The sequence below is a fragment of the Phaenicophaeus curvirostris genome, chromosome 4 (genome assembly GCF_032191515.1).
Source record: "Phaenicophaeus curvirostris isolate KB17595 chromosome 4, BPBGC_Pcur_1.0, whole genome shotgun sequence".
Taxonomy (NCBI): Eukaryota; Metazoa; Chordata; class Aves; order Cuculiformes; family Cuculidae; genus Phaenicophaeus; species Phaenicophaeus curvirostris.
This window is the reverse complement of record NC_091395.1, coordinates 75,016,181-75,160,359: the sequence shown is the minus strand read 5'-3', so window position 1 is coordinate 75,160,359 and position 144,179 is coordinate 75,016,181.

Sequence of the window (144,179 nt, the reverse complement as noted above, 5' to 3'; positions counted from 1 at the left end):
AACCCCATGGATGTTCAGCTGTCTTGCTAGTGGCAGTGACACCTGGCTGCTGCAGAGAAGAGAAGGTAATCATCTTATCTCCTCTTCCTCTGTGCTGCTCTAAGGTGCTTTAGTTTCACTGTTGGGTGAAATTTTTACCAGTGTGTTTCTGATTTTGAAACTTTTCAAGAAACCACCTGGTAACCATAGCATAGAATCTATTTTCCAATGTCCCAGGGAGGAGGGTGGGAGATCCAAGGCCCAAACATGGGATCAGATCTCTGTTCTCAGTGGTGAAAATTTAAACTTATTTACTGAGTGCATCTCTCAAATTGCACATCCCAGTTGGAAGGAAGGGGTTAGAGATAAATTTCAGAAATATTTTACATATTATCCCACAGTTAAAGACAAAGAAACAAAGGTATTAAAGTGCATCCTTTAGGGAAAGGAGCCAAATGTTCTCTCTCCATTCCTGTTTTTCCTGGATCAACATGGTCCCTGGTGAGCTGGGCTCAGTTATGCCACGAGGCTGCAGGTTGCAAAAGCTGGGAGAGCTGAACTTCAGTCTGAGGATATCCTGGCACTGCTCAAAGTGCAGACAGCCACTGTTTCTCAGAAATTTTACTTGGGACTATCCTGTGTGCCTCCCCACATTTCCTTTTTTTTTGAATATTGCCTTGGAGACCTTATTGTAGCCTTTCAATACCTAAAGGAGGCTTATGAGAAACTTTTTAGTAGGATCTGTAGCAATAAGACACAGGGTAACAGTTTTAAACTAAAAAAGGAGAGATTTAGACTAGATATTAGGAAAAAATTTTTGACGCTGAGGGTGGTGAAACACTGGCCCAGGTTGCCCAGAGAGGTGGGAGATGCCCCATCCCTGGAAACATTCGAAGTCAGGTTGGATGGTGCTCTGAGCAACCTGAGGTTGAAGATGTCGCTGCTCACTGCAGGGGGTTGAACTGGATGACCATCATAGTCCCTTCTAACTCGAACCATTCTATGATTCTGTAACCCAGAGAGTCCTTTCTGTGGGGTCACCGGCAGAGGGTGGCTGTCACAAAATGTGCCAGCAACATGCTAGGTGTCAAAATAAATATCTCAGGGCACTTGATAGGGTCATGCTTTCTTCTGATGTTAAATCCACAGGGCCTGTAGAACCTCTCAAGAGAAATCTGGGTCTGATATGCAAGTCAGGGGCAAACTCCCTGAAGGTACTATCCAAACCAATCTTTCTGATCTTGGCTATTAGGGATCTTGAAATCTAATGAGTCAATCAGACAGAAAACATGACTCCCAAAGACTCATGGAAATTACTTCAGAGAAGACAATGAATAATCACCTTGCATCAGCTAGCTTAAAAAGCTAAATCAGGTCAAGGAAGATCAGTCATTATTAAAACTATGATCATTATTTTTAGTAGGGACTAGAATATAAATATGTAAAGAGGAAATGAAGAAAAATACACTTCTAGAAAAGCGTATGTTATGAGCAACTTGACAGTGGGAGAAAATGGTATGAGTAGAGGCAGCAATCTGGAAAGGGAGGCAGAAAGAAAGGCTACATTAATAAACAATAGGAACTCAATGCAGGCTTTTTCCAGCTCAGTTCCAGGAAGGAAGCAGAATTTACTGTTTGCTCTGCAGCATTTGAATAAAGAAACATCCATAAAAATCCCAATAGATGTATTTTGTGTAAAAGCTTCATTACAACACTGTTAGATATGGGAAGCCTAGAACAATTTTGAAGTCTGCAGCTGCTTCCAGCTTCTGGTTTGGAGCAGAGGCAGATTGTAGGCCACAATGTAGGAGCAAAAAGGAAAGTGCAGTAATCTAATACAGATGTTTCAGTAGTGAGAGAATCCTTGGGTTTGACAGTGGTTCTCTGGTATTCAGGAAATTACAGTGGTTAGAGATTAATGCTTTCTACTGCTCTGCTTTCCTACCAGGATGAGGGAATATAAAACATGATAAACGAATGCAGAATTTACTGAAAGCTGAGAGGTGGTCATAGAGTTTGTTTTCCCCCCACCATGTTTAAAGCCATATTTGCTGTGGAAAGTGCAAGAAATAAATGTGTGCCTTAGGTTGTATTTGTTTATGACTATAACAGTCATTTGATAGAGATTTGGGTCCTTAGCATCCAAGGATGCCTCCTAAATGCAAATAAATCCCTACAGTGGGACAAGTATCTGTTAGATCAAGTCCAGAGGTAGAAATAAAGATAATCCAAGGGCTGGAGCACCTCCCATATGAGGACTGGTTGAGACACTTGGGCTTGTTTATCTTGGAGAAGAGAAAGCTCCAGGGAGACCTTATAGCAGTCTTCTCATACTGAAAGGGGCTACAGGAAATCTGGGGAGGGGCTCTTTGTCAGGGAGTGCAGGGACAGGATGAGGGGGAACAGTTTTAAGATGGAAGAGGAGAGATTGATATGAGATCTTAGGAAGAAGGGTTTTCCTGTGACGGTGGTGAGGCCCTGGTCTAGGTTGCCCAGAGAAGTAATGGATGCTCCATCCCTGGAGGTGTTGAAAGCCAGGTTGGATGGGGCTTTGAGCAACCTGATCCTGTGGAAGCTGTCCTTGCCCTTGGCAGGAGAGTTGGAACTGGATGATCTTTAAAGTCCCTTCCAATGCAAACCATTCTATTATCTTCAGCACAAATATGTATGAAAATCCCTTTGTATAACAACACCACACCTCTGATCAGTTCTTAATTTATGAAATATCTGGGTGCAGTACTGTACTAGTGAGAAATTCTGAATTTTCCTTGCACAATGGCTACACCTTGACAGCAATGACTGTGGTAAAACTGCCAGATTGTGATTATCTGGGGATGGATACCTTTTTGGCTGCAGATTAGCTGTTAAATCAAAATGTCAAGAAATCAACTAAAGAAGGGGAAAAAGACTGTTAAGTCTGTCAAACACAGAGATATCACCTCTCTCTGTCTCTGGCTGGAGGATGCGTAATACATCTATATGGTCTAGACAGTACATAGGTGTATTATTCCCTACCTGCCCTGCTGTTATGCTTTTTCCTAGGCTGCTTCCTACTTTTGGAGAGAAAACTCTAAACCTTTTTCTTGTCCCAGCAAGACCACTCTCCCTGTCTATACTGGTGAAAGAGGAGTAAGGAAATTGTATAAGAAGATGTGCTAACCTCTTCCCTCAAGGATTTCCCATGAAAACAGAACCAAGAAATAATTGGAGAGAAGCCAGAGATACATCAGCTTGCCACAGGCCAGGCAGCAGGACGCTGGTAATACTTCGAACAGACTTCTGGTCTCCTGAGTTTCCCACAGATTTCATCTTCTTTTTATTGTACTGATGCAAACAAACTCAAAACATATGAAACTGAGAAAGAAGGGAGCTGATGGCATGATTTAGTGTAAAAAAATGCCTTTGTGTTCATAGTCCATGTAATTGCATTTTGATTATTTCTGTGAGCATTGTCTAATTCTTTAAAAGTAACTAGCTGGATTCAGATTAAGAAAACCTGTTTGGCTTCATGGAGGCAAAACTAATTTTTGGGTTTTTTTCAGCACGTTGGTGGAGCTGAAGCTGGAGAATAGTATGATTCATTCAGCTGAAGAAATGCATTCAGGTGCCAGACGCAGGAATTCTCTCCTTTCACACTAGATACCTAAAAATGCAGTGAGCTCTTGGGATTATGATGGACACTTCCACAAATACCTAGGATTTCTATAAAACAACATAAAGCCGAACAGAATAAAACAAAAGATGTCTCAAAAGGTAGCAGTGGAAAAGAAAACACAATATTATGACACTGCATAAATCCTTAATACCTGGATTTTCCCACATTCTGAATACAATGTGTAAGTTTGGCACCCTTATCTCAAAGGAGATATAGGAGGACCACAGAGGAGGGCAACAAATCCATGCAGCTGTTAGCACCAGTTTTTCTGTGGGGTGAAATTAAATGAGTTAGGATTCCTCAATCTGGGAAAGAGATACTTAACGTTGAGGTTAAAAAATCTGGAGGAATGGAAGTGGAAGAACAAACTATTTCTGGTCTCTCCCAAAGTAAGAACTAGGGGCCCTTATATGAAACTAGTACATTTCAGATTAAAAAAGACAAGAGGAGGTGGCCATTTATGAAACAGGCTTCCTTGCCAAGGGATGTTGTTGCATAGGAAGTTTATATGAATCGTGGGAGAGTTTGCACAAGTATTTGAGAAAAATAGATTAGTAAATGAGAAAATTGCATCAGATTCAGGAAATCTTCTGAGCCAAGAGTAATGGTGGACAGTGGGAACGCACAAGGAAACTGTCGTGTTTTCGTGCTGTATTCTGACTCTCCCTGACTCTGTACAAGACTGACAGTTTTAAAGCCAGTTCCAGGAACATAAGAAACAGAGAGTCCTCAACCAAAGACAAACCTTTGGTGCCTCTCTGTCACATTGGAGAACCACATTTTTACCTGCAGCAGTGCCCTGATGTGCTTCACTAACCTGTGCTGCCCCATCCATCCCCTGGTCTACCCCAAAGAGGAGTGTAGGGCAAGAGGGATGGGCTCACTGCTCCAAGGCTGTGGGTGGCAGCACAGGCAGGCAGGGAGATGGATCACGCTGGTACTGCTCATGATAGCTCAGTGGGTGCTCGGCTCCACATGACCAAGCTGATGGAGGTGGGGAGGATCATAGAATCATAGAATAGTTAGGGTTGGAAGGGACCTTAAAAATCATCTAGTTCCAACTCCCCTGCTATGGGCAGGGACATCCCACTAGATCAGGTTACTCAAGGCTCCGTCCAGCATGGCCTTAAAACCCTCCAGGGATGGAGCATAAACAACCTCCCTTGGTAACCTGTTCCAGTGTCTCACCATTCTTCTCTGGTGAAGAAATTCTTCCTAATGTCTAGTCTAAATCTGCCTCTCTCCAGTTTATACCCGTTCCCCCCCTTGTCCTTTCACCACAAGCCTTTGTGAATAGTTCCTCTCCAGCTTTCTTGTAGGCCCCTTTCAGGTACTGAAAGGTCACTATAAGATCATCTCGCAGCCTTCTCTTCTCCAGGCTGAACAAGCCCAACTCTCTCAGCCTGTCCTCATACGGGAGGTGCTCCAGCCCTTGGATCATCCTTGTAGCCCTCATCTGGACCCGTTCCAACAGCTCCATCTCCTTCTTATGTTGAGGATTCCAGAACTGGACACAGGACTTCAGATGGGGTTGCACAAGAGAGGAACAGAGGGGCAGAATCACTTCCCTCAGCTTGCTGTCCACACTTCTTTTGATGCAGCCCAGGACACGGTTTGCCTTCTGGGCTGTGAGCACACGCTGCCGGCTCATGTCGAGCTTCTCATGGACCAGCACCCCCAAGTATTTCTCTGCAGGGCTGCTTTCAATCATGCCACCCTCCATGATATACTGTAAATGGGGATTGCCTTGACCCAGGACCTTGCACTTGGCCCTGTTGAACATCATGAGGTTCTGGGATGCTCTGCTGGGAAGTGGTCTTCAAGATCTGTCACAAGGTTAAGACAAAGGGTCTTAAGCTTTTATCTGAAATCTGCCTCAGTCAACTTCCTTTTCCTGACTGTGAGTGTTGTATTTTCCCATAACGATTGGTTCAGGATCACCAGACTGGTTAATGAACTGGAACGATTTCATAAGAGATGAACCCAAACTGGAATCCAGCCAAGAAACATAAATGGTTCAACTACCTGATTAGGAGATGAGCTTAAGCCAATTTTCAAGCAAAAACAAGGTCTGTGGGATTTAAAGTCAATTCTTATTGTGGTCATCATCTCAGGACACGAAACGTAAGAGAGATGAATCTCCATGTGGTTGGCAAAGACTAGAAAATGTGTTGTTTCCTTCTCATATGATATACTTAATTCCTAAGTATCTGCTGGACAGCTTGAGTGGATTCTTTGCAGTATTGACTTTCCCAAAGCAATGCTATGTCCTTCAAAACAATGTACTCAAAGCAACATGTTCTTATTAAGAAAAACTGCACAGCTGAGATATTTTCTTAATTGGAGCTTCTCTCCAGAAACTAGGTCAGCTCCACAGCAGCAAATCACAGTGATGGTCATTTAGTTGAGACGCGTAGCCAAATCAGGGCATGCCGGGCAAGGCTCGTGCGGGGTGTGATACATATTTAGGTTTCTGGGACATTTATTGAAATGATGTTGAACAAGCTGACCAGCCCAATACTCACTGTTTTATTTTGTGCGTTTGCATTGCATGCTTGCCTCTAACTCTTGGCAATCACAGGCACAAATCATCATAGATACCCCACTCAAATGACTTTTTTTAGGTGAATGCATTCCAATCAAGGAGAAGAGATGAATGTAGCTGACCTAGATAGCTCCCAAAGTTGCAAGATTTTAACAAAATTCACTGGCAGTAACAGTTTGCCTAACAGAATGTAAACTGGAAGCTTCAAAATGTGGTTTACGTTTATGGTTAGCTACATCATACAAAAGGTACCTAGCAATTGGGTTCTGAGATGAAGAAAGGTTTGGGCAGAAATATGTAGAAGAACAACAAAATACATCAAAGGAAAATTCCAGCTTATGCTTTAACTCTTCTGATGCAATTAACTTCCCTGTAATTAGATAAAGCTCCTGTTGTTCGTAGCAAAAAGCTGTCAGTTGAGCTAAGCACCATCATCTTTCTTTTCCTTGATCCTGACTTTTTAAACATCACTACATAGCAACATGTCTAATACAAGTAGTGTATTTAGCAAATAAGTAAAACCCCCCAAAAACCAGGAAAAGACTCCATGCACACAGTGCACACAAAATAGCAGGACCCAACCAATTTTCCTTTTATCGTTCCTCTGTCAGTTGAACACAGAGCCCTAAATTAAAATAAGCCGTGTGTGAGAAAGCTTCTAATTGAAGCATTAGGAATTTCCTAGAGGATATTAAAATACCCTAGAATCAGCTTCTAGAGGAAATACAATGCAAAGAAATTCAAGCACTAATTAAAAAGAAAAATAAACCACGAGGAATATAAACAATCCAGCCAATAAACTTGGAAAAAGCTCTGCTCCTTGGACCTTGGCCACAGTCTATATAAAACTGTTCACCCAAGAACCACAACCAGGGTTCATGTCTGGAGTTGGAACTGTCTTTGGGTTTCCTATAAAGCTAGGATAAGGATGACTCCAGCAGACACTCCAGCAATGACTTAGTGCTGTGGAAATCAGTCTTTCCCGCTGTGTGTACCAGCTGGCTTTATTTGATGTTTGATTTGATTTTAGTGTTTATGAGAGATACCAGAACTAATGCACTTGTAGAAAGGTCTCTTGTGTAGCAACAATTCACTCCTTTGTGAAACACTGATTATATCTTTGTCACGTGCCACAACCATCTTCCAGCTCTCAGTGTGAAAGATGCACTTTACAACTTTGGATCCATTTATGGAAAATTAACAGAATTAGTCACAGCAATGCCCGTTGGTAGCAGCTGGAGGATGTGAGAAAGGAGATCTTCGACCCAGACATGTCTAAAATGAGGAGTATAGCAGGGTATATAAAGATCCCAGAAAACTCTGGATGTTAATAAGCGTAAATTTTTTATGAACAACAGCAACAGCAAAAAAAAAAAAAAACAAACCAAAGAAAAAAGGAGAAGTTGTGACTTTTAATAGAATAAATAGAAATGGACTGAGAACACGAAGAGATCAGCTTGGATGAGACTGAAACAGCATGGGTGCATCTTGTGAAAAGATGGAATGATATTGATAATTATCCTCAGAAAAAATGCATTTCCTCAAATGGAAGTAGTTATGACCCAGGAGGGAACTATTTTAAAGGGAAAAGTTGTGGAGAACTGGCAATGCCTTAAGTAATTTCTGCTGAAGGAAGGTATACAGGCTATCTCAGCAAGAAAGTTGTAAGAAACTTAATTGGCCAAACACACCTTTAGAGCTCTCAGAGGCAGGCAGAAAACATACAGGACCCAGACACTTCATCAAAACACTATGGACAAGTTTATTAGACAAGCACAAATATATAGTGACAAAAATCAGATAGATAAAGATCAACCAAAATGTGTCTGATGGTTATAAAAAGAATGAGATGAATATCCATGACATAATTGTTCCTCATCTGAAGGGAGAGGAAGGTGTCAGCCAAAGACATAAAAAATAACACTGTCTCAAAAGTGATTAGGTATTTGGCAGAACTAACATTACTGAAAAGTAAGGAGAAGTCAGGCTCTAATGGGAGAAAAAAGATATAGCAGGTAGGTGTTTCAAGTAATTTGGACTTGATAACATTCACATATGTGTATTCTAAAACATAGCTTGAAAAAAACATAGAGACATGGTGATGACCTTTGAGAACATGGGATGGGGGCTGATGTGGGGAAATACTAACACAGTGCCAGTCTCTGGAAAGAAGGATGGGACGATAACTGAGCATCATTTCAGAATAATGTTGAAATAAATACTCAGTCTGCAAGCATAAAGAAGACAACAGAGGGATGAATAACACCCAAAACATTTTTTTTTCAAATAACAACCTCTGTTGAAAAGATTTAATTTCTTTTTTTTTTTTCTTGTGTTTTTGACAAAGCAATAAGCTTTGAGAATGAGAAAGAAATCACAGTTATCAAATATTTTGACTTTAAGTCTGGACATTATTTCACCAGATAGTCTCCTAAGCAATTTTGGGAAACAATGACTACATAATGCTACCATTTATTGTACTGAAATTGTACTGGTAAATGGCAAAGCATTGATAACTATTCTCGGAGAAGTATCAAACCAGAATGATGTGTTAATAAACAAAAGCATAAGTCTGCTGGTAAGGGCAGATACTAGTCAACATTTTTTATTAATGACTTTGAAATTCTGCAGACTGATGGCATTTTCAATCCATAGGAACAAGCAGAAGAACAAGACCGAAATGCCTAATTATCTTGACAGATTGGAAAAATGGTTTGGGAGAAGTAAAGTCTGATTCAATAAGGCCAAACGTAAAATTCTAGCCCTAAGAAGGAGCAGTCAGCTGTGTGATACAGGAGTGGATGAATGGCAGAAGCCAGCAGAGGAGAACTGAGGTCACAGAAGGCACACAGGGAACATTTGTTAGGCATTTATACTGCTGTGGGAAAGGAAACTGCTCTGCAGAGATGGGAATGCACCAGGTTGTAAGTACGTAAAAAAAATCAATCAAGTTCAGAGCAACTTCTTTTCTCACTTAAGCTATTCCAGTATGTCATAAAGCTTTTAAAGTGCATAGCATAAATATTGGTGTAAATCTAGTGGAAAATAATATGTTTTTCCCTCTTCTAAGATTTTTTTCAGGATTTGAGGTCTTCTTATTAGTTCTCTTAATTTGGTTACTAACTAAAAGAAGGCCCAAGAGAGACAATGGGAAGTCTATCTAATGATGACTAAGATGGATTTTAGCACAGAAATCCTGGTAGCTTTGGTCTACAGATACTTTTTGGCTTATGATGAGCTCCACTATTAATTTAGAATCATAGAATCATAGAATAACTGGGTTGGAAGAGACCCACCGGATCATCGAGTCCAACCATTCCTATCAAACACTAAACCATGCCCCTTAGCACCTCATCCACCCGTGCCTTAAACACCTCCAGGGAAGGTGAATCAACCACCTCCCTGGGCAGCCTGTTCCAGTGCCCAAGGACCCTTTCTGTGAAGAATTTTTTCCTAATGTCCAGCCTGAACCTCCCCTGGCGGAGCTTGAGGCCATTCCCTCTCGTCCTGTTCCCTGTCACTTGGGAGAAGAGCCCAGCTCCCTCCTCTCTACAACCTCCTTTCAGGTAGTTGGAGAGAGCAATGAGGTCTCCCCTCAGCCTCCTCCCGGCTAAACAACCCAGAGAAGAGGAGGCTGAGGGGAGACCTCATTTAGGAAGGAGATGGCATACAACTGTTGATGATTATGGGCTATCTTTAGCTCAGTGGTGTTGGCTGGTGTGCTGGTCTCCCAGATTCTGGATAGTGCCACAATTCTATGGAGGGAGCCACAAATTGCTCAAGGCGAACAAGGATTTAAAAGTTAGCCACTGTGCCACACTCATAGAACTACATTCCTTGGATCCTAGTCACTCTGCTGGGAATGAAGAAGTCTGGCCAGTATACTGATAAGGGTCATCATGGGAAATGTAGGTCAGCTGCAATTTCATAGAACTGTATCATCAAATTTTAGGTGGGAAGGGGCCTCCAGAGGTTATCTTGTCCAACACCCTGCTCAAAAAATATTTCACTAGGTCCAGTTGCTCAAGGCTATGCCCAGTTCACTCCAAGGACAGAGTATTGCTTTTATCATCTGTAACTCTGGTATTCCTACATTTCTTAGAGGGACCGAAAGTGTGAAAATAAATCATGGAATCCTAGAATCTTTAAGGTTGGAAAAGACCTCTAAGATCATCCAGTCCAACCATCAGCCCAACACCACTGTGACCACTAAACCGTGTCATAATGTGCCACATCTACAACCTGTTTGAACCCCTTCAGGGACGGTGACTCCATCACTTCCCTGGACAGCCTGCTCCAACATTTCTCCACTCTTTCAGTAAAGAAATTTTTCCTCATATCCAACCTAAACCTCCCTGGCACAACTTGAGTCTATTTCCTGTTGCTTGTCACTTGAGAGAAGAGACCAAAACTCACCTCTCTACAACCTCCTTTCAGGTAGTTTTAGAGAGTGATGAGGTCTCCTCTCAGCCTCCTCTTCTCCACACTAAACAATCCTAGTTTAAATCCTGTAGTAATTTAGAAAGTCAAAATTCAAATGATACAGGCTATGCTGAAAACAATTAATTTAAAATAATTTAAGCACAGATAGAAAAAGGATGGGAGGAATGGGAGAAAGAGTTAATTCCTCTTTATGTGGATTGTGGTGAGTACAGACAGATAACAGGGTGCTAATGTCCCAAGTTCTTTAATATTTTGATTGGCATAAGAAATGTAAATAAGTCAGCTCTGGTTAGAGCTTGTTCCTACATGTACAGACAGCTCTGTGAAAATGTAGAAATAAGCAGGGATGAATCCTGCCAGCTCTTGCCCAGACACATTAAACTGCTGAGTTCAACACTGCTCCTTCGGTGAAGGAAAGTTTTCTAGACAGTGAGCCAGGCATGTCCCTCAAACAGATTAGTCTGTGATCCTTGGTCAGCACTCTTTCAAGAGCATATCCAGTTCCCAGGCGCTTTGGAAACCTTACTTAGTCTTAATTCCATTTGTATTTAGAGATGCTGTAGATTTCAGGTGTCACGTGGACTGATATCTGCAAAAAAGTCTGTTATTTTTTAGACTCTGTGGTTAGAAATAACAAGTCTGCTTATGGGCCAGAAAGCATGATTTCCCATTTGGAAGAATTTAAAGTATTAATTATTTGGCAGAACAAATGTACTTGTAAAATTAAGCATCAGGACATATTTTGCCCTTTGATTCCCTCTAAAATTCTCAGATAAACCAACTTGCTCCAGATACACAAATCACATACATCAGCCATCTAGCAGGGAAAAAGGAATGCTGTGCATAAATAGATAAGAACTCTCTGGATTTTTAAAGAGAGGAAATAACCTGAGTTGACTGAAATATTTTTCAATCCAAAATCAATTTTAATATGTTTGAAATACATTTTCTTTCTTTGTATCTTTTACATGTTTTTCTATGGTTATGGAAATCATTGTGTCTATAATACATAAGAGCTGTTTAGACTGAGTTTGTCAAGAATGGCATGCGCAGATCCACTTCTAATTTAGGATTCCAGAAAATATCACAATAATTTGGCAGAACTTGGATTTGGTAAGAATCATTCTTGCTCTCCACCACCATGCTGAAGATCCCAACAAAGCATATATGGAGAAATTATGTACAGACCTATAAATATATTTATGCATGCATACATTACAAAAATTTGCTTTGGAATGATTTACAATAAATTGCATCACGTAAGATTATTATTTTTTTTTTTTTTGGTGAAATTGGGAAAAAGGGGCAGAAAAGCAACTGGATTTCACTGTGATCAGGAACTCCAGGTAGTGGAGGGTCCCTACCTAGAACCATTCAAGGTCAGATTGGATGGGACTCTGGGCAGTCTGATCTGGTTCACGTCCCTGCTCTCACAAGGTCGTTGGACTGAATGACCTGCAAAAGTTACTTCCAACTCAAACCATTTTATGATTCGAGTCTGTGCTTCTAACTCTGGCATCCACATTGCATTTTGGAAATACTGAAGGTTCCTAAGACAGAGAGCTGTTCAATTCTGGAACATGTTACCCAGCTTAAAGTTGCTGCAGACAAACCTAACAGCGGAGGAAAGCTTCCAAACAATGGCAGTGATAAACCCAGGCATATTAGACCATTTGTTTTGTGAGATATCTCTAACCTGGCTACTGCTGCAGGAGATCATATGCTGCTTTTTTCTTTTACTTGCAAAGTAATTATTTGAACTGGGTGCTTTTAATGTTGAACTGCCAAAATTATGACTTCATTTAGATGTAGATCAATGCATTGGTACCCAGAGGGTTTTCTCAGAGCTCATACTAATCAGAATGGTTAATAAGGTGGTGATCGATGAATCAGGTGCTAATAGTGTTTGCACCGTGATTACAATTTGGTAATTATGGGTTATATTTTCATAATCATCCAATGCAAGTCACACTGCCCTGACATTGACAGAACTTGCAATAGTGCCAGGAATAAACAGCTGATTGAGTTACTGCAGCGAAACACTCCTGTTTGCTAAGATGCCTTCCAGACATGGGTCACGTTGAAATGCTTTACAGCATTAAAGTCAGAGTAAAGAAGAAAGTGAAGCACGACTTCCCTCATGGGTTTTATGCATTGCCCCACAGCTGGCAATGAGGGGCATTTTTATAGCTGGTTGCAGAAGGCATCATCTTTGCAGCTTGATGAAAACAAAATGGGGTTATCGTGAAGAAAGTGAAGTCAAGGAAAAAAATAAAAGGTGACAGACCAGGTTCCTATACTGGCAACAAGCCTTTTAAGCACGAGGAGTTAAAAAAAGCACTCTGAAAGCATCAAGAAACCTTAGCACCTCTTAGGCCATAGTCTGCATCAAGAAAGGCAGAGGTTACGAAAAACACGAGAGAATTTAGTTCTGTGGTTGCATTGGTGAAGCTAAAGGCATAGGAGGAGGGAGGAGATATGACCAACTTCTTGCTTTGCTGATGAAGAGAAATGTAAGGGCAGTCGCAGAGTCTCTCTCTTATCCCTGGCCTCCTATTTTTGCACAATTTAGGATGTTTTCTGTAAAAAAAAAAAAGTCAGAAATGTAAAAGGAGCTATAGCAGAGGTTTTCTTTATAAAGAAGCTACAAGATACACACAGAAAAATACAATTTGGGGCACTTCACAGTCTGGAAAATTGAAAAGAGCTGCAAACCCATCTTTGATTCTGCACCAAACAAAAGAATGGAGAATAAAAAGTGATAACAAACTTCTTCCTTTAATGTATCCTGCCTTAAATAGTTGGGTTGCTTGTGAGTTACAAAATAAGTTATCATCTTTGTAGATACCATTCTTTGTAACTGAAAACTGAGCGAGATTCTAAGGAAGATGCAAGATTTGAGTTATACATACAGCTGCAGGAATGGGACCTGCGATGGTTGGGATGCAGGTGATCTTCGACACCAGAGCTGTAGTTTATGAACATGACAAGTTTATGAACAACAAGATTATACACAGCAGAAGTTTCTGTGAACAACCAACTCATTGATTAGGTTCACAAATTCTTCTCCGTTCATGACTTGGGATTGGTAACATCACAGTCAAAACTGAGGCATAGGTTGAGCAAAGACTTTGCTCAGAGTCAAATCTCTGGCTTGTTTTTATATGACCACTGCATTTTTTTGCCTCTATCCCAACAAATGATAGGATAGGATAGGATAGGATAGGATAGGATAGGATAGGATAGGATAGGATAGGATAGGATAGGATAGGATAGGATAGGATAGGATAGGATAGGATAGGATAGGATAGGATAGGATAGGATAGGATACTCTGCACTGGTGAGGCTGCAACTTGATTCCTGTATTTGTTTCTGGGCTCCTCACTAAGACGTTGAGGTCCTGGAGCACGTTCAGAGAAGAGCTACAAAACTGATGGAGGGTCTGGAAAATAAGTCTTATGAGGTGCGACTGAGGGAACTGGGGTTGTTCCCCGAGCCTGGAGAAGAGCAGGCTGAGAGGAGACTTTATCGCTTTCTACAGCTACCTAAAAGGAGGTTACAGAGAGGTGGGTGTTGGCCTCTTCTCCCAAGTGATAGGTGATAGGACGCCTTGATGGCATCAGGCTGTGTCAGAGGAAGCTTAGATTGGACATTACGAAAAGATTCTTCACAGAAAGGGTTATCAAGCACTGGCAGAGGCTGCCCAGGAAGGTGGTTGAGTCCCGATGCCTGGAGTTGTTTAAAAGTTGGGTAGATGAGGTGCTTGGGGACGTGATTTAGTAGCAGAGAGATACAGTTGGAGCTGATGATGTCTAAGGTCTTTTCCAACTTAATGATTTTATGAATCGATGATTCTATAATAGGATAGGATTATTATTGATAAATAATTAAATGCTAAAAATTAAATGCTAAATTTTATTTAGCTTGCTGTTTGTTTTGGATTTTTTTTTTTTTTCAGAAAAATTTCACTGCAGAGGGCATCTGGACCTACCAGAGGTGGAGAGGTTTCACTCAGTGTCTGGACTCCCAAGAGCACTGCGGGCAGCTTGCTGCTTGCCAGAGTGGGATTAATTCCTGTGCCGACATGGTGGCTTATGGAACAGATCAACATGCGGGATGTCAGCACCACTTGTCTGTTAAACCTCACCAAAATTATAGGGCATGGAGGGAGAACAGCCTTCCACAGCAGACAAGCAGTAGCAGGTGGATAGAAGTATATAACTGAGATTTTCTATGGCCACCTCGCTCGCAACAAAGTTGTTCTGTAGTTCTGTTTTTACTCCATGGGCACGTGGTTTAATTTATCAAACTGTAGTAATGCCAATATTAATTACACATAATGAGTCAATCATGCAAAGTAAAATCTGACCACCAGGGAAACGTTAGAGGTGAGGTACTTACTTTTTATGTGCATATTAATCTGCTGACTTCAAATCTGGAGAACACTGTTAGACTGAAAAAGCGCTCATTATTAAAATTAGGCTGAAAGTTATAAGGCAGAAAAGACACTGATGATCTCATATGGCAACACTGATTTACAAATATTCATTATTAAAACCAGAGAGGTTTTGTTTGAAGCCTTTAATTATTCTGTAAACAGGATCTAATTAAGTTGTATTAATTTTCTGTTTGCTTGTTTTCTTGACCTATGTGAATGAACAGGAATGTGTTAACATTTGCAATTGTATCCACTTAGGAGAGATGTCAGGATGATAGAGTAATTGAGGTTACAGGGCTGGGAGGGGAAGATATTATATCAGTGTCTACTTAACAGAGTCTACTTAGGTTAAGCAAGTGCTCATGAACTCCAGCCACGCAATATTTTTCAATTATGTTAAACTTGTCCAAAATCACAGCATTTCTCAGACTTCAATGTGACATCAAGCCTGTGATGCAACCAGTACTGAAAATAGGTTTATTGTGTTAATAAGTAATTAAGCTAAGGAAATCATATGTTTGCTGACTTTGAGATATGTAAAGTTCCCCTAAAGACAAATAAGATAAGGGTATAATCTGAAGTATTTTAGGAATCCTGTGGTAGCATGTTTAGATTAGTCTGAAGGGGTAACCATATTTCTTTTTGGAGCATCCTTTCCTGAGGAGATTTGAGACAACTCTCGTGACTCTGCTCTCCAAGGAGAACACTATGTCTAATCCATTGCAAAGCTCTCTGTGCCTTTACTAATAGTCTAATAGACTGAGCTCTGCTCTGAAATGTGGAGTGTTGTTAATATTGAACCACGCATTTATGGCTAATAACATAAAATGAAATAGTGCCATTTCACAGTGGCTGATGGGTTGGAGAGTAGAGAGTGTCACAGTTTAGCAGAGAACAACATAGGACTTATAAGAGCATTTCAGTGTACAACCAATAACTACTAAATAGCCAAATACATGGGAGAAATTTGCAGAAATAAGACACTGGATATAATAATGAGAGTCTCAGCACATAGGAGGTGAAGCTGAAGGTTATTGTGAAAAGTGTTAGGTTGCAGACTGCTTAGAGGGCCCAATGTCAAGGCTGCGATGCCTTTGAAAAAACATCATCTATTAATCAGATTGAGATAGAAAATCTGTAAGAAAAAGGGCACATGAGCAACACAGAGCCACTGCCAGGTAGTGTAATAATAATAGGGATTTTGCTTGAAGACTTCACAAGACTATGAGGTTTAAAAATACTTAAAGGGCTTGTGGTGAAAGCCAAATGCCAAGTTGTTGACTTGTAGCTCCATCTCAACCAACTCTTCAAGCAGCTTTTTAAAGGCCACACAACAGAATGACTTCAGTGAAAGGTGCAGCAACACGTTTGGAGAAATCTTCTCTAAAGCATGTGATGAAAACACAGGTAGGAGTTGCAGTAAGTCTCATGAGCTCTAACGGTGAAGAGAGAGCTAATTGGAAAATTAGAGTCTTCTTAAGTCATTGCAGAGTGGATAGGGAGAGGCAGGGCTCTTGCTGGCCTTCCAGCTGGGAAGACGCAGAAGAAGCAGAAGTCTCGTATTCTCCATACAACGGAACCTGTGCCAGAGAATATCGTGACCAAGACTTGCTCTCCTCTGTTCACAAGTGTTTTTCTTGTTGCTAATAAGCCTGGCAACCATCTTAATTAGCAGTCATGAAATTAGCTTTGAGTAATTCAGTTCCTGGTCTCTGAGGAGCTCAAGAGTCAATATTGAAGCCTCCTGAATTTGGACAAGAAGGTAATTTTTTGGATGGATCAATGAATGTATTGGTGAAAAGGTCAGTTCACAAATTTAGTTCAATTTATTCATATACACATCTTTCTCAATACACTATTTTTTGTCCCTCAAGGCCTGTGTTTCTGCAGTTGACGTAGGCCAATAAACATGTAATTGGTGGTGTCATGCAGGGAGTGTCAGCTACCTAATTACCTGGCTGCAAGTAACCTGAGTGTTTCTGGGAGCAGTATGGAACATGAAAAAGCCCTGAGATTTCACATGTGCTTTAAAAGTTCCTGGCACTTCAGGCCCGTGAGTAAAACTCAACTTAGTCTAGCAGAGGCAGAGAAACACCTTCATGTTCTACACGTTTGGAGGCTACACAAAATGTCTCTGGCTCCAGCTCTGTCAACAAAAATGCTTTTGTCCTAACAAAAATATTCTAGGACACAGCACGTCTTACAAGGAGCGGCTGAGAGAGCTGGGGGTGTTTAGCCTGGAGAAGAGGAGGCTGAGGGGAGACCTCATTGCTCTCTACAACTACCTGAAAGGAGGTTGTAGAGAGGAGGGTGCTGGCCTCTTCTCCCAAGTGACAGGGGACAGGATGAGAGGGAATGGCCTCAAGTTCCACCAGGGGAGATTTAGGCTGGACATTAGGAAAAAATTCTTCACAGAAAGGGTCATTGGGCACTGGAACAGGCTGCCCAGGGAGGTGGTTGAGTCACTTTCCCTGGAGGTGTTTAAGGGACGGGTGGACGAGGTGCTGAGGGACATGGTTTAGTGTTTGATAGGAACGGTTGGACTCGATGATCCGGTGGGTCTCTTCCAACCTGGTTATTCTATGATTCTATGATTCTATGATTCAATATCACAGAGCAGCTGAGCACCAGGATATGGCATTCACTCTGGAATCTGTTTTGGAGAGGTTCACCCATCTAGCACTTCCAGAGCAGTGATGTTTGGTACAATTGCCTGGGCTGCAAAACAACTCTGAACAGAACCCTGAAGGGTCAATGACTGGTTACATTAAACAGCTAGAAAAATGGCTATGTGCCACAAAGCACCAAGCTCTAGTTAGTAGCTGTTATCCACTGGGAAATGAGACTAATTATTCAGATATGTTGATAATGATTACCCCCAAAATAGTTTTGATCAGCCAGTCCTCTGAAAGCTTTGACATGTATCCAAAGCTCTTTGTCCCAACCTAGCAATCACAACGGTCCCTTTGGCAGATTAACCTTTCATAACAAAATGGGGAAATAGCCAGGCAACCAAAATTCCCCTGAGACAGTACCTGAAATTAAGCACAGGCTCAGAAAGTTGTTACATTAAATTTTTTTTTAAGCACATTCGGAACAGCCTTTTATCATCCATTTGGGTAAGATTCTGAAATGACAAAACCCAAAGGGGCAAAACATGCAGGAAAACAATTTGAAAGCTGGACTGCATCATTCCAGAGAGGAGGTACTGAGCTCAGGTAAGCCCATACTGGAATGTGTACCCTTGATGGATTCTATAGTTTCAGGTTTCAGTGTTCACATACAGTTTCATGTTCAGCATTTCCTATGCCCCTAGACCCAAGGTAGTTGAGCATGATGTGGAGCTTGCTGGCTTGACTATGGGGTCTACAGGACTTGAGACCCGTGGCAAGACTCCATGACCTCAGAGGTCCCTTCCTGTCCAGAACTCCTGTGAGAACATCCTAATCTCCCTCTCCCTCTTCTCCATCATTTCCTTCCCCATCGATCACAATGTGAATGGGTAAAAGTGCCTAAAATTCAGCCCAGCCTGAGACTACTGTCACCTGAACTTGCAGCAATGGGTTCCACCAAAAGTCTTGGCAGGTTGTTCTTCACCTTCTGCCTTTAGCACATCTCTCATTTAGTAGAAGAGTGAAGAGAGATTGCTCTTCACATATTTTTTGTTTGATCCTGCCCAAAATTCCTGTGTTTTCTTTTCCAAAAGGCAGAACAATTATTGCCCCCAGCTACAAATAAGTATTTCTGCTTCTTGGCAAAGTCACACCCTGGGTGTTTCAGCAAGAAAAGCTGAAGTTTAGGGAAGGTATGAGTAAGGAAAGAAAGGGAAAAGCTAGAGATGCCATTTATGTATTGCTGAAAGATGTTACTGCCTTTGTTGCTCTTTCTTGCTGCCTCTGAGGAATATTCATCCACAGAATGCTTTCAAGCAACTTGCCTTAGTAATGGGTTTTTTTTTCATGTTGATCTAATTTTATTTTAATCAGTGGATTTCAAAACATTTTTTAAAGTAAGTAAAGCAAAATTTCTGACCTTATTTAACCATAGGTGAAGTGAATTGCCCCTGGTTATGTATTTTATGCCACTGTCAGAGAGGAAATAGAACTGAAGCTCTTGTGCAGTGGACAGCCCAATCTGCTTTACTCTCAGAGTAAGCAAAAAATATCCTTTAATCTCCCAGAATACTTAATAAATATATGCTCCTTAATACATTGCCATAAAAATGGTCATTTGCCAGACTGGAAGGGCTCTTCTGGCACTTTTTTTAGCAGTAGTCCCATAGTCACATCCAAAAATCCTTTATGTCATGAGTGCCCAGTGGTGCAACAATCTCCATGTCCTGCCAGTTTCTATCGATGAGCTGGTACTCATCATGGGGAACTGCAGCCCTGGAAATGGAAGCAGAATGTGGGCAAGGTAGCTTGAAAATTAGTTCACTTCTGCACGTACACACAGATGGTGGAGGAGACAAACTCTCACCTGAAATAGAATCATAGACTCATAGAATAGTTTGGGTTGGAAGGGACCTTAAAGATCAACCAGTTCCAACCTCCCTGCAATGGGCAGGGACACCTCCCACTGGATCAGGCTGCCCAAAACCCCATCCAACCTGGTCTTGAACACCTCCAGGGATGGGGCAGCCACAACTTCCCTGGGCAACCTGGGCCAGGGACTCACCACTCTCAGAGTGAAGAAATTCTTCCTTGTGTCTAGTCTAAATCTACCCCTCTCCAGTTTATACCCATTGCCCCTCATCCCATCACTACAAGACTCTGTAAACCATCCCTCCCTAGCTTTCCTGTAGCCTCTTCAGGTATTAGAAGGTTGCTCTCCTTGGAGTCTTCTCTTCTCCAGGCTGAACAACCCAAACTCTCGGAGCCTGTCCTTGTATGGGAGGTCCTCCAGCCCTCTGATCATCTTTGTAGCCTCCTCTGGACCTGTTCCAACAGCTCTATGTCCTTCTTATATTGAGGATTCTGGAACTGGACATAATACTCCAAATGAGGTCTCACAAGAGAGGAATAGAGGGGCAGAATCACCTCCCTTGACCTGTTGTCACAACAAAAGTTTCATGGACAACAAACACTGTGAGGGGACATTGCACATTTCTCCTACAATTGCTCTTGCAACTCAGGGCAAAGTACAATTTCGACAATTGGATGCTACTTGTTGGCTGTATGGCACAATAGTACATTTAGAATCATAGAATCATAGAATAACCAGGTTGGAAGAGACCCACCGGATCATCGAGTCCAACCATTCCTATCAAACACTAGACCATGTCCCTCAGCGCCTCGTCCACCCGTCCCTTAAACCCCTCCAGGGAAGGTGACTCAACCTCCTCCCTGGGCAGCCTGTTCCAGTGCCCAAGGACCCTTTCTGTGAAAATTTTTTTCCTAATGTTTAGCTTGAACCTCCCCTGGCGGAGCTTGAGGCCATTCCCTCTTGTCCTGTCCCCTGTCACTTGGGAGAAGAGCCCAGCTCCCTCCTCTCCACAACCTCCTTTCAGGTAGTTGTAGAGAACAATGAGGTCTCCCCTCAGCTTCCTCTTCTCCAGCCTAAACAACCCAACTTTTTTTGCCTACTTGATTTTATATTTAGGCCACTGTTGACAGATATCTGGGGGGGGCTTTTCTACTAATTTCACACTGTGGAATCCGTGCGCAACTTAGCTGGCCATGGAGGTTGCAGTAGAGAAAATCAACTGAAATTTGGCGAAAAAGATCCCTTTGCTTCGCTTTGGAGAAGCATTCAGGTTAAAGCAGAGCATGGTGAACAACCCATCCCCATATTAAACCCACCTTTGTTTGCTTTAAAACTCTGGTTATCACTTCTGTGTTTCCCATTTAATCTGCCTCCAACTCTCTAGCATTGTAAATGCTTATAAATAGAGAGGGACAGCTCGAATGAAACAACACTGTCAATGCTTCCAGTTATCTGTCAACAGCCTCTTAAAAATGCAATAGGATTTTCTCCTAGATGAGACATTGTGTTTATTGCTGATTTGCATTATTCTTCCTCTTGTACATGACAAAAAAATAAAGACAATGAGTAGTTTTCACTTGCTTTTTTCCTTCTTACTCCAGTAGTCTCTAGAGGTAGGAACAGGGAGCCTACAGGAAAGATGAGGAGGGGGCTTTTTATCAGGGAGTGCAGGGACAGGATGAGGGGAAATGGTGTTCAGAAGTAAGAGAGGAGTTTTAGATTAGAGATAAGGAAGAAATTCTTTACTGTGAAGGTGGTGAGGAACTGGCACAGGTTGCTCAGAGAAGTCATGGAAGTCCCATCCCTGGAGGTGTTCAAGGACAGGCTGGGAGCAGCTTTGGGCAACCTGATCCAATGGGAGGTGTCCCTGCCCATGGCAGGAGAGTTGGAACTGGATGAGCTTTAAGGTCCCTTCCAATCCAAACCATCCTGTGATTCTATCATTCTATTAAATGGGGTGTATAACATTCCCAGGACAAGTACTGCTCTCTTCTAGGGTATCATCAATCTTAAATGACAAATCTGGGCTGACCATCTTTTTATGGCAGAGCACTCTGGGCCAAAGCTGGCTGGAGTTCATTAAAAACTCCTAGTTGAAGAGTTCACCACCAGTACAGGCTGAAGGCTGCCCTGCATTGCTGCAGACAACCAGGACTTGTTCCGGCCCCTAGGACACGGCTTGTCCATGTCCACGTATCCCTGCACTGTGCAAGAATTAGTTTAGGAGTGCTATTATGAACCAGTGGATTAGATGCATCAGAGACCCTGAGCAGTCCCAGCATGTAGGCTCCAGCCCTGCCTCACCGTCCTGCACACCTTTGTCTGTTTTTTCTCTATGCTGCTGCTTTCCTAGACAGCACAATTTCAAGGGATGCCATCTGCCAAGGACCATTCCCAAAAGGCAGGACAGACAAGATAATCCTATTTGGCCAGAAAAAGTGTGAAAACAATGTGTGCCTTGCAGCTAGAAAACACTCTGGATCTTTTACTTTCCTTTATATGTTTTGAAAATATAGAAATAATTTGTGAAATTTGAGTTTCTTTCTATACCACTGATGCAGCAACAGGCACCTGTGGGCAACAGAGTGCTCAGCACTGACTGATCAGATTCGGGCTAGGGGTTTATTCAACAGCATAGTTCATTGGCAGATGTCTCCTGGTTCAGCCCCATGCAATGTCCAAGCAGAGGTGTGCAGGATAGAACAAGGGAAGGAAGCCTTACATCTCAGCTCTCTACCCTGAGAAGGGGTAGACCATCCATTAGGGCAGTTCCAGCTACACTTCCTATTTTAAGAGTACTGGTTTATTCCATAGTAAATTCCAGGCTGTTTCTACACCTCAGTTTACCCAGAATCCAAACAGAGACAATCCCAGGTGTGAGGACTGTGCATGCTGACTTGGCCATTAGCAGGATTATTCTGCTTTGGAGATTCTCCAGAATGGTATTACTGATTTTCTGCATCATGTGGCAAATGTTTAGTGCAGCTCTTGAGCATTTGAACTCCTTTTGTGCTTGGAAGAAAGAACTGTAGGAGTCCCATCCACAACAGAACAGGAAGGACTTGAAAACCATGTATGATAAAATGGGAACTTTGGAAATTAAACCTTTTTTTTATCTCCTTATGTTTTTAATTTGCCAGATAAGTGGGAGAGAAGTGCTGAGAAGGACAGAGGCATGAATAACAAAGCAAAGATAAAAGCCACACTCTCTTCCTGCTTATGCTTTAATTTTTCTTAGCCTTTAGGTCACTTTATGGTGTCTGTAACATTTTGCCATTCTGGGCTAAAATGGATCAGCAGAAAATAAAAGCTTCTTTTCCTTAAAGAGCAATTCTTGTCATGTGGTTAGTGAGCATACTGCTCAGATGGAGAGGAGATACAAAGAGGGAGTCCAGATACTGTCCAGCTCTTATCAGTGGAAAATATCTGATATGAAACAAGGTACAGGCTTCCTCAGTTGCATCACAGAGACACTAGGGATCATTTCCATCTAGTGTTTTTATGAAAATTTTATCTTCAATCTGGTATAACATCTTTCAGACTTTTCACTGCTTGTCAAAATTGATTAACAGTGTAAAAAGGGCTGCAAATGTTTTAGGGTTGATGCAAAAAGACAGTGAAGTCTTATTTTGTAGGAAAGTGGATTAAAAAGCAAGAGACCTGGCTTATAGTATTTTATCCCTCGGTTTCCCTACTCAGTGATGCTATAAGATTTCTGTTCTTTTCTAGGGCTGTTAACAGAAACTCCCTAGCTAGTGCAAATCAATACCATTAAATTGGACTTAATTTTATTTCTTCCTTTAGCAAATGAGTGAAATAGTCACTGGAGCTATTCTGATTCATGTGTCTGTGAGGTGTTGTTATAGTTACTGAACATCTGGTGTTCCACAGGCCTGGGGACTTCACAGAAGCCTGGAAAAGTCTTGCCACAGTGTCTGAGGCTCCAAGAAATCACTTGAAGTATGACATTCTTTAAAAACCAGTGTTCATTATCAACACTGATACAGTCTGGTCCTTACCACTTCTGGAGTCCTCATAGCAAATGGATGGAGCACTGGTCTGATGAGCTCAGTTTTCTCAGTAGCTGTGATCTGCTTCTGTCTTTCTTTCCCTTTCCTCTACAGAAAGTCTCTTACCCTTTGCATGCTGTCAGTCATGTAGAAAGCTTCAATCCCCTCCAAATATGAACAATTAATCACTATCTAGGCTGTTAATGGTGCTCTATAAATGATGTGAACCAAATACAATCTGAGGAAAGAACTGGGGTTGTTTAGCCTGGAGAAGGGGAGGTTGACAGGAGACCTCATTGCCCTCTACAACTTGCTGAAAGGCCATTGTAGCAAAGTGGGTGCTGGTCTCTACTCTCAAGTGAAAGGATGAGAGGAAATGGCCTCAAGTTATGCCAGGGGAGGTTTAGATTGGATATTAGAAAAACTGTCTTTACCCAAAGAGTGGTGAATCTCTGGAACTGGCTGCCCAGGGCAGTGGTGGAGGCACATCTCTGGCGGAGTTAAAAAAGCCTGTAGATATGGTATTTCGTGACATGGTTTATTTGACATGATGGTGTTGGGTGGATGGTTGGACTTGATGATCTCAGAGGTCTCTTCCAACCTTAATGATTCTATGATTCTATGCTAATGACCTCACGATGGCATTGATGCTACCAGCACACATGGAACGTGTTTTGGTGCTGGGTCTGAGGAGTGAAAATTTGGAAGTGAACTGAATGAATTTTGTTTCAAGGACGTGAAATGCTACTCACACCCTCAATGAGGTTTCCAAAACCAGACCCCCATATAAGGATAAATAACAGTTTATCACAAAACAGGTAGCCTGGTAAGTGTAACATGTAGAAGAGAAAACTACCTTTGTGCTGCTTTTTGACTTGGTTAGGGAGAAAAATCCTCTGTCATGTTCAGAACTGGATGACGGACTAGAAAGCAGGGATGGGGAAATTGAAGAGTCTAGTATTTAGAGCAAGGAGAAACTGAAGATAGGTTTTTACACTAGTGATCCAGCTGTAGGGAAGGCACTGAACTCAGCCCCTGAGATGATGCCAATCTGCATATCTCTGTCTGCAGACAGAGAAAATATTCTCAAGCAATGGATGATGAATACTACCCACAAGGCCAGATGGCTCTCTTTTGCATGACTAGGTCACAGCTAGGACTCTTGCTGTCCTGTCCGTCTGCTTCAGCCAAGGAAAATAAAGAAAAGCAGAAGAGGGCTAACCTCATCCCAGGGCAAAGGAGGCAAGGGCAACAGGTACCATCCTGGAGTCTGCGTGCCTGACACACAAGCAGCATTATTCAGCAACCAAGTCTGCAAGATTTTTAAACCTGTGCTGATGAAACTGTGGTGTTCAACACAAAACCCCTCTGACATTGACTTTGAGCCTCCTCCCCAAACAAATTAAGTGAGGGAAAAGAAAACCAGCCCACAAGTTTTACTTTTCCCAAATACCTCTTTTCCTTCTGAAGTGGTGCAAATTGTTCTGATTCTATAGTCTTCCTTAAAAAATGCAAGTGAAAATGGCACATGCTTAAGCATTTTATACCGAAAGCACTGAACAAAAAAAGATAAAAAAGGAAATTTGGGGCTTTTTTCTCTCATTTTCATCCCCCATTCCTGTTTTGAGAAAACAAACAAGTCCATCTGATCAAAAAAGATACGCTCAGAACAAAAATGTAGGGATCTGATTTGTTTCTCACTAAAGTTCATCTGGAGAGTGTGGGAGCCAAAAGTGTATGTCTCTGCTGGTAAATAAAAGGGGATGAAGGAGGAATCCTAAACCTTGAGACCAAGTAATGCAGCATGTCTCACATCTGCACTTCTCTGTGTTAGCCCCATCTTGAACAGACCATGTCTATACTATAAAGCTCCCAGGACGAGACTTTTTTATCGATAATGTCAAGGGAGGGTCTATATTTCATATCCTGACGTATTGCTATAGGAGGGTCCCGAGGGGTACTTAAGGATGCAAAGCCAGGCATTAATGTTGGAAAACTGTACAGAGGGAGAAAGATGAACCCCAAATCTAGTCTCACTCATGTTGTCTGCTATAAGAGGTCCTCACAGTTAACTGCTCACCACACCCAGCTTCGCCTTGCAGAGAACTAAAGTGATCCAGAACAGAACCAGGGATCAAAGCAATGATTTTGTGACGTGAGAAGCTGGGTAATAGGCTGCAAGTCCACTCCTTGGCAGAATTAGCAACGTTGATAAAAGTTATCACACTAGAGCTGCCTAATATATGGAGGATCATGTGCTAGAGGAACCTCCCACCTTGCATAGTGTATGATACAGAAAAAGAAACCTTACTGTTAGGCTAATATGTGGATTGTGACTATATTTATTTCTTTTCCAGTGATTCCTTACTTACCAGGCAAGTGAATATCTACAGCTGTCGATGTTGGAAGACAGCTAGTGTAGGCACACTGGGTAAGCACAACCCAGTTGGGAAGAGCTGCCTCATTACACAAAATGAAGCAAGAGTTACTCTGTGGAGTTTTAATTGCAGTGGAAAAATCTCTCAGAGATAGATGAGGTGCTTTGGACTGCTCAGAGTACTTGAGAGGAAAAAGAGGAATCTTTTGGGAAAGACTGACAGGAAAGCTAAGGTGGCATTGTAAAAATTATCATCCTTTGAATGAAATTGGGGTTGCAAGAATGGACGGGACCAGGTAGGTTGAGAAATGGGAGCAAACAGCGGGTCCATCCATCTGGAGAGGCTGCATCGCTCCTGCAACTCACCAGGACCTGGGGATTCCCACCCTTCCCAGTGATTTGCAGGGAGATTTATAGTTAGGAAGATTGCCTTACTCTCTAACCAAAACCTTGTTTCCTGCAAAGGAAAAGAATTACTGTGTGTCCTACCCTAAAAAGTATTTCCCAGACACAGAACAATGATCCATCTTTTTATATGTGCAGTGTTCTTTCAGATGGGAAGATCATGATAGTCACCCTTTAGTCTTCTTATTTCTAGACTAAAAGAATCTAATTTCTATCAGTGTTCATTCAGGTCACTTTTTAACACATCTGCCACATTTGCCAAACCCTGGACTTCCTCCAATTAATTTTTGACTTTCCTAAAGAGAAGTCATTTCGACTGGATATGGGATTGCAGGTAAAACTTCACCATTTATAAGCACAGAGAATTGATTTCTTCTTGTATCTAACACAAAGAATTTTTTAAAACTCCCAGAAGGGATTATTGGCATCATTTTTTTTTCCTGCAGCAGCGTGAAAGAAACTGAAAGGAGACAAACAAAAGGAGAATCCTTTTCATGAATCATCCTGTCACCTGCAGCAGCCCTCACAGCAAGATACTGCAGACGCTCAACAATTACACAGCTTCAGAAAGCAAGTGGACAAAATTATGGAAGAAAAAAAGTCATTGAACACACATCCACCCAGGGTTATCAGAGTATGACAGCAGTCCTGGCTGAGGAAGGAGTATCCCACTCTCAGTCAGGCCCCTTCCTCAATTGATCAAGAATTTGTATGTCTGTGTTTTAGAGGTATATTTAATGGTCACCCTTTTCGAGGGACTTAATTTTGATGTAGAAGGTCTACTTGTCCCTGTGCCTTGATTGAAGGGGTCTGACTACTTTCAGATTAACTCTGCTGACCAGAGAAGTGGGGCAGACTGAAAAGCAGAGTATGTGAGATGTACACCAGTATGCCTGCTCCTTCCTGACCTGTGTCTGCATCCCACTTTTTTACTGCTTCAGGAATCTTCCTGCACACAGGGGTGAGCAGCGATGGTTAGTTCTTCAAAATTCACACATCAGAGGAATTTCATAGAATCATAGAATGGTTTGGGTTGGAAGGGACCTTAAAGATCATTCAGTTCCACCTCACCTGCCATGGGCAGAGACACTTTGCACAAATTTGCCTCCAGGGATGGGACGTCCATGACTTCTCTGGGCAAGTTGTGCCAGTGCCTCAGCACCCTCACAGTCAAAAAATTTTTCCTAATATCTAATGTAATTCTACCCTCTTTCAGCCTAAAACCATTGGCCTTCATCCTATCCCTGCACTCCCTGATAATGAGCCGCTCCACAATTTTCCTGTAGGTGTCCTTTAAATACTGGAAGGCTGCTCCTCAGAGCCTTGTCTTCTCTAGGCTGAACAAGCCCATTTCTCTCAGCCTGTCCTCATCTAGGAGGTGCTCCAGCCCTTGGATCACCTTCATGGCCTCCTCTGGACTCACTCCAACAGATCCGTGTCCTTCATGTGCTGAGGACTCCAGAACTGAATGCAGGACTCCGGGTGAGGTCTCTCAAGTCCTGGGTAGAGCAGAATTTAGATTTTGATGAATGATCTCTTATGTTAGTTGCTCAAGGAGGAGCTATGTAAGACAGCATCTTCCCCTGCTTGCTGAAAAAGAGAAAGAACATGTAAGGAAGGTTGTAACCCAGACTTTGCTTGTTGCCATCTCAGGGCAGAAGCAACTTTGTCTCCTTCATTTCCCCTGTGCTTCAAGAGGGTTTGAGAGTGCTGCATTTCAGCCAGCTCTGTCCAATAGTTAGGATCTCTCCCTGCCTCTCTGCCTCTGCAAAGACTGGTCCCATGAAGGTGCAGCCAGCTCCATCTGCCACTCCAGCACACTTAATTTTGTTCTTACAAGTTTCTCACTCTACTGTCCCCAAATAGTTGCTTGTATGTGGGCTTTTATTCTCTTGGGGTGCTGTGATGCAGGCAAGGGGCAGTCAGGCAGGCAGTGCATCCCCCATGCTTAGTTCACAATGTGCATTTGCTTAGACAGGAACATTCTGACTGTGCTGGGTAGTGATCCCTTCTCTGTAGCTCAAAAGAAGAGAATGAATGGGGATTTTTTTCCTTTCTTACAGACAGCCCAAGACCACATAAGTGAAAGCAGCTTGTGGGAGGTGGCAGTGGAAGGAAATTCACTGCTCCAGCCGCAAAATGCACAAGGGAGCAAGAAAACCACCTCTGCATGAGAGGGGTGATGTTTCAGTTAGGAGGTGAAGATGAAACGGTAACAAGGAGAGCAAGAAGCAAACACACATCCAATAGCAGGTAGCCCATGAAAATTGGCACAGGCTGTAAGTGACATTGAAAAGCACAGCAACAGACATCTGAATCCCAGATCTATCTTTTCTGCTGTAAAGTTTTCACACCACCAAGGGAAAAACAAAGGGCACAGCAGGTAAAAGCCAGAGCTTGCCTGCTGACAGCAAGAGTTGCAGGAGTGCATCTATCCTGCAGGGCTTGTGGTGCTTTAAGAGGACGAGCATCATGTTTAGTGTTTGATAGGAATGGTTGGACTCGATGATCCAGTGGGTGTTTTCCAACCTAGTGATTCTGTGATTCTGTGCCCTGAATTATTCTAGATAAGTGAAGATATTAGAATTAACAGTTCAATGGTGAGTAATGCTGATTTTTGTAGTTTCTGCACTTTCCCTAGTGCAGAAGTTCTCAACAATTTTGTTTTGTTTTGTTTTGCAGGTATTTCAGTGTTTTCTGCTGAGTTGTAGATCCCTAAATAGCAAACTTAAGCTTGCTGACAATACTTTTGATTTCTTAATTATTTTTCATGGCCTCAGAGGCAGTCCAGAGACCACATTTCCCCCCCGGGATTTGTAGACAACAGCCTGAAGAGAACTGATAAGTTTATTAAAGTATCTGCTGTTACTTTGAAGCCCTGGAGTTCCTATTAATAGCCTAATGATACTGCATATGTGCTTAAGGGAAGGAAATTGCCCCCTCCCATCATCTACTCTTGAATAAAGCTAGTGGAACTCTGATTCTCCTCATTTGTCTCTGTAAGGATGGGACACTGAAGCATGAGCATCATTTCGTGCTAGCATGGCTGGATGTCTGTGAGAAAGTAGGCAACCAATGTCTCGTTAGCCTGGACTAGTGACAGAGCAAGCCTGTGACTATTTGCCCCAAACATACAGGGAATTTTGCACTATTTAATCAGAAAAGGAAACATCATGTCTAGCTTACCCTGTAGTTCACAGCAGGGAAAAGACTTTCTCTGTTGACTTTTGAACTCCGTCCAGTCATTTGTTTTCTTACTTTCAGCACTGCATTTGGGCATGTTAGTAAGACTTCAGGAATGAAGAGGCTATTTGCCATAACCCTTCAAAACTTGTCTTTAACTCCTGCTATTATATATATAAAAAAGAAACTAAACCTTATTTCTCATTCAAAAGCTCCTTTGAACTCCAGAACCTAATTATGCTTCTTCAGAGAGTTAAAGGATGGGGTCAATGTCTTCTTTCCACTAAGAGGTGCAAAGGAACACATTGAACGTTCTCATTTTGATATTCATTAGACTAAGAAATACTTGCAGATCCAGGGAGTGAATCACTCAGACCCTGCAACAAAGCAAATAATTTGCTCATAGCAAAGGATCTCCATCCTCTCAGGAGCACTTGTTGCTTATTTTTTCTCCTCTGCTTTTATTTTTGTGCCTTGTGGCATAGATCAGCACTGACCTCAGTGAGTCAAAATAACAAGCAGCGAATGTGGAGGAAGAGAGGGTCCCTGGCTCTGTTCTCTGGGTCTGAACCCAGCACGGTTGGTCTGGCTCCTAGGACTTCAGAGATTGCTACATCTATTAGGAAGATCTTCAGTCAATTTCTCTTATTACAAAACAGTATATATACTTAGGGATTCCTGCCTCAATTAAGTTAGATAACAGAATTTAGTAAATTAAGGGTACAGGGGACTGTAGTTGAAAGGAGATCTGACTAGCAATGCCTAAACAAAGAACCTTATATCATTAGGCTATGGCTCACGTAAGAGATGGCAACCTTCCCCAACCTCAGCTGTTATTGGAAGGTTTAATGAGAAAGAAGCATCCTATGGTGGACCACTGAGCAGTGCCTAGCACTACGAATCTCACAGCTTTGACTTTGAAAATGGGTCCAAGAAAGAAAACAACTGACCATCCTTGTAGTATTTCAGACTGTGTTCATTAAGAAACCTTTTGCCCAAGAAGCAGGATGCTGTTTCTTCTCTTGTCTTTCTCTCACTGCGCAGACTAAAAGCATGAACCTTTGTCTAACATGGAAATGGATTCTGGAAAATGTGTTGCTGAGAGTAATTTTGCAGTAGTGGAGGGAATATCAGTAAGAGACCAGCTCTTGCCTGTCTGTATATTTCATTATTCAGCATCAGAGGCTTGATTTTTCTAAAGCTCTCAGCCAAATGCTCACCTGCTCATCACCTACCATCAAAGAAAGATTTTCAGAGAAGATCATCTGCCACTTAGACTCTGAAGCAAATTCCCAGAAAAAACTCCTCTTTACCTCCCCACTTCTAACGCAACCCCTTTGGAGCTCAGCATTAGTGCTGAATGGCAGGCAAGGTTACAAGAACAGTATCGGGGAAGCCAAGGCAGGCAAACTTTCCAGTGTAGATCAGAAAATGTGCGGGGATGGATTTTCAATGTGGTGTCTCAACACATCTCTGCAACTAGAGTGGCAGCCTTTATATTTCATCGCTCCTCTTCATTTTCCTCCTGTGGCTACCACATCCATACATGTTTGGAGATATCAGCTGTGGGAAGAGATGGGTTTCATTCTGGGTGAGCAAATCTCAGGTTTCTCAATAGTGCAGGAGTTTTGAGGACTCTGTCTATGAATGAAAACTGCCCTCTGTCACCTCAGAATAAATTTCTACCTGTAAGATTTCCACATGGAAAGGGAAGGTGTCCCTGCCCATGGAGGGAGGGGTGGTGGTGAAACTGGATGATCTTTAAGGTCCTTTCCCACTCAACGCATTCTCTCATTCTATTACCCATGAAGCAGGAGCACAAGTCCTTGATTTTAAAGGGAGGTGACGCGGTAGAAAGTATTGCTGGAGCATCAAATAAGCTCACATCTGTGTACAGTTAACAAGTCCCAAAACACACAGTAACATAATCAACAGTAAAAAAAAAAAAACAAAACACAACTGAACCTAAGCAACTAACCCCTAAAACCCTACTGCAATTACAGGCAGGAGTAGTGAACCAGCTTCAAAACTGCTTTGTTCACATACCGTATCCTCCCCCAGGCTGCGGGGGAAACACATGATTTCTTGTATATTTTTCAAGAAATATGTAACAATTCCCAGAACAAGGCCAGGGTTATGTTTTCTGGGGTCATTTTTTAGCTGTACCTGGGATGAAATATCACCAGAGGTAACCTCCCCACCACTGCCTTGCATCTGCTCTTCTTATGTCCATACTGCAGAGGGAGATCATGGCAAGAATGTCAACAGACTGGTGTTTCCAATTCCCGAAGAAATCCTTAATCATCCTTGGTGATCTGAATTTGGCTTGGACCCTTTTGAACTCAACATTAAACTTCAAGGCAGCTTTTATTTTTCAAAGGGAAGTGCTTGTGTATGGGCTAAAATTGTTCTCATTTTCCTTATTGTTTGTTGCTCTCCTATCTCTGTGTTTTCTGCTTATACAAAATAGAAATAGGAGCTGAGTATCATCACAAGGTTGCTTGGTTTTGGGAAAATGCAGTCTTTGAGCTATTCTGAATCAAAACAGTTTGGTTTACATCATATTTTTGGTTCGAGATCTTACATACACTTCTGTGTCCACCCAAACTTCTCTGGTTCCACCTAGGAGCCATTACTCAGATACTTCTTGTTGCAATCCCTTGATATTCTCTGGTCCTCAAAATCAGAATACATCTCCCATGATGTCCTACAGTCTCGAGGACAGAAAGTTTTCTCTGTTGTTGGGGGGTTGGGGGGAGGAAGAGAAACAGAGGGATACTTTGGAAAGTAAAGAACCACCAGGGTTCCTTGCCTATAGAGAATAATATACATAAGATATCTTCGAATTCAAGTCTTTAGTGCATTTGCCAAGTATTCCAAAATAAAGTAAGGAGTTATTTGCCTAGTTATTTGCCTGACTTGTCAGATTTTTCTACATGGTATATTCTTTCTGTGATGACTTAAGGATTGGTCCAATCTAGAGCTGAAATCAAGCTGAAATCAAGATTATATAATCCTGATATTTCCCTAATAGTGCTTCTGATCACCAGAACATCACTTCTGTCTGTTGGAAGGTATTTTTCATCAGCTGCTTCCCTTTCCCCAAGACAGAAGCGTTCCTGTTGCAATTCTTTCCTAAAAGAGATGTAATGGACCCTGTTCATCTCCGTGTGATCCTGGCGATGACAGCTGTCATTCTTTGTGCAAAGAAGGCTTTGTCACTGCTTGTTTTGTTTCTCCTTTGAAGTGTTTTCCTGGCCACCACTTCTATTTGTGCTGCTGATTATATCCCACAACTGTATAAATCTAATGTTTTATATATTCCTCGTATCGTTGATGAAGATTTGATTTTCAGATGGAGGAAAAAATTCACAAACAAGCAACTTAGTAATTAAATCCTAAAGCCATCTGGATTTTAAGGCAAAGGGCAAAGCAGACTTAATACCTGCATTGGCTGTCCCCTGGGGATAAGGAATAGCTGTGATTTCCCCTCCACCCTTCCGAATCCAGTCAGAAAATTCACCCTAAATCATGAGGACATTGAAAATGAGAAAGGATGTGAAGAATAGCCTTCCCATGAAGCCAATCCTCTACACAGCAATACTCATTCTCCCATCTGGCCCAGGCACATACAGATCCTGCAAGCTACAATCCAGCCAACAACTGGAACATATGGGTGGGAGCTAGTTCCTAGAGATATTTCTCTGAATGGGATTCTCGAGCTGCACAAACAGAGTGGTACCCAGCAAGCAAAAGGCAGGAATGGGTCCGAAGCCTTGTAAATCAATGTTGAGGGTGCATTACCACCTCCTGGAGAGAACACATAAGACTATAAGGATGATATGAAGCTTTAATCTATGCTGTAGAAGTTGGTTGGCAACAGGTTTTTGCTTTTATGATGTTTCCAGAGAGAGAAAAGGGGATTATTGCATGACTGACACAGGCAGAGGGGGTGAGCGTGTATAGAGTGGTATCTCCATTACTTTCCTGGAGATCTCCAGAGCCTGTGGATTTAGAACAAAGCTGCAAGGAAATGTGAATTCTGTGGAAGGCGTGCTAGTGCATCAATATTCTCTGTCATCTCCTCTGTTCAAACTATATGAGACATGAGGGTGGGTGAGAATACAAGCTGCCACAATCCATCTGTGCCCAACAGTAGTGCACATCCTGTGACAGATGAGAAACTTGCATGCAGAACTTTCCACCTGCTTGTCTGTTTGTATTGACAATCCACAACACAGTTTGCTTCTGACACAAATAGCTACAAAAATACCCCCCAAAGCAGGAGTTTCTGCCTTGGTATATGAATTACCTACCAGTATCCTTAGAAAAAATTTCTTTTGATTTCAAGTATCTACCTTATCCTCACTTGTATTTTAGTGCCTGTGCACATTTAATGACATAAGAGTATATGTATTGGACCTACCATAGATTTATTTCATTGTTATTGCATTTATTTTATGCATAGTGAAGTATGTTGTTAGGTCAACTTCTTATTTTTTAGAGTGGAAACCTAAACTCTGATGGACGTTCCTTGAACTCTCCTTGTTCACAAACAGTGCCTGGGATACAACAAATACAACCATCAAAGTCCATTGAACCGTGAAGATCATCACAGTATTACCAGTCCCACATCCCCCACACTGTGTTATTACTTGTTTGTTTTCAGAGGTTTTTTTTATAAGCTCAATTTTTCAGGAACTGTAAGTTTAGAATACAACCATGCAGCATGGTGCTAAACAAGTTCTAACAGTTTGAAAATATTCATAAACGGTAAATTGCACAGGAAAAAATGGGATATTTTTGTGGATGTATCAGTAGATCAATAAGGTACTGCAATTTCTGATGTCAGCAGCTACAAACCTACTGTCTGTAGAGGAATTCCTGATACATTGCATGTTTGCCTACATAGCTACCAGTCTGCAAAGTTGTGTATAAGAAATGAGGTGATGTCACTCAGGAATGAGAATGTAGACATGTGGAGATATTCAGGAACCACTTTCAACCACACAGTACTTCATTTTGTGCTAATTTTCAAATCTATACAAGCCCTGAGTTACGGGGAAACCAGATAGACATTTTCTGTATTGGTTTCCTATTCCTCTACTTTACCCATACTGAATCTGAGATTATTCCAGAGACGATCCTAGAGATGATTGTCCTAGAGATGTGGAAGGACTGTCACACTGAAATGCAATTGAAAATGTACCATAAACCTAAGGCTGACTTCTGTTGCACAGGGTAGAGTTGGCAGGACGTGGTGCTGCTAGTATCTCCCTGCTGTTCTCTGCAATATTTTCTCTTCTTCCCGTGCAGCAAGACCTTCCGTATGCAACTGTTTTGAATGTAATACCCCATCAGCTGCCACTACAATTATACTGTTATGTTCCAGTAATGCATGATCAGATCAGGACAACTGTTTAACAGTACAGACCTGGGAAAAATGAACACTCCTAACCCCTAGGTGAGAGATGACCAAGAAAAGGTGCAAGAAGAGAGAAGATAAGACCATTACCATTGGAGAGAATTACCCCGTGGTCCAAGAGAAATCCTCACATGATATCCAATTCATCGTAGTGTTACAAACCTGAGACATCCAGAGGCAAAGGAATGAAGATTGCCTTCACTTTGTTGATGTGAACTGGGAAAGCAGAGGAGTAAGCAAATTATCCATCCTCAGTTGATGGCTGAGCTTCTAAATGAAACTACTCTCTGCAAGTCAGATTGATAGCAAAAAGAGTTGGTTTTATTACTGTGCATAGAGAAAATCTGAAACTCTCACTAATCTTATTTCTGCATTTCCACTAATAAACTAAACTGAGTCAGGACACAGCCTATGACTGACCGAACTATCTAAGTTTTAATATATTTCCTTGCACATCTTCAGCCTATGCCAACTAAGATCCCTCCATATAAAACTGGGAAAAGTATAAACCTGACCTCTTTTGGGTCAGTAGGTTCTCAGACTGGTCTTGCCTTATTTTCTTTATTATAAAAGGTGAAATATCAAGGGCTTTGCAAAGGTCTTGTAGCTACTTAGGTATTCTGGTGTGATGTTGCTTAAAGCTGGTTTGTGAAATCTAAGCCACACACAGTTTGGCATTTCAGAAAAGACTGATGATCCCAGGAAGATAATGACCTGCAGCAGTAGGAGCTCGTATTGTCTTGGAGGCTTAGAAATCTCTCTTTGTTTTCTTTCTTCCTTTCTTTACACTTTGAAGACTATATCTGAAAACCTCTAAGGAAGTCCTTGTAATAGGTACAGAAAAGAAGAACCTAAAGCTCCATCCTTCCCTATCAAGGTTGTGAGACCTTGTCCTCTTAAGCAAGCAAAGGCAGAAGGATGACATGGTTAAGAGTTGTCCTTAGGACATACCTCACCACCTGACCTGCCATGAAGATTTATGGTTATAAATAGTCCACGCACAAAATCAAAATATAAAGTTGTCAGTTTAATGGTGTCTGACCACTTCACATTCCTTCTTAAGAGGAGGAAATTCCTTCAAGTGGAATGTTCAACAAGAGCACCCAAAATAGGACCTTTTTTTTCCCCTAACCAGCCTTGGCTACAAGCTTTGACTCCTCCCAAGCATATTTCATGTAAGTCTCCAGGCAGTCTCACCCCAGTAACCAGGCACTTAATAGCTTGGCTACATTGTCTATCCCAGGATTATTTGGAAAGACAACAGGTAGACAGACAAGCCAAGGACTGCAGTCCAGAGTCCCTTTCAAATTCCAAGGGAGCTGTTTCCGTAGCCAGTGTGTGGTCTAGTGACGTTAACAAACTGTGTTATATGCAGGGAACTGAAAACTAGTTTTGTTTAGGCAATCATATCAAGAGATTACCTCATAGGGTGTTTGAAAGTGCTGAACATGAGTCATCAAGGTCTCACACCATCATTTCTGTAATGACTACATAGCTAGAATGGCAGGTTCTCATGTGCTGAAATAAATCATAGAATTATAGAATCTCCAGATTGGAAAAGACCTCTTGGATTGAGTCTAACCATTCCTGGTTTAGTGTTTGTTAGGAATGGTTGGACTCGATGATCCGGTGGGTCTCTTCCAACCTGGTTATTCTATGATTCTATGATTCTATGATTCTATAACACCCTGGTAAATCTGTACCTTCCTACCTGTCCATCTGTCTGCAGGACCTCTGTAAGTCATCCTGCTTTTGTGGTGGAAGGGAAGAGCTGTGATATTCCAAGGATCCTACTGGTCTTTAGAAGAAGCCCATTGCCACTTATTCCAACCTTGGTTTCCTGGATTTCAGGGCATGCTGCAAACCCAGTCTGGATGTAAACCCTGGAGACCTGAAAGGTGTTTCTGTCTACTGGGTTGCCGAGATAATTCTTTGGATCGGAAATTACAAGGAAGAAATGGTTCAATATAAATCCTTTGAAGTGTGTGCTCAAACTTCTTTGAGCAAAGAAAAGCTGGGGTATGGTCTTGAAAAAGTGTGCAAGTAAAAGTGTGTATATGAAAAAGGGACACAACTGACTGTAGCCTTCTTGGATATCAGAGGAGGGTTGTTCCCTCTGCCTGATAGCAGTAAGATGCAGGGATGCCACAAGGCCCTTTTCTCTTCTGGCTGGCAATATCTTATCTACCTATTCTTGAATTAGGAGCAAAGTGTCTTTGCTTTTATAGATATCAAGGCCTCAATCTCTGGTAGGAGTTCAGAGCACTCCTACAACTCATGATAAATGAGGATTATTCCTTTGTTGTTCCCTATAAGCAAACCTCATCTCTCCTCATGGAGTAAGGCATCATTTGGAAATTTCCACCTCTTATTGTCTCTGCTGGTTGTTTCTATATATTTTGTCTCCAGTGAGCAGTCAGAGCATCCTGATGGTGGTTGAGATGTGAGCTATGAAAAAAATGTGTCTAGGGATTTTAATTGTCCTTGGGACATTTGCTTGCAAACATCTGCCTGCTTGTGCAATCTGGCTTCTTACAGCAGAAAATTTGTTCTTCAGAAACATTTTGATGAACCCTAGGACTCTGGTATGGGTGGTTTGACTGTCCCAAGAGCAGGGGGAGGGATGTGAAAGGGGGATGACTTTGGCAGATGCAGGGAAACTAGCTCTGACCTTCCTGTCATTTATGGGTGGGATTATGAGCAAAGGGTTTCCCTTGGGCTTCATCCACACCAACCCTGCCTCTTTGCATTGACAACAGCGTAAACAAGAGTGTCTCTAAAGTCAGAAAACTTGCAGATACATCCTCTAAGTGGACAGGATAGTGAAGTCACTTTACAGGTTGTTGTGGGTAGAAGGCATCTGAAGTAGGGCGTGTTTGTTCAAGAGCAGGGTTGCCTCCTCATCTCATTGCAAACCTTCAGCAGGTCCTGCCAGCTGCATTATTTGCTCCAATTCCCACACAAAATGCACCAAATGCACTACTCTAAAGCTGAGGAGCAGAAATTCCTGACATCAATTGGAGTGGGTGAGCAGACTGGTGAAGGGGCACATGGATTGTTGTGGTCCTCCACCATCAGTTCAAGTTCAGAGGCATGATGTCCCAAAAGGGGCAAAGTGAATACTATGTGATCTCCTATATCAGGGTCATAATTAAAGGAAGACCTGAAGACCCCCTCAAGACAGTTTCCAGAGAGAGTGACAGCAGAGTTAGGGACTGGCTGGAGAAGAAGTGCTCTGCAGGTATTCCACTTCCTCCTGTCATCCATCTGTCCCTCCAGACTGGCTCTGAACAATGCATCACAGCATGGCTGATGAGCAGTCCTGCTCTTACTGAATATCTTTGTAAATCTACTGATGAGATGAAATCTCATGAGCAAAGAATTATATGGCTTTATTAAAGCTGGGATCACATACATCATTATTGAGTATTTCACATTCTTCCATGAGGCTTTCTTCAACCCTTCACTGCTGAAGCTTTCCTAGGTTTTACAAAATCATTATTCTCATTTTACAGTTGTGGCACTAAGGAGAGGTTACATGGGGGTATTCATTTCCCTGAGCTGTTAGAAACCTAAAATGAGATGTCTCACTCTAAGCCAGTCATTGTGACCTTCCATTAGAGAGAAATAGAAGAAAAAGGTGCCTCCAGGGGAAAATTTATCCTACAGACTGACGATAACCCAGTTTAGGAGGAGAAGCACTACACTTTGCTATGTCTTTTCATGGATTCTAAAGTGATCTGAAGGTGTCTAACTTGCATGCAAACTAGTGATTCTCACCCACATTCACCTTCTGAGTCTGGAACAGACCTAAGAGCCCCCAGATCCTCATCCTTATTTTCCAGGACTAGTCAGCTTCATCTCAGCACTCAGCAGCACGCCGTTAGGATTTGAGACAGGCATTTGGGCTCTACTCCCAGCTGACTCAAATCAATGTCTCTCTTTTATCTTGTTAATAAAAACTAAACCGAATACAATACTGGAAATACACAGAAAAGGGATTTGTGTGGTCTCAAGTGGTATGTTAAACTGTAACAAACAGAACTTATTTCAAGAGAAAGCACCTGCTATTACAGTGCTAAGCAGTTATGCTCTCTGTCAGTGCAACATTCTGCTTTGGTGCTGATTTCTTTAGTGGTACTACACTGGGGTTGGTTTTATTTTACTTTGAGACCTGACATTGCCTCTTGTGTTAGATTCTCTGGTCAACTAAATCAAAACCTAGGAGTTGTTACCTTCGACAAAAGGCTTGGCTTCCTGAAGGGGAGCATGGATTTACTCCCTGAGGAGGGAAGGATGGGTATGATGCTTTCCTTGTTATGTTTTCTGTCTTCTGCTTGGTGGGAGGATGTGTTGGTCTAACAGGTACAGACACAGAGAATCTCCCTCCTCCCCTGCTGTATAGGGCATAGTTGTACCTGCACCAGGTTCCTCTGTATGGCTACATCGCCCTTGCAATCTCAGGTGCACCTTCTTACGAGAGCATGAAAAAGCCCCCGAAAAAGACACAGAGAGATAGATGTAGTGAAATGAGAGACAGATTCCTTCTTATTTGGTCATAAATTCACAACCAGTTCCTAAAGAGCCTCACTGTTTACAACCTGCCTCCATGTCCTGGTTTGCCTTCAAGACATCACTGTTGATTCTCACCAAATCCTTCTCTACCACTATCCTGGACTTCACATCAGCAGTCTGATGACCTCTGCGTCCATTCACAGGAGAGACGTCTGTACTGCTGTGCTGGCTTGCTCCCTGCCTTGGCACTGGATAGTTTGACACCAAAGAGACTATTTAATCCTTGATAGGGACAGCTTGCACCTTCTTTCCAGTTAGAACAGCACAAGAGAGTAGGCAGAGTGAATGAAATCACAGAGACTGTGCAGCTGAATGGGCAGTGGTTCCATGGTCCAAAGATGACAAATCATGTGAAAATTCAAACAACTAACATCTGCTTCTCCTCAGTAGTTCACGCTTGCTCCATCTTCATCTAAGCAAAGTCTGCTGGGAGTCACTGCAAAGAGTAACTTCAGGACAATTTAAAGGCATAAAGCAATGCCCTTAAAGGTTGGGTCAGGTCTGGGACACCAGCAAGCCCAGCAGAAACAATTTAATTGCTGGGAAGGGTTCAGTGACAAAGAGTTGAAGTAAAAGAAGTGCTGAAATTCAGGCATGAGAGTCAGGTGGCTAAGTAGCGTGCCTGGAAAAGCACACTTATATGCAAGTTTTCCCACTATCTTCCTGGCTGGAGGGGTGTTTTATAGCCCTGCCTTACTTTTGCATTTTTCAAATGGCTATGCTGAAAATATCAAAATATAGATAACCTGGAGAGCCCTGGAACAAAAATTTGATTGTTATGGAGTTCCCCTTTGGAGTTAAATTTCACTTTGAGCCAAGTTTCCTCTTTTAAGTTGATTACTTTCAGAACTAAAAATTCAACTGCATTTTTTTTTATTTTGTTGTATATTTGGGGAAAAAAAGGAATGTTTGTAATTTACAAACTTGAGTCGAAGTGAACCACGTTCAAGTGGACTCATTAATCTTTTCAACAGATGTGGACAAAACATTTCCTTTCATTAGATGGAGAGGTAGTTTGTTATTTTTTTCCTTTGTGCACTGCAGAAAACCTCTGGGCCACGTCAATACATTCACTTTTTTTGACAACATCTTGTTTTCTGCTCTCTCTGGATACACTTTCAGATGAACTAGCACCAAGTAATGTCTTGGATGCAGTTTTTATGGTTTGGTTGCTTTCTCTTACTCAAATATGTATAGAGAAAAGAGTACATCTTCACCTAGAATCATAGAATCATAGAATAACCAGGTTGGAAGAGACCCACCAGATTATCTAGTCCAACCATTCCTATCAAACACTAAACCATGTCCCTTAGCACCTCATCCACCCGTCACTTAAACACCTCCAGGGAAGGTGACTCAACCACCTCCCTGGGCAGCCTGTTCCAGTGCCCAATGACCCTTTCTGTGAAGAATTTTTTCCTAATGTCCAGCCCAAACTTCCCCTGGCGGAGCTTGCGGCCATTCCCTCTTGTTACCTACAGGTAACAGAAATGCAGAGATGAGCCAGAGGCACCATCCTCATGAAATAATATTTCCCATTGACAAACAAGCAGGAAGGTGGGAAGTTGCTCCAGCTAGTGAGCTGAGAGTTGTCTGTGAGGTGGGTTAGAGTCTTTGGTGCCTGGACCCCATCTCCTTCATGAGATAGCCTTGAGTTGGTGAGGAGGGGAGGCTTCTCAGAAGAGCTGTCTTTAGGGACCTTTTCATTAAATAACAGAATCACTGGATCATAGAGTCATTTAGGTTGGAAAAGACTTAAGATTTTCCAGTCCAACTGTTAAGCTAATACTGCCAATTCCACTAGAAAACAATGTCCCTAAGTGCCACATCTACACATCTTCTAGATACCTCCAAGGATGCTGATTCCACCACTTCCCTGGGCAGCTTGTTCCAGTCCTTGACATGTTTAGGTTCAATTAGGTCCCAAAGCTCCAGTTATTCTATATCATCTCTACATCTTCCTGGTCGCTGTAGGCAGTTTCTGTGTGTTCCAGGGTCCCTGGTGTATCAGCTTGGAAGACTGGATTGTACTCACAATCCCCTCTCTAAACACGACTGTGTGCTGCCTGATTCGATATCTCCCTCCTCACAAGCCGTTTCCTTCCCAGGATGACCGTTCCTGAGCTTTTCGTACAGCAAAGCTTCTAGTGGGGCTTTTGTCCAAGAAGTCTGCATTATTGTTTGCAATGCAAGGAGACAAAGACATGGGGCCCTGGAGATCATCTTTTGTTTTGTGCCACCCCAGTACCCTGGGGCTGCTTCGTGCTAGAATCATAGAATCATAGAATCAGGTTTGTTATTAGGAGATTAACTTCCTTTGGCTAGTGGAGAGGGGTTAAAGACCTGCAGTTGGTGAATCAGAGCAGGTGAATGAGACTATGATCCTCCCTAATTTCCCATTCTGAGGAACAATTTTCTTCGACAAACAGCAAAGATCCTGCTTATCTGCATTTATTAAATGCCTAAAGTAGGCTCTGTAGAAAACCTCTAAGAATGGGTTTCTTTACCAGAAAGAAAGTTTCTAAGAAAAATTAGAATTCTACCAAAAATTAATTCACTAAATAAACCATTTTTCTGTTGTAGAAGCCCTAGTGGCAGCAGCAATGCTGTAATGTGTCAGAGGAAGTTTGGTCTGGCTGGTTCAGAACAGGGATGCTCATTTGCTCAGTCTGTGCTTCAGCGTAGCTTGGGGGAGAAGTCCTCAAACATCTTCCAACTTCTCTCTCTCACTCACACACCTTTTGTCCCCCCCAAAAGGCGGAGCATTTGGCTTTGTGCCACATTTTTTGTTTCAGCCCTTTGGATATACGAATATTAAATGTACACAAAGCTATGGACTTCACTAGTACAGTAAGAATAAGGTCTATCAACTTGATTGCCTTATTTATTGACATTGACCCTAGATGCACTGCAGCTCTGCAGCAGAGTCTTGTCTGCCTGGCAGATGCAGCTTCTTGATTAAACGTGTTGTGTTGAATAGCCTTGAGTACAAGGAACCACATGAAGGAAAATGATATCTTTCCCGACACAGCCAAGGGGAGACGGCCAAGTCTGCTGACGTTGAAATGGAGTACTATCAGCTTGCACCAGCTGAGCATCTGGACCTTGAAATTTCCAAGCTCCTCCAGCCTGTGCAGCTGCGAAAGTACATTAGTGGAGTGAGAGGCATCTGTGTTATGAATTTTAGCTGACTGACAATAGGTAAGGATCTTTCCCACACCCACTGGGGAGGTCCAGGGGCTGCAGTTGGAAGCCACTAATGAGTCAAGACTAGTGGTTCTCTACTTCCACTGACACTAATACTAATCCAAACAAATGGAAGACTTCCAAGCTCACCCAGAGTAAACAAAGGGAGACACCAAGCCCCATTATTTTCTATGGTTCTTTGTTCACAGGGTATTTTTAGTCCAGTTAATGACCTTTTTATATATCCTGAATGTTTAATTAAAAACATTCGTCAAAGTGAAGAACCCAAAGAAATTTTTGTTGTTGTTACTCCATTTAGCATGTCACCTCCTTACAAAGCCAGTTTTTTACATGTTACTCTGGGAATCCAGGCATGGGTTTGTTATCTTGTTTTATTATCAGAGTTCAATAGTTAACAAAAAAATTACATCTCTTTCTTTCATTTCTGGAATGAAAGTTCTTCACATCCATGGTCACTATAGCTCTTCACATCCATGATCACCAGGGAAGCATGAAGGAGAAGTAGAGACAGGAGACAAAATAGCTGCTTAACATATAAATCATGTATTTTCAGGATTAATTTATGAAGAAAAAGTGCTTGTTATTACATTTGGTGCTCTTCAGACTGGTTTCAACCCCAGTTCCTCTTCATCTATATCTCACACTCATAGCAATTTGCTGAAGTGAAGGTCTGTATGACACACAGGCAATCAAATAGCATGGGGAATAAGCATGATGTGTTATAGATGGACACATGCCTGCAGGACTATGATCTCATTGACATCACTGAGACATGGTGTGATGGCTCCTATGACTGGAGTGGTGGGATGGAAGGATATCAGCTTTTTAGGAAGGACAGGCAAGGGAGGCAAGGAGGAGGCATTGTCCTCTGTGGCAATGGTCAGCTGAAGTTCACAGAGCTCCACCTAGAGTTGCCTGTGAGTTTTTGGGTTAGATTAAAGGGAGGGCAGGTATGGGTGAATTTATAGGGGGTGTCTTCTACAGGCCACTCCAGATGGAGCAGATGAGGCTCTCTGTAGACAGATAGGAGTGGACTCATATTCACAAGCCCTGGTCCTCATGGGGGAGTTCAACCACACCAATATCTGTTGGAGGGACAACGTAGTAGGGCACGAGCAACCTAGAGAGTTTCTGGAATACGTCAATGAGGAGAGGTGCTATGATGGATCTTGTTCTCACCTACGAGAAAGGACTGGTGGGGAATGTGAATCTCAAGAGCCTGGGCTGCAGTGACCACAAAATGGTGGAGTTCAATATTAGGGCATCAAGGAGGGCACACAGCAAGTTCACTGCTCTGCACTTCAGAAGTACAGACTTTGGCCTCTTCAGAGATCTGCTTGTAGGGCATCATGTGATAAAGCCCTAGAGGGAGGAGAGACCCAAGAAAGCTGGTTAATATTCAAGGATCACCTCCTCCAAGCTCAGGAGCAATGCATCCCAACAAATGCTTATGAAGAGGTGAAGAGGAGGCAACATGTCATGTGGCTGCTCTGTGGTAGAGCTTCTAAAGTCCCCTGTCTCAAATTGGTGCTTCCACATCCACGCCGTTAATTTTACATTTGTTTACTTGCACATTTACTGGATCAGAAGTGGTAAGCGCAGAGAGGGAGTTTAGCCCATGGTCTGACTTCATCAAATCCCATAATGAAAGGCAAGAAACAGCCCTTGTTAGGAAATGGAGCTGCCCATACATTATTGTCACTCCTGTTGCCAGGTTTGAGCTTGGAGAGAGACACTGGATAAAATGAGAGGACTATGTTCAAAAGGCTTAAATTCCACCTAGACCATCTCACTGCTGTTCATGGGCTCTTCACCAAACTGTCCCAGGGCTTTTAACATCCCAAAATAGCCCATGACACTGTTAGAATTTTTTCCCGTTGGAATCACTTGAAAATTCATGTAAAGCTCTAAATCATGAAGACCCATCTCATTGCTTGCGCTGCTTCTGAAGCAGCAGCATAGGAAGTATGGCAGGGAAGGAAGCGAAAGACATGATGTTTCTTACTCCACCACAACAGTGGATCAATCCAGACTAAATTTTGCACAGCCTACCCCCCCCCCCCCCCATTGTTTTTTCCTAAGGAAGCCAGAAAGCCAGGCAACAACACTAATGTTCATTTGTTTGAGTGTAAACACAAGATTTACTTTCTCTTGAGCTTAACCTCCAGGCTGTTTGCAGTTCTGAAATTGCAGCTTGGCAAAGGGCCAGCTCTAAATAATAGCTCATCTCTTCAGCCTGTTTCCAAAGAGAAAAAAAAAAAACAAAACAAGAAAGGTCCACCCATCCTCTCTGCAGTTCTAGGCATTGAAATATTCAGGGCTGGCTTCTTGTCCAGGCTTTCATACAGATGTTAGAACACAACAGATACATACAGAATTGACACTGATACTCTTTCCTCTTCCATGTTTCCTAGTAACTTGACGTTGAAGATGCAATGGGATCTCTCTTCTTTTTCCCTTAGTTTAGTAGGTGGATAATAAAAACACTGAATAAACCTCAGCTCTAGGAAAATAGACACTTTCATCTCATAAAACTGGTATCTCCCAGAAGGAAGGGAATGAGACCACTTGCCTATCTACATATTGGAGCACCTCAACAGAGGGTTGAAAATCCTCTGAGCTCCTCATCTCCCTGGCTTTTGCAGAGCTCCAAACCATCAGCTGGATCAGGTGCTTATACATCTCTGCCACCCAAGCCCACTACATACCAGAGATTTCACCTACCAGGGTGACAGGGTCATGGTTCAGTGACAGTGCATTAGGTGGCCTCATTTCATGGTTGAGAGGACCTATCTCTGTGCTTCCCCAGTGCTGCATGCTTAATTCAGCAAATCTGCCATTGGATTAGCACTGCCTATTTATGAGCAAGATCTTATACTGCATTAGTGAGCATGACATGAAGGGTCTCAAGAGACAGAGCAGGCAGGAAGGACTAGGGAAGTGGATAGGACATCAGGGTTCTTACCCTGAAGGTTGCTGAATTATTTTACAAGCTATAAACAGTGCAGAAATGCAGCCACCCTAGAGGATGGAACCTCAGAGAAGGAAACCGCAAAAAAAACAATCCAGGTAAATCCTAAGATCCAGGGTGGAAGAAGAAAATATCACATAGAAGAGTGGTTTTTGATTTAATTTCAGATTAAGGTTGCTAGCACAGATGGGTGCTGAATGGGTCTGCTGGGATGTAACTAGTCCAACTATGCATATAGTTAAAAGCTGCAATTTGACTTTGCAAATCACAGGCCAGCAGCAAAAGAGGAGGAAAGAAGGCTCTGTTTATCCTTGCTTCAATATTTAAAAGTAGATACTCATGGGAAGCAGCATCTGTTTTGTTTGGTCCATATGAGAAAACACCAGTTTTTCTTGTGGAAGAGGAATGCATGGTATCACAAAATTTTCCTCCCATTTTCTCACAAATTTTCTGTTTAAAACCCAGGCAATTCACTGAAATCAGGTGCTTCCTCTAAATAGTCTTTCTTGAACAAAATTGGTATCCTCTTGGAAAGAAATCCCAAATAGCCTTATTTTTATCCTATGGGATTGTTCTCTTTGGCAAAGTTTGATCCACTGAAACATGGAATAAAGCATCAAAAAACCCCACTTGGTTTTGTGTAGAACAAAATCCTGCTTCAGCAACAAATCACAGAATCGCAGAATAACAAGGTTGGAAGAGACCCACCGGATCATCGAGTCCAGCCATTCCTATCAAACACTAAACCATATCCCTCAGCACCTCGTCCACCCGTGCCTTAAACACCTCCAGGGAAGGTGAATCAACCCCCTCCCTGGGCAGCCTGTGCCAGTGCCCAATGACCCTTTCTGTAAAGAATTTTTTCCTAATGTCCAGCCTAAATCTCCCCTGGTGGAGCTTGAGGCCATTCCCTCTCATCCTGTCCCCTGTCACTTGGGAGAAGAGGCCAGCACCCTCCTCTCCACAACCTCCTTTCAGGTAGTGGGAGAGAGCAATGAGGTCTCCCCTCAGCCTCCTCTTCTCCAGGCTAAACACCCCCAGCTCTCTCAGCCGCTCCTCATAAGGCCTGTTCTCCAGCCCCCTCACCAGCTTTGTTGCTCTTCTCTGGACTCGCTCCAGAGCCTCAACATCCTTCTTGTGGTGAGGGGCCCAGAACTGACCCCAGGATTCGAGTAGCGGTCTCACCAGTGCTGAGTACAGAGGGAGAAGAACCTCCCTGGACCTGCTGGCCACGCCGTTTCTGATCCAAGCCAAGATGCCATTGGCCTTCTTGGCCACCTGGGCACACTGCTGGCTCATATTCAGTCGGTTGTCAACCAACACACCCAGGTCCCTCTGATCAATCTAGATAATTTTGTGCGATGTTTTAGTTCAGCTTTAGCCTAAAATTGATAGGTAGCCGAGGTCATCACGAAGGTGTCATATACTTTGTAGGAACACAGTTCTTCCCATGGAGGTGCAATGAACCAAAGGGCCACCTGGAACAAGGAGGCTGCTCAGATTTACAGCAGCTGTAATTTTTCAGTTTTGTCTTTATGGATTTACAAGAGCATCTATCTATGTTTTGGGTTTGGTTTTTTTTGTTTCTTTACATGGCTTTGTGGTGTAATTGTCTTTGCAGAGGCCTCTTAGTAGGTTGTGTTCTGAAGTAAATAGTTAAGGGACAGGTGGATGAGGTGCTGAGGGACATGGTTTAGTATTTGATAGGAATAGTTGGACTCGATGATCCGGTGGGTCTCTTCCAACCTGGTGATTCCATGATTTTATGATTCTGTGAAACTGGGCTATTGTCTGACAGCTAGGGAGTATTTTGTAGGATGGAGATTGGCATAGGTTGTGGAAGAGAAATCGTCCATGCAAGGACATAGGTGGGATAAGATGGACCACAACAAGCTTGAGGAAGATGTTTAGGTGTACCAGGCTCCATGGGATGAGATCTGATGGTCAGAGGACAAGGCAGGAGAAGGAACATAAGAGCAGGGAGGGATTTGTCGGGGAGCACAGCAAAGGTGAGTCAAGAGGGTATGGCAGAATTAGGATAACACTCTTGTGACAATGAGATCACTGCTCACTGGAGCCAAAGGTTTGCATTAATCAACTCAATAAGTACTCTCAGAAAAATGGAAAGGGAATATCAGAGGGATTTAGAAACACTGTGTAGATGTGCTTGCATCTCTATACCTGGTTAGGGCAGGAACAGAAGGTCAAAAAGTGCAAGATACATAGAAGTCAGTGTGTGCCAAATGGGAAGAAAAACATTCTTTTGTTCAGGAAAATAATTGCTGGTTGCTAAAGCTACTGCCTGCTTCCAGATCCACTCTAGCCTTCAGGGATGATGGCTTTCCCCCTTCTGCTTGCTTTGCTGCAAGTCATGATATCTCCTCTTGATTTCCTAAGATCCCATCAAAAGGCACAGATGTTTCTTCTAGCAGTGGCAGAAATACTAAGGTTAGTAATTAGAAGCCTCAGCTTTGTCCTCTGAGTGGTTCACTGGGTCTAGGGGAGGTTTAGGCTGAACATTAGGAAAAAATTTTTCACAGAAAGGGTCATTGGGCAGTGGCAGAGGCTGCCCAGGGAGGGGGTTGAGTCACCTTCCCTGGAGGTGTTTAAGGCACGGGTGGACGAGGTGCTGAGGGGCATGGTTTAGTGTTTTATAGGAATGGTTGGACTCGATGATCCGGTGGGTCTCTTCCAACCTGGTGATTCTATGATTCCATGATTCTATGATTCTATGATTCAGTTGTGTCCACAAGCACAAAAATGCATCAGCAGCTTTTGGTTTTCCTTTTGCAATAGGAGGGATGAAAACAAATCAAATGTTTGGTCACCTAGCTGGGGCTTCTGCACCTGTAGAGGATCACCCACATGCAACCCAGGCACTAGTACGTGCTGGGGGCCACCCAGCTAGAAGGCGACTTGGCAGAAAAGGACCCAGGGGCCTTGGTGACACCAGGTTGACCATGAAATAGCAGTGTGCCCTTGTGGCAAAGAAAGCCAATGGTGTTCTGCACCAGAAGGTCAAGGGAGGCAATCCTTCCTGAAGTACTGTGTCCAGTTCTGGGATCCCCAGTACAAGAAAGCCATGACCATACTAGATAGAGCCCAGTGAAGGGCCACAAAGTGGATGAATGAACTGGAGAGTCTCTGCTGTGAGGAAGGGCTGAGAGAGCTGGGACTGCCCATGCTGGAGAAGAGAAAGCTCAGTGGGGGTCTCATTGATTTCTGTAAATATCTGGAGGGAGAGTTCAAAGAGGACAGAGCCAGGCTCTTTCCAGTGGTGCCCAGTGAGAGGACAAGGGGCAATGGGCACTCACTGAAACACAGGAAGATCCCTCAGAATATCAGGAGACATTGTTTTACAGTGAAGGTGACCAACCACTGGCACAGGTTACCCAGGGAGACTGTGGAGTCTCATTCCTTGGAAATCTTAAAAAGTCATCTAGACGTCATCCTGGGAAACTAGCTCTGAATGGCCCTGCTTGGGCAGAGGGGTTGGACTAGATGACCTCCAGAAGTCCCTTCCAGACTCAACTATTCTGTGATTCCTGACTTAGTTGCACACAGCATGTCCAACCCTGTTTCTTCAGACAGTGCGTTCACACTTGCAGAGTAAACAAGTGAAATAGCAAGGTATTAACACGGAACATATTAGGTTTATTCTGATCTCACTTCCTGGTGCAAATCTGGAATTATAATATTGAAACCTGTAGAGCAAATACCTGAGGTAAGAACTGATTGTTCTGATGTCCACCAATTCAACTAATGTCCCCCTGGCACTAAATGATGCAGTGTTATTTTTTCTTTCCAAATCCGAATGCTGTTTCCCTTTCTTTTCTTCTCCTTGTCCTTCCTCCCCTGAAGTTCTGGAGTAGAGCTAAGACAGTTCAGAGGGACAGCTGTGTGCTGTGGGTGGTAGTGTGGGTTTAATGTATGCATACCACGCAGGCAAGTAGGTATATAAAAAATAGCATAAATAAAACACTGACAGACTCCTTTTGTACCCTGCTTCATCATCACATTTTACAACTTGGTGATATTATTTCACAGAATGTTTGACATCAATTTGATACACATTGTTGCCATAGTGACAGGTCTTTCTCACACTTTTTGTTTTGGTTGTTTCTTGAAATGTCTTATTCTCTTCAAGAACTAACATTGTCTCAGGAATGCATAATACCTTCCCCTACCTTTTCAAAGGAATTAAGCTAATTAGTGTAAAATGTCTTATCCTAAATGATATTGCATCCTCTCAGTATTTTCCAATATTTTACTGTTTTTAACAATCTGAAGTAAAAATCCAGCCAAAAAAATTAAAGAAAAGAAAACAAGAAAAAAGAAAGCTGCTAATGTTCGTGCATTGAGGGGAAGAGCTCACTGAACTCCATGTGCAGAGGCAACGTAGTATGTTGTGTTATGGACTGGGACTTTTTCTAGCCTTTGTCCACCACTGATTCAAAGCTGATGGAAAACAGAGGAAAAGTCTTGTTTCTACCAGGGTTCTGGATGTGAGCCTCTTGGTCAGGGCAGCTATATTGCTGCTCTGCTTTATTACGTTCTGACCATGCAAAGCTTTCTCCTTAAATGATATCCTATGATACTGCCCTTTCACACTTCATCTCCTAGTCTTTATTAAAAATACATCCTGCATCTTCACAGCAATACAGGGTGCACGGAGTTGCAGGGCACGTATGAGGAAGTTTATTTCATGACCTCTAACACCTTTTGATAACTTATAGGCTCACTCTGCCCCCTTTCTCTGTCTGATAGTGTTGAACCAGAGGGAAAAATACAGCAACAGGACTCCTATTTCTGTGAGGAGACAAATACACAGCTCAGAAATGCAGAACTTGGTGGCAGGGCATGCGAGTGCATCTGTCAACAGGAACCTTCATCACAGCACCAGCACTAAGCAAGAGGTTGTTTGTTTAATGACCTAAATCTGAATTTGAGACCCATCCTTTCAAAACTGTTAATGGCATAAGCATGTCACCAAACGACCAGGAATGAGGATGCCCAGGGATCCATCCAAAGGGTGCGAAGGGGGCAGATACCAGCTGGAAAGGAAATGCTGAGGGTGTCCCCTTGGGAACAAACACACAGTGATCAGGAAATGTTTCATAGCAGTGAAAGCTATTTGGCTGCAGAGATGGCTCCCAGAGGACGTCCTCTTGGAAGGCCTCCAAATTATTGCATGGGGCTGCAAAAGTTGCATGGGAACACACTTTGGATGATATAACATTTGCTGTGATGGCACTAAACAAACCAAGCCAGCATCCAGTGCAGGAAAAAACCCTATATGAATGCAAGAGCTACAAGGAACCATAGTGAGGGGGAACAGAAAGGGGCTGTGGTGTAACACAACCCTCCTTCTCTCACACTTTGCCAGAGTTGTGAATGTATCTCCCCTAGGACATCTGTGCCAAACAGATCAAGATGCAAACAGATCAAATCACAAGCCCCACTTCCCCCAAATAGTGAAGTTTGGAGAGCCTTCTCCTGCCACTCATAGAATGCCCTTCAGATGCACTCTTGGGAACCTGCCAGCAGTATCCAGGTTTGCAGGGTGGGATGACTGAATGCCTCTCGGAGGTGGTGCTTTTCAGCTAACAAGTTGCCTGTAGGAACTGGGTGAAATATTTAAGAAGAGAAAAAAGAGACAGAATAGAACAAAAATGTTTTAAAGGTGGGAGCAATTGCCTCGTTGCACTAGCTGCCCTTTCAGGCAGCTGGAAACATCTTTTGTGAATGTCCTACAACACCCTCTTTGCATGCTATTCAACTTTACTTGATGGTGACTGATTATAGCCTCTTCCCCATAGTCCTCAGTATGTGGGCAGACTTACTCTTAGTCCCTCAAATCTAGCTAGAAGTTCCCTTATTCTAGCTAAGGAATTGCACTAGGAGTAATAATTAGAGGCTGTAGAGAAAGGACTATTAGCAGAAGAAGCTGAAAAATGTATAACTCCTGCGCATAGTAAATTCTGTGCTTTTGCAAGCTCATTATTCTCCTCATATTCTCCTCCCTACTATTTAAGGGAGGTGATGAAATCAGATGCTCCATTCAACCCCAGAATGAGGATTACTATTCAATCTTTGAAAGGTCAAAGGACAATCATAAGACAAGAAAGCAGGAAAGAGATCTCATATTTATCTCAAGCAAAACCGTCTTCTCAGTTGCAATAGGTTCATAATGAACTTTGCTCTGAATGAAGTTTGACCGCTGGGCATCCAGAGAAATGCTTCACACACACTCCACACCCAAACATTCTGTGTTCATTTAATGGTTCTTCCAGGCCCTGTCTCATCATGAAGCTTCTACTTCAAGAGGGCGAAATGCCCATTTTTGTGGAACAACTTCGTGTAGGAAGTAAGGCACAAGCAGGCAGGCAAGGGTGTGATGGGACAGAAGCTCTATATTCAGCACTTTGCCTTTTTCTTTTCCTTCTTCTTCACCCTCAGGCATTTTCTTTAGGTATTGCAAACAAAAGCTCAGAGCTTGGTATATTGTCCGCCACTTTTTTTTTTTTTCTTTTTTCCCCAGAAAAATACGAAAGATGAACCCGAAGGACTGGAACTATCTGGATTTGAACCTTTCAGGGTGGTTGTTTAAATGCCTTGAGTAGAATAATTTTCATGGTTTGCTTAACACAAGTTCAATTGGTGTCCTTATGCCATCCCAAAAAGGAGAGTTTGTCAAAAGAGAAACTAAACAGAAGACACACCCTGTGCAAGATGTTCTTTCATGTCTCCAGGGCTTGCTTCAAAAATCACTCATCTATTCATGGTACTTATGGGATCTACTTAATGATGACTAGCACTCAGATGTCGCTTATCCATGCAACACTCCTCTAAGGCTGAGCAGAGCAACAACTGTAACAGAGATATCACTGAAAATTATAGAAAGGACAAAGCCCCTGCTTTCCAAAGTTCCTGCTTAAATTTTGCCTTTGCATTTTTAGGCAATTAAGGGGCCATAGGGAGTTTGTTATTTTTTTCTCAGAAAACCTTAAACAATTTGAATTCTGCTTCTCAGACTAGCTGGAGATGCGCTTGAGGAACTACACAAAGCTGTCTCAAGCCTATCTACTCCTGGGATATCCAGAGGAGATTTCCTACCCAGGCTGGCCCATGAGTGTGATCATATCACATTTACAGTTATCAGCCTTGTTTTCAGCAGCTTCGTCCCATGGTCCAGCACAGTTATAACTAGTAAGGGAAGGGACCCTGTGCAAATGTTTTCTATGCAATTAAATGAAACAGGTATTGTCCCAAGTGGACTAATTCAAGTCAACTGTGCAAGGTGGATGCCACCAGCAAGCCCATCTTAGAATGGTGTGTCCTGGCACACACTTTTCCCTAATTTCTGTTCACAGGTGCATCTTAAAGCTTATCAAAAGCATCCTGTGCCATAGTGAAATAGTTGAACATTTGCTCTTCTCAGGTACCTTATGGCTGATAAGCATTTTGGAGGGGCTGGGACAAAAGAATTAGAGGTGATGCGATTGCAAGATAAAAGAAGAAAAATAAAAAAGTAGATTTAGCAACTGCCCCGTAAGAAAGCATTAGTCTTTTATCAGGACTTAGAATATTAGCAGTTTACTCAGACATAAGCAACCTGGGCTTTTGCTAATCCATCACATTGGTGAGAAAATAAATTTATCCCGTGATACAGGACATTGCAAGTAGCTGTGACTCATAGGTTTTATCTTCCTTTGAAGTAGATTGCACTGATCAGAGAACGAAAGCTAATAACAGCGGTAGGAGTCTGCTGACGAGAAAAGAGGGGAATTTTTCAGAGCTTCCACAGATTAATTGTGGTGAGAACAGATCTTCTTTGTGATCTTGCATGCAGTGAAGATGCTGTGTGACTTTAAATCCCCTCATACTAGTGTGTCTTTGCCTGGAAAGTCCTCGTGTGCAGCAAACTGGGTAGGTACATATTAAGATGGCTCAGGTTTAAAGATTACAGAAGGCAACGTCTGCACCGTTTATGTCTTGACTTCTACCAAAGTGAACTTATGTGTCTAAATCAGGTGCTGCAAACAAATTCGAAGAGATTCGATCTGTATGGACAACATAACTGAGAAGTGAGATAAAAGTTTTTAACTGTACCAGGCTCCTGAGTTTAGCATAGTGATACAGAAGCATTTGAATAGTAAACTAGGCTATCAAGAAGGGAAAGTGGAAATGGTGCATTCTGCATTCATCTATGAGTTCTCCATGAATTAAAACAGTCTAGGAGGTTAGACCCAAAATAAAGGGGGTGGGGGGCACAAAATGACTGCAATAACAAAGGTAAAAGGAAACGGTCTGCTGGGTGACTGCTTATGTATGCAGTGTAGTGCCATGTCACCAAGGGCACAGTGAAGAAATAGCACTGTAATATCTCTGTTGATATAAATGAAAGATTTTTAGATTTTATGCAGCTGGAATAAGAGGTGAACTATCCACAGGCTGATAGATGTGATGTTCCCATATTGATAGGTTTTATTTGGCCAGGCTGGATCAGCTTTCCAAGCAGTTTCAGGGCTGCCACATTCCCATAACCAGACAAGGAAAGACAAGAAGAGTAAGATAATCAATGAACTTGGTGCTATTGAATCCTTAAATATAACAAGAGTTCAGAGGCAGTAGGATCAAGCTTGCACTTTCTTCCAGTCTACCTTTCACCCATTCCCAAGGAGAACTGATACTTTCTGCATTTGTGACTTTATTCCACCCCTGTGGTTAACTATTTTCTGATCAGCTAGGGGCATAAACACCAGTATTTTCCTTTGTCTACCTGTATACAAACCATTTTCCTCTGGGAATCTAAAAGTGCAGCATTGAAAGTGTCAATAACATCTACTGAGTGTTACAACAAAGCGATGATGGAGAAACAGTGAAGTAGCATGAAACTTCAATATATGCCTAATGCCATATATTTGACATACTAAAGGAGGATTATCAGACAGGTCAGATTGTCTTGAGTGCTGACTTAATTGGACAATTACAAATGTATTTACTCAAGCCTGATATTTATATTTCAATGAGAATACTGAAAAAAAATTTGAAGGGTTTTTTAATAAGCAGCAACAAATAGTCTTTAAACTATAACTTCAATCGAGATTTAAAAGCTTTCTCTCTTCAGCTTCACCTTAGCAGTTAAGAGTTGACTTGGTCTCGTTTCTTCAAGTATCTCTACAGAAATAATCTTTCTGAGACAATTTAGGTCTTTAATCTAGGAGAAAAGGACACCGTAATAGGTGGAGGTCAGGCTACAGTGAACTGCTGGGGAAATTCAGAATAGAAATAAAGAATAGATGTTTTAATAGTGAAAGAAATGAACTTCCCTGGAGGCTTCATGATTCTTCATCATCTGCTTTCTTTAAATCATAAAAGAAATCTTTTTTTTCTAAAACTTAGGCATTCACTCAAACGGAAACTGCAGGCATTTTGTCACCTGCCTACGTTATCTGGTATGGGTCACGTAGTGTTACCTTGGATGAAAATACAGGTTTTTAAAACAGAGGCAATTGCATAAGTCAGAGATTGCACTAAGTATTCCATGAGTGGTAATACATGAAGTAGCAAAGATGCTAGCATGGGTCTTGTCCGATGTTAGGAGTGCTTTGCTCGTTTTTGCCTAAACTTGAGTGCATGTAGGTCCTGGGCTTGGTTTTTCTTGCATAGATAAGAATATAAAACCAACTTTGCATTGCCTTTCAAATATATAAAGAAAGGTTTTACCATTGAGGAGACGAAAAACTTATTTCCAGAATAAACTGGAGATGCAGTTTTAAGATAAGAAAGAGCAAAAGAGCCACTAAGAAAATGAAGGCTTATTTCCTGACAGTTTTTTATCTGTAAATCAGAACCAGCAATTAAAAAAGTGTATTAGAATTTCATAACACATACACACACAAAAAGTCTTATTTTTCTGCTTCAGGTTTTAGCCTGGGGAGCCAGGAGTAGTAAAATCACTTTCTGATGCGACCACACTTGCCAAATTGCATGGTATTGTGCAGATAAGGTGGCAGGCAGGATGACTCATTCATCAGCTAGCGCGTAGGATCCTGCATGCACAAACAAGTAATAGTCCCAGAAGACATCCCTGAGATGGAGACTTAAAAGTCAGTTTATTTCCATCTAAAGTATTCTCAATCAGATTGTAAAAATCGTTCCATACCTGGTCTCACTGGAACTCTTCAGAAACCTAAGTGGGCTAGCGAACGTCATCTAGGGGTGATTTATTCAGAAAGTTTTTTACCCTGGTGGCAAAATTGCTTTAAGCATGTAAAGTAATTAGGACATGTGGGGTTGATCCCCCAGCACAGCAAGCACGGCTCCATTTGACTGTTGAAACGATAGTTACTTTTAAAAAGAGTCAGTGTGCAGATCCCTGATTGTCATAACGTTGTAGGAGATCAGGAAGTGGTTAGCGTGGGGAACAAGCTGATTCTGGGTATTCAAGAAGCCTTTTCACATCAAGGAAGATTAAGACTACTTTTAAATAATTCTGGAATCTCGGTTGTGGGAATGAATGTGAACAAACCTGACTGTGGTTATTATTTTGTTCAGCAAGATGATAGCTTACCGGTGAAATAATTTAGGTTTCCAAAAATCAGCTGGAATAGTGTCTCCAAGGAACGTTTAAAAGTGTTACAATTGATTTCACACAGGAAAAGACGTGGGATTTTGGAAACAATAAAAGAACTTCACGTGTTTGACAGAAATGGCTAAGTGTAGTCTCGGGGTCCTGCAAGCCTGTTTTCCAAAAGAATTGTGGCATTTTGCAGTATCATATGAAGTAGGAAAGATATTTGATAATTATAGAATAGTTTGGGTTGGAAAGGACGTTAAAGATCATCCAGTTCCAACCCTTCCACTGGGCCAGGTTGCTCAAAGCTTCATCCAACCCGGCCTTGAACACCTCCAGAGATGGGGCAGCCACAGCTTCCCTGGACAACATGTGCCAGTACCTCACCACTCTCATAGTGAAGAAATTCTATTTGAGGCATTTGAGCTGTCTTCACAAGCCTATACCTCTGTTTCAACTCAAGTGTCATCTGTGCTAGTGCCACTGCCTGAGCTTGGACTCTGTTTCCAACCAGTGCCAAGCTCTGACTACGTCAGAGGAAGGCAGAAAGCCTCAATCAAGTCAAGGATAATCTTACCTCTGCCAGTTTTGAAGGAATTACATGGTTTTAATCCAGCTGGACATCTGAAAAAAGCTCTTGGTATCAGTGCCTGTTTTTTAAGGGAACTGAGGGGTTTGTTTGTTAATACACAGCACCCTTTATTTAAAGGTTGGAGAAGAAACAGAAAGGATAAGATGATGGATGAAATTCTGAAGATTTAGAAATCGTTTGAAAATTCTTAATTCCATGGAGGCAGGATTTTAATATACTAGGCAAAACCCAGATTTTATCACAAAAACCCATAGCAAACACTTTACAAAACCAACAATATACATCCCCTTTTATGTCTTACTTTGAGGCAATATTTTAATCAAAAAAAGATGTGCCTTCCACCTGAAATATCAAGTGCAGAGGTCTTAGTGATTGTTTCTCCTTCCCCCATAAACTTGATGATTCACCAAGCAGGACCTTTTAGAGGTGGCAAGGTTGAAATGTGAGACTTGCCACTTCGAGCAAATACTTCTCTCCCTCTTTAGAGGGAAAAACATTTTCTTTTTCTTCTGTTTGGTTGTATGAAATTAAAATGTATTTTGTATTCATGTCTCATCAACAGGAACTATTCAAGTCTGGAAGGGTATTTTTAGGAAGGCCAAATGGTTAATTTTAGAATTTTCTGCCTAAAAGTGCCCCCATGTAAATACTGCAAAATCTTGGCAGGCTTCATAAATAGATAATTTAACCGTTGAGATCCCCTTCCCAACAGAAACCTCTGAGAAAAAAAGCTGTGAGATATTCATGACTGGAAACAGGATAAGTACAGTAATTAGGTATCCCAGACCAGTCAATGAGCTTGAAGTAAACTGGGCAGTGCCCATGTTTGCCCTTGTTTGTTCTGTGAGGTCCTTCTTATTGTCATGAAGATGTATTGCATAAAATCTAAATTTCACATGAATGCTGAATGTCTGTGGTCAATGGCTGAAGTTCCATTGAGTCCCATGTCCAATTCTGGGCTCCCCAGTTCAAGAAAGACAAGGAACTACTGCAGAGAGTCCATTGGACAACCACGAAGATGATGAAGAGGCTGAAGCATCTCTCTTAGAAGGAAAGGCTGAATGACTGAGTGTGTTTAGCCTGGAAAAGAGAAGACAGAGAAGCTCTTGGAGGTTCTCTGAAGGAGGAGGGTGGGGCCAGATTCGAGTTCTCAACAGTGCTTAGCTACAGGACTAGTGGCAATTGCCAAAAACTGTGGCACAGGAAGTTCCACCTGAACATAAGGAAAATCTTTTTGACTGTGAGGGTGATGGAGGACTGGAACAGACTGCCCAGAGAGGCTGTAGAATCTCCTTCTCTGGAGATAGTCACATCTTGCTGCATTACTGTGCATCCTGGTGCAGGTGAACCTGCTTTAGCAGGGGGATTGGACTGGATGAGCTCCAGAGGTCCCTTCCAGCCCTGACTCTTTCTTGATTCTGTGATTCCTTGGTGGTCTGGAGGAGAACAGACTTCAGAATAGTATACTTAAAGCTACTTCTGCATGTTATCTTACACATTTCTTGAGCTGAAAGTGCTTTTAGCAAGCACTTTCAAGTACACATTCAAGTCTTGATGTCTGAGGCTAGGCCCTAAACTCTGGTCTTCTGTGGGTGTGGATATAAGCACTTCACAAAATCCCAGAGTTTTCTCTCTTGCTCTGTACTGTCTTGAGGTTCTTGCTGAGCTTGATGAGCAGAAGCTGAGATTATCATATGGAATTACACCAGGAGCTGCAGCTGAAACTTCTCCATTGCAACAAGATGTTAGTTCATTTGCTGCCCCCAAAGATGAATAGAATCATAGAATCATAGAATCACTAGGTTGGTGTCCCGATCCAATATCAGGGAGGGTTCTTAAACGATCCCAAGAGACCAAGATTAAGGCACAAACGAGGTCAGATGCCATACAATCTTGTGAGCTTTATTTTAACAACTGACAACAGCGACAGGACAGAGAGGAAAAGAAAGGAAAAGTTAGAATCCCTAAGATGGTAGAGATGCAGCTAATTACCACCACCACGAATCCAGCGATGTCCCGTTGGATCGGTCTCGGTGCAGGTGATGATGAAGACACAGCCACGGGGTGATGATGATGTTCCAAGCTCCAGGAAGTCCGGGGAAGGCACACACAGCAACACACACAAGGTTGAGTCCACGAGCAACGAAGAAGCAAGCAATGACGAAGTCGAGCACCCCGAGTCCACCGAGCAGTGAAGAAGCCAGAGGCTCCCCCATTTATTGCTCCAGTCCATGATTTCCCCGAATAGTCCAACCATTTTCAGGAATGCATTGTCATGCCCAGGTGCCACTTGATAAGCATGCTTCGGGTAGATGTCGTGGTCCAGGAAGGCATTGTCGTGCACTGGTGTTCAACTTGATAAGTGCACTTCGGGTGGATGTCATGGTTTTTCCATTGGGGACAGTTTGGCAGCGCTCACGAGATTAGCTTTTCATTGCAATAAAGATCCCTTACGAGATCGTGGGGGGGTTGGCAGCGATGTTGAGCCAAAGCAGTTCAATGGTAGCAGTCCCTTACAGTTGGAAAAGACCCATTGGATCATCGAGTCCAATGAAGCCTTGCAGTGAATGCCCATCATGCTATTTTAAGGTCTTCAGGGTTTCTGCAACCTTCTGAAATGATTTATGTGTATATAAAGACATATATTAAATGTGTCTTCCTATTCCCATAGGCTGGAAGTGCCTTCCTGACTTTCCTTGTGCAGTGTCCTGACTTCCAGATGCTTGCTCTTCGTCCCCTGCCTGTGAATGGGTTTTGTTGGATTTGGAGATTAATGGACTTTATCTGGCAGCTGCTTCTCCTTCTGCCAGAGTCTTCTTTCCTGAACGTCTCACAGTCTTATGTACAGAAGGGCTGTTCTGCTGGAGAAACCATTTTTATGCCCCTACAACATTTTTGTATTCATCTTATTTTGCAGAGCCATGAACAGTGGACTCATTTGCAGCCCTAGATACAGTCCAGGCAGTTGCTTGATAAAACTCCCACCTCTTTGATGTTTCATGGTTCCCTCAGGATTTCATGTTCCCACTTAACAACGGCGATTGAGTTTTTGTGCCATCACAGGATACTTTTGCATCCAGACAGCTTTGCTTTGGCTAAGCACAGTGTTTGTAGCAAATCAGGGGGATACTGAGACAGAGGTAATCGGCTTTCCTTACGTGTTTTTCTTCCCCATCTGAGAGGATGAGGCTCCTTATCTCATCTGTTTTACTTTCAAAAGACTATCAGATTAATTTTCCAACTAGTCCCTGCACAGTGACAGCATAAAGATTTGCTGGTGCTTAAATACAATGAAGTTCAGATTGCTTTTTAGTGCTCGGTCTCAGTGTTGCAGATCAGATATCTGAAGGCATGTACAGATAGGGAAGGAAGGATTTATCCTGGTCTACTGTTCCTACATCTTGGAAGCCTGATGATTTTATCAGCTTTCCGGAAGTTGTGAGAAAAATGCATAAGAAGGGAATTTGTTCACATTTGTGAGGCCATTTTAATACATCTATAAACAACCTGCCAGAAGACAACTGAAAATGAGAGAGCTTGTGCGTATGATACTCCATCCAGAGCAGGGATTATCATATCTCTTTGACAGAAAGTTTTAGACAGTCATTCCGAATATCCATGGATGAGGGATTCCCAGTCATTTTTCAGAACTGCAGTAATTGATCACCAATCATGTAATTAATTTAATTGGAGAAAATTACATGCTTGGCACCCCTTAGCATTACACTTGCCACAAACTCTTAAGATTCCTGTGGTCTGAGTCCAAGTCAGCTTCATCTAAATCATGAGTATTCAAAACCATCACTGCATCATGTCTTATTTTATCAGTTATGGTTTTAAATCTATCTTTGTGGTGCTCTGTTCCTGAGAGAGGCTCAATGTCATATTTTACCCTGTAGTCTCATAATGAAATTTTTGTTTTTAGAAGAAAATAATTTAAAATTATAGCAGAGCTTCTACATGAAGTAGAACACAACTCCAGGACTGCATCTAAAGAAGCACGGCCAGCAGGGTGAGGGAGATGATTCAGCCCCTCCACTCCTTTCATGTGAGACCTCATCTGGAGTGTTGTGTACAGTTATGGAATTCTCAACATAAGAAGGATATAGCCTCTTCTTCCAAGTGACAGGGGACAGGACAAGAGGGAATGGCCTCAAGCTCCACCAGGGGAGGTTCAGGCTGGACATTAGGAAAAATATTTTCACGGAAAGGGTCATTGGGCACTGGCAGAGGCTGCCCAGGGAGGTGGTTGAGTCACCTTCCCTGGAGATGTTTAAGGCACGGGTGGTTGAGGTGCTGAGGGACATGGTTTAGTGTTTGATAGGAACGGTTGGACTCGATGATCCGGTGGGTCTCTTCCAACCTGGTTATTCTGTGATTCTGTGATTCTGTGAAGTTGGAACGGGTCCATAGGAGGGCTACAAAGATGATCAGAGGGCTGGAGGACCTCCCATACAAGGACTGGCTGAGAGAGTTGGGGATGTTTAGCCTGGAGTAGAGAAGGATCTGAGGAGATCTTATAGCGACCTTCCAGTACCTGAATGGGCTACAGGAAAGCTGGGGAGGGACTGTTTACAAAGTCTTGTAGTGATAGAACTAGGGACAATGGGTATAAACTGGAAAGGGGACGATTTAGACTAAACATAAGGAGGAATTTCTTCACTCTGAGAGTGGTGAGGCCCTGGCCCAGGTTGCCCAGGGAACCTGGCTGCCCCACCCCTGGAGGTGTTCAAGGCCAGGTTGGAGAGCGCCTTGGGCAGCCTGATCCAGTGGGAGGTGTCCATGCCCATGGCGGGGGGGGGGTGGAACTAAATGATCTTTAAGGTTGCTTCCAATCCAAATGATTCTATGATTCTATGAATCTATGACATGAAATAGCTCCTCTCAGCAATAGCCATGGTTGAGCACCAGGAACCTCTGTCTCTAAGGAAATGCTACAGTGAGATGCAGAGGTCAGTTCACAAAGAAAGGAATAGTGGTGTTTGTTTTGCTGATGTGTGGCTTTTTGTGAGCACTTGAGTGCATTCTTCTTTTGAAGAGGACATTAAACAGAATCTCCCCCTTCTATGTAGTCACATAATTATAAGCATAAAAAGTTGCACAATTTCTGAGACTGCTCTCCATCAAAAACAGTTTATTGAAGTTGGCTGATAGGTTAAAGAGTTATAGGGTAAGGGGATTGGTTGTCAGTATTAGTTATGTCCAGACATCAGGCTTCTGCGAGTCTTTTTCCACTGCCTAATGCAGGCTTGAATAGTTGACAGCTCTGAGTCATTTATTTCATAATTATAGAATCATAGAATCATAGAATCACCAGGTTGGGAAAGACCCATCAGATCATCAAGTCCAACCATTGATATACATGATTCGTTGAAACACTTCTTTTCCCTAAGGCAGCTACAGATTTTTCTTAGTTTGATGTGGCTTTAAGCGATGTATATATAAAAAAAGAAGCAGTTTATATCTTAATTTCCATAAGTTTCACAACCCTGTTGCATTTTTGAGTTAAATGAACAACTCAGGATTGGCCAAATTTTGACCCCAGGCAGCCTGAGTTAAAGGTTTTAAAAATATTCCCAGGACCATTGCATAGTATTTAGTGCATGGTTTTCATGCTTTGGGTAGTTTTTTCTACACCTCAGCAGGATCAGAGTTAAATCTGAGTGTACCAACATCCCCACTGATGATCAGGCATTATTGTGACTGTCTGGAGAGCATTGTGAAAAACCCATTCTGATGCAAAATCATCAGGGTGCAGTGGCATCTGTAGAAATGGACAGCGTAAAAACATCATTATTCCGGTGTAAATGCCAAAACTGTAAAAATGTGCAATCAATCTGTGGAAGAAATAGAAAAGATTAAAACAAAACCAATAAAAAAGTGTTTGCTATGAAGCACAGCAGGAGAAAGGCAGTCTGAAAGACTTACTATGTAATTATAGACTCAAAGAGAATTTTAAGCAAGGAAGGGGGTGTGCATACAGATCTATTCATGTGTGAACAGAGAAACATTTGTAGAGAAGCACTTTTGACCATAAATGAAGAGGCACAAGTGGAGCTGCAGATGCAAATTTTCCTCACTTCTTTGAGTACAATTGAACTAAGGGATGATAAAGATGCAACAGGCACAGGTTTATATGTGGATAATGGAGTGCTGAAGGGAGTAGGGGGGGAAGTGAAGATTCAAGAAAGAAGCTGGGGGAAGCTAGGATGTCTTCTCTTGAACCTTCACCTTTACTTTGCCCTCTGCCTTTCCAGCTTTCCTCTATCTTGCCATCATAGTCTGCTCATTTTTTGTACCTCAGTAAGAGCTGGGAGGGGCTGTGAAGTCATCATGGTAAACGCAGCAAAGTGCCTCTGGATTTTGAGATGAAAAATCCTTCTGTTAAACTTGTTTGAATGTTGTAAGCACCCAAGACACTCGCTATCCACAACCACAGGGAAAGCTCCCGACTGGCAAAAAGAGAATTGTTCCTGTGATAATCTTGGCTGTATTGCCTTCATCTACTGTTGTTGCCAGGTATTTTTGCCTATGGACATAAAGTATCCTGGCTGTGTTGCACCCACACTGCCTGCAAGGATGGATAGTAAGTGTGAGACAGTTCCCTCTAGAAGCAACATTTCCCTTGGACAGTTGTCTCTTTCTAGTTTTGAGGGAAAGCAAGGTTTAACTTACTAGTAGGGTTGGCCATGGAGGATAAAATACGTATTAATGTGGAAATCAGACTAATTATCTCAGTTCTTTTGTTTAATTTTCTGAACAATGAGACTCTAGATGCTTCAGTAGAGATATCATTCTTTCTTCATGAGGACACTGTGATGGACAAAGTCATTCGGATGTGCAATACTACTACACTGAAACATTAAGTCCTATATATAGTCTTCAGAAGAAAAGGACAAGATTTTTTATTTCTGCCTAAATATCATGTCTTGCTAGATACTTTTTAAAAGAAAATAATCATTGCATTCAATAAATTGCTCTATAAATAAGGCAAAAAGATCACTTATCTGGGAAGAGAATGATGTGCAGAGAAGCAGTCATCCAAGTGGACGATTACTGGATGTGTTCTCAGCAAACACATGTGTGTGGTTTAAATGTCATGTTTCTGTCCCTCTTCAATCTCTTCAAAATTCAAAGACTTTTATGTGTAAGGTTGGGAGTCACTTGGAATGACTGATCTCTTGCAGAACAAAGGCAGGAGAGGGAATTCCATTGAGTTTTATGAGAACAAAACGGATGAGCTACGTCATGTTGTTTTAGGAAACTAACCTGTCTTGATTTAAAGGCTTAAGAAAAAGAGATTTTATTATGTCCTGTGGTAAAATGAAATGACATAATGTTTAGTTACTTTGGAAGGCAAAAATAAGAGTCTTGATTTTCCATCTGAATTTGCTCATCTTTCCTGTCAGATAATCAATCTTGTTGTGAATCTTTCTGATAAATGAAAGTCAGCGTACAGTCATATCAGAAATATTTACTTGGCCTGTCCAAAGACTTGGTATCAGGAAGGCTTCTAACTTTTCCTTCGGTAAATTAAATTGAATTCTATATTCTTTCACATCCATGAACTTTAACCTTTTGAACATTTAGAGAAATGCAGAAAAATGCACAAGAATAGTTGCTGCGTTAAAACCATTAACAAGTCATCTAGACCATCTCTTTCCTTGTAACGGTTTTCACCAAACTGTTACTCTTTCCATTTCTTTTTTCACCAGCAGCATAATCATCTTAAAGTGGAGAGACTTTGGCCTGTGTAGCGTAGAGAAGAAAAGGCTCTGGGGAGACTTAAAGGGGGACTACACGAAAGCTGGGGAGAGGCTCTTTATCAGAGGGAGCAGAGACAGAATGAGGGGGGATGCGTTTACGTTGAAAGAGGGAAGATTTAGATTAGATATTAGGAAGAGATGTGTTCTTGTGAGGGTGGTGAAGCCACTGGCCCAGGCTGCCCACAGAAGTGTTGGATGCCCCATGCCTGGAGGTGTTCGGGACCAGGTTGGATGGGGCTTTGAGCAGCCTGATCCAGTGGGAGGTGTGCCTGCCCATGGTAAGGGGGTTGGAACTGGCTGGTCCCTTCCAAGCCAAACCATTCTATGATTCTATGATTCTATGATTCTATGAAAGTTATCTGTCACTGTATCTTCACTGTTATCAGCAATTTTAAACAGAGCTTAGGCAGAAAACAATCATATCTCCAATTGGACCTTAAAACACCTTGAAATGAGGCACAAACTCAGTTTCTGTGAGACTGTGTAGAGTCTCAGCAATTCTGCTGTGTGGCACTACTATGATTGCACATAAGAACAGGAAACTCAAAATTAAAATTTGAACTTAGTTTCTCAGTCCTTGCACTGAGATGCGACCTCCTCCCATCTCTCTTCATTTTTAAAAAATTAAACTTAGTCCATCAGGTCCCCATAGATCAGCAACACTCAAGATGTCCTCTGTCTTATCCTCCACCACTGATACTTTGCAATATTTCACAGTTTCATATCCCTTGATACAGTGGTCTCATCTGCTTTGCAGAGAAGTTACTTTTCACCAATAAGTTCAGCACCAACTGACCAAAAGCTGCTAAGGAGAGCGCTGCCATGCAGAGCTGGAGACTTGGCCATGGTTCTGCTTAGAGCAAAGAGCAATCTGGTAAACGATCATAGAATCATAGAATAACCAGGTTGGAAGAGACCCACCGGATCATCTAGTCCAACCATTCCTATCAAACACTAAACCATGTCCCTCAGCACCTCGTCCACCCGTGCCTTAAACCCCTCCAGGGAAGGTGACTCAACCAACTCCTTGGGCAGCCTGTTCCAGTGCCCAATGACCCTTTCTGTGAAGAATTTTTTCCTAATGTCTAATTTTTTCCTAATTTTTTTCTAATTTTTTCCTAATTTTTTCCTAATGTCCAGCCTAAAATGATAGCGAAATGGAGTCCTAAAATCAGATTTACTGATATTACTGCTATGTAAATAGTTGCTCAATGTCAAAATCTACTTCCACTTCTCATATTTTTTACAGTAGTAGCACAGCAGGAGGAGGAATTGCTGTTGTTGTACTTCTTTTTTTGGAGAAAAAAAGAAGTTTTCTCCAGAACATTCTGGAGAAAGTTTACTTTGAATTCACCTGACTGCTTTCAAGGCAAGATCTTCCCAGTGTATTTTCCAAATTTATTTTTTGCCATCTTTCCACATTCCTTACTGTTAAATTCAAAAGAAACCTCATAATGGTGTGTGAAGGTTAAATAAATGTCAAAACGTAAAAATTCTGGATTTCTATTTGTCTCTGTTCTACCAAGGAAGAGAGGTAAAATAAAGATTTTTACTTTTTAATGAAACTATTTTCATGACATTATCTGAAAGACTATAAATTAATCACAGATCTGATTTCTGACTTCAAAACTTCAAAACTTTTAAGGATGCTCAAGAGGATTTCAGTGTTTGCAGCCATGGTCCACGTTCGGGTACAAAGGAACTGAGCACCAACTCCTGCATTAAAATCTGTAAAGAAAAGTAGATAAAATTTTGTAGGATAAAGAAAAAAAAAGGAATGATGAAGCATTAGATCAGGCTGCCCAGGGAAGTGGTGGAGTCACCATCCCTTTTGGTGTCCAAAAAAATGTGTGGCTGTGGCACATCATGATATATTTAAGTGGTCACAGTGGTGTTAGGATGACAGCTGGACTTGATGATCTGAGAGATCTTAGTCTGTCTTAATGATTGTATGATTCTATGATATATCTTGGAAAAAGAGTCATTGCTAGTCCCTTTTCTACAGTAATTTTCACCAATAAACATTTCTCTAAGTTGTGTAAATTAATTTAAATCCATTACTTCCCTCAATTGCAGAATAAAACTATTGTTAAGCCAGTTAGGCTGACTGCTGATAAAACACAAACCTAAACCAACAGCCACTGATTCTTCAGTTCTGTCTAACTGTTGTTTATTTTTCTGGGAAAATACAGATGAATTCAGAGGCTTCTGCAAGAAGGAGAATGTAACTGCATTCGGTGGATGTTTGTGCTGCTGATTCAGTATGTTCAGAGAAAAAGCCCGACTATATAATGTTTCATTAGAGTTTTGCTAGCCTCAGCTTCCAATTCATTACGACTTTATAGAATAGCAGATAAGCAGGAAACTAGAGCTTGATTCACATCTGTGTACCAGTGAGATCCAGAGCCAGCAAATCTTAGCATCCACTTGATAGAGGGGGACTAAAATTTATTTTCCACCCTTAGTCATCTGACCCTGTGGAGAGTTACAGAGGTTAACTTACTCTGTCACACACAGCACTTGACAATGTTACTGCTCTTCCTCCTCCAAAAGATTTCAAGGAGAATACCATCTCCTTAGTGTTTTTATTGTGATAAAACACTAATGAACTACAAATGGGTAATCTTCAGCTGTCAGTGAAGTACATATTTATTTGGAAAGATCTCACTTTTTCAAAAGTCTGTGAGAAGTTTCCAAGGGAAATGCCCTGCTTTTTTTGCTTTAACGTTAATTCATGCTCTCATCTCCTTGTCTTCTGTGAAATGCAGTATAGAAATCTCTGTCAAGAGTCAAGGCTCCAATAAATTAGATGTTGAACTTGAAATCACTTAAAGAAACACAAAGGCCATGTATACATTTAGTTTTTATGCTAGAGATCTTGGATCACAGCTACCCATGGAACAGACAAGAGTGGCTGGAGATGTAGGAGGTGACTAGGATGTATCTTACCCTAAAATGACTTCACACCTCTTTAGTATGCAAATAGTCCATGGAGAGCAAGGCATCCATCAATATGATCTAAGCTCAGTAAGAGATGGAGGACTGCAATGTTAGCTCTGGAGTCTTCACATTTTCTTCTCTGCCCCAAGAGCATTGAACAACGTGGAAATGGCACACAATGAATCATATCGTGCACTAAGCCAAGATGTTTAGCAAACTCCATGGCTTCCCCATAAGGTCTTCCCATTATCTGGGGATTGTTCTCACGCTATACAAGCGGTAAACTTAAAGTCACATCTGCTTTGCTGACCTTGCCTGAAGACTGAACATTGTTTGCATGTTCTCTGAGTTGGAGCACACTGTGTAGCTCCTGCGTTGAAGTGGGAAGGAAATATTTTTCTCTGTTTCCTGTGTCCTCTGTGAAATTTTCCATTGTAAAATGTGGGCTGTGGCGTTTTCTTTTTTAAGGAAATTGACTGGTAATCAATATTTTCCATCTGATATGCTCATTCAAAATTCACCCACAGGAACTCTGTGGTTTTCAGTTTGTACAGGAACTCACATTAAAAAAACCCAAACTCACAAACCCAATGGATAATGGAGAGGGAAGAAACTTGGAAACAGCCATCATCATTGTTCAACGGATAGCATACAATTTGTGTTATTTAAGTGCCTACTGCAAAAGACTGTAGATGTGTCACTTTTTAGACAAATTGAAGACTATAGGAAAGCTAAAAGCAAAACGTCTGTTTGTAAAAATAAAATGCTCTATAAGTGACAAATGCATACTTCCAGCCTGTCACATTTCTAAGATTCAGATGCTGTTGTGCCAACAAGGTAGACACACACTAAAAGCCAACCCTACTATGGAAAAATTGCCATTTAAATAGAGAAAACAGACAAAAATCTGGATAAGATCAGTAATTTCTTGTGTTTTTATAAAAGCCACTTTCCACAAGCTAACGGGTTAAATAAAGCAGAAGTTAGGTGACCTTATTGCTCTCTACAACTACCTGAAAGGAGGTGTGGAGAGGAGGGAGCTGGGCTCTTCTCCCAAGTGACAGGGGACAGGACGAGAGGGAATGGCCTCAAGCTCCGCCAGGGGAGGTTCAAGCCAAACATTAGGAAAAATTTTTTCACGGAAAGGGTCATTGGGCACTGGAACAGGCTGTCCAGGGAGGTGGTTGAGTCACCTTCCCTGGAGATGTTTAAGGCATGGGTGGATGAGGCGCTGAAGGACATGGTTTAGTGTTTGATAGGAATGATTGGACTTGATAATCCAGTTGGTCTTTTCCAACCTGGTGTTTCTATGATTATATGATTCAACATGTTTTACCTCACCTAACTAAAAGTTCTTGATGTAAGGTACTGGGTCTGACATAGACCGTGAGAGGCCAAGTGAGAGGGGAGAGAGAAAAGGGAAACCTCTAGGAAGTAGCAATACTTCATGTAATTCAGTGTACACCCAGTTGTGCCCTGGAAGACCATCTGTCTACACTAACCTTAGATCAGGTGAAAGTCTTGGGCAGAAGGTGTGTTTTAAAAGGAGCTGAAGTAGGTGAAATGAATATCAAGCAGTCACAATACATCTATCTATGATATTTGAAAAGTTGTGGCAGTCAAGAAGTCTCCGGTGACTGGAAAAATGGAAACATTGCACTCATTTTTAGAAAGGATAGAAAAGAGGAATGTGGGAACCACCAACTTGTTAAGCCTCTCCTCTCTGCCTGGGAAGATCATGGAACAGATCCTCCTAGAAGCTATGTTAATGCACGTGGGGGACAGGTGATTTGAGACAGCCAGCATAGCTTGACCAAGGGCAAGTCCTGCCTGTCAAGTCTAGTGGCCTTCTACGATGGAGTGACATCAGCGGACAAAGGAAGACTTATGGATGCCACCTATCTGAACTCCTGTAGAGCCTTTGACAATATCTCCCACAACGATCTTCTCTCTAAATTGGAGACATATGGATTAGATAGTTGGACTGTTCAGTGGATCAGGAATTGTTTGGCTGGTCACATCCAGAGGGTAGTGGTTCACAGCAAAATGTCCTAATAGAGATCAGTGACAAGTGGTGTGCCTCAGGGGTCTCTGTTGGGACCAGTGCTGTTTAATATCTTCATCAATGACATAGACAATGGGATTGAGTGCACCCTCAGCATGTTTGCAGATGACACCAAGCTGAGTGGTGCAGTTGACATGCCGGAGGGATGGAGGCCATCCAGAAGAACCTGGACAAGCTTGAGAAGTGGGCCCACAAGAGCCTCATGAGATTCAATAATGCCAAGTGCAAGGTCCTGCACCTGGGTTAGCACAACCCCCTATATCAATACGGGCTGGGGAATGAAGGGATTGGGAGCAGCCCGGCTGAGGAGGACTGGGGGGTACTGGTGGATGAAAAGCTTCAGAGCCCTGACATGCTCAGGAAAAAGAGATGGCTATAAAAGAGATATTCAAGAATAGAAAGACTGAGGGTGGTAGATGTCAGAATAACCTCTGAAGTGTCTTAAAATTTTCTCTTTCCGTGAGTTTTGAGTGTGGCTTTTACACACACGGAGACTCTTACTAACGAGGCCAATTCCTCTAGCACTACTCTGTGCATTTTTGCTATTGAAAGAACAGAACAAGCTCCATCTACTTTCTTTGGATGCTGCAGAAAGAGAAGTGCTGCCCTCTTTCATGCATATTCTGGGAAGTGGAACACTTTCTGGTCCCTGTCGTCTGTGGAGGTTCAAACTTTCCCATGAGGCTGCACTAATAGCTCTGTCAGCAGACAGCCTACGTGTTGGGGAGACAGGGGAGAGCATTCTTTGCCTATCACACTTAAACCAAGCCTTCATGCAGCAGATCTGGGATTAAATCTCCTCTGGATCAAAGAGGGGTAGCAGGAAGGTCATCTGCTAGCCAAAGTAATAGACCAAAACAGGGAGGCCGGTTCCCAGTTCCTGTTCCAAGGGCTATTTATACCTTTTTTATCTATTAACTTTTAAAGGATTGATTATGATTACATGACGTCCTTCCTATGCTCCACAAATAGGTTGGGAAACCTGGAGCTAAGATATCAACCGACCCATGTTGGAGACGCAAATGCTGGAGCCAGCTTGGAAATCAAACACCAATTCTGTCTCCATCCGACTGTAATTATGTGACAGAGGGGCAGGAAATCTCTCGCTCTTGGATTTTCAATCTAGCGACATTTGCTGGCATAGAACCAAGTTGCTCTTAGAGGCTGGAAGAGGTCACACGGATGCAAGCTGCAGGAACAAGTTTCTTTCCAAAGTAAACCCTTATGGAATTAAACTTGTGTTTCCGGTCATGGGAATATCTTATACACTGGACTCATATAGAGTGAGAGACATGGAGATGTTGAGATGACATCTCCCATGACTTTATGACATGGATTTGCAGTCTAAAGGCTGTTGGATACACCATTTCCCTCTAACATAAAGACCATTCTGTTTCTTCTTCATTTATCACATGAATTGGAGAAAGTTAGATACACATCACCAAGTTTTTCAGAGCAACACTAAGCAAAGCAACTAGTGATCAAATCTTCCTTTCAATAAAGTAATCCTGAAGATACCTAAAGTTTTTAAGCAAAGTTAAACAAAAAAAAATTCCGCTTGAATAAAAGCTACGGACATTGCCTCATCTCTGGGACTTAACAACTTCACAGGGGTAAAATGTTTGCCACACAGGATCACGTGTGCTTTCCTGCTGATGGCAAGAACAAAGACAAACATTAAAACAGATTAATTACTGAATATTTTCTGATTTCAGGTTACAGGATATTGTCTGATGTCCTTGGAAACTTCCACAAAAGGTCAGCAGTATGTATACCGAGAATACAGCTCTACTGTACTGTGCAGAGAAATTTGGGATACTGTGAAAGGATTCCAGAAAACTAGAAAAATTATTTCCCTTTGAGCTTGGAAAAACAAATGGATGGGCACTGTGGAGGAAAACTGGCTAAAGAGATGCTTGAAGAGGGAGGGCCTGCCAAGGCTGTGTTGAAACTCAAGGAACGGAGCACGAGCACACTTTGCCAGAGGCCCTAGTTTGAAATCAGGCAAGGAGGCTCAGGGGAACAGTAATTGTCATTCACCAGCAAATTTGAAGGCAGAGAGATCTGAATCTCCTTACAGATTTTATACGGAATAGCGTAGTGCAGAGGTGCTGGAGAGTGAGCTTAAATTATATTTCTAGAATAACTATAGACAATACTAGGATCACAGTTAAAATTACTTTATCTTTTGAGTACCTAAAGATGTTTTTTATCTCACATCTGTTATGGGATTAGTATTGGCTGTACGAAACACAGTATCTAGGGGACTGTTATCTTACTATACAGAGAGTATAGATTATCTTCAAATCCTAGTTCTGTTTGCTCTTATAGTTATGAAGTGTATCATGTCCATCCCTAGCACAAATAAAACAGGCTTGCATAAACACATTTAATTAAAGGAGCCTGTTTAGTAGCATTTGTTAAAGTTCAGTCACAAATCACAAATCAGAATTATTTGTTCCTGTAAAGATTTTATCAATTAACTTTAGAAAAAAAAAGTGTTTGAAAATGTGAGAGCTGCTGAGTACTGCTTTCAGTAATGCTTGTCATAACTGAATTCAATATGATAGCATTAAAAAGGTGCCCTATTAAAATAATGTCCCTTATTTTCACATGTATCTGTGCATACACCACACACAGATAGAAAGAGTTTTTCTCATCCTAGGAAGATGACTGTGCTCTGAGGATGCACGTACTTGTTCAGACAGAAAAGCCAAAAATCTTGGAGGGGTGGGGGGGGGTGACAGGGACAGGAAGGAAGGAGAGAACTAGCAGGAAGCCAAAGAGATTGTTTACTATGTCCTCTTTTGAGAGGTGTGACAAGTCTGTCCCCTTTCCAAGGGATTCCTCTCACTGCTCACTCTGACTGCCTGTAGACACAGCTTTACCCAGAAGGGTTTTGTTGAGCCTCGGGGCAAATGAATTCTTAGGCTCAGGATTTTGTTCGTGGTTTGTTATATGACATTCCCTCTCCAGTGACAGGAGCATAGTTTTACCAATTAAAGTAATCCATGGAAGCCAGGAAGCGAGGAGGACTCCTTGTCCCCATGGTTCTCCCTGTCCCTGCTGAGGTTTAATGATGTCAAACATAGCTGCAGTGCTGTGGCTCCTGCAGGGTGGCTATTTAAACAGCTGCAGACTCCTGGGAAAGGCCATCCGTACAACTCATCTGCCACCATCTGACCAGAGATATTTGGAATTGGCTGCCCGCAGTTAATATCAATTAAGATGGACCGTGGCCATCCAGACCAGATAAGATGCACTTCTGTAAAACTGCTGTTTTCTGCTTGGCAGATCCATTCTCTCCTCATGGAGGATGCCAGGCTATGGATGGGCCACCATCCGTACCACACCTACCCCTAATTATCCACATTGCAGACCAGAGCTGGGCTGCAGAAATAGATTTTGTTCTCATTTTATCTCTGTACACTCATCTCTTATTTTTGCAGACCTTTAATTGCAGGTGATCATTTTTGGTTGATACATGCTCAGTACTTCGCTGCATATCACATCTGCAAACTATGCAGGATGCTCTAAGTTTCCCCAAGCATGGGAGCTGTCAGGAGAAGGGCTTGGTATCCTGCTAGCTGCTGGATCTAGCAACTGCTGAATTCCTGCTTTCTACTTCTCAGTTCACTAAAAGTTTTTGCACAGTGGTGGCAATATATAGATCACCGGTTTATAATCTTAGATAATCATAGAAGAGTTTGGGTTTAAAGGGACCTTAAAGCCCATCCAGTTCCAACTCCCCTGCCATGGGCACGGACATCTTCTACCAAATCAGGCTGCTCAAAGCCCCATCCAACCTGTTCAAGAGTTCTCTGCAAGAGTTCTCTGGGCAACCTGTGCCACTACCTCATCATCCTCACAGGAAAACATTTTATTCCTAAGATCTCATCTAAATCTCCCATCTTCCAGCCCCCTTCAGGTACTGGAAGGCAAGCACACATTGCCAGATCATGTTAATAACAAAAATAAAAAAGGATACTTTCTAAATTCAGTCTCCAAGCTTTTATATTTTATCTTCAGCTTGTATAAAGACAATAGGCACTCACTATAAATAAATGATCGGATTGTGTTTTGCAGCAGAAGCCCATAAATAAATGTATATTTTGAAGTGAAAACTGATCTTTTGAAAGCTGAGGTTGCCCTCTCACTTATTCGAGGCAGAAGATCAGACATAATAGGGCATATTTATTAATGTTCTTTCTGTCAGGTATGTATAATCAACTGACAAATGAAAATTGTTCTGCCACTAGCACTGCCTCATGTGTGTACTAGTTTTGCTAAAATTGATCACAATCACTTTTCATCTCAGAACATGTAGAACAATATTCTCTTTAAAAATAAATGAAGGTACATGAGCTTAAAAATTTGCTATATATTATAGTTAGCCCTTCTCCATGGAGTATAAGTACTCAGATACGGTAATGTTTAGGTCACAAGACCTTTAGACAGCTCAAGCAGCACTTTATACATTTCAGAAAGCCTGTCTGTGTCTTTCTATGTCTATCAAGGGTTTGTACATATTCCTATCATTTCTGAGAACTGGAGCACAGGAGCCCATCCTGCTGGGTGAGATAATAAAAGAAAATGATTACTTTTGTCCATGCTAATATATGATGATTAACTCATGTTCAACACCAAGAGAACTGGAATGCTGAGATACATATCTTGCAGTTGGAAGATTTCAGAGAGAAGGAGAAGGTAGGGGGTTTTACTCATACCAGTGTTTTCCAAGTCTAGGAAGACAAAAAGAATCAAAATTCAAGGAAACTTAAAAGCTGAAGTATCCGGCAGACACTTTCTGCATTTCAAATAGTCCATGCTGAGCCAAAATCCAATGCTCTTGCCTGAATGTGTAGTTTATTGCACCAGGAGCTAAAAATTCCTCTGTGTAGATAACTTGGGACAAATATAATCACAAAATAACTATTTGGGGTTGGAGAAATGTGTCCTGAAGCAAACTATCATTCTCTTTTTTCCATTCTGTTTTATTCAGTGAAAATGCAAATCATTCAAATGACGCTTTTCATCAGTAGCCACAAAGATCCAGTATGTACCATGGCCTAGAGGTTTTTCATTGCTTTATTCAAGCCTAATATGAACAATTCAAGTCAGAACTTCTTGACAGGAAATTATTCAAAACACCTGAAATGTTTTTTGATCCCTTCCACTATTTTGTGCTCTATTGGAGTCATCAAAAAATTTCAACTCTGTTTCACAGTCAAAAAAGCATATTCTAGAGATATTTGATGACTGCACAGATACAAGAATCAGGATAAACACAAGAATGAATAATGCAGGTGCTTATGCCTCCAAATCATGGTTTTGATCTTTGCAGTCACCTTCACACAGAATCATAGGATAATTTGGGTTGGAAGGGACCTTAAAGATCATCCAGTTCACCAGGTGATTTGGGGCAATTCTGGGCTTTGATTGTGAGACTCCCATAGTTTTGCACCTGTCTCAGCAAGTTCTGTATCATGCAGCTTCTATCCTGGTCACAAAAGCGAAGGGCAAGTAAAGCTACTCTGACTAATTATTTGTTGACCAGCTGTGGCTGGTGCTTTTGGTGATGGAGTGGCTAAAATCCCATAGAGCTGTGCTTGCATCTTAGGGGAAAAATAACTAGAAGAACCTGAAACTCAGGTTAGTGACACTTGCTTCACCTGTAGCTTCATGCCCTGTCTCCTCCTCTGTTGTGTGATCCTTGCAGCAGATATATCCCCTTCAGATGATTAAACTCAAGGCTGTCTCTGGCACAGAGAAATGCAAAGTTTGAGTGGCCTTACTAGGTTGTATTGCTAAAATAAAGCATAACAGGAGGAATGCTTGCAGCCATATTTACTCAAAATATTTAAACTAGCCTACAAATCCTGTATAATTTGCCTTTTTCACCAATAGGTGGTGCCAATAATTAATGCATTCATGTCTTCTGCTGGGCAAACGACTGAGAATAGGTAATTTAGCTGCGCTGACTGTGAGTAGACCATCTGTAAAGAAGAGTTTTGACCCAATAAACTGCTAAGAAAGTGGATTTTGTTGAAGTAGCCAGAGCATAAAAGTGGAAATTAGTCAGGAGAAAAGCATTATGTTTCAGATCAAGACTGTTATGGCTAAGATAGAATATGCATCCTTTTTATGATATAGAAAAAAACTGAAAATCTCTTCTTGGCAAGAGATACATCATTATGTCCATTAATCATCACAGGACTTTCAGAAGCACCAGTCAGGCTGAGCCTTTTCTTTTGCACTAAGTCAATAGTAGTATGTCAGAGAAGGCAAGAAGAGAAGTCAAGAGGAAGTGTATTCATTCGTTGAAAGAAAAAGTATCAAAAAATATCCCTTTAACAAAATATTATACTTTCAAAACCCACAACTGGCATTTCGGTTGGGGAAAAAATCAGTTTTAGCTGGACATCAAAATGCCATTGCTTTCTTCCTCAGGTAGGCTATTAAATTCCCTGTTTCAAATGATTGATTTTGCTGTATTTTGGTTAATTATATTTTTGCATTCTGATGGGCTAAACTTCTTGACCCCTTCCCGTTGTAAATTTGTGATATTGGATCAATGTTATAGTGGAATGAAATGTCACTAATTACATAAAAGATAAGATTATCTTTAAAATGTGTTTAACTAGCTTAAATATGTTGTTTTGATTTGGTTTTCTTTTTTTTTTTGGTTTGTTTTAAATCAGTTTTCAAACCAACAAAATTTGGTAGGAGAAAGAAAGACTGGATGATGCGAGGAGAAATGTAAGAGTGCCAGAAAGCAGATTCCAGAAGCCAAATGCTTAACTTCAAAATTATGTCTAGTTGGCTTTGGAAAGGCTTCATCAGTAGAGATCACCAAGTCTAAGTTGAATGCTGCTTTGGTACTGGTAGAAGTACTCGCTGTCAGGAAGACCAATTCCAGGAAGACAAATTAGACAAACTGTCAGTAATCAGCAGTATTTGTCTGTATAACAAAAAATGCTACAGTGAGTGTCACCTTCCCAAATTAAGGCAGGAGGAAATCATCTTCTCCATAAACTTCTGACTTTTTTACCTGGAAATCCTGTTTCTTTGGTGTTCTCTTAGTAAACTTCTCCTTATGTCTTTAGTGTTATTAATTAAAACTCAGTGTCCTAGCTCCTGAGTGCTGAGCACCAGGGGAAACTGTGGTCCAATGTCTGAAAATCATAGAATCACAGAATAACCAGGTTGGAAGAGACCCACCGGATCATCGAGTCCAACCATTCCTATCAAACACTAAACCATGTCCCTTAGCACCTCGTCCACCTGTGCCTTAAACCCCTCCAGGGAAGGTGACTCAACCCCCTCCCTGGGCAGCCTGTTCCAGTGCCCAATGACCCTTTCTGTGAAGAATTTTTTCCTAAAAAATTGGTCTTGATGAATTCATAATTACTGGCGCAGTGTCCTGATTGCCAAATCTGGAAAACACAGAAGTTTCTTTAGTTATTGATAGCTTACTACTAAAAAAAAGGTTTCCTTCTCCCTGTGGTTGAGTATACAGTGTACCAAGCAGAATTTGCCAGCTATTTTTATGCCAATCTCACTTCCTGAAATAAAATTGCACATTCACAGTGGGAGAATGGCTGTAGGGAAACAGGGCATGAACTCACAGCCACTGATGCAGGAGGGTTTGTACCATTTAAGTAATCTGGTTAACTGTTAAGACAATTCACAGCCAGGGAGCAATATAGGTGGAATCACAAAAGGCCTTGCAATGATGATTAAATCAGGACATCTGTTTGTTTCTGCTAGTATTTAATAGAAATCTGTAGGTGCTGGGTTGGATGAGGCCTTGAGCAACCTGATGCAGTGGAAGGTGTCCCTGCCCATCCAGGATGTCCATTGGATGATCTTTAAGGTCCCTTCCAACCCAAACCATAATATGATTCTGTGTTTCTGTGATTTATTCCCAATTTCTAAACATATAAAAGAAGAGGGAAACAGATCTTCAGGGGATGGGTCACATCTCAATCTCTATCGTTCTTTGGTCTGTCCAGACCTTTTCTCCACACTTACTAAAGTAAATCCATGCACAAAAGTCATTGGGACAGTATCAGCCTCCTTATGCTACTGCAACCCCCTGCATTGAGATGGCACAGAAAATCTGGATATCTAACAAGTGTCAAGAGTTTTTCCTTCCTCCTTTTGTCCAGCAGAATATTTCTTTTTTTCACTGTTTAACTGTGGAGAATTTTGGTGCTGCAGCCTCACAAAACTGCCAAAATGAAGGCAATGGGATGTCCATGGCTGTAGCAGTAACCTCCCCAGATATGCTGCTAATTAAAAAGGAATTAACTGAAATGGAACTTTTGAGCACTGAATTTAATGGAGATTTCCTTTTTTCAGAGCTACAGGTCTGTCCCAGTGTCCCTTATTTGAATTCATTTTGACTGGGGTGCATCTTCTAACATGCTTTACATTTGTGTATTTACCTCCAATTTTTAACCTATGTTTGAAAATACCAGTAGTTCTTTACCTTTTTAAAATGTCCTTTTATGACAACGATGTGTGAAGATTGCCTGAGTTAATACTGAATTATTTCTTTTGGATAGACTCGGTGATGTTACAGCTACCTCACATGATCTTCAAATATTGATCACTCTGCAGTTCCCAGAGGAGCTGTCTAGAGAAAATCTGAGCTTCAACTGAAGAAAGGAAGAAGAGACTGAAAAGTTAGCGTTTTCATATATGTAAATTACTATGATTCATCAGAAGGCAGGAAAGCAAAATGTAAAATAGGAGTCTATAGGAGAAGACTTTACAAAATCAAATGAGTCTTTCTTGCTCCTGTAGAAATAATACATAAGAGGCTCATGGAAGAAGGAAGAAAGTCATTATAAACTCTATTTAATTCTTTCTTCCACAGAAAAGCACTGGCCATAAACTTTCTATTTTGAGTGCACAATGAAAGTAATAAAACATATGCACAAAAAAAAATAATCTTTAGTGGGTAAACTTTTACATCTCTAAATATAGTAACTCAATACCAACTCTATTAAGCCTGTGATCCTTATCTGGAGCAACCAGAAGATGGATAGTCTCAGTCCTTCATATTTTACCATCTCAGGGACTTTATACAAAGAAATAAGTAGCTGTTGACACGAGACAACACTAGAATCTAGTTTGGAAAGTTCTCCAGCAGTTGTATTTGTCCAGAGCTGAGCTGTTGGTTTGTCTGAAGACTGGTTTCTGAGCAGCCCTACAAATCCTGCCTTCAGCGGCTGCCTCTTGACTTCCAGCTGTCCTTGCAGTTCTGTCCGAAGACATCTAGTAAATATCTGCTGGGTTGCTCTTACTAATGTGATATCTGTATCGTAAAGGACTCTTTGTAATCTAGGAATATAGCAGGCTAATGTGGTTGTTGTTAGCATATCCTACCTCCTTTGGCCTCTAGGCTGAATCCACATTTTTCTTCAAAGGTAGAGAGCAGGAGGAATTACAGGAAGAAATCATAAGTTGTCTGCTGTTGCAGCCTGCAGTACCCCAGGCCATCATCCTGTTTTACCAAGCTATTTGTTTTCTTCCACAGGCATATTTTCTTCTCTTAAAGTCGTTGCTGAGATCTACAGATCAAAACAGCATTTAAGAAATGGTCTTACGACAGGGATTATAGGTGTGTGAACACAGCTACGAAATATTATCACTTCCATTTTTCAAAACCTTACAAGTTTCCAGCTCTGCTTTGTCATGAGTAGCAGGACAGCAAACACTTTGCTTTCTGTAACTTATCATGAGGAACAGGAACATGAATCCGTGTGTCCCATCAAGCAGTTATTTTCTACTTCTTGTCTTTTTGAGCTAAGCTGCAAGGAACTGTTAGAAAATACATACATGTTGGCTCTGAGCTTTTGGATTAAACCTCTAGTAGCAGAAGGACTGAATTTGCAGCTCCGGCACAGCAGTGCACGAGCACCTCATTGTGACCCTCTGTTAGACATGCTACGTGGCTACCCAGCAAGGCTGTGTATACAGAATAAAGTCCCTGTGACCATGCTATCAATTTTGAGTCCTTCACCATCCAGTCTAATACAGAACAATTAGTAAATCTTGCATCAACTTACATCTTAGCTACAGGATGTATTGTTTTCAATAAAGTAATCTAATTAAGCATTTCAGCAATGGAAGAAACTGCTGTTTGCTTTAACTATCCTCATTGCTGCAATCTGTGACCTTGTTTCATCTCCTCCACTGGAGCTACTGGATCTTGTTGTGGTAGTTTAGATGGAAGAAGAGATAACTGAGTAATAATCTCCATTGTACACAGCATGCCAAGGAAGAGTAACTGCTTCGGCTTACAAGTGTCTAAGGTAGAGTAGGTTTTCCGGATCTGTTGTCTTAATGACCTCTGCTCAGAAGTCAGGAGCTTGACAGAGGATATAAAAACTTCCTTCTACTACCAAGCTTTTAGCTCTGGCACGTGCCTTTAGTAGGCACAACACGATCGGGTTGGAGATGAGATAGTGAGCATAGTTTATTCACTGCTCTCCCTTCCTCAGGTTAACCCTACGGTTACTTTCCTTCATTTCTTTATCCAGACTGTGGACAGAAAAGATACTCTGTGCCATTACTACTTATTAATACTCTCCTGGCAGTCCTAAGAGAAGGAAAGAGACTCCCAAATACTTCTATCAAGAAGCCTGGCTAACTTACCATATTATTCAATATCTTCCATTTATGATATCAAGTTTTTGAGACAGGAACTTTCTTACTTTGTTGTTATGCTGTGTATATAACAACTAGGATGAAGCAGACTGAATACAAGCCCCGTGTTCCTCACTCCTAGTGTGATCCCAAGCACCCGTAGAATGGTAGACTTTGGTTTAGTCTTTCCTTATAGCATCTGTCGATACATCCTTATAATATTAGAGATCATTCTTGTATTGCAAAAAAACCCTTGTAGGATACTTCGTTATGAATCAGATTGAAAGATTTTTGTGAATCTTATTCTAGGAATACAATCAATGTTCCCATTCCCTTTATTTGTATAATACAAACAAACAGACAAATAAACAAGCAAATACTCCAAATGAAACACTCATACAAAGTGAGGATGGAAGATACAGCAAATAGGTGGTGATTTTAGGACTTCTGAGAATAATGGTGGTTTTGAGGGTAAGTAGATCCATTCTGTTGGTTCCTCAAAAGACACCACCTTTCATCAAAAGTAAAGACAATTCTTCTGGGATTTGGTCCCTAGTAAGTAGAAACATGCAGGAGAACGAACCAGATGAGAAATCCTAGAAAGACAATGTACATATTGTGCTGGTATTGTACATTCTGTTCTCAGCTTATGGAAGCAAACTGAGACCTCATTAAAAGGTCAGCTGGGAAAGAGAGGAAACAGGCCAGTTCTCAGGAGAAGTTTTTGTCAAATTTCCAAGAATCCAAATGCAGTTTGGTCTGAGCAAGGACCCTGTTCAATATAATAAACTTCTAGAAAAGAGAGGCGGGTGAGAACTATTTCACTATGTGTTTTTCTTGCCTCTGAGAGTCACATCATGGTTGCTCTGCCGCTCTGCCACTCTGCCAGAGTTCACTCCCTCAGCACCTCAGTATATATCTCCCAGCTATTTCTGTTCATCACTCAGACCTCCAATTTCTCCTTATTAGGTTAATCTTCTGTCTTTCTTCCATTCAAATATTCTTGTGCATTTAGGAGAGCTGTCACTCTCCAATCTTACAAATACGTATGATTTCTGCACTGCAAAATTCGTGCTTCAACTATGCCTTCATGGACAATGTCTAAGCAGGAAACAGAAGTGAGCTGACTCCACCTCTGGTTCATTTCCAGCACCTCCTGGATTTACTGAAGAGCAGAAGTTTTACCCCTTTGGTTGGACCATTTAGCAATGAAACAAGCATTTTCTTATACTGGGTGTTCTGCCACTTCTAGAAATGCTGATGGCTGGGGGCAAGAAGAAGGTGAGACATTCCACTAGTTACAGATTTGGTCTTAATTCTCTTCTGTAGTGGACGAGCAGCAAAAGAAAGCTACTAGCACTTTCCTACTGTCTTATGGATCGTGTGCAACTGGCAAAGGCTCGTCTTCAAAGATCATGATGTGCAATATCATCATGTAATATCAGTGTTAGCCTTCCAGCACCAAAAAAGTAGTTGCAGAGAACTGTAAGTAAGTAGATGATGCCTTCAACTTCTTTTAAAAACACTAATAAGCACAGATATCCACTTGGTGTATATAATTTCAACTGTGATTTCAACATTGAAATCTGTGACATGCTACCGTTTATAATCATTGAGGATCACTGACTAATCCCTGCTGTTTTCTGAAACATTTATTTGAGTTATAAGCAATGAGATCGTGGCTCTGTTGAAGTAAAGGAGAAATTCATCAGTCAGATCAAAAGGTGTTCAGATTCACATTGGGAGGCTCTGCAGGCTCTGAACAGCTTAAGCACAAATCCAAATCGAACCTGGTTGGATCTAGAGAGTGAATTCCCATTTACAAGGGCATAACTGAGACAGGAGTTTAGGCTATTCAGTCTCATTACTAAGGAGAATCTGTCTAAGGAGTTAATTCAAATTCCATTTCCAGGAGTGTAAATCAGGAGGAAGACTACAGTAGTCAATGGATAAGTTTGAAATCTGAGTGAAATCAAAGAAAAAAATAGGGACTGTGAATTTCTACAGTCAAGTACAACATCTTAGCATGTGACAGATGAGGTCTGACATGCGCACAAAAAATGAAACCAATCCTATAGTTGGGGGACCAAGAGTGGGAGGGGATAGACAAAGAGATGGTTGCAGAACACGTTCTAACCTGTTACAGTGATAGAGTGGACATGTTTTCAAACCTGTAAGCAAGAACTAGGTTTTCTGGAGTGTTTAGGTACCTACAAATGCAAATACAGAAGTCTTTCGAAACCCTCCAGTCTCCTTAATCATTCAGTACTACACAAGGGAGGGGTCATGTGTAATAAGAATTTGTTAAGTATCACAAAAACACATGGAACTGGGAAACATAAGCATTCCCGTGTTCCTGGGAGCATTCATCACGTGTCGTCCTAACTACTTTACAGTTAGCTGAGAGTGCAGAGTGGAAAATGAGAGAAGACTATCATGGTCATAGATCAGTACAGAGCCCATGGACTCAGAGGATTTTTTCCTGTGGGAATGAGAGCGAGATGATATTTAGACCCTTGACTGAGAAAGGTACTGAAAAAGGGAATGAGACAGATCAATGAGGAAACCAAGAAGGAACAATCCATTGAGACCTCAGCAAATGACATCAGCTAAGCCAGGGAGAGGGCTTAGTGGCATAGGTCCTTTCAACCATCAGTATCTTTGATCAGAAACCTGAATCAGTTCTATAATGCCAGCTTCCTAATAACAAGTTCAAATTACAAAGCAGAGGCAGAGTTCATGAAAAGACAAAACTCTCTTTAAAGGTTAAAAGAAGGAAGCAACAAGGCTTATTCTTTTCATGCCCTGTTAAAAATTACTCTGCTGAGGATGAAATGCAGGAGTAAAATGTTAGCTCTTTTCTATTGCTTGCAAGGAGGAGGCATTCCACAGGAATCTGAAAGGTCAGAGCCTGGCAAAATGCATCCACAGAATACAATAATGCCTTGTGCTTCCCCAGCGCTTTTCACCCACAAAACTCTCTATATATGCAGGGCTCCCTGCAGAGCTCTGGAGAGGAAAGCAAAGCAGCAGGGAAGGTCTGTCTTTTTGGTGGACCATTATCTGCCACTGGGGCTGCATTTTGTTAGTTTGCAATTAGATAACAATGTTAATGCTTATATATATATATATGTATAAATATATACACATGTATATATATAAACACCCAAGAACACAGGAACTTTGTCACATATTCCCTTGCAAACTGTTGCTGGAGCTGATATTGACTAAGGCAGGGAAACTAGATGAGGTAGAGTCTTAACCAGGGTAAACTGAGCAGAGCTCTCTCTACAACATCTGTCACCAGGTGGGAATCAGGTCCAGATTCCTTTTAAATAACTCCTTGCTCTAATGTGGCTTTGAAGCTTTTGCTAGAAAGTGAGAGAGGGTAACACTACTCCTTTACTGAAGACTACCACCCTGGAGAGCCATCCATGCTGATGTTCAGAGCACTGCTGCTAACACAGACAAGACTGCTCAATGAGTTCCTTTCTCAAGTTTTTTGAGTATAAGTTTATAGTCCCTATTTAACTTTTGTGGCAGCTAACTCCACCGGGAAACAAGCATGGCTAAGCAGGTATCTGAGAAGATTTCCTTGCTCACACTGTTTTTTTTTGTTAGAATCATAGAATCATAGAATAACCAGGTTGGAAGAGACCCACCAGATCATTGAGTCCAACCATTCCCATCAAACACTAAACCATTCCCCTTAGCACCTCGTCCACCTGTGCCTTAAACACCTCCAGGAAAGGTGACTCAACCACCTCCCTGGGCAGCCTGTTCCAGTTCCCAATGACCCTTTCTGTGAAGAATTTTTTCCTAATGTCCAGCCTAAACCTCCCCTGGTGGAGCTTGAGGCCATTCCCTCTTGTCCTGTCACCTGTTAGATCTCCGTCAGCCTTGCTTCTCTGTGGGAGTTGATATTAGTCTTATTGCCTCATTGCACCCAACATTGTTTCAAGCAACTTTCACCACCCTGCATTACTGAAGCGGTTCCTTAAATTATCCTTGCAAAATAGAGGTATGATAATATCATGAATTTTCATCTGGGAAGTTGAGGTAGACTAAAGGCATAAGCCCATCAGGACTTGTAGACAAACTTCTTGGGTAATCTGGAGCTGTAAGAGTAAAGCTCTAGTAGTAGTTGATATCTCCATGACATCCTGCTGGGATTATAGTGTCTTCCTCAAGCTGGTTCTTAAGAACTGGGACCTAGATCTGCAGAATGTCATCTATTTTGCAGAAACAGAGTAGTGTCTATCTCAGTGAAAACTAGACTATGCTGAAAACACCCAGCTTGGCTGTTAGTGCCATTGCCCTGGATTCCAGTTTTGTCTATGTGGGTCATCAGCTCCACCAGTGAATATCAAACTTCAACATACTGGGCATTTTCCAGGTTCTTTACAGTCATCTGCAAGAGCACAGGGTGTGCACAGCTCAAAATGCTGGATGGCGTATTATGCCCAAGTATGACTGTCAGTATGGGAATATTTCACTCCCAGGTTGTTTAACAAAATACATTTTGCTCAGGAAGCCAAAAGCATAACCCTAACCCTCCAAACCCAAGGAAATCTGCATGCCATGTTCTTAACTAGCGTAAATCTGTGTCTCTTCAGTAACAAAAGGGTTGAGAATTTGGCCCCAAATTAGCTACTTTTGTTTTTCTAAAATAGGAAACAGGAAATGACAAGCCATGAATTAGAAATACATGCAAACAACGCGATTAGTTATTTCTGTCAACAGCTGAGAGTTGGCCGAATATTGTATCCAGAAGGCCTCAAACCTATTACACCAAAAGTTTTTCCAAAACAAGATTGTTTTCATAGATACAATTGGAAATCCATGAGCCTGTACCAAGAAAAGCAGTTGCCTGATAAAGGGAAAAGTGCTGCTTGCAAAGCCTGCCTGCAGAGATCACATAAATTATTGCTGTATAACGTCATCGAATTGAGAAATGGTGACCTGGCTGACACCTGCAGGAGATGAACATCATCTTCTGAAACCTCCAATTTTGTTTCTTGTCCTCAAATCTGCAGCTCCAATCTGCAATATCCTAATCTGCGTCATTCCTCATTTGCATGAGTGTGTGGGTTTCTGCAGCACTCGCTGTAGCCAAGAGGATTTTACTAAGGAAATGGAAAATGCTGCTTGCTGGACACACAGAGAATGAATATTCCAGCTGGCACTGTTTTCTAAGAGTACTAAAAATTTCCATCAGATTCAGAACAATGGTCACATCTCTCAGCAACAGGGACCATATAAGTACTGAATGTGGAACAGTCTGCACTGAATTTGAGGATGTGGATGACTTGTGGGGAAGGATTAGGGTCATCTTCACAAGGTAGCTTCAGCCCAGAGGTTGGGATGGAGCTGTGCCTTCTCTTTACAATGACAAGAAATCTCAAAGAGACTGCAGTAACAACTTGGGTTGTTATGAAGACTATTACAGTTGTCTCCTAAATTGTAATGTTCAGTCCAGAGCTTGGAAGAGCTGGCACTCCTTTTACCCCTAGGCAGAGATTATACTAACTTGTTGTAAATACATTACCTCAGGCAGTGGGAAAGGTAAGAAGTTAAACTATCTAATCCAGAGAAAAGAGACAATTGTGTATTGCAGGCAGATGTCCTCTGTGACAACCATAGCAAGGCAGGTGGGAGTCAAGTCAAGTTATGCTACAGCAAAGACAAGAAATTTGTCTGATAAGTGCTCTCAGGAGGAAAAGGGTCACTTAAGTGCAAATCAGTTGCTTCTACTGGAGAGTGAATCAGCCAAACTAAATGAAAAAAAAGGTATGATGAGTAGGTGTGGGCTTGAAATGACTGACCATTTCCAGCAAGAGATTTCCAGTGACAGGGTTCCTTGTTCTATCTTCTGCAAGCTGAATTATTATGGCTGAGGCAAATAAATAAATAGTATATTCCATGGCCTAGCAGGTTATGGGAAGATCCATGTCTATTGTGTCTTCATGCCTTACAACAACAATGGTCTGGTATATGGGTAATCATTCCTCTTTCTCTTTGGAGGAACCCAAAGGTTCAAGGGTTCAAAGGTCAGTCATGAGTTCTCTGATTGGTTAATACAATGCTTGCATTGCAAAGCTATAGGGCTATGAGCCATATAAACCATATGAAGTCATTAGCTATTTGGTTTATTGGATAGGATTTCTGAGTAATTCAGAGTTTTGAAGCTGGAATGACTAATTGATACATGCTTTGGCTTCGAAGCTGACAAAAACACTGTCCATTGTATATGTTTTGTGGCTGCTGTCTCCATCGACTAAGCATCATAGTCATCCCATTTAATAACTGCAGTCATAACTCACAGTAAATAGGGAATCTCAACAATGGATTTCAGAGAAATATCAGGAATAGGTGCTTGAAAAAGTAAGCCTGCTGGAAAAATAGAAATTGGGAACGAATCATTTCCATTGTCCCCTTTTTCCGTACCTCCACCATTTCCACTTGGCAAAGGCAAAGACAAGAGAGAAAACCTAGACTGGAAACAGTAGAGATTGTATAAAAGATGTGAGACAACAGGAAATCATTTGGATAGCACCCGTCTGTGTGAGACTTTTGCGGTTTTCTCATGAATTCCTATGACTCATTGCAAGTTTTATACAAGATTATATAGAACAAGGCTGACAGAAGCTGCATTTCTGGGTGATGGGAACAAATTACCACTGAAGATGTGTGTTTTACAACACCCTAAACATTGGTATCACCAGGCTACAGAAAGACTCAGCTTCTCAGGGCTTCAATTTCCTACACAGGATGTCCTAAAAAAACTGGTTCAAAATATTCATTAGTTATTTCTGAAACGATATGACATTGTTGCCACAATTAAATTTTAGATCATTTACCATGTACACCTTGACTGTGCCTACATTTAACATGGGTACTTCTTGAACAGGAGAAACACAGCTTTTCTCAAACATCTTGGGACCATTAAGCTCAAACTGGAATTAAGTCTGTTAACATTGAAAGGTCTAGTCCACTGGACTGCTTAAATCTACCTCTTGTCGCTCCTGGTAGCACTTTGCAGCAGGCTTGTGGAAACATTCTGGTTTTGATCCAGTGGAAGAGTCTTTGGGAAAGATAAAAGGAGGAAAAGAAAAAAATGGAAAATGTGCAATTGGAGAACAGTGAATCCAAACCCATGTTTATTTACACTTTCATTAATGTCATTTTCTTCTTCTCCCCATGTGTGAAAGCTGATAGCCTGGAAGACTGAACACGGGATGACAGTGTCACCATAGAATCATAGAATCAGCAGGGTGGAAGAGATCCACCATTCCCATCAAGCACTAAACACTAAACCATCATCTCTTCTTCACAGAAATCATGAGTGCAGCCTGGGAAGTGTGCTTGCTTGGAAACCTAATAAAGTTGTTGAAAGCTACCCAAACAAATACAAAACACACTTGCTTTTCAAGTGCTGGAAAGAGACCAGAGGAGGGGTGAAAGACAGAAAAAAAGGAGGAGATTAGCTGTTTGTAGGAAAAATAAAAATAATTGTATTCGTTCTAGAGTTGAGAGGCTGTTCCCATCTGCAGAATGAGTTGGCATTAATTTCATGCCAAAGGGATACGTGCACTGCTCCCTGATGCGCAAAGCTGCTGCTAAACTGGAGAAGACCTGCCGTCTGCCTTTAGTCCTGTCACCCTGCAAAGAAATGCAGGCGACTGTGTTTGCAGAGATCTTGACAGCAGAGTTAGCTAGGGAACATGTGTGCTCTGAGGATATACTCCAGCAGGGACATACTCCTTACTTGCAAAGGGAATGAAAATGAAAAATGTGTGATTCATCTTCTATCATTTTAGATGTCTAGAACTTTGACATCAAGTCTAAGCGTGTCATCCAAGGTCCCTCTTTAAAAGGGGGAAAGATGAGGGCTCTCCATGAGATTGCTCCAACTTTAAGGCTGATATTTCAGAGTTGCATTGTTTTCTGCAGGGCTCTTTTTCTCCCCACTAGTTTTCAGTGCATCTGAGATTGGGTACATTGGGAGATTTTTTTTGTGTAAATATTTGGTGGGACCATTCCTGCACGTAGAATCTGGTATAGGCAGTATCATTAGCCAGCCTATGATGGATGCCAAGTTTAACAGTGATGTCATTATTTTCGGATGCAACTGACATATCACAGTGTTTGATGGGTCCTGACCTGAAACAGTTAGTGTTCTCTTAAGCTGAGACATTGTACAGTTATGGGGACAACGTTAGGCACAGAGTAAGGAATGTGCACACCTCACAGAAACAATGGAAGCAGTTTCATTGAACCTGGGAGAAAACTGCAACCAGCCTCTTTGGTAGCTGTCTTGGAGTTGAAGATGCCCAGAGTTTCTTCCATGTAAAATGAACAGCAACATCAATGTGACAAGTGAGCATTACAATGACAAGTGTCTTTTTTCTTTTTTCCCCTATTTCTTTTTCTCCTTTTATTTATTTAAGTGGAACACAGAAATTAAGGGATGCAATTCACTCAATTCTGGCTTGTTTCATGTGGTTTCAGGTCAGAACTTGAATCCAACTTTTAGAATACAAGCTTTTCTGAATAAGGAAGTTTTGTAGTGTTTCTTAAAGACTGTTAGACCCCATGTCTAATCCCCCATGCTACCTTTCTTCTCCATCTGCCTTCTCTAGTTCTCTGTGCCACCTTTCTTTTTCTGGACTAAATCTTACAAGAAAGCAAACAAAGAAAAACCCTCCAAAACCAAATAGATGTTGAAAATATTGACAGAGTGAAAAGAAAATCCAACTTTTTAAAGAAAAACAAACCAAACCTCACCTCTGAGCTAACCTAAGGTGACCTGCCTGCTCTTTCACATTTAAAAAGACAATTCTGCCAAACTGCAGTTGTCTCTGATGCCTCACATGGCTACAAACACACTCCACAGTCAAGGACTGATTCTATTTTCATTCTTGGCTCCACAGCTGGATGGTCATGCCTGTACAGAGGGCAGGTTCAAGAGGGGCAGCATGAGCAGATTCTGTTATGAATTAGGCATGATCACTGAAAACACATTTCCTGGTACCCGCAGAGCTGCTTCAAGAGGAAAAAACTCTTCTGATTGTCCTTTTCCATGAAAACTACTGCTATTTCTTGATTGGCCAGGGTGAAAGTTCAAGTGCCCATGTTGCAGTTCCCATATTTTGTGCTGTCCCTCAGATTCATCCTCCATTTCATTGTTCATTTTCTCTTATGTTTTAGCAGCCTTGTTGTCTACGAATTTTCCTATACACCCACAGATTCTGATGCTTGGTTTGAGATAATTCTAGGACTCTCCAGTCATCAGTCATGCTTCTAGAGGAAGTTTTTTTTCTCCTCTGTGTAGTTTGAGAACTCCTAGCTGAGTCACCAAATCCATATCTTCATGGAAGCAGTGGTTCCCTGAGCTACTTTAATAGTTCACGATAGATGTTCCCCCTTGAGTCTGAACTTCTGTCCTTCAAGGCATCCTTTGGCAATGCATTCCCAGATCTACCTCATACTGGAGGACAACTACCTTTCCTACCCTAGTACCTGCTAGATCGGGCCTTGAATTTGACGAGTAAATAAATAATTCTCAACTCCTCTTTTTCTGTAGGTCTATAGACTACTGTCCAATCCCCAAATTGATCTTTTTTTCCAGGATGAAGAGAACCAGTCAGTGCAATTGCACTTTATATGGAAGCCATTCCCTATCTTTAATTGTCCTCATTGCCCTTTTTGGCAGCTTTTCTATTTATAATACATCACTTTTGCATACCGAGTGCAGAATGCTTCATGGTATTCAGAGTCTGGGAGAACTACGAGTTTATACAGTGTCATAATGATCTATTTTTCTTTCTCTTTGTTTTCTAATGCTTCCTAGCATTTGATTTAGCCTTTCTTGATTACTGTTGAGCTCTGAGTTGATGTTTTCATGGAACTGTTGTCATAATATTAAACTCTCACTTGAGTTGTAGTGGTTTGATGAGAGCCCAGCTGATTTGTTTTCAGGCATCCACCTTTACATTTGTCTCCCCGTTCATTTCACATTTATCCACAGTAAATTTATTTTGTGATTTTATTTCTCACTCAATCTTGTAAAACATTTTTCCAATTCTTTGCAATTGGTCTTTGTCCATATTGCTCTGGACTAGCTTTAATTCAGCAAAAAATTTTGACTGCCTCAGTATTAATGCTCTTTCTAGGTCACTAATGAGTGAACAGCAGAACAGTTTCCTACGCTCTCCTTTTATGTTACTTTTTGTCATTATGAAGGCTCCTCATTTATTCCTATTCAGTTCTGATCTTTTAACCATGTCAGGACCATCCCTCTTGGTAGTCTCACATAATAATAATAGCAGAACTATCCTCAAAAACATCTCAAGTGGCTCCTGTTGCCCTTTAGAGTAGCTCATTAAGTTGTGTATTCTGGTGGGAAGGAAAAAGGGTTCTTATCTTTGCTAACTTGTTAAAATCCTGAGGAAATCTTTAACTAACCAGTTCCCGTGTGGTTTTTGGATGCTGTTTGTGGTTTAGAGGTGGATTTTATCACGTTCGGCAGAAGAAGGAGGTTCTTTTCCCCTCCACCTATTTTGGGATAGGAGGGATATATTGAAAGGTATTTATCTCCCTGTTGATTTCAGGGATGATCTTGACAGCTGGCTTAGCTAACAGAGTTAGTCTCACATAAATGTGTCCATGATTAAACCAGCAAAAATCTTACTATGTAAGGCTTTAGAGAAATCAATCTTTTCAATAATAGTACAATTTTATTGAAATAGGTTTATTTCAGTAAGTATCTTGTGCTGGCAGAACTTTTCCAGTTGAGAGGTGTATTGTGCCCCATCTTTAACACAGAGTTGTGCTGGCAAGAGGTCCAAGTAAACCAGAAGACTATTTACAACAACCTTTAAGAATTGTAAAAGCGGTGAAATTTGTTGCAGGAACATTGCAGAGTGCCTCAGTGGAACAACTATTGCAGAAAAGTTTCATGCAACACTTCTGGTGGAAAATGAAGGTTGGTTGGAGAGAATCAGCCTGTTATGAAGGAAGATTTGCATCTGTCCCCTCAGACTAATAATGTGAAAGTCAACAGGAACTCACTCTATAGCACTTATCACAGAGATTTGAATGCAAGTATATTTAGAGAAGCAATGAGTTATTGACATGGGTTACAGTTTTGGAAGTCTGCAGAAATCTGGCAATAAATCTATTGCTGGTCTTCTTAAGCTCTTTCTTTAGTTTGATTCACATGATAGTATGATTGTTCTGGGAGAGTTTCCATGAAAAGCTAGAAATACACAGAATTAAAAACAGTTCTAGCCATACTTAGACCTGAAGTAAATCCTGTGTGATGAGATGATAGTTCTGGCATCAGTATTCAGGTTTCAGAAGCTAATGTTTCATCAGTTGGGTTGACCTCAAAGCCTTGCTCTTGCTGAGAGAAACCTTTGCTTCTAGGAATCCTCTGCAAGAAGATCCCAAACCGCTGCTGTTCTGGTAAGCTAAAGTTGGTTTTTTTTTGCAGTGGCAGTGGACAAAGTGCCTACATCCAACTATCTAACTGCAGTGGTTGAATGGTGAAGCTTCACAGCACAGGACTCTGTTCTGTGATGGGCTGAAAGAACCTCTTCCAGGAGATACAAAGTCTTAAAAAAAATATAGTAGCTAAAGCTCTGCACAGGAGCAGGAAGTTTGGCAAAATATTGTTGGTCATCCTATAATTTTAACCCTCTTTAGTGGAAAAGGATGTCATTCTTTACAAGTGTAAGTGGTTCAAATACACAGAAGACCAGAAGGTATCGACCAACAAACCCAGATGCAATCAAGAGAGCTGACTGGGGCTGGAGGGACAGCTAGGCTGAGCAGTGCAGCTAGGACATTTCCATCTGTCTCCTGATTGCTCCACGGGGTCTGAGGAAGCTGGCATCAAAAGCTATTGCAATCCAGTCACGTGCAAATGTAAGGACTTTCTTAGATCTGAATTTCTTTCTTGTACCATGGGACAATCAATCCTTAGTCTCCAAGTGAGGATGAATTGCCAAAACTACAAGGGTGCTGATCTTTTCTCCTTACACTGTATCAGGTATAGACTGTTAAAGGTAGTGTAGACCATCCTTATTGCTCCATCCAAATCGTGCATTTATATTTAGATGCTTTTGCTTTTTCTCTGAGTGGAGATTTCTGAGTGTACCAGACAGACTGAACTCTTCACAGGAAAACTGCCAATCTGTCCTTTAATGACAGATCAGTAACACATCTGATCCATAATCTTCCTCTGCTGGTTATTCTCTGGCAGCAGTGTATAAAATGGATACCACAATAAGCTCCTGGAGGGTTTGTGGAGCCTCCATCCACTGGCTCTGGATCTGATGATCCAGCTCGTTGTCATTATGGGCAGCTGGAATAACCACAGAGAGCACTGAATGAGAGGGAGCAGTGCCATCCCCAACGCACTTCCCAACAGTGGGAGAGCTTTCTGATATGCTGCTTACTTATGAGAGATGCTAGAAGATCCAGATATTGCCGTACAATACCCCAAAGGAAGTAATTACCAAGAAATGAATGGATTGTCATAGGCAACATATTCTTCTGAGATTAAAAGCATTTTATAAAAGTAGGCGAACAGATGGGATGGGATGAAATGATGGGCTGAGAGCGAGCAGTGAAGATTTCACAGGTATTTCACAGGTTTCTACATGAAACAGAGCTGAGCTTGGCAATAAAGATGTTTTACCCACCTTTGTGGAACAGCCAGTGCTCAGGAGAATAGAGCAGCTGTGAGACATTAAAAAGAAATGCTACATTCTGTTTTGGTTCAGAAATCACTAAATAATATTGACTAAAGCATGTGGGATATTAATAGAATAAATAGAGAGTATTTTTGTGTTATCTGACTAAGATCCCCCACTACACCGATTATGTATAGACTGAAAAGATAGAATTAGCCTTCACTTATTCAGGTGGCATGAGTCAAATGATTGAATGCAACTGTGGGCTTTTCTAAACACGCAGCCATTCAACAACTTCCATATTCCTGTTATTAAGTGGAAACTACAGCAATGCTGCTTGAAAATGAACTCTGAAGGACTTGAGTTACTTTTCAACAACACAGCCACTCATAATACAGATATTTCAGTGCCCTGTCAACAAATTATATGCACAGTTTTTAGTTATGTAGAAACTGCAAGTTAGTATTCATTAGACCACCTTTCACTTTTCATAGAAATAGAAGAGTATCTTAAGGACAATCAACTCGGACTGTTATAGAAATCCTCATCAATAATGCATCTGCAGACACTCCCCATTTCAAGGAAAGAACGCTATGTACTTTTGGCTCAACCTAAAACTTATTATACATCACAGGAGTGTCAAAACTTTGGTTATAATTACAAGAGCTAATTAGGACATAGTCATTAGAGGAGGTACAGACCTTGTCAGAAAGCGACTGTGAATTTCTTTTTCAGGTTTCTTTATGTGGGTTTAGAGGCTGTCAGGGTCATAAAATGCAGCCAGCAAATTAGCACACGCCCACGGAAATCAAGACATTAGTGTAGCTTCAACATGAGCAACTAACTGTTCTGGAAATCAAAAAGATCAGGCTTCCTCTTGTTGGCATTCAACGAAAGTCAATGGAGCTATTCCAATTAATGCTGGTTGGCTGAAGGCTCCTATCTACCAAACATAAGCAGCATAGAATCATAGAATCATAGAATCACCAGGTTGGAGAAGACCCACCAGATCATCGAGTCCAACCATGAATCCATAGGCATAGAAGGTACCATCTTTTTAGTGCCTTGGCATTCTTTCTGAACTGGTAGGTGGAAATCGAAATGTAGAAAACTGTGGAGAATTGCAAAAATAACCTTCCATGATGACCTTTGTATTTTAGGGCAGGAACAGCCTTTTCACCACAGAACCTGGAAGTATGTCTTGTACTAAGTCTTGTATTTATGGCAGAACTTTAAGCCAAGATTCAACACTTGCTTTCCAGGAAACAAAAGCAGCCACAGGAGAACAGCCTTGAGGACCACACTGCGTTGAAATGTGAGAAAGCCCCACTTCTGGAATAACCATACGTGCAGGTATTATAGACACAGGACTAAGGATGAAGCTGAAGAAGAAAACATCAGGTAGCATAGGACTGTGTTATTATGGAGTCACACATTATGATAAAAACGTTAGAGAGAAATCTGTTCAGACAAGACAGTCCTACGGTTCCCTGGGAATGGTTTGGAATCTAAAACTCTTTTGTTTCCTTTGATCTCTGGTAGAGGGATAGAAAATTCTGTGAGTACCATCTTCAGAAGAAACAAGAGAAGAAAATTAGCTTCCATAACATTTTCTTGGTTTTTTTCTTTCTTCTCTTTTTTTTGTCTTTCTATGTGTAATTATAAAACCCCCAAAAGTTTGTAACACAGAATCATAGAATGGTTTATGTTAGAAGGGACCTTTAAGTCCATCCATTTCCACCCCCTCTGCCATGGGCAGAGACACCTTCCACTGGATCAGGTTACGCAAACCCCCACCCAGTCTGGCCTTGATCACCTTCAGGGATGAGGCTTACATGACTTCTTTGGGCAACCTGGGCCAGTGCCTCATCTTCTTCACAGTAAAAAATTTCTTCCTGATATCTAATCTGAATTTGCCCCCATGTGGAATGTGTTCTGGCCCATGGCAGGAGAGTTGGATCTAGATCTTTAAGGTCCCTTTCAACTCAAATGACATTATGATTTTATGTTTCTATGATATACACCTCCCCCCCAAGGACATACTGGACAATAGTGATTTTCTGCAAGACTGCTTTCTTAGCTGAAAATCAAGGCTCCACTTAATAATAAAAATAATAATAAATCAATGAAAAATACGTCCGTAGTCCTAATGAATATATAATGCAGCTGGGAGACTGAGCGTCAGGAAAAATGTGTAATGCCATTAATTACAGAATTTCTTGGGCACATCACCAAAACCTTGGGGTGTTAATTGGAGAAGACAATAAAATCATTATGCATACTTATTATGACTTCAACTATTCTTTATGGAGGCTAAGTTTTTTCCACTCACTCTCGCTGGTTACCATCACTTGCACTGTCATCTTGGTCCACTAATCTTGCAAGCATTCAGAATTCCTAATCTTGTAAGCGTTCATATCTCCAACTTCCTTGCTCAAGTCTGGAGTGCTATTGTCTCTGGTGCAAAAAAAAAAAAATAGATATATGAGCATTCCTCAGAGCTGCTATTTTTATTGCTACATTTGTCTTTGATGTCTTTCCTTTGCAGCTGCTGATTTGTGCAAAAGGTCTTTTCCAGTTCCTGAGCTCACTTGTCCTCTGATTTGTTGTTATCTTTAATTTTATTGGCCCTTCTAGCAAATTTTTTGCTAGTTTAATAGAGACTATTAAACTAGAGATTCCTGAGTAATTTTGTGGCACAGATAGTATTATAGAAACTGCAGTTACTCATTTGGAAAGCCCCAGTATGACTTCTGGAGTAAATATTGATTTTTGTACATTATAAGCTTTCACATTCCTAAGATGATTGCTCTTCGGTATCGCTCAACGTAATGCTTCTACAGGATCAAAGCAAGGAGAGTGCGCCATCCCTCTTTCCCTTCTGGTGTCTTAGGACATAATATTTCAAGACATTGTAGACTTTGCTCTAAATTCATCGCATAGATTTCAGGGCAAATAAATGAGCTGTGCATGAATTTCAGGTGTTAGTTTTAAAAACACAGGGAAAGCTTGGCTAGGATGACAGGTGAGCTCCCTTGTGACAACAAATGTACTAGCAAGGGTGGAGAACCACTCTTTGCTGCATGGGATCATCTACTGAAATTGAACATGGGGAAGGAGGAGTAATTGTACTTACACTTCCCTTTCAAAAATTAAAAAAAGTGGAGGCTTAGAGATGTGGGAGTTTCGTGAGCAAAGCCCCTCTCATAGACTTCTCTTGGCTGTCCTGTGGTTTCAGAATTCCTGTAAAATGTGTAAGGATCCCCGGCTGGCAACATTCATGACTTTACCTATGCCCAAGCTATCCAGATGTCACAAGCCTACAGTGAGGTACAAAATACTTGCAGCAGTTCTCCTTATATCTTTGGAACATCTGTGGAGCGTGCCATGTGGATTCTACTAAATTAGAGCATAATTCACATAACCTCTATCCTTTCCTAGGACAATCTTAACCGCAGAAGGTTTGTACTTATTTTTCTTATCCTTTCCAACACTGTCGGTACTTTAGATCAGGATTTAGTCCAGCATGACCCAAAATCTAGGAAATCCAGTAGATGGTTCTGCTTTAGGTCACTGGGTCTACTAGCACACCTGCATATTCCACTCAAAATGCACTGGCAAGTCATTTTTGGAATTCCGTGATCAGCCAGCCTGGATTCTGCAGTGAATCCACTTCACATCTCATTTGTTCTTTTATTCAGTAAATCTCTTCACTAGCTGGGCATCACTTGAATCATCTTTTTTTTTAAAAAAAAAGAAAAAAATAACTCTTGATATTTATAGGAGTGAATAGACTTAGTGGGGTGACATACAGTTTTATTGTAGATCAGCACGCTGTTTCGATTCATGGATGTCAACTTGTAGCTTTCACTGAAGCAAGGAAGTGATACAAATCTTGTTTAAAACAGTAGGCACCATTAAGGCCTGATCATTTCTACCACCACTGAGAAATTTTCTAGACAGAAGTAAGTCTCATCAGTAAGAAGCTTTGGCTCTAAGTAAGGGATGCATAAGTATTATCTCAAAGGTTCAAATACTTTATAATCTTGTCAGTTATAATTACTAGAAGTATACAGAAACAACTATCTCACTCTGAGTACTTCACTTCTATGTAAAATTTTTGATGAAGCCAGGTTCTCCACTAGAGTACACAAGTTTATATGGAAGTAGAATATTGCAGTTAATAACTGCATTTTTTAAGATAGAGCTCATCTTCCTTTTGATGCATCAGTTGATATATGTCGTTTGAAAAAAGTACACAAATTTACAGCAATGCAGTTTGACCCAACTTCTCTGCCTGAAGTGAGTTATCTAAAAAAGAGTCAGAATTCAGAGTAAAGTCTCACGAACCAGCCTGTATCGATGTGTCTGGGCTGTCAGCATCAGCATTCAGGTGCAGCTCTCTTATGGAGCCTATTTTAGATACACTGGTAAGTATGTGAAACACTAATAACACATCAAATTTGATGGGACCAGTCAAAATGCTAACAAAACAATGAAACATCAAGAGTCCGTGGAATCCTGTTTTGCAATTAATGAGCTGTTGTTTCCATTCATTACGTGTATCCTGTAGATCTTTTTATTTCTGTGGTAAAAGAACTGCTGACATCAGAAGAGCCTGATCAGCCCCGTGAAGCTGATTTCCCTCCCTCCTCTCCCCAACAGTCCTATTGCTAAAGAATAAAGAATAGAAGGTCAAATAGCTGTAGGTGTCCAAATAACTTACCCAAACTCTTTTCTTACTGCATCATTAAAAGAGCATTTATGAAAAAAGTATATCTCCACTCCTGACTGGGAAAAGCTACACTCTCATTCCCAAAATAAAGATGAAAAAGGCCAAGTCTATTATTTAATGATAAAATTCATTCAGTCTTGTGGTGTACCCTTTCGACAGCAGAGGAAACTCTTCTTATCAGGCACCTGGAATATATTGTCCCCAGAAACTCTGAGATAAGAAAGCTCATTCTCAGCTTCACATTTAGCCATGGTGTGATTTGAATGGTGGTAACACTTCTCTAGCTGGCTGTGAGAATCATTCATTTATTATTCAGCCATATCTCCAAGCTGCCTTGATCAAGGGTCCTTTTCCTCTCCATCAGGCAGCTGTTGCTTTGTATGTTCCCGATTTCTTTACATCTCTGCCTTCAGTGCTGTTATCTCTATTCCACTGTGCAAACACGGGGTCCTTATTTCACCTTTGCAAGAAAAGAAAGGGGGGAAACCAATTTTGTAATGAGTGTTTAATGTGTTTCTGGGAGCTGTGCTGCTCCTCATTTAAAGTCTGAACACACTCTTTACTAGAATGCAAAATAAAGAAATGCAAACCAAGAAGAAAGCTGCCATTTTTCAATATTTATTGTAAAAGCCTTCACTTCACTCTTTCCCCTGCCTTTACAACACAGTTGTTAATTTGTTAATGATGTTTCTAATAGCTAATTGCTCTCATTAGTTTCATGCTCCCAAATCCCAACATTAATGATTCTGTGATTGTATTCTACGATTCTCTGAGGTTAGAGTGGAATGAATCATGGAAATGTAACTTCAAAAGCCTTTTGTGATATTTTAAACAAGTTTACAAACAGGCAATTTTGATGTCATTCCAACACATTTTAATAGTAAAAACCAGATTCCTCCTGTTGACAAGTTTCACTTCTGCTAATAGCAAGATATATGGATATTTTTTTCTTGAAGTTTCCTTCTGGGACCACTCTCTGACATCTATAAGGATATCAATGCCTACATAACCCTCCAAGAACCACTCAGCTAGAGAAAAAGAGTGGGACAGCTTGCAGGAGCTTCAGATTGAGGTAATTATACACTTGACTGCTCAGTTTTGGCAGATAATGATGCACTGTCCTTGTAAGATAGACTGAAGTTCACAGATACATGCATTTGGAAGTAGTGAACAAAATACCTACATCAACCTTTCAAACGAAATACATTACACACTCTGCAAACCATTACGATATTTATGCATAGTGTTACTAAGGTTTAATTTCAGAAAGAAAAACATTAAGGAGCATTAATATTTTTTTCATGTTCAAGAAAAATCATGGAATCCCATAATGGCTGAGTTTGCAAGGAACATCTGGAGGATATCTGGTCCAACCCTCTGCTCAAGTAAGGCCATCCAAAGCCAGTTCCCCAGGACCATGTCTAGATGATTTTTAATATCTCTAAGGAGAGAAACTACACCACATCCCCGAGCAACCCATGCCAGTGCTTGGTCACCCTTACAGTAAAAAATTTTCCTTATGTTCAGATGGAACCTCCTGCACTTCATTTTGTGCCCCTTGCCAATGGATGACAATGTGCTCATTGCCAATGGTGACGGGCAAATCCATCACCCAAGTTTATGGAAGGACTGATTTAAAATCAATCTCAACACGCAACTTTGAATATACACTTTCAGTGTGCACCATTTACCATTTGATTTCCTTGTTTTAGCCTGTAAATTCTGGGAAGTGTGTACAATTTAGAAAAACAAAGCATACAATACAGAAAAGCAATGTAAAACCATCTTAAGAATTTGTGTTCTCAACTATTTTCTTTAGCAGAAATTTGCTTTAGCATGTAAAAGGAGACTTCATTTATTGTGAGCTCTGCAGAAGCAAAAGAACAATTTGCATTTTTATGTTTTCTAATTCCATATCATTGACAACTTATTAGAAGACAAATCCTACTTATAATGGCGAGTTTTTATACTTGCATCCTTTCCAGTGTATAGCTGTCGTTACCCATGGTAGCGGATTTTTTTGCCCTCGAATACTCATTATTTAAGAGAAATCTGGCAAAAAACATTGATCAATCTCATTTAGAAGATGATGAAGTATTACTGAATATACATCCTGACATACTATTACTCTTACTATAGGATGTGTCTACCACATAATGAGAACAAATCATATGGGGACTTACCTTTAAGCCAGTGAGGCTGATGCAGAGCCATTTCATTGAAGGAGTATGGAGCTCTTGCTAAGAAGTGAGTCTACCCCTAGCTTGTACCAAGAATGGTTACTTCTGTACTTCCAGTTCCTCCCCTCTGACAGTTTTCACATTACTACGTTAGCCCTTTTCTCAACAATTTTATGTATATAGTGACAATTGTTTCCAGCAGTGTTAAGGCCTTCTTTAAGTCATTGATTTCCAAGCAAGAGCCAACATGCTGAAGATATAGTCCACATTTTGTCCTCAGAGAAACCTCTGGTATGCATGGAAACTGCCTTAGAGAACAACGACCTAGTGAAAAATGGGATAAATATACAACAGCTAAATGGCCATGGACAGATGTTAATGACATAGATATCATGTCCACACTTTATCATAATTCAGCCACAAGATGGTCTATTTCAATAAAAACTTACTAAAAAGGTCCTCAGAGCCCCTTATTCTAGAGAGGTTGAGAAGCATGCGTCAGAATCACATTCCTGTATGTTGCTATCAGTGTGTTGAACCATACAGCTTCCCTCCAGATTTGTATCAGAGGCCACCAGTTAGAATGTCTGATTCCACAAATCTTTTTGGTCACAGTTCACAAACCAACCCTACTGGACAGATCCCAAAAGCTGTCAGAAAAATCTGCTTCCTCTGATTTCCTATCATTCTATTTAAAGAATTCTGCCAGTGAACGCTTTGTCAGTTTGAAAAAAGCTCATGCAATGACACAAAGTCATGAGGACCCCATGACTGGTAATTGACCTCAAATCAACTTGGTTTTGCCTCGTTCATTTGTCGGTGGCTGAATTAATTGCAGATTCTGCTCTTGCGAGGCAACAGCAGGAAAAAATGAGTGAGAATATTGAATTGACATGAGGTCTCAGACACCATTCCTTCTTAGTGAAAGCATTTTGTCTTGCCATCTTCTGTAAGTTGGTAGTTTACTTGCAGAGAGAATGTTGGCTCCCTTTGGTGTCAGTTTTCCCCCTTTCTTCCCAAAATCCTTGCCTCACTCCCTCCCTTCCCACAATGACTGTGATTCTGAGCACCAGCCGTGCCCGTCTACAGGGCTTGTACCCAGTAGCTGCAGTCATTGGACAGGAAGAAGAAGCATTTTACTTCTTGATTGCATTGTTATATATGAGGTAGATGGGGAAAGAATCTAGAAAAAAATATTGCTTTTAAAGTTAAATCCTCAAGCACTGATAAGCAATGAGCAGATTAAGGCTTTTTATATGCCTTTAATGTATGGAATTACATAAATATTAGTTGGAAGATGCTTCTGGAGATACCTAGTCCTGGGAAACTTTTCTCAAGGGGTACAAAAGCACACCAGTAGCAGAAGAAGTTTGCTAGTGTTTTGTCTGCTGCTGCCTTAGGACTATTCACAGCAAAAACAAATCAAGAAAGCAAAGGCTTTCTCTGCCAAGACAAGAAACGAGACCTGTGCTTGGTGAGATAAGTGCGTTACAGAGACCTGGAAGAAACTTGAAGTATAGAGCATCTCATTCCCCCTCAGTCAGATTTTCACTCCACCTAGTAGTGATAGAAGTAGTGATGCCCAGCATAAAATACAGACAGCATCCACTTCCCTCCTGCTTTGTAGCTTTCTCAGGGTTTCATATGTGAGCTCACTGACTGTTTTGGTCTTACTACAGGCAGTGTGCTATGCTGTCTACACCACGCGGAGAGCTTGGGCTCTAAGCCCTGCAGGTGTGTGAAGGCAGGGACATTATCCAGGACTGGAACATTTTACAGGTGAGAAGCCAGCGAAGCAGGGATTCCATAGGGTGTTCATGGCTCAGCAAAGGCAGGAAGGACATGGACATCATACGAAGTCTTTTATGCACTAGGATGGATTGTGCTTAATTTCAGATCACCCCAAGTCACTCAAAACAAATACACAGGAGACCTGAGTTACTTCAGTGCTAATTGCTTCAAGATACCAATGTGCTTCCATCTAGGCTGATTACAGGTGTCTGAAAAGGACAATGAGTTTCTTAGATCTCTGATTCAGGTGGTGTTGGAGTAAGCTTGAGAATGAGGAAAGAAAAGTGACTTCCAGAACTTTTCTCAGTATAAACCTCCCGCCAGGGGAGGTTTAGGCTGGACATTAGGAAAAAATTCTTTACAGAAAGGGTCATTGGGCACTGGAACAGGCTGCCCAGGGACGTGGTTGAATCCCCTTCCCTGGAGGTGTTTAAGGCACGGGTGGACGAGGTGCTGAGGGATATGGTTTAGTGTTTGATAGGAACAGTTGGACTCGATGATCCGGTGGGTCTCTTCCAACCTGGTTATTCTGTGATTCTGTGAAATGACCCAATACTCTTTCAGAAGCCTATAGGGCCAAACCAAAGCTGACTAATCTCATCTCAAGCCACCAGCCTGCCAGACTCTTAAATGGCTTACCAAGACTGCCCTGATTTTTCGGCTTTGTAATGCAATTACAAACCTGTCTAGGAAAGTTGCAAAGGATTGTACCTCAGTGCTGGATGTGATCCAGCTGTTAGATGGTAAATAAACAGCCCTGGAGCTCCTTTTCAATTCTGTTATTCTCCAGCATAGAACTAAAAAACCCTGCTGGTGATCCCAGGTTCCCAACTGATACTAAAAAAAAGTTGATCAGAGATCAGACAAAATCAGTTGTGTTGCAGTTCCTGGTCTACAACATAAGAATCAAGAATGCAAAGTGTTCAACACTTACAAGAAAACATATCTTGGTATAATATGTAAACCTAAACTTTGACAGGCTGAGAGTTGGGCTTGTTCAGCCTAGAGAAGAGAAGGCTCTGGAGACACATTCTAGAAGACTTCCAGTACTTAGAGGGAGCTAAAGAAAGCTAGGGAGGAGCTCTTTATCAGGGAGTGCAAGGGTAAATCATAGAATGGTTTGGGTTGGAAGGAACCTTAAAGATCATCTAGTTCATACCCCTCTGCAATGGCCAGGGACATCTCCCACAAGATCAGGCTGCCCAAGGCCCCATCCAACCTCACCTTGAACACCTCCAGGGATGGGGCAGCCGTAACTTCCCCAGGCAACCTGTGTCAGGGCCTCACCGCTCTCACAGTGAAGAAATTCCTCCTTATGTCTAGTCTAAATCTGCCTTTCTTCAGTTTATACCCATTTTGCCTAGTCCTATCACTACAACCCTTTGTAAACAGTTGCTACCCAGCTTTCCTGTAGCCCCTTGAGGTATTGGAAGGTTGCTCTAAGGTCTCCTCGGAACCTTCTCTTCTCCAGGCTAAATAACCCCAACTCTCTCAGCCTGTCCTCATATGGAAGGTGCTCCAGCCTTCGGATCATCTTTGTAGCCCTCCTCTGGACCCATTCCAAAACTTCCATCTCCTTCTTAGGTTGAGGATTCCAGAACTGGACACAATGCCCCAGATGATGGGTACAGGAGAGGAATAGAGGTGCAGAATCCCCTCCTTCGCCCTGCTGGCCACGCTACTTTGGATGCAGCCCAGGACACGGTTGGCCTTCTGGGCTGCAAGTGCACATTGCTGGCTCATGTTGAGCTTCTCATCAAACAGCACCCCCAAGTCCTTCTCTGCAGGGCTGCTCTGTGTTCAAGGCAAGGGTGGATGTGGCTTTGAGCAACCTGATCCAGTGGGTTGAAACCTGGTGGGCTTTAAGAACCCTTCCAGCCTAAACCATTCTATGATTCTGTGATTCTAATTTTATACATACAAAAAGATGTCACAGTAGGGGTAGAGAAACCAGGTATAGAGAAATTTCTAGTCGTAGTCTCAGACAGACTTTGACCTGGGCTAATTAGTGAATTGCTGTGCATTGACCTTGAAACTTGCTAAAAAGATGAACAAAAAATTCTTTCAAAAAAACTTAAGTAAATAGTTGATAGGAATGGTTGGACTCGATGATCTGGTGGGTCTCTTCCAACCTGGTTATTCTATGATTCTATGAATATACCCTCCTCTGCCATCACTAGCCCACAATGATGCTGAGCCAGCAGTACGCTGGAAGAAAATCAACTTTTGACAGCCTGAAGAAATGGGTCCTATTTGCTACAGCTGGGGACAGTGAGAGAGTCTCACTGGCAACCTTTTGCCTTTCAGCAGTGCATTAGAGATCATTCATATATAAACACAACATCCAAAGCAGCAGGAGCCACAAACAGGTTGCTTCTACCAGGTCTACAGGCATCTGTTTAGACATGCTCTGGGAAGCAGAGAATTTCTTAAACATATATGTAAAACTAAACGCTACTGGCAAACTGTCTGGGAAATATACCAATTATCATACAGCAATTTCTGTACTAGAGCTCCAAAATACTGTGTACAATTTGGACCATCTCATATGATAAAAGGTTGCAAAAAACCTAATTGTAGTGACCTAGAATTGAAGGATATCCCCAGTGAGAGAGTTCTTTGTTGCAAGTTATCTGAATAAAAAGAAACAAAGCAGATTTGAAGGGATGATCTCATCAAATTGCACACTTTCTTGGAATGCCCTTTAGTCTAGAATCATAAAATCACAACAAAACAAGAGGTAAAGCAACAGTAGTTTTCCAGTGAACAGGAGAAAATTTATTTCTCACTGCCATGCTATAGGCAGTAGTAAGATCCACAGCACAGTAAATATTTCCTGTTGTGTGCATCAGTGTCATGGTTTAACCACAGCTGGCAGCTTAGCCAACTCACTGGCAGGGGAGGAAAATCCATATGTCTCTACTAGGCTTGAAGAAGCACTGATGAACAAGTGGAGTAGCAGTTATGGCAGATGATTTTTTTCCCAGACTACTTTACTAAAATAGTCCCAGCCAGAGCACTGTATTTAAACAAAGTCCTAGGATAAACACTAGGTTTATTTTTATCACATAACATTCAAGCATAATATATGTTGGGAATATTCCACACTGCATCTGAGTGATTGAACTTTTTAAGTGATGCAACTAACGTGAAGGCAGAAAAACTAAATTAATCACATGCAATGATAGAAGTGAAACTGAATATGAATAATCTTATATTCTGAATACCTATTATTTTTCTTCTCGAGATATAAGGGTTACTGAAATCATGTTAACCTGTTGGTACTAAGGAATGTCCACCATCCCAGTAGTGGAGTAGTAGGCACGTTGCCTGGCTTCATTGAATGAGATAAGAATCCTTACTGGAGAAGCAAACCAGCCTGTTTTCAAAGAAATAAATTTCTAAGACAGTTGCTTGCTGTGAGTGGTTCTGTTGCTTAAGGGATTTTGGCCAGGCAGGAGCATCAGCTGTGAGGAATCACCTTGGAAAAGCTGTTGCAGGAAGCCATTTGAGAAAGCTCATGGTCAAGCATGAAAGAGCACAGTGGTATGGAAGGGATCAACAGTAGGGGACAGTGGAGCACAAGGTCAGGGTATGGATACTCTAAGCCATTTAAATAAGGCTCCAATTCTATACAAGTCCCTTATTTAGAATATCCTGTCATAAAATCATAGAATCATAGAATCACTAGGTTGGAAAGGACCCAGTGGATTATTGGTTAATTCAATCGCTTCATAAATGCCTAGCTAACAGGAAACATCAGACTTGGGGATTTTAGGCCATGTGAAAAATGGTGTATGTGATAAGATGGTATTTTTCTCCTTAGTGTTAGATCTGTCCATCTGTCTCAAGTGGTTCATCTGCTTTCACTGGGCAAGGAAGCAGAAGACGGGATATAGTTAGCAGAAATGTGAAATGTTAGAACAGGGCTGAGCATGCATTTGAGTATCTGGTGAAAAGTTGCCTTCTGCATCTGTAGGTGCCGTAGGGTTATCTCCAGTGCCCAAACAACAGGCATTAGAAAGGAGACAGAGTGTTTTGGTAATAGCAGTCAAATACCTGGTTGTTGGTCAAGAATTAAGGAGGACCTGAATACTACTAGGAGATTGGCATAGGTGATAGGTAGGCTTATGGAGAATAGAAGGCAAAATGTATGATGTGATGCACTGAGTAGCATCAACTCCTCATCAACACACATTTCCAACAGTACCTTTGAGCTCTGGCTCTTGTCCAGCTCCTAGGCTTTCATTGCAAAGGGACCACCTATAAACTGTGGCTCAAGTAGAAAATACACAAGTGTAAAGTTGTCATCTGTTTTCTTTTCCTGTGCCACGTTTCCTTTGTGGATTTTGATCTTTCCCTAAGGACCTCCTAGTCAGTTACACAATATTGGGGGTGCTTTCTTAGTTCTTTTTGAACCACAGTCTGCACTGTAGTCTTGTTTCCAGCAGCCAAATCTCTTAAACTGTGCTTTGTTTGAGCTTCATTTCAAGCTCCTCCTCTCTATACTTAACTTTCCTCATTGTAACCCAGAGAAGTCTGGATGTGCTGCAAGTCATAATTGGGTCCATAGTTTGTCAGAATTTCTTCTGAGATGTCTTGAAGAGATATCTTGAGAGTTCTAGTGTTACTTATTTCTTAGGCTATGGGAAATGTCTCTCTTTTCCCCAACTGTATAGAAAGAGGATATGTTTACAGTGGTGTTTGGCCTCTTCCACAGAGCCATGTTGCAGTCCTTGTGGATAATGTACTGTTGGCTGGGTATGCCTGAGACCGCGTGCATGTTAATTCCTATGGACAGCTCAGTTTGTTCTCATTAATGACAGATAATGATACAGATAGAGCTGAATTAGGATGCCTCCTGTTCCTTAAAATTGTAGCTGTGAACAGAAGTTCCCTTTGCACTTACTTTCTATTAATTTTCTGCTGCTGCTATAAAATCTACTTGTCCCATCCCAGAGGATGAGGCACACACTCTCCTACCAGACTTTTACAACCAGGCTGGTTCAACCCCCAAAATTCTGCCACAACATTTCTCAACAAAAACTGTTTTGCTTGTTACAGACTCTTCATACTCCTCCTTGGTAAAATTCACCATTAACGTGTCTTCCTGGTGTGGTGTTCCAAACTGTGCCAATCATAGAATCATAGAATCATAGAATCATGGAATAGTTTGGGGTGGAAGGGACCTTAAAGGTCATCCAGTTGCAACCTCCCTGCCACAGGCAGGGACATGTCCCACTAGATCAGGCTGCTCAAGTCCCCATCCAACTTCGCCTTGAACACCTCTAGGGATGGGGCATCTACAGCTTCCCCTGGCAACCTGTTCCAGTCAGCTGAGTAAGGAGAAAGGAACCCTTTAAATACTGCAGCTATGCTTGAAGCAGCTACCAGTGAGTACTCAATATCCCAGAGGGTCAAGAAGGGCTCGGATGCCTTTAAGTAAACCAAATTTCCTGCACATTCCAGCTGTCAAAGCAGACATTGACCCCTTGAACCAGCTCTCAAATGAACATTTTTAATCATTCCCTTGAGCCCTTTTCAACAGCAGTTAACTTGTCTCAGGAAGGGTCAGTTACACTCTTTGTAAAGGGAATTAACTAGCGGGCTTGTTAGTTGTTTGTTGTTGTGTGTGTGGGAACAGTTTACAAAGAAAATGCAGGGTATTTTTCCTTTGGGAGCCACTGGAATATAAACAAAGTTTAGAAAATTCATTTGCAAAATGAGTGGCTTGGATCCCTGAGCAGCCAATACTTGGTTTTAATGCAGGATATTTTTGTTACTACAAATAATCCAATAAGCACATTGCTTACAGCACCTCTGAGGCAAGTGTAACATGAGTATTCCTGCATCTTTCAGGATAGCTTATCAAAACTCTTACTCAGCAGCATGTCTCTCAAGTCACGTACTTCACCAGGTCAGTCATGTGAAGGGGCAGGTCATGGTTTTCTCAAAGACTGGGATGGGTTCTGCACCCAATCTTATGCCCTCGTGCTGTCCCCAAAGGCAGCCAGTCTGCAGGTTTCACCAGGCTCCCAGCAGTATCCGGACATGGAATCATAGAATAACCAGGTTGGAAGAGATCCACCGGATCATCGAGTCCAACCATTCCTATCAAACACTAAACCATGCCCCTTAGCACCTCATCCACCCGGCCCTTAAACACCTCCAGGGAAGGTGACTCAACCACCTCCCTGGGCAGCCTGTTCCAGTGCCCAATGACCCTTTCTGTGAAATATTTTTTCCTAATGTCTAGCCTAAACCTCCCCTGGTGGAGCTTGAGGCCATTCCCTCTCATCCTGTCCCCTGTCACTTGGGAGAAGAGCCCAGCTCCCTCCTCTCCACAACCTCCTTTCAGGTAGTTGCAGAGAGCAATGAGGTCTCCCCTCAGCCTCCTCTTCTCCAGGCTAAACACCCCCAGCTCTCTCAGCTGTTCCTCATCAGGCCTGTTCTCCAGCCCCTTCCCCAGCTTCGTTACTCTTCTCTGGACTCGCTCCAGAGCCTCAACATCCTTCTTGTGGTGAGGGGCCCAGAACTGAACATGTCACAAAGTGTCCCAGGATTAGTGAGTTGTTACCGAATCTCACCTCATGGTGATGTTGGGAGATGATGCAACGTACTAGGTTCATTAGTGTGACAGATTGTGTGCCCCTTGAAGTTGTTATAAGAAGCAGAGAGAGTTCAATTTCTCTCTAAATGCATATACAAGTCACTTTAAAAGTGTTTGATCATACACTTCCAGTCAATATATAACTTGACCTAGGAGCAGCCTCAGGCACATTCTGGCCCAAAAGCATAGGAAAGGAATACTCACATGCTTGGATATCTAACTTCTTGCTGGCATGTCTTTCTGAAGAGAATATTAGCCCGTGGGCTCCACTTAACTATCAAAAAAAAACCCAAACCAAAAACATTAAATTGTATAATCATAGAAAGATTTGAGTTGGAAGCTACCTTAAAGATCATCCAGTTCCAACCCCCCTTCCATGGTCAGGCACACCTCCCACTGGATCAGGCTGCTCAAAGCCCCATCCAACCTGGTGTTGAACACCTCCAGGGATGGGGCAGCCACAGCTTCTCTGGGCAACCTCTACCAGGGCCTCCCCACCCTCATCGTGAAGAATTTCTTCCTAATGTCTAATGTAAATCTTCCCCCTTCCAATTTAAAGCCATTCTCCCTCGTCCTATCACTACATAACTTTGTAAGAATTCCCTCCTCAGCTTTCTTGCTTGCTCCCTTCAGAAACTGGAAGGCCCACCATCATCCCCTGTAGTTTTCCTAATTATGCTCACATTAAATGTGCTCTTGGTGTCTCTTCCATCAATTTGTTTCTATGAATTACTGGAGTAGAAAGGACTAATGAGCCTGTAACTTCTTGGAAGAACACTTTTCCCCCACTGAAATAGGTGACTGCTAAGAACACCCTCCAGATGGAGCCCACAGTCACAGCAATGGCAACTAGATGACGATGGTAGACGATATTTCAAATAGAAGAAGACGAGTCAGATTGCTCCAGTGAAAACAAACAGGCCTTATGAGGAACGGCTGAGAGAGCTGGGGCTGTTTAGCCTGGAGAAGAGGAGGCTGAGGGGAGACCTCATTGCTCTCTACAACTCCCTGAAAGGAGGTTGTAGAGAGGAGGGTGCTGGCCTCTTCTCCCAAGTGACAGGGGACAGGACGAGAGGGAATGGCCTCAAGCTCTGCCAGGGGAGGTTCAAGCTGAACATTAGGAAAATTTTTTTCACAGAAAGGTTCATTGGGCACTGGCAGAGGCTGCCCAGGGAGGGGGTTGAGTCCCCTTCCCTGGAGGTGTTTAAGGGCCGGGTGGACGAGGTGCTAAGGGACATGGTTTTGTGTTTGATAGGAATGGTTGGACTCGATGATCTGGTGGATCTCTTCCAACCTGGTGATTCTATGATTCTATGAAGCGTACCTATAAACTTATTTCAACAGCCGCTGACTTGTACGATGGGGGAAAAGTCAACTTCATTCCCACTGAACAAAAGTACTTTATGTAGCCAGTGCTGCAGTATCACAACTTGAAAGCTCTCCCTGTGATTCCAATAACTGATTGATTTCCTTCTCACTGTGCAACTGGTGTCTCTGCATTCAATTTGACAGCCAATTGCACACATACAAAAATAGTAACATTTGTAAGGGGAGCCCAGATTATTGTTTTTAAACTGGTTTTCTTATACAATGGAGATGTGCATGCAGAGTTCAAGTCCACAGTAGGAAGGAGAATAGACCAATGTTAATAAACCAAAATAAATAAAGAATAGTTATGTATTCCTCTTTTTTTTCTATCATATAAGAGACATCACGTTTATTTAGGTTTTTCTGAATACTGACAAAGTGACTTGCAGTGCAGGTCTCAGTCTTAAAAATACTCTATGGGCAAGTCCTTTATGCCCCACTTCCCAGTTTTCTGATGCTTGCTATTATACAGGTTATTGTAACCACATTTGGAAAGGTATAAACTGCAGAAAAATACTTCAATGTCATGCTGTCTTTTCTCATGATATGTAATCCTAGCAGATGGACATTGGCTCAGCCTAGGCTCTAGGTCCAGGAGTTTGATGTTAATAGAAGCAGATCAGTCACATCTACCTGATTTATTCTATGTGGTATTATGTATCATAATGAACAGAATAAGATGGGAAAGCTTTTGGGAAAAACACTGCTTTTCTAAAAAAAACATGAAGAACAGGAAAAACATTTTTTTTCTTACTATAATACTAGATGTTTTGTTAACATTTCTGTGTCACACACAAAAGAAATTTTATTAATGGAAATTAAACCCCTCAGCAAGGAAGAAACATTTTCCATCCTATTTCTTACTGTTCCCAACTGAGGAACATGTCAGACACAATACAGCTTTGCAATTACAGAAGCCTTTAAGAGACGTCAGCAGATGTTTTGAGAGTTTAGCATTCTGTATCAATAAGAAAAAAAATCCATGAGAATTTCCCATAGAGCCAGAACAATGCAAGAATAGGACAGAATATTTTTAGCATGCTTATAATCCATATCACACAAGCTAAGCTACTACTAAATAATTTTTTTCCTCTTTTTCATTGTTGAGTTTTCTGGTAGTGTATCAACCAATTTATTATCAGATACAATTAGAATTCATCAAGAGCTTCCTCCTGTGGAATTGTATAAATAAATCTTAGGTCTCTGGTAATAGTGTTTTCTCCTGCATTGCCCATGATTATGAAATATAAAAACCATGAGCTCTTTAGGGCCCTAGCCTCGAGAGCATAGAGGAAATCCAGGACCATCCAGTTTAACATCTCCGTAGCTCCCAGTAAGTCAAGATCTCCTGAAACTACTGATGCTAACATGAGTTCTTGTCAGGAAGATTAAAGTAAGTCATCACTGTGTCTGGAAAATGGTTGAAGGTGACAGAGAGGAAGAGTTCGCTCTCTGTGATGAATTCCTGAAGCAAATAAGCTCTTTCCCCATTAAGATCATCCTTAAAACTATTTTTTGGATTGATGGGGAATCATCCATGATTGTCATTTGTTTCCCTATGTAGAATTTCATACTTTTATAGTCATATACATCTGGGGATATGAAGTTCAGCACAAAAACCCCCAAGACTGTGCCTGAAACTCTTTTTATTTAACAAATTAAGAAAATCAGCTATGATCACCTGCACAACAGTTCCCTCCTGAGTTTACACGCAGCTGCATCCAATACTGCCAATGTTCAAAGCAATTCCACAGATTATTTTCTGAAAGGCTGTTGAGGATCTCCATCATTTTCCTTTTGAATCTTCTCCTGACAAAAATGGGGTTTTTAAGAAGAGGGAGCCAGGTCTGATAGATAGGGTGGGTTCTCAAGTACAGTGATGTTGTTATTAGCTAAAAAACTGCTTCAAGACTAAACGTTGTGAGCTGGTGCTTTGTCTTGATGTGAACTCACTGTTCAGTCTTGCATCTTCCAATCAAGGGTAAAAAAAGTCTCTATTTTAACACGTGACCATTCACATTGAGTGAAGTGATCAAGCTGAGCCTTGTCTCATTCTGACAGGTTGGAACATCTTCTGTAAACAGCTGTTTTTCTGTCCCCTCCCACTCTTGGTTCCTGAGCTATAGGGTTAGTTTTGGTAGTTTTTGTCAACCTAAGGCTTCCTCTTCACTCTTCACTCTTGCAGATGTACTTGAGATCAGCCTTTGTATTTTCCCTTCCTTTTTATCTTGAAGGGATTCAGTTTTTCAAAAACAATTTCTTGTGGAGTTAACATGCAGTTTTTCCTCTTACTTACCCAGAAAGTGTTCGGGGGTGGCAGCAACAAAGGAATAGCTTTTGGGCCAAGAAGTTTGTAATAAGTTAATAATATTTTGAGAAAGAACAGAGCATATCTCCAGTAATAAATACAAGTAACTTTGACATTCCAGAGGTTGTTACTCTTGTTTGTTTTTTTCTGAAGACAGAGCATTGGAAGAAGTTTAAATTAGAGAAATTGTGACTTGAATTCAGTGAGTCAACATCAAGCCAAAACATAGAGGGATTATGAAGAAGTTGGTGATTTTAGTAAGTTGGAAGAGGAGCTGTTAGCATGTTGCCTTGTACAAGATTACAGTTAATTAGTAGAATCCCTGTCATTCTTACAAACCTGGAAGCAGGTCACTACAACATGGCAATGCAGCTGGAAGAACTGAAGAGGAAGAGAAACTGAATTTAATGCATGTTTTCTTAAAAGGTGACAAGTTGGTTAAGCTATCCCAGCCTTTTGTGCAAATACCTAGTGGCTAAAGCACTCTGATAGGCAGAATCAATTAACTGTATTTATTTGAAATCTTTGGGTGAGACACTAGTGTCTGTTGCCTGTGTATGTTGAAAGTTAAGGAGATTCTGTTCTAAATTTTCACCCCACATCTACCCCTGTGTTTTTAACCTGAACACATTCAGCCTTGCACTAGGTCACGTGCTCTGAATATCATCAGTTATTATTTTTCCCAGTATTTTCCACCTTGCCCAACACTATCCACTGCCTTTCCCATCTCTCACGTGTGAGCTGGCCAGTGGTTTCACCCTGAGGACAATTATTTAGAGACTTCATATCCCTGGTTTGAGACCAGTTATAAATAGGATGGTGATCCCCAAGTTCTAATAATGCTTGAGAGAGAAAAGTAAAATCAGTTGACTCTTCTTTCAAAATGTAACACATCATTTCATGAAGAGCAGCTGAGAAAACTGGGATTGTTTTAGCCTGAAGAAAAGGAGGCTGAGAGGAGATTTTATTGCTCTCTAAAACTACCTGAAAGGAGGTTTTGGTGAGGAGGGTGTCGGGGGTCTCCTCATGAGTAACAAGTGATAGGAAAAGAGGAAATGGCCTCAAACTGTGCCAGGAAAGTTTTAAATTTTATATTAGGGAAAAATTCTTCACTGAAATGGTTGTAAAACACTGAAACAGGCTGCCCAGGGAAGTGGCAGAGTCACCATCCTTTGGAGGTATTTAAAAGACAAGTAGCTGTGGTGCTTAGGAACAAAGTTTAGTGTGGGCTTGGAGGTGTTAGGTTTATGGCTGGACTTCATGATATTAAAGGTTTTTTCCAACCTAAACAATTCTGTGATTCTGTGATTCTGTATTGGAAGAAGGCTTGGTCTGTTCTGCTTAACACCAATATCCATTTCTATTCACTGCTGTGCTCAATTGCATTAAGAATTTTGATATGCTTGAACATGGACCTATGTTTATTCAGTGTAAATGTATGTCTTCAGAACAGTGAAGCAATCAAATAAACAATAGCACCAGCTGAAGCTCTAGCTTTTACAAAGCCAGTTATTTACTTGTGCAGATGTAGGATTCCAGTCATTTGAAAGTTTAGCCCAGTGAGCAACTTCATTATTTAAACACTGTTACTGATCATCATAAAAGCACAACCCAAAACCTTTATTTTGAATATGCCTTATATCTTTATGCTTTCATCAGGTTTTTAATTTTTTATGTGTTTATTGTAAAAGGAGAATAATTAGCAGGAGAATTTATAGTTTACGTCGACTTCTGCTTTCAGTAATGCTGGAAGAAAGAAAAAACATCTTCCTTTAGAGAAAAATGTTATTATTTCCCAATAGAAGGCCTATTCAAATGTTTTTAAGAAACATACATGAAAACATCCTCTAGTTCTGGCTGCCTACATACTTACCATTCATACTGTGCACTATGACTGTTGGCACAGAATTCAATGTGAGCTTGAGACAGAGGCTGCTCTTTCCTGCTCTTCCCTCTGCCCTTGTAGAACATGGTGAGATTGCCTCCATAATCAGTCTACTTCCCTCACAGTCATGTTTCAAAATTCCTCATAGGGAGTTGAATGCCTTTATTTCCTGGAGATGTCAGGGTGAATACGGAGGCTTTGTATGAAACATGCTGCTGACTAGCCGGAAAGGCTAAACTTCTAACTAAAATTGTTTTCCCTCATCATCGCTTTTATGAAGCTTTGCTACTAATTTTGGAGAGTAGCCTAATCAAGGTAACCTCTACCCCTCCAGTGAGTCCAGAGAAGAGCAACAAAGCTGGTGAGGGGGCTGGAGAACAGGCCTTATGAGGAGCGTCTGAGACCTCATTGCTCTCTGCAACTACCCAAAAGGAGGTTGTGGAGAGGAGGGAGCTGGGCTCTTCTGCCAAGTGACAGGGGACAGGACAAGAGGGGATGGCCTCAAGCTCCGCCAGGGGAGGTTCAGGCTAGACATTAGGTGAAAATTTTTCACAGAAAACATCACTTGGTGTTCTCTGCAGTCAGAAGAGAATTCATGATCTGGAACAAGGCAGGCAAAGGAGTTTGGTTTGTTAAAGAGGAGAGTCCTCTCACTTTCCTTTATATGTATAGATCCAAGTTAAAGTTATCAGAGCAACATAAGCTTCTTCTGTCACCAGCAAGGCCAGGAGAATATGAAGATACTTTTAGTGATGAATTCATCCTACCTAAGTTCAAAAGCACTCTCCAGATTAGATTTGAGTCTCTAAAATTTACATACTAAGCAAGATCCAGGAAGTCCTACCATTAATTTCAAGTACATGACATATATTACTGTCTGTGAAATATGCAGTGACTAACTAAATAGGAGGAATGAAGAAACAAAGTTAAAGGCAAAGTTGGTACAAGAGCAGCGAAAATAAACTTGTTCTGAATGACTTGGCTCAGAAATGAAACGCTTTTGTGCCAGCTGAATGAGTAAGACTCCAAACAAATTTTTAATAGAACCGTTGGGACACACACCTTAACTCTTTTGACAAATCAAGAGGAGGTTTATTACATTTATGGAAACATTTATATGCCATGGTTTCGTCACAGGAATGAATGACAGGGCTGAATTATCTGGGAGGTTTTTTTTCAGCTTTATACCAAATCATCATGTTTCCTGCCCTCTGAGAAAAGCAGGGTAGAGAAAGTGACCTTGCAATACTGACATAGGTAGCTCAATGCCTACAGAAATGACAGAGATAAATAAGCCTAACTGCTATGCGATATCCTGTAAACAAATGAAAAAAGCTCAGCTGAAACAAAAAGCCTTTTGAGGGCATTGAACAAGATCCTCATCTCATGCAGAAAGAATTTATGAGGGTAGTAATTAGCCCTTTTAGAATTACACTGTAACTGTTCTTAATGAATCTTTTGCCACCTAATCAAGGAACTCATTTTGCAATATAGCTAAAGCTTTCTTTACAAGCTTATTTGTCTGAAGAGCTTTCTATTTATAAACAGCATTGGGGGTAATATTAAATTAATTAACGAGTGTCTCATTTTTTAAAAATGCAAGAATATACACTTGTTCTACTATTTTTAGTATTGAATATTTATTTGCTGGTTCAGGAATCAGCTGCCACTTTTGATCATTTACTTCTGATCATTTACTCTTGATCTGAGCACTTTCACACACAAATGTTAGCTGAAGACAAATGTGTTAAAACTGTGCTGAGTAAAAGCAACAAATAAACTTTTTTAGCATCTCAGACATGTTAATCCCATATAAATATTTCATGAATAAACTTCTAAGAAGGAAAAGAACAACCATTTCTATTTCTCATGATCATAAATCCAGTGGTTTAAAAAATGGATGGCACTGAAACATCACACACCTGTGTGTCTTTTGGGATTTTTTTTTAATATGCTAATAAAGGTTAGTGTTGTCCATTGTAATGTACTTGCAATCATAAATTAATGCAAAAAGGGTTTCTTAAAAATGTTGTGCAGTCTCCAGCCTTAGAGACTTTCTAGGCTACACTAGATAAAGCCCTGAACAGCCAGGTCTAAATCCAGTGTTGACCCTGCTTTCAGCAGGACGTTGGATCAGTGACATCCCAACCCGAATCCTCCTATGATCTCTGCACTGACACCAGGACCAGTGAAGTCATTTCTCTACTGCCTAACATGATGTTTCCTCAATCAACTTGAAATAAAACACAAGCCCTATTCCAAGAGAGGCTGCCCAGGGTGAAGCCCATTGATGCAGAAAGGTTAAGTGCCCCATTCATCATGTAACTAAAGCTTAGCTTGCCATGAGTTGACTACTCTAGTTCCATTTGCTCAACTGTAGAAACAGTAGGGGAAAAAAAGAAATTAAAAGCCTGAAAGTTGAGGCATATTTCTCCCTATCAGGAGGTCTTGCAAAGAGGTGTTTGTGAAAAGGACGAAGCATATGTAGCCTAAATAATTTTTGTGCTCACAACTGTTAAATACACAACAATGCAGCTATGTGCCCAGGAATCCATCCTAACACTAAAGGTTACATATTATTAAAAAAGATTGCAAAGCAACTTACTGCTTTCTTGGGTACAATAGGTGCTTTTACAGGAGGTTGAGGTGAAATAACTACAACCATTTGAGCAAAACCAGAAGAAACAAGTCTGAAAATATGAAAAGCTGAAATGTATTCCAGCTGGTTTAATAGAACACGTTGTTTCGTTAAACTATTTACAGTTTTATTGATTCTGTGGCTTGTTGAAAAACTTGCATGTTTTTTGGCCACTTGAAAAGAAAGTTTATGTGGGCTGGGGGGGATTTTTTCCCCCTCTTTCTTCTGACAAACAGATTGTGGGAAAATTTGTTTCTGTGCAATGGGAGATGAAGAAAGCTTGGTGTAAAGAGGGCTCGATGCCTCTGCTGACAGCCAAGTGACACGTGGAGTAACTGCCAAAAGTCAGTCAAGGCTGTCATTTTCATTTCTTCAGAGTTAAATCTTACAGACTTTTTTCTGTATCTTTTGCCCACTTCTTCCACTCCTCAAAATGCTCCTGCCAATTCAGGGATGCATGTATCAAGAATGACATGTTTTTCTTTCTTAGAATTAAACTATGTTGCTAAAGTTTAATGGAAAGATAGTGTTGAATTACAATCAAATTCTGTTTTTAGGATTCAGGCATATACTGGATTATTCACTTTTTAAAAAGAATGCCTTTGAATACCTCCATTCAATAGGCTTTCAGTTCCCTTCCTGCTTCAAGAAATACCACCCCTACCCTCCCTGAGAACCAGCTAAAGCTTTTGAAATAAGGAAAGATTGCTTGTATTTATGAAACAGGTAAAAAACACAGTTAGGAGCCCTGGATTATATGCTAATGTGTTTGAACATCAGGAGAAAATGTTCATGTACCATGGGGACTATAGAACAAAATATAAATAATAAGCAATGTTAAGATTTGTCCAGGAAAACTTTATTCTCCTCTCCTCTGCATACACACTAGGTCATTGTTCTTAACTATATTTACAATTTTCACACAGAATAAATAAATTCTTTAATGTATAGCTATTTACTTGTAGACTATTTTCTGTACTACCTGAGTAGAAGTAAGTCAAATTAAACAAAAGTCCCACAAGGATCAGGGAAGGGATGCTTGGTGGAGGCACCCACTGGCATGATGGAGAACAGATTGTGCTGAATTGATGACTCCACTGAAGGAGAGCAATCAGACCATTGTCCTTCCCATGAAACCCACCACAGCAAGTCAATCAACAAAACGCTCTCTCCAGAGTGCTGTGCAAGCCACCAGGTAATGCTGCCTGCAAGGCTATTTATTATAGGATGCAGGGAAAAAGGGGATTTGGTATCGGAATGGAGAATTTTGGAGGTGTAAAGAATTTGTTATGGGATGTGAAGAAGAAGAGACAACCTCTCATCTCACTGGACTAGTCAGTAAGGAATCTGAGTCCTATTATCCACCAGATCTAGCTAACAAATATTTTTCACCTTCACAGGCCTGCAAGCCCATTTAATTGATGCAAAAGTGTCCCTATCTCTATGACCACTTCTATGGAGTTCAATGTTATAGAATGCTATACAATTAAAATGCACATAAAGAAAAAGACATCATTTTCTACACCTAACCCTAACTCAGAAGTCTGATTTTCTTTAGTGTTTGAAGTTCTTGCAACAATTTCTGTGTTCAAACCACAGGTCCACCAGACAGTAGCAGCTTATCCAGCTTAGGAGCAGTGGCTTGTATTCTTGTTTCCTTGATCCTGGGCATCCAAGAAATGAAAAACAGCTGACTGTAAAAGTAATAGCTTATCCTCCTCCACACAGTATGTGTGTGAAAGCAACAGGGATGAAGTTCTCCTGGACAGTATTTCGTAATCCTAACTGTTTCTTGTACTCAAACATCACATTTATGTGCACTTTCTGGGAAGGGAGCGCCTACATCCTCACCAATCTGCAAAGAAGGAGGGAGCCCGTGTCAGGAGCACCAACACAAAGTATGGTTTGCTTATAGAAAACTGTGGAGTTTTACACAAGAGAAAGCTGACACTGGTCAGACAATGATCACAGAAAATTACAGCCTAAGCGTTTTAACTTTGCCAAACAGAAGGGAATTTAAATCTGGGTCTTCTGAGTACAAGTATTGGATGGTATTAAATATAAGACATACTATTGTAATTTCTAATTTCAAACTGAAGAAAAATTGCCCGCTGTAGTGATCTTCTCCATATTTTTTTAGGTAAGGATTTCTTTTTGTTTATTTAAAAAGAAAGCATGGACATTTCATCAATTGCTAATCAACTTCTTTGCTTCACAAAACTGTGGGGACAAAATGAAACGTTCAAGCCTATGTTTCAGTATCTAAAGAACCAGAAATATACTACTTCATACATCGTTCACCTATTTTGCATTGCTTCCTCTCCAAAAGGAGAAAAATAGCTAAATTTCTCCTTCTGACATTGCCCATCTTTACTTAAGGGAAGAAAATTCTAATATTTTATTCTGGCAAAACAAAGCTGAAAACTGAACAGTAGAAACCCCTCCCCCATGTATGTGAAAAGAAATTCACAGCTCCCTGCTTTCTTTATTGCAATAACACAGAAACTCCATATGTTTTTAACTTTCAAGTTTGCCTGTTCCCTTAATTAGGGCAGTAAACCCTTCTGTTTCTGTGATGTTTACACAGAATAAAATCAAGCATTTCTGAAGTCATAGTGAAAGGAGGACTGATGTCTGCTCTGCCTGGTAGAAGGTCTACCAAAGAACTAAAAATACAATGAAAATGGGAACAATAAATGTAGATGTGTAACCTTTCTTTGTAAGGGAAGTCAGATAATTTAATGAAGGAATTCAAAGCTGCTCTAGGTCACTTTAACAAGGACAGCCAATTAAGAAATCCATCACAAACCCAGTATAACCTTCCCATTTGTCATGACTCTTGATGCGGTCTGAGAAGTGTTAATAACTAGTGAGGAGAACCCAAGGCCAAGGTGATGCTGGTGTGGTGTGTGCACGGATGGAAACGTGCATGCAGAGTCCTTGAGAGCAATTAACAACACCGACAGCAATTGCCAGCTACAGGAAAAATAGCTAAGGCACCCAGATTGCTTGGCTGCAGTAGAGTCCAGGCAGGGTTACAAAATCCTTCATTATAACAGATCAAGTTAAGCCCTGCTGAACTGGCTTTTAACCCCCACAGGATTTACCCAGCTCTAGCACAATATTTTGTACTTGCAGTTGATCATGTAGAAAGTTTTTAAAGTGCTGCATGAGGTGCAGAGTCCTTACAGGCTGCCACTCCCATAAAGTAAAAATATTTCACCAAAATGTTACATAAAAGGTGTGTATATATATTCATTGTTAAAGTATTGGCAGAGCAACTAACGGCTAAGATTCACATCCAGAGAATTGCACTTGGCATGGATGTGCAGTGTTTGTTTAAAACAGCAAATCAGTTACATTCCTGTCTAAAAAGCAGAGAAAAGAAGTATCCCAGCGCAGTCAGAAAAAAAATCCTGCTTAGTGAAGGCAGTGTAACCAGACTCTGAAGTCAGAGAGTCACAGAGTCATAGAATGGTTTAGATGGGATGATATCTTAAAGCTCATCCAGTTCCAACCCTCTGCCATGTGCAGGGACGTTTTCCACTGGATCAGGTTGCTCAAAGCCCCATCCAGCCTGGCCTTGAACACCTCCAGGGATGGGGCACTCACAAGTTTCTTAGCCAGCCTGTGCCAGTGCCTCACAACCCTCCCAGGAAAACATTTCTTCCTAATATCTAATTTTAATCTCCCCTCTTTCAGCTTAAAACTGTTCCCCCTCATCCTATCCCTGCACTCCCTGATAAAGAGCCCCTCCCCATCTTTCCTGTAGCCCCCTGTTAAGTACTGGAAGGCTGCTATAAGATCTCCCCACACACCTCAGGCTTCTTTTAAGACCTTGTTTGTTATTTACAGGCTTCCCAAATCCATCTCCAAAGGAGACAGGGCCATAGGGAATTTCAGCCTGAGGATGTAGTTTTTCATTTGTCTCTCCTTGGCCCTAGCTTGAGTTCAAAAGCTCCCTGGAGTGTCTAAGGCTACAGGTAGAAAGGCAACAAGCTGATAATATTGGCTGTATCAGAGGACCATCTTATAAAGCTGCCGGTTGCCACTAAATACATTAATAGTTGTCCTTACAGCCACAAGAGGGTGCAAGGAAAAAATCAATCAGATCTTCACATTGGGGAAAGATATCTCAAAATGCATGTGAAGAAAGGTTGGGGACAAAGGGAAGAATAAGCTATTGTCAACCTTTGTATTTCCAAAAGTGCCTCAGTATTAGAGGCATGATATTAAGGGATAAAAATGTGTGACTCCTTACATATCCTCTGATCCCAAGACCTTCATTTTTTCTTTTCTTAATTCTTCAAAGTTAAATTGCAGACTACTATTTGTAGACTATGGAATTTTGAAACAACCCAACATTAGAAGTCTCATCAGACTGGAACCCAAGGCTTGCACCCTGGATATAATCACATTTAACAAGATCACAAACGCAACCACATTACTAGAATTAGCTGCAATCAAGACAAGAGGAGAGGAGATAATTAATTACACACCTGGATATGACATTTGCTTAAGGTATTGCAGGGCAAAGAGAGAAACCTTTGTGGTTTTTGCACCCAGGAATTAACTACTGTAAGATTAGATTTTCTGTCAGAGAAACTGTATTACCCTTGAAAGCCTGGTATTGAATGGAACACAGCTGGAAGTCTGACAAACAGTCCATTTTTTTACATTCTATAAAATTCACATATTTCATCACCAGAATGATTTAATTACTGATTTATTTATTCATGTAAAAAATCTGATGATTTTGGGTTCTGTTTCTCAATTCCTTTTAAAGCAGAAAAATCAACATGGCCCATGGGAGAAATAGTTAAAATTAGGGAAAATGTGCTTGTTTAGATGAATTTAGGAATTCAGCTGGCTTCTACCTTTGGAAGAGCAAGCCCAGCAAGTTTTCTTTCAGCAGGTCATGCTGGGTTTATATAGCTGATGGTTTGGGTTCTTCAGTGTTATTGAACTGCTTGGCATGTGGCCTCAGAGTAAATAATCAGTGCACAAAGCCCTTGACTGTATTTCACTTCTCCATGCTGCTTGACAAGTGTTTACATTGCAGCGACTGTGGATCTGGTGTACGTTCTTTTTGGCATCTCTCCTCTGTGGTTTTGACATAAGGAGGAAGGGAGAGAAAGATCTGCAGATGGTGTGAAAGCAGACCCCTTCTCATGAGAAAAGATATATTTTTTTTCGAGGCATTAACATCCCTGACATTTGTAAATGCCATGACAGAAGCTTTTGCCTCCATCAGCAAATCACTGTCTCGTGGGAAAGCAGCTCGCTCTTCTCTTCTTAGAAGAGAGGTGATGCTCACACAGGGTTATGACCATGAGGATGTACATCTTCATCAGAAAACAAAACCCTGCCAATTAGGCACCCCAAAGTTATTTTTGAGAACTTGGGCATGATGATAGTCTGTTTGGGACCTGGCAAAATCAAACTATTCCCACTGCAAGGACACTTTCCCCACAGTTCCCACAAGGGTGAACAGCATGCTGATGCGTCCCATGTGTGACTCAAACAGCCACACTGCAAGAGTCAAGTATCTAGTGCACCCCTGAACTAAACAAAGCTTGCAGGGTCTCTAAAATCACTGAAAATTGTCATTTTACAAAAAAAAAAAAGCTTTTTTTTTTTTTTTTAATTAAGAGCTTCACCTCCATTAGAAGTGGGAAAGTTGAGCCAGTTTTCTGGCAGCACCCCACGAATTTGTGTGATAGAAACATATCAATTGCCTGCTTCATCATATGCCTGTCTACAGCTTGGCCAGACCCTGAGAGCACCTACAGATCCTGGACTTGTCTCTCCAGAAGCCCCCATCACATCCTCTGTCTGTGGGTTCAGGAGCCCCTCATAAATTCAGGCTCAGGCACAAACCCATCCCTGCTCAACTGATCCCTGAGGCTGCTGCTTTATCTGTGCTGGATCACCCCTAACATCCTGACAGTTATTCATAGTCTTTTAAATGTGTTGCAAGATGAATGCAAAAAAAGTGCCAGTATTGAAGCACTGAGAGACACGACCTTATTTTATGGTGTAAATCCAGATGGTGCCATCCTCAAGAAAGTCACAGTAAAGCAATGCTCCATCTTCAGGAACAAGAAGTGGGGATGGAAACCATGTCTGCTGTGAAGATATAGAAGGTGGTTAGTCATAAAAGGTACTATCTGGAAATTTTAGCAGTCAACCATGACATTTAAATGTCATACATGTACATTGGAAACACCCCTGTACACTATTCAAGCAGCAACTCACACCTATGGGAGAACTTCTCAGGGACAAAGATCTCAGCTGGCTTTTTGTTTGTTTGGTTCTTTTTTTAACGTGCTCTATCCCTAGATTACCACGTGGCTGCAATTTGAAGTGTCTTTCACAGTCTGGAGACATGAGCTGACAGGAACTGACATCAGTAAAGGAAATCTTCATTTGTTAAAAAGTTCTTTGCAGTGGGGGTGGTCAGAAAGAACCTACCCAGCTGCTGTGGAGCCTACATCCTTGGACACTGTCCAAGCTCACTGAGCAACTAACGTAATTTTGAAGGGCTTTCTTCTTTCTCTTTTTTTTTTTTGGGTGTGTGTGTGGGTGTGTGTGTGTGGAGGGTGAGTGGTTTGTGTGGGAAATCAGATGACATCAAAGATCTTGCTTAACTTGATTTATTCTGCCTGTGGCTATCACAGACATCAGCCTAACACTCGTGTCTGACTTACTTTGTCCAGCACACTGCCTACATCAAGGGTTTTAGCATCTTACTTAAGAAAATCTAAGGGCTTATGAGATCTATTTATAACTGCTTGGAGATTTAAAATGCTTCCAAAAGGTATCACTGACACAGGTTCCCAGTGGAGAAGGTATTTATACCATCACATAGTAATTCAAGGATGAATAGTTAGGAATGGCTGGTTTTGGAAGAAAACTCCTCACAGGATAGAGGATTTCTTTTTTTTAAACCTTTTCCAAATATTTTAAGTTGCAAAGATCAACATCAACTTGTAGCATCTATTTATGCTTAATGTCCTCAAATAATCACTGCTCTAAATTCGTGTCACTGACAATGAATTTTAACACTAGGTTACGTCTGTTGCAATGAACTAAATGAAAAATTTAAACTCTGCTGCAAACCCTCTACTGATGCGGTTGCTTTGCTCTGCTTTTGGAACTAGATTGCTTTTGGATAGCACAAAACAAATGCCTACAATTCAAGCATATTTTGTTATGGGGCAAATAGATCCCAAATTCCTGTGTGGGATGAATCACTAGGAAATCACCTAGTGTGTGTCACCAAAAGGCTCTTAAACTACAAAGCCTCTCCATGCACTTGCATAATTTCACTTGCACTGTGAAAGGCCAAACACCATATACACTCCACTTGTTTTTTTCACTGAAGCGTTGACAGTTCCCATCCCTTTCTTCACTGCTCATGTTGATCTGCTCATCTCTCCTCCCTTAACATCCACCTTCAGGCCAATCGCTCGCTTGCCTGCACCTCCCTTGTGAATTCTATCTTGATAAACCCTCTGTTCTGTTGTTCTCTGCACCCCCTGGTGGGGTCCAAGGCCAGGTTGGATGGGACCTTGGGCAGTCTGATCCAGTGGAATGTGTCCCTCCCCATGGCAGGAGGGCTGCAACTAGATGATCTTTAAGGTCCCTTCCAACCCAAACTATTCTATGAATTTTTTCCGTTCACCAGTATCAGTGATGTAAAGGCCCCTCTCCCCAGTTGACATGTAGAATTGCAAGAAACCACTTGAAAGTTTCCCAGCTTGTTCCAAGCCTCCTGCCTGCTGCCACAGGTGAAAGCAGTGACAAAAGCTGATGCGCGTTCAGAAAAGATGAAGGCTGCTTCAAAAGAAACATAAATAACAAGGGTTAGGGCAGAAAGAATGACACATGCATTATAATGACTGTGAGAAACAGGATTTTTTGTTTGTTGATAGCAATTAATTATTTCATAAACAATTTAAGCAGTTATATAATGCAATAATATATTGATAAAGAAATATAGGCATTAATGTCTCAGGCTCAGACGGGGTGGTGACAAAAAGCATTAGACTAGTCACTAGGAAAAGATAAACTGTCATCCTTTACAAATCTACGAAACAAGATAGGTCTCAGATGCAACAGAACAAATGGTGAAGTTTAAGAGGGTAGGTTTAAACTATAAGAAGTGCAAAAAAAATGCAATTAAATCTTTAACACTTGTTTAAAACTGCTGCTACCACAAAACAATGCAGTTCTTTGGCTTGTAATGTCCTCAAGTCAAGAACAGGAGTTTTACACTGACCTGTTGTTTTCAGCAAGTTGATCAAGCAATTGTTAGATGCATATAGCAAGCGACAGTGCCCACAAACACTATTGAAAGTGCTATCCTATACAGATGAACTCTGACTTTTGGTTCAGATACCACCAACTGAATTTATGGAGAGATAGAACATCACTTGCGCAGGATTTAAATTCTACATATTACCCCTAACAGTTTTCACTGCATTTCACTGCATTCAGTATTAAGTCTAATTAATATTAAGAATGTGATCAGGCAGGTAACTGAAATGAAGTGATTCCTGAAAAAATTGACTCCCTAATTCAATCTACATGAATTTCGAGTAGTGTAGGATGTAAAAGATTCCTTTTTTGACCTTCAGCCCATAGTCTCAGTAGGCTACACATGACAGAGAGCTAAAGCAGTTCTTTAGATAAGCACACAGGTGGACAGGCAGTGCTGTGGGAGAGGTGCTTACATTAGAAATAATCAAATGCAGAACTGGAGGGAGGCATCAAAACAAGTACTGAAGGAGAAAGTACCTCTTTCCAACTCAAGACAAAAGATGTGCAGCAATTCTGGGCATTTTAGGCAAATATTTTATTTACAAAGGAAAGATTGCTTCATAAATCCATTCTGTTTCTCCTACAGAAGATCTACAGAGGAAGGGAAGTTGGGCATGAACTGTTAATGAATCTCTCAGGTCCAGGGAGACTGTCTAACAAAGGAGTACTTCAGGTCTACTGTCTAATCCCAAAGGGTGACTGCTTCTTTTTATACACCATCTGTTCCCCCCTGTCTGTCAGACCTCATCTAAAAACATGTAGCCAACTGAATCTTGTTTTGGGAGATGTGTTGACAGACAAACAAAGTTTCTAACCATCATCGAAAGGCAGCAATTAGCAAGACCCCAGAGCACAAGGTGGCCAGTTGTGTCTGCAAACTGATCAGTAACACTGCTCGCAGATTTCCTTGAATGACTTAAGGTACTTTGAAAAAACTTCTTGTGCTTGCACTTCAATAAGTCAATAATCCACAGGGAATGCCTCACTTTGTGTGTTCAGATCAATCAGTGACCAATTAGAACCTTAGTAAGAAATAACCTTACTCTAACCTCTGCATTCAATTCCCAAGATAGTTTTAAAGTGAATATAAACATGAACAAAAAAAGCCACTGTAGAATATAAGATGCTGGTTTAAGCAGAGGATGGTTCAACAGTTTTCCCAGCTCTTAGTGGGAAAAACAGTCATGTGAAAGACTTGGAAACAAAGGCTGAATTGGGACTCAGTGTCTGAATATCATATAAAATTGAAACTTGCAGTCCCACACTACGTACTTGCTTACCTTTAAATCTGGGGACTCCAGGCTGTGCCCAGGACTCTAAGGTTGAGTTCCCATCTACAGACCCAGCAAGAGGTACTTCAATGTCAGTGGGACAGAGCCATCCAACACCAAACATCAAATCAGAAAAGTGGTATTTTTCTCAAATCTCCAGACAAACTTGATAGGAAAGGGTTTTCAGATCCTATGTTGTACTTAACTGTACAGGCTTAGGCCTCTGTAATGTACATTCATATTTAATCTTATTTAAGAGGCAGGAAAATACCAACTTCACTACCTAAACCCCATAAAATGGGAAACTTATTTTTCCTTTTCCTTCACTGTCATTAACATTAGTAACCTGATCCAGTGGTGGGTGACTCTGTTCATGGCTGGGGGGTTGGAACTGGATTATCTTTAAGATCCTTTCCAACCCAAATCACTCTGTGATTCTGTGAATATTGAAGAATAATGATATGAGATGAAGAATTATTTACTGACTCCTTCCCAATTTATCTGGTATGTTTATCTTTTTTCAGTCTGCTAATGGTAGAATGTGAAGTTCTGAGTTAAATTTTAGGAAAAATTACTAGTTTAATTGCTATCTGTAGTATTTATTTCTACCTGGAAAGAGAAAATCCTATATTTCTGCAAAAGCTGCTTAGTTTGTTCCCCAGTTTGATGTGTGTGGGAATTTCCTCAGAGCCTAGAAGAATAGATAAGCAGTGCAATGCATGCGCAGATTTGTACAAGGATCTTAAACCATACTGCAAGATGGCTTGAATAGAAGTTTAGACATAAAGTTGAGTGACATTTGTATTTCCAAAAAGTAAATCAGAATTTGTTGTCTCAACAACGTTTCTGTCTCCTGAAGAAGAAGAGATTATCTATGGAGGAAGGCTGCGTCTACAAAATATTTTTAAAATTCAAATTAGCAAAACACATCTATCCAATTGCACTTAGATGAGTGCACTCGCTTAGATGAGTGCACTAAGAGATAAGGTGCACAGGGAAGGAACACTCCTGGGAAAGTGGTTGGTGGAAAAGCTTGCAGCAACTCAGCTGGTTGAAAAATAACCTTTTTGAATTAACTCTAGTTGAAACAAATTGAGGATCAGTATTTTTCTCATGCCTGTAAAGGAAAGCTATTTTAAATCTTGTCATTCACCTTACCAACAAGAGATGAAAAGAGACACAACAAGGTATCTCCATCTCAGCTTAGAAGCACTGTTTCTAGACTAGTATCCTGTGATACTAACAGATACTCATTTCTCTACTACAGTAACTAGGAAAGACATTATGATCAACAGAAGTTATACAGGCTAGAAAAAAGTTCATGTCTCAAAGGTGAGAAAGAAAGACCTATTTTCTTCTTGCTTTGTCTCCCAAGACCATTTTAAAACATTCAATATCTAGAAGTCCCTAAAGAATTATAACACCAGCTGCAGAAGTCTTACGCAACTATTGTACATTTCCTCCACTGCAGGTAACTAGAGAAAGTCAGTCATGCTCTGAGACTGTAGACTGAAAAAATAAATACCCAAATGGGACAGCATTCACCTAATGGATGCAATTTGTGAAAGAAAATAATTAGTTACAAGCCATTTAATTCTGCATAGGTTACTGCAAGTTCAACTAGAGATGAGAATAAATTCAGATAATCTATAGAGTACTTGTCTCATAGAAAGAAGATATAATTGAACAATAAAATAAAGTTAGGTGCAATATACTAACAAAAAACCAATAGTTATTAACCATTCTAACCAGTTATTCATATCGTAGATGCCCTCTCATTTCTCCTTTCCTCAATCAGTGTAAAAGCAAAACTTTAAAGCAAGACACCTACTTTCAAAAAAACCCTAAAAAGCTAATGTTATCCATTTTCAAATGCTTAATTTTTTAGGAAAGCTATTTTAGTTACAAGGAAGCCTTGAACAAAGCTACTGCTTTTCTGTTTACATCCAGCCATCCTCTTTCTGAGACGGATAAAAGATACTCCACAAAAAAATTGCAAACAGCTATAGGTATTATCTCATACATAATGACCTGACTTAATTGTCAATTAGTGGAGGTCCTCCTAGTGGGGTTTTATTTTATAAATGAGTTCTTATGTCTTAGTAATCCTTCTGTAATACATTGTAGTTCTTTGCTATGTGTTCAGGATGGGTTATGAGCGGACTGATGTGGCAGTAAGAAGTAAAGGAAGAGCTGAAGTTTGGTTTCTTCTTTCTTGTTGTATTTTCAATTTGGTTTTATGTCAGGTATTGTTAAGCATTTTAATTTAAACTTAAATTTTTTGAGGTTTTTTTGTACCAAGAAAGCATGCACTTTTAGGTGGAGACTGTAGTAGCAGAGCTAAGATCTTCTGAGCTTAGGTGCAAGGGAGAATAAAATCAACGTCTGTTAAATAAAAAGAATCAAAATAAAATTTTTGACTGACTTTTCTTTGAGTGCTATCAAGATAAAGCTGACCGCTTAATGTAGGTATCAGTCAACTCATAATTTGTTAATTCTTTCAGTGATATACAGTGTACTATTCTTGCTGCAAGCACAGCAAGCAGAAGTTGCGAAGTTATAGAATTATTCTTAATTCTAGGCTTAAAGTAGGATTTCCAACTCACCAAGATTTAAAATAGAAATTTCTTTTACTAATGTAGCAGTGAAGGACATATAAATAAACACATCTTGTTCATGCAGGATGATTTTCTAGCCTGTTAGAAATACTGTGTTAAGTGCTCTATTATTAAATATCAGCATAGTAAGTTAATTTCTTTTCATAATTTAGCTCTAAAGTTCCTTATCAAATATTAGTTGAGGTAGGTGGCTGATTTCTAATAACTTTTCATATGTAGTCACTTATTAAAAGTATTTATAATGACTAGCTATCCTGCATTACTGTGAACTTGTTTCAGAGCTTGTGTTCAGATGCTGTGAGTCATTAGATCAGACAATCATGATATAACCTGCTGGCTACAACATCCTTGGAATTATTTCAAACCAGAAAGCTGACCAGAGAATTGAGGAAAAGAAGATTCTGCTCTTTTGGTGCTTGATTGCTAGTGCTGTCACACCTTGGCCGTTTTTTTTTTGTTTGTTTTATTATGAAATGTCTTCTAATGTTGCAAACTCTTGTGAAATTTTCAGTCCTCCTTCATTTCAAAGACATTAATCATCTCAAATGTTTGATGCTCTACCAAAGGCTTGTATTGATAGGACTAGGGGCAATGGGTATAAACTGGAGAGGGGCAGATTTAGACTAGACATGAGGAAGAATTTCTTCACGATGAGAATGATGAGGTTCTGGCACAGGTTGCCCAGGGAAGCTGTGGCTGCCCCATCCCTGGAGGTGTTCAAGGCCAGGTTGGAGAGGTCTTGGGCAGCCTGATTTATTAGGAGGTGCCCCTGCCCATGGCAGGGGGTGGAACCGGATGATCTTTAAGGTCCCTTCCAATCCAAACTATTCTATGATTTTACGATTCTGTAGCAAGCACCTTGTGACTGTAAGGGTGCTCTTCTCAAAACGTAAAATGTAGAGGTGCAGGGCTGACCAAAGCAAACCCATGAAGCAGCATGTTTTGAGGACTTAAAACTTTGCAGCTGGAAGAGCTCAGATGCCACCCTTTGCTACTCTATCTGCCATCCCCGTATTCGGCTACAAGTTTGTAGTAAATAATGAAGTATGGATCTGACAATCTCAGGCAGTAATTAAAAATAGAATAGGTCAAGGCAAGCTATCATTACAAAAGCAGCTGTAAAGCATCTGTAATGCTGGAAATGAGAGTAAATAGTCTTGTCTATTTTGGTTTCAACCTGAATTTTTGCAAGTGTCAATGTTACACTTAATTCCAGTGAAACCCTGGGGAAAATTTAGCCTAGTGTAGAATGTCCGACCCTAGTTTTCAGATTCCCACAGATTATTATTAAATATTCATTAAGCTTTTGTCATGAGTACCTTTGTAATTTTACATTTCTTTTCACAGTTGGAAATACTTTTTCATGTCCGTATTACTGCAAGGGCTGAAGTTCAAAGCAAAATATCAGACTACGAGCCTTGCAGTGAAATGGAATTGTAACAATGATGCCCTGATGTGTGTTAACTAAAATTGCATTTCAGGAGAGTTGTTTTACTGCAATTTAAAATCTTCAGGGCCTGTATCTTTTCTGCTATGCTATTAAATACTATTTGCACACTGTCCAACTACTCTAATTCTATATCTGTGTTCTATCAATTCATGAAGTATAACCTTCTCTAATGATCCATGGCAGTTGTGGAATTGCAGATTTCCTGTCACAAAGTAGCTTCTCAAGCTGAAATTGCAGTTGGACTTCTGAAGTACTTCTTGTTCTGAAGTAGTTTTTATTCTTTCCTAGAGATTTACCCAAATCCTTCAATAGCAAAGACTGAAAAACCCTAAATCAAAGTGAAAATCTCTGCCAATCTCAGCAATTTCATTCTTCAGTAAAACACTATTGTCAAACTGTTTTCATGCTCTTAGGAGTTCAGTTGGAACTTTTAGCTTTTAGCTTTTGGATCCAGGCTTTATGGGTGTATCTTTCAGTAAAATTATTCTAAACATGTAAGTGTTGTCATTTTTAAACAGCTTCTCTGTAATGATCATCTTATTTGCTGTTAATTATCCTAATTAATATTTCTAGCTATTCACCTATATGTCTTCCTGAGTATTAAATTCCTTCACTTATTGAATAATGTTATTAATTATTCCATAATCTTGTAGATGAATGTAATTTCATCAGTGTAATTAAATTGCTACAGAAAGCTGGAGGGTTTGATTCCACAATCAATATATAATTACATCACTTAATGTTCTTGCTTCATGCATGGCTTGTTCAAACAAGGATGCCAAGGCTTGACCTGGCACCCCAGGATCTCATTTGGATGGAAGCCTGCTTGGGTGTTGGTGCTCAGATACAGAAGCAATGTTCATCTATTTTTTAAAGAAATATTGATGTTGTCCACTCTCTAGGACAGTTCTGTCTTCTGGGTGCAAGACACGCATCTCTTTTTCTTTGCATCTTCATGGAAAATCTTAATTTTTGCTTACATGTCCAAACTTTTTGATATCAACAGGACCTTTAGCCCATAAGAATCTTTACCCCTCCCTCATTACTTGGTGGTGTTCTCATGCGCTTGTGTTGATGCTCATAATTTTGCAGCAGTGGTACCAGGGGGCAAAAGCACCCATACCCTTAAAGTACACTGAAGATGCTTTTTGATTGCCTGATATCTTATCCTGACAGCTGACTAAAATTTAGAAAATAAGTAAATTTACTTGAGGCCAGGAAGAAGCCAGTGGTAATAGAAATATCTGTGGCCTGATTGACAAGGTATCAGGAAGTGAATCAGTGTATCACCATCTTATTTACTATTATGTGTATACAAACATTAAAAATTAAACAGCTACTGCTCTTCTTAGTTAACCTGATTCAAATTTATACTTACCTAAACTCAGCAATCTAACTATGAAGAAGTAGACCAGGCAAGGCACTGAGGCATTTTGATACTGTGAGGAACAGGCAGCTTGGGAAGAATCTTTATCCCATAAAAGATGATTTTCTGAAGGGAAAAAAGAAAGATCTGCCCTATGGAGCTGCTTGTTTTCATTAGTTTTCATTTTAGGTACCTGGACAATTTTTTTTCTCATTATATATTCTTTGAGTGTGATCAGAGAACGAATATGAATAGAGGAAATTATATTCTCCTACTCTTTGAGTCCTACAGACATAAAATGTGTTAGAAAGCAAGATATTGTTTGAGTATTGTTTGAGCAGACAGGTTAGTATGCCAGATCAAATCGTTATTGGACTTGGCCAGGATTGTTTCACACCTTGGTAGCGTCAGAGGGGAAAAATGAATACAAAGCTAGATTTCAATTTTTTCATTATGCTCATCTGCACAACCATCATTATTTGTATGCAAGGATGGGACACCCGTGAAATCCACTGTAAATGGGGATTGGTATTTGCTACATTTCATGTATTCTTAGACAGAGAAGCAAAAGGAGGTTTACCTCTTTGAAAAAACAATGGTTTTCAGATATAAGTAGAGCAACAATTACTGTACCTGTCATTAAGATAATTTACAAATATGTAATATTTATTTTTAGTTATCCTCAATACCACAATGTAGTGAGTTCCATAACTGGCTTACATATTTCAAGAAACAGCATTTCCATTAATAATATCATCTGGAGAATTTTATGGAAATTTCTCTTCGAGTTTTTGGACATGGCAGAATGAAGAGTAAGAAGCTTTTCCTTTAACTCCTCAAAATTTAATATCCTTTCATCATAACTCCTTGTATTCATCTATTCTGTAAACAATCACACAATCTTTCAATCTCTTCTTATGAAATTTTTATTCCAGGACCCTGATCGTTTTCATAACCAATTTCTGTACCCCTTGTGATTCTGTAATATTCTTCAGGAAGTTCTTTTGTATTTTTTGATGAGAAGCAGAATAGCAGCATCTTTAACTGTTTACATTTGATCTGCTGCCCAGCCTCAGAGTATTTTCAGTCTTCATTATGTACTCATGACATTCTATTCCTGTTTTGTCCTGCACATACTCTCCTATATTTCTAAATATAAGATAGGATTTGTGTCAGATTTTGTTGATATTTTGAAGTTATACATCTCCATCTAAGCTGCTATTGTAATCAGAGCAGGTTACTTAGATTTGCCTTCTGGAATTGCTGAAGATGCTTACCTTAGGATGAAAAATATTGAGTGGTCTGGGTGAAAACTCAGTCACATAGAACTGTCTCAAACCTCCAGATTTTTGTGAATCTTGATGTTTGTGCTAGTATTTTCATGAAAATTATATTCTATGTAAAATGATGTTAATAATTCACGTAGCAGAATTCACCACACCATTTAAATATTTTCTGTGATTTAACTGGTCAGTCCTGAAGTTGGGGAACATTAGAACCAAGTTTTGGGAGAATGCAGCTGTTTCCAAAGCCACTTTTGAAACCCGCAGTGTTTTATTCACGCAGCATTTGAGGAGATTCTGTTAAGAAGATATTTCCACTTTCTCTATGGAGAAAAATATATTGCTGCTCTTGTGCCAGGTTGGAGCACCCTCAGAGCCATTCTTCATCTAATGTGGAAGATGTGTCTGTCTTCACTGGAGTTCAATGCAAAAAACTCAGGTTTGAGGACTTTTTAAGAATAATGTTGCCTCTGTGCAAATATTTGTTCTAATCCTTTCTGTAAACCAATTACTTAGTTTTCTTTACTGTACAGCTGGATTCATTCCTATTTATGTAAATACATGCTAGCTTCTTCTGACATACTAAGGACAAGACCAGAGTGGAGCCTCTACAGTACTTAAAATGTGGTAATGCCCCAGTGGGAGTTAGCTGAACATCTAGTCATTCAGGTAACAGCCACAAGGAAAATATTTAATATGGAAAGCAAGTGTTAAAATCTTAGGATCCAGATATAGAATCACAAATCGTTTGGCTGGAAAAGACCTTTGAGCTAATCAACTCCAACCGTACCTGTCCACCTTGTCTACCCATCTATTAAATACCTCCGGGCATGGAGACACCACCACCTCCGTGGGCAGCCCCTTCCAGTGCCTGATAACCCTTTCAGTGAAGAAATGCTTCCTAATATCCAACCTAAACCTGCCCTCTTGCAACTTGAGTCTCTTGCCTCTCATACTATTACTTGTTACATGAGAGAAGAGACCAATGCCTGCCTTGCTACAACCTCCTTTCAGGAAGTTGTAGACAATGATAAAGGTCTCCCCTCAGCCTCCTTTTCTCTAGGCTAAAAACCCCAGATCCCTCAGCTGTCGCTCCTCATGAGGCTTGCTCTCCAGCTCCTTCACCAGCTTTGTTGCCTTTCTCTAGACATGCTTCAATGCCTCAATGTCCTTCACGTAGTGAAGGGCCCAAAACTGAACACAGTATCTGTGATGTGACCTCACCAGTGCTGAGAACAGGGGAACGATAGCTTCTCTGGTCCTCCCTGCCACACGTTTTCTGATTCGAGCCAGGATGCTGTTGGCCTTCTTGGCCACCTGTGCACACTGCTAACTCATATTCAGCTGCTGTAAACCAATACCCCCAGGTCCTTTTCTACTGGACAAAGAATACTTCTTTCAGATCCTTGGCTTTCAGATCTTCCTGTATGAAAAAATACTCCGACTCTGTATTTTTCTGGGAGAAGATTGCTCCTGAATTATCAGAAGAGTTAAATTCACTTCTTCTCCGTGAAATCAAATGAAGATGTGAGTTAATTTGTGTGTGCATGGCAGGGGCTGAGAAAAACACTGCAATTACAATATCAGAAAATAATTTTAAAGAGAAAGAGGAATCCTATCGGTAATGTTGGTAAGGTCTGTGTGCAGCCTTTGTAAAAGCCATTTGCCTTTAGCTTAGACATTCACTGATTATTCTTAAACACATTATCCTGAAATTGTTGTACAGCCTCTCAATTACTTCTATTCTTGATAATAGACCACTACAGCACTTAGACATATAATGGGAACTTGATTGAAGACTCAAGGTGCTGTCGTAAATAAAAGTAAATGCAGCCAAGAATGAACGAGTCTAAAGAATGAGCTTCCCAAGGAAACAGAGATAATTTAATTCAAGGTCATAGGGAATGGTTGCAATCTGTAAGGATCAACTTTTCTTCTGAAAAGTTCTTTAAGGGTTGGAACAGTGGTTAAGATTCCATTGGTCATCTGTCAGTACAGATTCCTCAAGCTGTGTTCTGTTCTTCTATTCACAGCAATTTAAAAAAAGATACCAAGACAAAGTACGTCAGTTGAAACTTCTGAGCAGATTAGCTTTGAGATTTCAGCATGGGTTAGTTGTACAAAAAGTCTGATTTGAAATGGCATTAATAATGTACTAAATCAATAAATTTTTAAGTAATTGAGGGAAAGAAAAAAAAAAGGTGAAATTTTTATGATCCAAGAAACGATGCAAATGTTCCTGTTTCTTAGTTGGTACTCAAAGGCAAAATGGATCAGTGTTTCTGTTTGTCAGTTGATATGAATCTGAACTCAATGGGAGACAAAGATTTTATAGTAACTTGAGGATTTGGCCCAGCTGATTTGTTGTACAGCAATTAAAAACCTGCCTCAGAGTGATTATTCTAAGGGAAAAATATCTACAACAGCAATCAGCTGTTAAAATATATTAATTATCTATCTGATTACACTTACTTTGGCTATTTGTCCTGAGTAGTTGAAAACTAGACAAGCAAGCAGGATACTAGCCTTTACTGAATGGATCTGGTGACAGAAAATTGATGCAGACATTTATTTTATTGAGACCATTTTTAGAATTTATTTTGTGAGCTCAAGAAAGAATTAATTGCTGATGAATTTGCATCCAGTGGCAGCATCTACATTGTTAAGATATTGACAGTACAAGAGGGTTTTGTGACAGCTATTCTGGCTGTGCTTTGAATCTCAATCAGGCATTTTTGCCAGAGAGTTATAATAGCACTTACCTCATATTCTCCTATGCAAACATTAGTCAACTAAGCAGAACTCCTCTAAAACAACAGAAACTGGAATGTCTACAAAGGAAAAATGGAAGGAGAAGAGTTGAACAGAAACAAAAGAAACAAGTTAAGGCAGCAGGTGAGAGTTGAACTCTGAATGATTACCTGGTATTGTTGTTTTGGCCCTTCCAAATCTCAGAGCTGTGGTGGCCCCTTCCCAAAGACACTAAAGTCCGCAAAACAACCTACATTGATCTCTGCCATGGTGGATATTGTCCCTGATGATGCTTTCTGCTTCAGCTTGTTGGATTTTGTTCAGCTGGAAAAACTCTTTAGTCCTTTATTTCTTTTCATGTGACTTTGGTCTAAGCAGTGCTCACCCTCTTTACCTTCTTTACAAAGTTGAAATATTTTAAACAGATATGTAGAGATTAATTTGGCACTTGTAATGTTGTATGTGTGTGATATTGATTATCCAGGCTTAGCTTTTCAAGAGTAGCATCATTATCTTGACTTTATTTTTGTATTAGACAAACTATTGCCTGATCAAGGAAGCCTTTATGTTGACAGACAGCAGAACTTTTGTCAAGTCAGAACTGTTGGGACCCACCTTATTCTCCTGTGCTGTTAATGAACTTAAAAAATTTTACAATATTGTGCAGTAAATCTAGATAGCAAGGTATACATTATACCTATTCTTGTGAAGATGCACAAGTGGTACCTATAAATCTCAGTAGGCAGACACTTTAAAACATTGTAAAATAAGTTTTTTTGACATGAAACCTCATTTTCTATCTAAGACTGCTTCTGTTTCGAGATTAAGATGTAATGGACCTCTAATGCCTTCAGGAGGCCTGATGTAAGCTATTTTTGTTGTTTTAATGAATGGAATATGGTCACTGAACAACCACTAGCAGAGGAAAATTTTTAGTGTCAAAAGAAACATTTTTAATCTGTGAAAATGCTCAGTGGAAGATGAGAAATTGTGCTAAGAGAAAACAGAGGAAGATGAGATCATGTGGATTGCAGTTTGGGAACAGGCTTGGAATGGAGTTTTGAGAGAATACCAGAATCATATGAAACTTTCTGATGCATGACTAAAAGCCTAAAAGATACTGGGGATGGAGGGGAGAGGAAGAAAATTTCATGAGATCAGTCTGTGGCATGTGATGCCTGAAGTCAGACCTCAACGTGTTATAAGAGTAAGTAATTTTAAGAGAATTGCATATACATTTAGAATGGGAATGACATTCATCTCTAATTCAATCTTTATATATATATATATAAAAATATATATTCTATATTCTATATAGGATATTATATATATTACAATATATAAATCATATCTATAAAATATATATATAATTATATATTATATCTATATTCTATATAGATATAATTTGATCTATATATTTTATATATATATATATATAAAAAAACCTCTACCCTCTTTTCTCACTGTTTTCACACCCTTTATAGCATATATGGTATATATATGATATATATATATCATTTGCACAGTGAATATGTTTACAATCTCCTCTGTATTCCCTTTACCCCCTGGTATGTACCATCCTTTTGTCATCAAGGAAGAGAAGTGACTGTGAAGTGTCATTTTTTTCATCTGAATGCTTCAGATAGTGATATGTTTAATTCATCTTTGCAATTCCCAATATCACCATAGTCCTAAACTTCTCAGTGAGGCCATAAATACACTCTAGCCTTACATTGTAAGGTTGTCATGAAGTATCAGTCTCTTTTCCCAAGTCGAAATTTCTTTTTAGGAAAAAATTCTTCACCAAAAGCATTGCAAGCACTGGAACAGGCTGCTCATGGAAGTGGTTGAGTTGCCATCCCTGGAGATATTTAAAAGACATGTGGACGTGGTGCTTAAGGACATAGTTTAGTGGTGGACTTGGCAGTGCTAGGTCAACAGTTGGACTCAATGTTCTTAAAGGTCTTTTCCAAGCTAAACTTTTCTATGATAGGCCCTGCATTTGGCATGCAAATTTCTTCCTTTCTTCACCTACAGATTCTACAACATAAGAAAAAAAGGTAATTCTAGCAACAGGAACCAGAATGTCTTCTCCTTTCTCTTCCCACTGCCAATGCAGTATAGTTCTGACCAACACTCAGTATTATTTACTTTCTTCAAAATCTCATAATCTTTCATGAATTCCCAAACACTGGTCAGATAGCCAACCATTGAGAAAGGGCAGAAGAGAGATGTGTTCCTCACATCTTGGAAAGGCTTTGTATAATAAGAGTTTGTAGTGTTGACCTCCATCTTTTCGTTGACCTTAGTAAACTTCATTTTAGGCTTCTGGTTGAATTTTGTAATCTTCCTCCTAAATATCACTTATACCCGTGCTGTCCAAAACAGGGCATTGATCTCCTTGGACTTGAGGAAGTGTTGTCGCTATAGATCTCCTCACTGGTTCTTTCCATCAAAAATATTCATATTGTTTTTTCTACTTTGTGATCTCCCCTAATAATGACCACTTATTTCTTACTGCTAACCCTTTCAGTTTTAATGAAACTTTTTACACCTCCTTTTTTATCTTTCGTCTCATGATATTTGCCTATTCCTTCCTAGAACACTAGTTACTAATGACCTTTTGATCCACCTCCTTCTTTCATCTTCTTCTGTTCCAGTAGTATTTCAAAGCTAAGTATACTATGGAAGCTGATGTGGCAGCAAAGAAATGAGTCACCTGCTAGAACAGGGGTTTTTTTTCATAGTCTGTAGAGGGAATTTCCTTGAATTAAAAGAAAAGGTCAAAATTTAGTGAGCAACAGGCAATGACAAAGCAGTGAATAATGAATCTCGGTCCACAGTAAAAGTGTATGTGACTGGGATTTAGAGAAGGGGGATAAGTTTGGAGAAATATGATTTGTCTTTTTGACAAATGCTGCTGTAGACATGAGAGACTAAGAACTAATAACCTGAGCATGCTTTTAGCTATATGTATTATTCTTTTCACACATACATTCTGCCCTTGCTTTAAAATGCTTTTTAGATTCACTAACTTTGTCCTTCTTTAATCTAATCTCTCTGATGTTCTTGTCTCTCTGTGGCAGTGCCTTTGCTTACAGATGTTTTGCAGCTGAGAGTATTTGACTTTTGTAAATGATAGCAGAAGGAAATAGTCTGAGTAAATATGTACAACACATGCATAAGCTTTTGAGGAAGATCTTGTCTAGAGATTGCTAAAAACATTAGAGGGATGCAAAAATGCCTGTATCAAAACCAAGTAATCCATTTCTACTCCTGATTCCAGAAAAAACAACTCTGAAGAAAACCAAGCACATAGGAATGGGGAGGAACAAGAGAAAGACAGGAATGAAACCTAGTGGTCTCGCTTAGCACAAGAATTACCAGGCTGATGTAAAGTGTTTACATTTTAATTAGAGACTTAGAACAGCAGTAGAATGCAGGGAAGGGCTGAGAGCAAGAAATAATAATTAAGAGGCTGAAAATATATAACGGCTCATGTAGTGTAAAGCTGCTCAGAGCCCGGCCACTGACCTAGCTCAGCTCCAACGCTTCCACAAAGGTTTGGTCATGATAGTTGTCAGAGAGATTTGCTGATTTATTCAGAGCAGTTCTTTGGATGAAATCCTGGCAAAGCTATTGTATGCAAACAAGTGATGAAGGCTCATGAAGCTTGTCATTCTTCCCCAGACAGGAGACACAACACTCTGGGGACAGGCACATTAACTAAAGATGTCGGTGCCAGGCTTCTCTGCTACAGATTTGTTTGAGCACACAGGGAATTAGCATGAAGAGTTTATTATGAGGACTATCAAGGGTCCAAAGAAAGTCCTAATTTGCTTTGGCACAAGTGAGGATGGATAGAAAGACACTGATCAACCTGTTCTACCTGGCCTAGTGAAAACACTTATTGGGATATATCAGCTGTAGGAGTGAGTGCCAATATTCAGAACTGATGAAGTAGGAGAAAAAAAGTTTTTTTTTTAGGCTTTGTGAAGGCTTATTAAAAATTTAGCTAGGAAATGTAGAAAGTTTAAGTCCAGAGCATCCTGTTGAAAGAAACATGGTAGCAGTCCAGAAAGTTAAAAAGAAAATACACATTTTGATTTCAGGAAAAGCAATAGAGTAAGGATCCATAGTTTACCTGCTTGGCTTTAAATGCCTGCGTATCCCATGTGACATAAAGCCTCAAACTGTGCTACAGACTTTCAGCTTTGGCTCACTTGCAGGTGTCAAAATTACTGAAGCTGCTAGTTTTTTGTAAAATACAAATTGGACTTTACTGTCAAGTGAAACTGAGAGACTTTAGACAGTGACTTTTGCTATACTAGGAAGCTAAGTGTGCACTAGGTAAAATAAAGCCAAACATGGTGTTCCCCTGTGTTTTCACTTCTGTATTCATGTGGCAAGGTCTGATTGCTAGTAATAAAGTATTCATTGTGTTATGTGCTGTACCAACCACTTAAGAGAACGATGTCCCTTTGCCAAAAGATCTTTCTGGATAGTTTTTGGCAAGGAAGCTGCTTACATTCAGATTGTGACTGTACTTTCTGGGGTGCCTTAAAGCTTTCATAGAAGGGCAAAATCTGACCTCTTGTGAATAAATTCCATTCAAATCTCTGCAAGTCATGCCTCTCCTGAGAGTACCTTGGTGGACATAGCGTGCGCCTTAGAGGTGTAAAAGAAAAAGTATAAAAAACAAATACCTAACTTGTAAATTCTTCCAAGTACGAGTGAGAAGCCTTGGTCTTTGATTATGTCATGTTTATTATGTCTTCAGTTAGATCATGATTTCATCCTCTTAAGTTGGCTGAAATTGTGTAACAAAGCTTCCAAGGTTGGAGAGAAGAGCACTTGCATATTGCAGTTAACCAGTTAACCATCTTAATGTTGTCTGCCTTCAGTAAGCCTTTTTTAGTATCGGACTACATTCCTTCCAAGTTCCAGCTCTTCACCAGAGATATCTGAACCCTAAGAAAATGGGGAAAACTTGCAGCTCTCTGTAAACAAGAGAATTTTTTAAAATGGTGCTCATGGTATAAGCAGAAAGACTCAACATTGTTTTCATGGTAGAAGGAATCCAAACCAACTCAATGCAAGGGTTAGGGTCTGAAGAGCTATATAACACTATAGGACAGACTTGTCTCTTGAGACAGTTCTTCAATGATGAAGATGAAATAGCTTCTATTTATGCAAAGACTTGCTTGTGTAACAGAGTTATAGAAGTTCTTCTGTAAGAGAAGCACCATATAAACATTTGAAACGTACCAATGAATAAACCAATGCAGAGAAAACTGGTGATGAGGGAGGAAGAGGAGCTGACATGACAATTTCAAGTAGATGTGTTGTTGCTTTGGCAGAATGTTTCTACAGGTCTCATGTTTGTCAAGGACAAATATATCTTTGTTTGTAATACACTTCTTTGCATATGAGATCACAAAATCCCCCAAAAGAAGGTGGGGGGAAATAAGGGAAAGAGACCTCTCTCTGTTCCTCATGTCAATTCAAGAACTTGTGATGTCTTTGACTGACAGGCATTCACCACAGGTTCTCTGAATGTCTGTCAATCCTATCCCGTCAGGATTTTTTAGTCAGTAAGAGATCATTGTATCTCTTTATAGATCTTGTCAAAGAATTAGATAACCTGTAACATATCTTTCTTCTAAAGCAATAAAATAAATTATGTGAATGGGGCGCTCTTAAAATGTACCTATGAAATATTGAAGCGAACCTTTTAAAACTCCTCTGACTCCATGTTTGTCACATGGATAATCTTCAGCAAACTCTTTCTGGGACAGAAACTTCTCCTTTCCATCTCCAGTGCTTTTAAAACACCTTTGATAAATTCTGGAAATGGCAACTTGCAAACAGAAGCTTTCACTAATAAATCAAAATAATAAAAAAACAAATAGAAGGTATTTGAATACCTAATTTCAGGTAAAATGTCAAGGTTAAATGCCTTGCTGGCATTTGGATATTGTGTTGAGTGCATTAGAAATGCAGATAGATTGCTAGGGTGTTGGGAACGCAGTGATCCTAGGGCATAATTTACAACCTGTCATAGTAGAAATTATTTAAAGGAGAAAGGAACATGTCTGGTAGTGTCAGCAATACATAAAATAGTCAAGAACCAGAGAAACTTAGTAAAAAATGGAAGGTGTTGTGTGACAGAGAAATTTTAATATAAAAATTAATGTTTCACTTAAGCATAAATGGAGAATCCTTGAGAAATAATTTGGATGGCTTGTAAAATTTGAAGAACTTACAAAGATACAGATAGTAAAAGTACAGGAAATATGTCATTCCTTGAGAAGCCAAAAAACTGTTATGGTGTGTACGGTCAGAAATAGCTGTTCAAATTACAGTGATCAAATACACAAACAAAAGTGGGGAAAAAAGAAATTACATCAGATTTTACTAGTTTTATCTCCTCTCTTTTGGGGACTGAACTTTGGCTACATTAAGGCTTGAAAGATAATTTCAGGACAGAGCCAAGCTCTTTTGGGTGGTGTCCAGTGACAGGACCAGAGGCAATAGGTACAAACTGAAACACAGGAATAACTGTGTTTGAACTTGTCCGAACATCAAGAAACAGTTTTTGACTGTGAGGGAAACTGAGCACCAGCACAAGTTGCTCATGTTGAGGAGTCCTCATCCTTGGAGTTATTAAAAATATGTCTGGATATGGTTCTAAGCAATTTTCTGTAGCTGACCCTGCTTCACCTGGGGAGTTGCACCGGGTGACCCCAGAGGTCCCTTCCAATCTCAAACATTCTCTGATTTCTCTTTTAAACCACAGTTTAAATGAGTGTTAACAGAACCTCTACATCTGTGGTCTAGAAACAGGTGGAAAGAGAATAATAAGACTTTGTACTTAAAAAGTTGATTTAGTGAAATACTGAAAACTATTTGTTTTTCATTAACTCTTCTGTAAAAGCCTTTCTCTGGTTTCCTTGCAAAATGTTGGATTGCAATAAAAATATATGAGACTAAGTGCAGATATTCAAGTCTTTAAAAAAATTGAGTCAATGGAGCAAATAAAATTCTACAAGCAGATAGACAATGAATAGTTAGTTAGAATTAATCTGTTAGCTGGAACCCATATTGCTACAACTACATTGCAGAGCCTGCACTAATAACCCTTATCAAGAAATGAAGGATTTTAGTCTAGACTGCGTTGCTTCAGAGTACTGCCAGGCTGATCACTCGAAAAGCCACTTAAAGAAACCCTTGAAAGCCTTTGTCTTGGAAACGTTTACTTTCTTCATTTGAGACATATCTGCTCAGAGCACAGTCTAGGTTATATCTCAAGTTTGACCCCAGACTTCGGACAAAACATGCTAAACATGTTTTAATGAAATGTCTTCTTGTTCACAGAATCATAGAATGGTTTGTGTTAGAAGGGACTTTAAAGTTCATCTAGTTCCAAGCCTCCTATCATCAGCAGGGCCATCTTCCACTAGATCAGGTTCCTCAAAGCCTCATCCAATTCCAGTGGCGTGTTTTAAGAGCTCAAGACTTTCTCTGAGGTTGTACTCTCTGCAAAATGTATTGCAACTACTATCTCTGGCTTTTTTGATCAAACAGCAGAACTTCCTTGATCAGTGAGTTGCTTATTCCCACTGCCTGTGCATCTGGAAAGTTGTTTGAATATGGGTTTTCTTTGTAGCCTACATAGCTCCTGCATACACTTCTGGAGCTTTTTCCACTGTGAGTAAGTATCTGAAGAGTTGATGGGAATGTCAACAGCTTTCTGTCTCCTGAAATGCTGCATAGATTCAAGGAATGTTTGTGACTAAGAACCATAATGCGTTACCCTTCTTCAGTGATCCGCAGATGACTTTAAACTAAAGCACAAAGGCAATTTTTCCACTGCAAAGTGAGGAAACATTTACTGTTTGGAGGAACAACAGCCACCTAAGGGAAAGGACTGTCTACGACTTAGTGGTGTCCTACTGTTAGACATGTCAGGAAGGCTTGATCCAGCTGTGTGCTGCTCTAAAAGAACAAGGGCACCTACCCCTGGGTAGGGGATCTGTAAGAGCAGAGGACTTGTACTCATGCATTTCATGGTAGTGAAGCAGGCAATTGTTCAAGAGGCCAGCTAAAAAAACCTGAGGTTTTAACAATAACTTTAATTCTTTTTATGTGCCAGAGGAAAATGGAGCCAAAAATGCCTTATTTTCTGCAAAACACAATCTTATCCATATGCAAAAGACAATTAAAGCAGAAACAATCCCATTTGTCAAAGTCTGTCTTCTGTATGGAGGCCCCACAAAGGACACAATTTCCAAAGTGGCAGGACAAGAAGGAAAGAATTGCTCCCCTGGAATTGCTCGCTGCATTTTTACTATTAAAATCAAAGATCCAGTAGGACATTTATATGGCTGCAAGGTCACACTTACAGGACTTTCAAACCCTTCAGTCTTTGCCCACCTGAATCCCCAGGTCCATTTTTGCAGAACTGCTCCTGGTGGAGCAGTGGATTTTTTTCCCCCTTTTTAAAAACAACCAGTAAAAAGAGCGTGTGTAACTGAAGAGCCCAAACTGGGAAAAAACAGGATGAATCTCAAGAGCTCTCAGGAACTTTTGAAGAAACT